This window comes from Centroberyx affinis, unplaced genomic scaffold (genome assembly GCF_046629955.1).
Source record: "Centroberyx affinis isolate AG114_WGS23_722 - 3 ecotype Tasmania unplaced genomic scaffold, CSIRO-AGI_Caff_v1 ptg001337l_1, whole genome shotgun sequence".
In the NCBI taxonomy this organism is placed as follows: Eukaryota; Metazoa; Chordata; class Actinopteri; order Beryciformes; family Berycidae; genus Centroberyx; species Centroberyx affinis.
In genome coordinates, this window is record NW_027279834.1 from 371,057 (window position 1) to 500,567 (window position 129,511).

General features: G+C 40.9%; 7 protein-coding genes across 12 annotated transcripts; 3 read left to right on the top strand and 4 right to left on the bottom strand.

The window, feature by feature from the left end:
* The first annotated feature begins 11,930 nt into the window (after positions 1-11,930).
* On the top strand, positions 11,931-27,654 carry tmem198aa (transmembrane protein 198aa). 2 transcript variants are annotated; one of them, XM_071525786.1, is made up of 8 exons: positions 11,931-12,102; positions 18,358-18,596; positions 19,175-19,387; positions 20,705-20,828; positions 25,512-25,602; positions 25,656-25,689; positions 25,724-25,813; positions 27,502-27,654. In XM_071525786.1, the coding sequence occupies exons 1-8, from the start codon at positions 11,931-11,933 to the stop codon at positions 27,652-27,654; spliced, it is 1,116 nt and encodes a 371-aa protein (XP_071381887.1). The 2 variants fall into 2 exon arrangements, with proteins under 2 accessions (XP_071381887.1, XP_071381886.1); XM_071525785.1 differs by having other exon boundaries at positions 25,512-25,813.
* Positions 27,655-33,681: 6,027 nt separating this feature from the next.
* desma (desmin a) lies at positions 33,682-44,718 on the bottom strand. Of its 2 annotated transcripts, XM_071525774.1 has the most exons (10): positions 44,070-44,718; positions 40,432-40,492; positions 39,949-40,044; positions 38,168-38,329; positions 37,921-38,046; positions 37,598-37,708; positions 36,874-36,983; positions 36,638-36,690; positions 35,793-35,884; positions 33,682-34,715 (listed from the first exon to the last, which is right to left on the bottom strand). In XM_071525774.1, the coding sequence occupies exons 1-10, from the start codon at positions 44,651-44,653 to the stop codon at positions 34,674-34,676; spliced, it is 1,437 nt and encodes a 478-aa protein (XP_071381875.1). In that variant the 5' UTR covers positions 44,654-44,718; the 3' UTR covers positions 33,682-34,673. The 2 variants fall into 2 exon arrangements, with proteins under 2 accessions (XP_071381875.1, XP_071381876.1); XM_071525775.1 differs by lacking the exons at positions 37,598-37,708; positions 37,921-38,046; positions 38,168-38,329 and having other exon boundaries at positions 36,874-36,950.
* Positions 44,719-53,872: 9,154 nt separating this feature from the next.
* ptprna (protein tyrosine phosphatase receptor type Na) lies at positions 53,873-78,882 on the top strand. The gene is made up of 24 exons (XM_071525780.1): positions 53,873-53,948; positions 57,623-57,673; positions 63,843-63,953; positions 64,652-64,772; positions 65,004-65,148; positions 65,232-65,433; positions 65,696-65,848; positions 66,581-66,706; positions 67,031-67,065; positions 67,154-67,407; positions 68,251-68,337; positions 68,672-68,751; positions 69,016-69,080; positions 71,608-71,817; positions 72,434-72,700; positions 72,925-73,072; positions 73,501-73,574; positions 73,847-73,924; positions 74,203-74,322; positions 75,054-75,220; positions 76,265-76,318; positions 77,194-77,258; positions 78,414-78,487; positions 78,738-78,882. The coding sequence occupies exons 1-24, from the start codon at positions 53,873-53,875 to the stop codon at positions 78,807-78,809; spliced, it is 2,835 nt and encodes a 944-aa protein (XP_071381881.1). The 3' UTR covers positions 78,810-78,882.
* Positions 78,883-80,068: 1,186 nt separating this feature from the next.
* Positions 80,069-96,289, bottom strand: dnajb2 (DnaJ heat shock protein family (Hsp40) member B2). 4 transcript variants are annotated; one of them, XM_071525778.1, is made up of 11 exons: positions 96,007-96,289; positions 94,576-94,665; positions 94,122-94,231; positions 93,639-93,692; positions 93,035-93,157; positions 92,625-92,732; positions 91,795-91,927; positions 90,999-91,069; positions 90,073-90,384; positions 81,410-81,482; positions 80,069-80,746 (listed from the first exon to the last, which is right to left on the bottom strand). In XM_071525778.1, the coding sequence occupies exons 2-10, from the start codon at positions 94,638-94,640 to the stop codon at positions 81,454-81,456; spliced, it is 1,005 nt and encodes a 334-aa protein (XP_071381879.1). In that variant the 5' UTR covers positions 94,641-94,665; positions 96,007-96,289; the 3' UTR covers positions 80,069-80,746; positions 81,410-81,453. The 4 variants fall into 4 exon arrangements, with proteins under 4 accessions (XP_071381879.1, XP_071381878.1, XP_071381880.1 ...); XM_071525779.1 differs by having other exon boundaries at positions 80,636-81,203; XM_071525777.1 differs by lacking the exon at positions 81,410-81,482.
* Positions 96,290-98,238: 1,949 nt separating this feature from the next.
* Positions 98,239-101,908, bottom strand: LOC139649400 (tubulin alpha chain). Its single transcript, XM_071525793.1, has 4 exons — positions 101,867-101,908; positions 100,082-100,304; positions 99,620-99,768; positions 98,239-99,346 (listed from the first exon to the last, which is right to left on the bottom strand). Exons 1-4 carry the CDS (start codon positions 101,867-101,869, stop codon positions 98,369-98,371), a joined length of 1,353 nt encoding a protein of 450 aa, XP_071381894.1. The 5' UTR covers positions 101,870-101,908; the 3' UTR covers positions 98,239-98,368.
* A 664-nt stretch (positions 101,909-102,572) lies between these two features.
* On the bottom strand, positions 102,573-106,122 carry LOC139649377 (tubulin alpha chain-like). Its single transcript, XM_071525762.1, has 4 exons — positions 106,018-106,122; positions 105,372-105,594; positions 104,741-104,889; positions 102,573-104,625 (listed from the first exon to the last, which is right to left on the bottom strand). The coding sequence occupies exons 1-4, from the start codon at positions 106,018-106,020 to the stop codon at positions 103,651-103,653; spliced, it is 1,350 nt and encodes a 449-aa protein (XP_071381863.1). The 5' UTR covers positions 106,021-106,122; the 3' UTR covers positions 102,573-103,650.
* Positions 106,123-111,505: 5,383 nt separating this feature from the next.
* On the top strand, positions 111,506-119,970 carry LOC139649378 (tubulin alpha chain). Its single transcript, XM_071525763.1, has 4 exons — positions 111,506-111,628; positions 117,496-117,718; positions 118,314-118,462; positions 118,653-119,970. Exons 1-4 carry the CDS (start codon positions 111,626-111,628, stop codon positions 119,625-119,627), a joined length of 1,350 nt encoding a protein of 449 aa, XP_071381864.1. The 5' UTR covers positions 111,506-111,625; the 3' UTR covers positions 119,628-119,970.
* Positions 119,971-129,511: the final 9,541 nt, after the last annotated feature.

Here is a 129,511-nt window from a genome sequence, read left to right on the forward strand (position 1 = left end):
CTGAAAAGCTTCTTAAGTTTCAAGTCACAGCTTTTCAAACAGTACACATGTTGTAGGAAAGCCATAATACCAAGGAGGACGCTCTATACTGCACATTTGGGAAATCCAGTGATGTTAGAGGTAATTGGTACAAGTGCCTCGCACATTGCTGCATCACTGTCATACCCATAATCACAGTAAAGAACATCCTCTTAAGTAATACAATGGGTACTGATGCACATATACTGTACTGTCTGATTTTATTTATTTATCTTTTTGTCTCCAAATAGTGTACATAGAAAGGAATACATTGCCACATTATCAAAGTAAAGAACATCCTCTTGGATATTATGGTAGCATTGAGATGATTTTATGTTATATCTCAATGGTCTGTGGAATAACACAGTGATTCCATTGTGTATTAATCACACTGAGTCTTATTCTACTGCAGTACCGAGGACAGATGTTAGATCGGAATTTTATGTCACATTTCTTTCATGTCAGATTTGTCCTGCATCCTAAGCAGATTCAACTCTCTCTGTAAGTCTCTCTCTCTCTCTCTTTAGCCCACCCAACCACCCCCATTCACACACACACACACACACACACACACACACACACACGCACGTATGCACAGTGGTAGTCTCACCAGTGACAGATGGACTAGATGGAAACAGTCATCCTGTTAGTAACCATAACATCGGCAACACTGTTACTCACACGCACATGAATGTATTCTCTCTCGCTCGCTCTCTTTCTCACTCTATCTCTCTCTGTCTCACACACGCACACACACACACACACGCACACGCACACGCACATATCACTACTGAAAAAGGGGACAGAGGAGCCGCAGGGCAGACAGATAGCAGCCATGACATGAGCAACATTGTCTGTCTCTGTTCTGCATTACATTATTAAATCTTGTTTGGATACTGTGTGCACTGTAGGCACAGAAGGATGGAACGTTGGGTAGTCGGAAAGACATAAGGGCAGAACGACAAACAGATAAAGCTGCACACAGCAAGATAGTGTGATAGGTAATAGCTGTACAAAGAGATTGCTCAACAGACAGTAAGACAGAGAGAGACAGATGGGTGGTCAGATATAGGCAGACCAACTGCCAGACAGACAGAAAGAGATACACACAGATGGCTTGTCGAAAAGATGCACAGACTATCGCATGGAAAGTCAGACAATGATTCCAGTCTAAGTATTGCATATTGCATTATTTTATCAAGAACTACTGTAGTACTGTATCTATCTGTAGTACTGTATCTATCTCTAGTACTGTATCTATCCATAGTACTGTATCTATCCATAGTACTGTATCTATCTATAGTACTGTATCTAGCATTCCCTAAAACCCTCTGTCTATAGTATCCTGTTATCCATGCCAGAGGAAAGGGCTTGTTATCCCAGTAATAGTTTTAGTGGGATTAGATAGATTTATCCCTAAACCATTTCACCTTACTCTAACCACGCTAAACCTCCAATGTCGCTTTAGCCTACTGACCTTAACCCACTAAACTCTCCCTTACCTGGTAGTGTTTATCTTCACACCTTCATACCTTCCTTATCCATTTAATCCCTCATAGAGAAAGAAACAAGTTGCTTAGGCTGAACATGTTCCATCTCTGGCAGCTTTGTTTTAATTTCAACTTCATTTCTAGTGTTTTGACAATATTGTAAATCCAGTACTGAATACCAAATCAAATTGCCAGCTTTGCTTCTTAGTGTTAGAGTTTTATTTACTGTCAGGTTTTTAATGTTTATTGTGAAACCCAGGAGAAGGAAACGCTTTCAACACTTTCAAAAAGACATTTTATTCTGAATGTACTGCGCCATAGTGACAAAAGGTACAATGATGTATGTTTTCTCTAAGTGAACTTTACCGTTACTCTGGTACTGCAGTGGGTTTCCTCCCAGATGAATTAGAGACTCTTATTTAGTTACTTCACTTAAAATCAGTGCAATTCTACCTTGGCATATGCCCTTCACATTGGAACTGGGTTTAGTTTGAATTGACCCAGGCTCTGGTTCTGTGAGATATTGAGGATGAAGCTGCACCTCGCAGAGAGATCGAGAGCCACAAAAGGAGGAAGCTAACCACAGGTTGCCAGGAGGGGAATTTTAAGGTTGCTTATGATTTCTGTCAGACAGACCCACTGTCTTTGAATGAACACAGAGTCTTCAACTTTGTTCTCCCCTGCAGACACATTTTTGAGGTAGAGAATAGGTTCACAGTTTTCTTCTCCTTACTTGCTGAGATGTTCTAATTACGAGAGAACTGGGAGAAAAAAAAGCATGAAACTGTGTGTGTGTGCGTGTGTGTGTTCATTCTTTCTGCTTTACTGTTTCTGACTGTGTCTAACATACCTGTGTTTCCTAACATTGCTGATTACTACTGATCCAGCTCTCTCTCGCTCTCTCTCTCTGTCTCTGTCTCTGTCTCTGTCTCTCTCTCTCTCTCTCTCTCTCTATCTCTCTCTCTCTCTGACTCTCTGTCTCTCTCTCTGTCTCTAACTGTCTTTCTCTTTCTGTGTCTCTCTGTCTCTCTCTGTCTCTCTCTGTATCTCTCTCTCTCACTCTCTCTCTCTCGCTGTCCAACCCTCACCCTCTCCATCCCCAACCTGGAGAGCAGTGTGTCCTCGTTCTGTTGATGCTCTGTCGCCACAACTCAGCGTGCGGCCTCTGAAATATTCATGCTGACACACACACACACACACACAAACACACGCACGCACGCATACACACACATTCATATAACCTCACTTTCAAACCCTTAATGGTTTTTTTTCTCTCAGCTTGCCCATATCATTAGAAGATTAGAAAATAAAATTTATCTCTCAGCAGGTTTGGGGAAGAAAAGTTTTACACACACAAACACACACACACACACACACACACACACACACACACACACACACACACACACACACACTCATCACCGGGCATCACAGTAAAGGTAGTGAAGGCTTCACTATTCTACTGAACTTATGCAGAATACATCGTTTGGTATTTACTTCATATTTTTTTCAGTTTGTATATGAAATGTCACAGTGACTGGTGCAAAAGTGCAGACTGTCAAATCAAGGGAACAGTTAAAAACGTACAGCCTTGTACCATTTTGCTTTCCCCATTTCAGTTTGTCACAAGTATTTATATGCATATTAATATTATTTCTAATAAAGCAGCGATTTTTCATGTGCCATAAACATGTAGTATATGCATTATAAGTGCAGTGACTTGTAGATGGAACAACTCATACACATCAACACACTTAGAGCTTACAGTATACATGTTGAGACAGGTGAACACAACCTGTCACCTAACTTGAAATGGCTATTACAATGTCACTGTGATAATGGTGTGATATGTGACCTAACATATTCCTTCCTTCAGAGAAATAGACCAGGCCAGAAATACAATTTGGCATACAGCAGAGTAAAACACAGCTACAGACCCTGAATGGTTATTACTGTGTCAGCGGTGCTCAGATTTGATCTATGACCTTACATTATCTACTCATCCGGAGAAGAGAGGAATGGAAGCGAGAATCCAACAGAGAACATATCAACACCCCCACGAAAGGTCATTACACTGCCAGTGGTTTTACTATGTAGCCTAACATTATTGGTCTGTCAGGGTAACGGAGGCATGCAAGCAAGGATACAGCTGAGCAAACCGTAATGTGAGCTGTGATTTCTGTCAGTGGTGTTTGGATGTGATTCACTGCTCCTCCCAGAAATGATTGTCGGTAGGGAGGAAAAGCCTCTGAAACAGCATTTAGACCATATGGTGCTAAAACTACCCAGTGAAACCAAATGAAATTCTTCGAGTTATGGTGGCTACTTCCCCAGATTATTCAGGGTGGTGACACTGGTCTGACCTGTCGCTATGATATCATTTTTTTTCAGCATCCTACATTGCCTTTCTTTCCTTAGTGGTTTTATGATATTACTGCATCTGTAACCTTGCCTTATTGGTCGAGCACAACAAGAACAAACCATATAAAGGGATGCATTAGTGTATGCATCACATTATACCTTACCTAGCTTCAACACTGTGAATTTTTATTACAGTGTAAGTGGTGTAATGATGGGATCAATAGTTTAATCTCTATGGCTTTGCACTGAACAGTCATTAGATGGTAATGACTAAAAAAAATGTTATGACGTGATCTGTAACCTTTAGGTCTATTATTGCTGCGTGTCACGCAGAGAACCCAACAGTTATACAAGGCTCCACTCCTACGGTGAAGCAAGACAGTCCATCACACTGTAAACGGTTCTTACAGTGTCAGCCTGGTCGGTACCTTGACATTCTGTTACGGTGTGATGTCTTCCCCCACATGCCTTTGAGGTCGAGCACACTAGCATAATCCTGCGGTGATGTTAGCATGCTTTTGAATTAGCATAATGGGTAGTTGGCATCAATCACACAGGCAAAAGCCTCATATGTTTGAGACTGAAGGGAGACTCGCACTAACAGGAAGCTGCTGTCTTTGCAAGCTTGAATCGCACACTTAGCATTGGAAAATACTGAGAAAGGAGTTGGAGAAGAGGATTATATCAGTGCACTTTTGTGAAGTAGCTATTTGTGCTTTTGTTTGCCGACAATGGGCCACATCTCTCAAAAACAAATTATACTAAGAGCATTGTTTATGGCATGCTCTCTAAAACGTTTCAACTGCAAATAAGTTACTGTAGACAGTAACAAGGTTGTGAAAACAGATGATTTCCATTTTACATATGGCTGTTATTGAAAGGAAACCTCATAGCTCCCATCTTGGAGGTTTTCTTTTTTTTTTTAACTTGAAACCCACTGTATAATTTTGGACAAAGCTAAATAGACTTGGTATTTTGAAAAAAGCTGTAGATCCTTCAAAGCCCACACCTCCAAGGTTGTGGACAACAGGTTACATCTGAAAATGTTAATAAATCACACCCACCTAGCTGACATTTAGCCCAAGTCAAGCTCCATTCCAGTTGCATTGCCTCTTTCTTTTTTCATCACATAACTGAGTTTTCCAAAAGCACACCAGTCAAAACCATTACACTTACAAATAAAGTGTCTATAAATCAGGAATGGGATTTTTCACTGATATTATAGTGTACTGAATATTTCGGTTTTTTGGCCACAACACATTCCTTTCTAATGGAGTATTTTGGGGTTTCCCAAGATGTTTTTTGTCTTGTCGTAATCAAATCCCTAATAAATGCTTCTTCAGTGGGTTCCCTAATAGGCTGGTGGATTATAAAGAGGCACTAGTTTAATAAGGTGAGAGGTCAGGGTCGTTGGCTGCCAGGAGGCTCAAAGAAACCAACAAGGATTGGCTCTAACACGCACATTCCCATGGAGACGAGCCCCCTTCCCATTTGCTGGGCCCTTGCGCCTGGTTGTTATGGCAACAGACAGGACGTGACATAGTTGCATAACATGTTGTTTTTTTCCCCCTCCTTGATCGGAGCTTATTGGTTGGAGCTGTTTTCTAATCACTTCATTTCTCTGTGTGTGTAGCAGTCAGCAAAAGTAGTCTAGGGCCACCGCAGAATTATAATTGACAGAACAGCTTTTCACATTGAAATCAGCATTCATCTTCAATGGTCATAGGATACACACTGCGGATGGCCAGAGAATATTTGATACTGCTGTCGTGGAAATAAGCGTTGGGATAGTGCATGAGACTCAAAAGGCCGACATGTTACCGTGGGAAGGGCTTCTTCTAGCTTATTGTTCTAGTGTCTGTGTCTGTTTGTCTGTCCATGGGAATGTTGTTCTTTTTTATGTAAAGCCCATGCAGAGACCTGAAAAGCCGAAACACCTTCATTCATCGGAAAGTCTCAGTCGAATTTAGGATAAATGGTTAAATGGTCAAATCTAAACATTTGAACACATTTTCTCATTTTCTTTATTCGTATTGGCTGTATGTTAACAGGTGGGACGGCATTCCTCTTCATCTATTTTCAGTCCGATCTTCACCCTGACTCAAGGTGTCTGAGTTACTCTGTGACCCTCCACTGCAGCCTATAAACTGTGACCAGTGGACTCTGCTTTGCCAAGAGAGTCAATTATGAATTGAAACCCTCCAATCACTTATGAGCATTTGTGGCCCACTGTACCTAGGATGTAAAATGAGCATTTTTTTGTTTCAAAATCAGATTGTCTTTTACATTCACAAAGACGTTGCCCTTGACATGAGCTCATAACAAAATACAAAACAGAATATAAATACACTTAGACATTTTCTGTGCTGTGTTTTATATGATGCTAACCATAGCCATTTAGAGAGAGAGTTTGACCAAATGACATTGTCGGCACCATCATAGTAAAGATCAGTTGGCATTGAAGTCCGCCTGGCAGCAGGCTGGTGTAGTGAGTAGGGAGACCACTCTTCAACCGGATAACTGGGGTTCAAGCCCTCCTGTCGGTGAGCATCCTCCCTGCTGAAGTTTCTTTGAGCAACCCTGACCCCGACCTCTAACCTCCCTGTGGAGGTAGGCAAGCAAAAAGATAATTTGCCTACAGGGATCAATAAATTATCACATTATCCTTATTATTATTGTTATGAAGGTAAATGGGCATAGAGCAGCTAACACTGCATTGGCCAAATGCTGTCTATTAATGCTTATCACTTTCCATTTAGCTCTGAGTCATCCCTTCCTGGCATCTCCCAGAAGGGAAATCTCAATGGATGGTTAACACCATAACAAGGCTTATAATTATTAATAATAGCCTTACAGTTCATCTTAATGTGTCTTAATGCTTCTAATCCCATATTAGTAGTGACAGAGTGTAGTGGGGGACACAGAGGCACAGGTAGGGGAGCACAAGCTCAGGTTGAATGGACTTCACAATGAAAGGTACTGACCAGGTTTAAAAGGACTGTCTAAAATACAGAAGCTGAAATTTAAATGCCTTGCTGAGATACAATAATTTTTAGCAATTTAATTTATTAATTTATGCATTCAATTTATTAATTTTACTCCATTGTGACACTGTGGACAGTTTGATTCTGATACTTGTATATTTTGCAGCTCATTTTCACTGTTCATTTTAATTCTGCCATTTGATTGCTTTTAAATATATTTTTTGATATACTTTACTGATCAGTCGAAAAAAAGAAAGTATTTTGGAGAAAGTATTTTTTTTTCTGTATTTCAATACAGGGGTTACAACGTTATATTAATGTGATGGTCAATGCATTACAGTTTTGATTTGAGATACTGCTGTTTTCATTGCTGTTCCATCATTTGACTGCTGTAAATAGGTGAATCAAAACAAGTGAAAATGACTTTAAATCCACCGAAAAACAGTTGGTACTTTATTACAGTATATTGCACCTTGATTGATATCTTGTTGTATGAGATTCATCTCCTGGTTGGATTTATTTTGTCTGTGACATTCCTAGCGGTCACAGCAGCCTGCAAGACATTGTCATCTCGATAAGATTAGGTAAAAACTGAGAGACGGAATGGGAGAATGTTTATCAGCTCCACTGACCGTTTATCTGACAAACGCAACTGAGCTCAAGGGATAGATTATAAAAGTTTTACTTTTTTAATGATACCAAATAAAAGCTTAGTAAATTGATTTTAGGACTTCAAAAGCTAATCTAAAATTGGAAGATATGGAACTGTGATTTCTACTTGAATCACACATTGTCGCACCTCTGTAGTCTTTCGGCCAAAGCGCACAATTGTCATGCTGGAGAAATCCATTTCTGAGTTTTACTGTGCAGAGTTCCCCTAAGGTGTTGTATTGCTAAAAATCACCATGGAACAATCTTTTTGTTTTGTGTGTGTATGTGTGTGTGTGTGTGTGTGTGTGTGTGTGTCTGTGTGTGTGTATTCCACAGTGTATTAGTTGGGTCAGCAGCCAACTCGATACGGAGTAGCAAGGGCTTAACTCCCCTGTGCAGTCAGGCAGGTCTGTGTGCAAGTATGGGTGTGTGTGTGCGTGTGTGTGTGTGTGTGTGTGTGTGTGAGCAGTATGCCATCTGTACTCTGACATGGCAGGTGCAGTGACCTGAAAGAGAAAACCAGACCAAGGTAATGGATCCAGAGTGACCGAACGTAAGATCCAATCCTTGATCCTGTAACCTATAAAGACAGTAGCCCTGCCACAAAAAACAAAAAGATGGGACTCAAGCCATCATGCCTTGTTAAAGTTAATTTACAGAAAATTCAAGGAGCCGATTGTTTGGGCAGAAAACTGTAGTTTTTAAGTGTATTTTGTAGCTGGAAGAAGATCATATGTTGTTGGTGTAAACATCAGTATACAAATTTGGAACAATAACATTCATATTGGAGATATTGTATATGTAGAATCAAAATAAAATACACCTTACTTTTGAATTACAATTGGTTGAGTGAAGTCTCAAAAAACAATTCCTATGAAAGCCACAGATGTAGCCATGGAAAGGGCTGCTGCACATTGGAAAAATCAAGCTTTGATCTCTATTTAGCCATCAAAAGTTGCAGGTAATGGTTTGGTAACTAGTTTGTTGAGAGACATCAGTTGTTTACAATATACTTGTTTTACTATACAGTGTTCAAGAAAGGATTGTCTCCAGTATTATTGTGGAAGAAATGCAAAATCAATGCATGTGGGGCTTCTACAACTGTAAACCCTCGCCTTCAATATTTACCCATCATTGTTCTTAAAAGAACAAACTCCCAGTTTGGGGCTTCAATTGACAGACAGAACTAATAGATGCAGACAGGAATAATGGATCAGGACAGGTCCAGAGAGACAGAGCTCGGAGCAACATATGGCTTGTTGAAAGACTGTCAGATTTATGTGGAGACTGGGAATAGATTGAGGAAGTGTGTGTGTACGCATTTGCATGGATGTGTAAGTGCATTTGAAAGAGAGATGGAATGATGGAGACAGGGACAGCAGCCTGTAGACTACATAAAACATGTAGCATATTACCTGTCTCATAAAATAATGATGATGCAGTGTAAAATATTGCCATATATGCCACTTAGCCGATGCCTCCGTTCAAAGCTATTTACTTTTAAGTGAGTGTATAGGCTTAGTAGGTCTTCGTTTATGTCTCGCGCGGCAATTGAACCAATGGGATTTCGTGCCTCTTTTTGTCTAAATGAGTGTGTGACTGTGTGTGTACATATTATGTGCGTGTGTGTATTGTGTACGTTTGTGTGAATATAGTGTGTTTGCATGTGTGTTTCTGTATGTGTGTGTGTGTGGTTAACTGGATGAGTCTATGATCCTTAGATCACATACAGTACATTACACTGCAACTGTATTGGTATGAATCCTTGCCTTTGGACCTAAATTTACTTTAATGCTGTATTGCTCTTACTAATCCTGTCATATCCTTGTCTAATCTGCTATTATGTCATGGTTGAGGGTGATTTGGTGAGTGAAGGAATTTGCCTCCAGCTATCTTCAGACAAAAGATGTGAAGCACGACTGACTTTGATCACTCCCATTAGCTGATGGCACAAACACTACAAGAAGAAGGACCAACGCTGCTGCCCCGGGCAAATTCATACTTCAGAGTCCTTCAATTGTGTATGGCATTGACAAGTGGTGTTAGGTCTGGTCAAAACTATTAGTCTATGGTGTGAGCTTATCCAAAGTGGAAATAGTGAAAGACTACAGTATGGGCTATCAAAATAATGAGATACTCGGCCAAGTACCTTTTTACCAACTATGACAGTGGCTTTCAAAGTGTTTCTAAGGTCACTTTAATTTCAATTTTTTTTTCTCACAACCCAGAACTTATATTGTGGGCTATTGTTGAGGTGAATCACACGCAATTTTCCCATTTATTAGGCCATTATTTACTAGCAAACTTACCAATGGTATTTTACACAGGTTTCTTTACATTACAATGGCTTTGGCAACATAAAATAGCAAAACCTTCAATACAAATGATTATTTACAATTTATGCAAACATCCTAGATCCCAACCCAGCCGTCAAAACACATTGGACTACTATGATGACATCTTCCAACACCTGTCCCAGTTAATCGGGATATGTGCAGTCGAGATACTATTGTACACTTCAACACTGCCAGCACTTTGGATCACTTTACTTATGCAATCTGGGGTAGCTGACCCTGCACCACACCTTCTCATGGAAGGGCACAAGCAAGAAGAGAATCAATAAAGAGGATCAATAAAATATCATGTTATCATTATTATGTAACAGTATATCTTGACACAACACATTATAGTATGCATTGTGGGCCTGAAAAATGAATTGTGATACCAGTGATACCCATAATCATCTATGACTAACCACAAATGATCTAACAACATTCACAAATCTACGTCAATGGAATGTAGTCAGTCTAGTATAATCTCATACAGTAATCACACTTTGAATTGCTAATGCAAAATCATTATCTTATTACTACCCTATTGTATGTTGTATGAGGTTTTTAAAGATGTATTATTTCATCAACAGTGTTGATCTACACTCTATTTTTTCCAAGAGAAATTCAGTCCTTATAACACACTGTGGTCTACTTTTGTTTTTTTTTCCCAGTTATGGATCCCCATCCCTTTTTGCAGGCAATATTGCCCATTGCCATCCTTTAAAATGTTCATGGTCTCAAGTCTGTATTGCTTTATATCTTTCATCTTCTCTCCAGCAGCTTGATGTAATGTGTTTCTGGTGCAATGGCTCTGGTTAGAGTGGCTTATAAGTTTTGCCCTTTCCATACCTGTCAGAGAAAAACATTCTGATGTACATCTTCTGCAGGATTCCCTGCATATTAGTTTCATAGGCCTTGGAGTTCAAAGATTTTTTGCTCCTGATTGCCTAAAGTAATTAGAATCTCTGTTCTGTTTATGCTGTAGTGTTTTTACCTTGCGAATAAATAAATTCCAGTAGCATTACTTTGCCCATAAATACGGTCATGCAATTTAGTTTTTTAGTTTTTGCTTTTAAACGTTGCAGTTTACATGATTACATCTGTATTCGCTTTCCCATGTAATCTTATTTATGCAGAATGTTCATCCTGCTTATATTGCACTAAATGCACTATCAGCAAATATATTCAGTACTTAGAGAACAAACAATCAATAATCACTCTTGTGTTTCCCTTCCTGATGAGAGTGTGTTGTAATGTTTATCCTGGCAGGCCATGTACTCAGAAGATATAGTGAAACACTATCTATGGTCAATAGTGCATCAGTAATTTGTACTGTATAATGTTATGACAACCTCTGTTTTTAGCCTCTCAGCTAGGCAATACAACATCAGTGAGTATTTGCCGTTGTATCGCCTGGAGCAAAGTGATTAGAGTGCTGCAGAGCTGGATGGAGCTGAACCGAGGTGCAAACGTATAACGGGTCGCTGTCTTTACCCTTACACAAACCTTAGCTTCTCGCAAACAGTCTTGCAATTGTGCCACAAATTTCCCACAACATGCAAATTTATGCAAATTTGTTCTGTTGAACTTTCCATGGTAACCATTATCTGTGTGCTGTAGACCTGCTACTACCGGTCAAACATTTGCAAACTGGTGGCAACAATTTGTAGCAACCTATTTATATCCAACTGTGGATGAGAGTGGTTGCGTTGCAGTTTTTATGATGCAGTCTAATCATGTGCATTGGCAGTCCTGTGATGAGAGTGGTTGTGTTCAGATGTTTTTTTTCCAAAATTATAGACCTTGCTTAATGCACAGTCAGCAGTTATAGTGGAGTACTTAAAATGAGCAATCAATAATCACTCTCTCTTCTCTTCTCTCTTTCCATCTCACCCCCTTCCTCCTGCCTTTGCTCCCTCCTCCTGCCTTCTCTCTCCATCACTCTCTCTCTTTCTCCAACTATCAATTTCTCCCTTTCACAGGTGGAAACATCTCAATGGGCGAGTCCCACTGAACCAGTCGTCCCTACTCCACCCCCCCACCCCCTCTTCTCCCCCTCCCTAAACCCCGCCCCTCCCTCCACTTCAGGCATCATGACTTCCACCAGCCAGGTGTTGCCCTTCAAGCTTACCCCTCCCCCTGGGGTGCTGGGTGGGGCTGACGGGGTGCTGAGGTGTGACCAGGAGATAGAGAGGCGATATGAGATCGTGCCGTCAGTGGTCTGCTCCATGTGCTGCCTGTTTGGAATCATCTACTGCTTCTTTGGTAAGTCACAAAGCTGCACTGGGAAACTCTGTGGTCTGAAAAAGTTATCATGCAGTAATTGGGCTCAGAGAAGGATGCTCTTTCATGAAAATCCTGTCATCATAAAACCCTGCTACAGTAATTTGAAAATCTGGTGTCTGGGTCAGACATTAAAAATACAGCTTGAAGCTTGTACTCTCTGTATCCTGCTTCTCTCGTTGCCGGAGGGAAAGAACTAATCATCATCAGTTATGTGTACTGTAGCTATTCTTTTTAGAACGGCTGTATTTTTTTTTGCTATCAAAAGCTATTATGGAAATCAGATATTAATTTTAACACATCATTTAGCCAGAAGATGAAATATTAGCTTGCTAGATATGGAGGACAAAATGGGCAACAAATGTCAAACATTTTCCAGAGGCGTCATCGTCCCGGGAAAATTGCTAACTCATAGGCTTAAAGCAAAAATCCTAATTACCATATGGATACATTACATGCAGATGACAGGAGATAGTGTGTCACTTCACTTTTTGAGAAATGTAATTTCTTGTCCTGGGACCCATGCAGGCTTACGAAAGCACATTAGTACTCTTGTCATGTGGGGACACAGATAGGAGGACAGCATTTGACATTACTGATTCACACAACCATCCAATCAAAACAGGCCAAATGCAGTACCACAGTTCACACAATCAAATGAATCAGGGAAGTGACGGTACCTCAGGAGGGGCAGAGGCCCTTTTTTTTGCATAACTAGCTAACACTACCTGTTCAGTTGTTGCATTATTAGCTGCTTTTATAAGTTAACATTATTTAACATTAGCTGAATTTAATGTCAAAATGCATGCACTTCATCCACCATTAGCTATCACGAAAATTTGTGCGCACGGTTGCCACTACTGTAGGTTACAGTATGTGCTAAGTCTATGAACTAAGTTATTACCAGCTATGCCCCTGATTTTTGATGCTCTCGAGGCGGTTCAGTGTATATTTGCAAACACAAACAACTCTTCCCCCAAAGCTACAAAACCAGAGAACCTGGGCTTTAATTTGTGAGCTCATCAAAATACAAAATATGCAGGTGTACCATTGGCAGTGAATTCAAGACTGACTTTGTGGACTCATTGAATGTTTATGTGAGGAGCTACATCCATGCAAGCTTTATTTCAATGTATACAAGTGCAAAGAAAGTGCCAGAAAATGTGTCCCTTTTCCCTGAAAATTCTCCTGAGTGCTGTTAGTCACCTATTCTGTCATCCCCAGTTAAGTCTCCTCTGCTGATGTATATCGTTGTGATATTATTGATTAAGGAGTGGGACAAATGGTTCTCTTGTTTCTGGCTATGTGAGTCAATAGTGAACTCTCATTCCTACAGACTGAACTGTCACATGGCATAGGTGTGACATATTTCAAAGCGGAAATTCAGTGGTTTTCCACTTTAAGACCCGTATCTCCTCTTGGCTATGATCAAATCCAGCCAAAGCCCCCCCCCTCTCTCTCTCCCGTATCTCCCCTGTCCAAAATCTCTGTCATCATCCCTACAGTCTAAAAAACTACCAAGGAGAGTGGACTGCCTGCCGTCTTTTTAAAGAGGAAAACATCTAATCTTCTGCTGCTTCTCTGCTGAGACACAGGCATGTGGAGCACAAAGTCTGAGTCTTTCAACTAAATGATTGCAGCAGTGCTTTGGGAAGACACAAAGAAGCCCAGACTTTTAGAATTAACCGGAAATAAAAACCAGAACTGTCAGCGATCCCCTGTGGTGTTTTTACATTACAGTCCCTGTCATCCACCGAATGCCTAGACTCTGTTGCACTGCTCATGTATGAGTTAATTCAAATGTTAGGGCGGAAAGTCCCTACTTGAGGCTTAGTGCGTACTTGTTATTTTTTTACCTAGTGAGTGACTACACTTGATTGCATCACATGCAGTTAGGGGTTATCCTAATGAGTTTGGATTTAAAGTCATTACTAGGAAGAGTAGCCAATAAATAATTAAAGAGAGGGATCTGCCGTTAAGGGTACCACAAGCTACTTTGCATCATAGTTGTTTGTGTTGCTGGTGAAATTATGGATGACAAATGTTATCTCCACTTGACTATCAAGGGACACAATTGTATAAAGGAACAACAATTGCATATGTATGATAATATATTGAGAATATTTTATGCTTTTCTGTTAATGAGTACAATTTGGTTTGTTGTATGGCCTTAGGTCTGCTTAGGGGAATGTGCAATTATTTACTTGCAGTTATTTTCTAGGTACAGTGGCAGCAGCAGAGATTTTTTTTTTTTGCTGGGGCGATGGAGGTTCTCGATTATTCAGCAAGGGTCTGCAAGAATGAACGCACATGCAAGGCCAGATGCATACAAGCAGTACTAGAGAGTTGGTTTTACATAGTACATACTGTAGGCCTACTGCAAACATGCTGCTTAATTACAGTGCCTTGCAATGAAGGTGTTGAATTGCTTATGCAATGCTGCATAAACTAAAACAAATGCTGTTTTGCTAAATTTTTTGTTAGCTCTCCATGAAGTTTTTGGTGAAATCATTTTGTCAGTAAATGAGAATTACTCTCAGCAACTTAAGTACATGTTGTAATGCTACAATCTTTCATCACGTCTAATCAGTAACTTCAGATCACGTGACTCACATCCTGCACCTGCTGACCTGTGTGGGGGTGCTAATAGTTATTATACATATAATACATAAATCTAAAAAAAAATCTTAAACAAACAAAAACACAGATAGAAATTCTGCAAGACAGACACTTGGCCTCATGCAGGAACATTCTCTTAAATTTCTCTTATATTTTCTGTTAAGAGAAAAAAGTCAAGTCCAGATGCATCAAACGTTCTTAACCATCCAAATCTGCTCTTACCCAGGTGTGCTGAATGATCCCACTTGATCATAAATTGGAGGCGCGTGGCCGATTGTTTGTTATTAGCATAGGTAACGCCCCCTAAAAACCATATAAGGGCAGGTGTTGTGCCGTGTGAAAATACTCTGGAATTGGAGAGATGCCACCAAAGCTGAACGCACGCAATATCATCCAAGGGTTTTTATAGTCTTAATTGGGATCAATAGTATTTCTTTAGCCCACAAATTTAATAATCCAATCATTATAATTACTCTAAAACATATAATAATCTAAATTTGATTATATGATATTCATGCATTTTTTTATGTTCCTCAAATTTAAAATTTATATTTCCTTGCGTTGGACAAACATTTTGTGGACTGTGAAAACGAGATGTTTTTTCGTATCTTGGTAAGAGTGCTCTCGACCACTCATAACATTTTCTCTTACCTAAGAGAAGAGCAAAAATAAGAAAACATTGGTGAATCCCAAGAATTCAATGGGGTACTAACAAAATAAGAACAAATCGTGGATACGAACAAAAATAAGAGAAAATTTGTTTGTATATCACTTCCTGCATGAGGCCCAATGTCACAGAGAAATAACCATGAACACACAGTTTTAGTGAAATTTCATGAGGAAGTTGTTGAGGTTTTTTTTATGTTAAAAACATATTTTTATTGATGCAACTGCCTGTATTTTGGTAAAAAAAAAAAAAAAACAACTCATTAGTCACAAATATTATTATTCCATTTGAACTTGTGCACAGCTGGTGCCACTAGCTTCGAAACACTGAACAGCTTCCAGCTGACTAAACTGCCAATTTAATGAATCTCATTCAACAAAAAAAAGGTAGTTTCATACATGCTGGTAAAAAAAAACAAAAAAAAAACAAAAACCCAGCAGCCGAGACAAAAAGACATCATGTCACAAGACGTCAAAAACAGCATCATTTTACTTTCACTTCAGATACTTCCACTCCTCAATCCTTCGCCATCTGTTGTCTATTTCTCTGTCTGTTTGTTTGATGGTATGCTCTGAGAGAGAGAGAGAGAGAGAGAGACAGAGAGAGAGAGAGAGAAGAGGCACGTCTCATCTCAGAAACAAAGACATGGATTTCTGCTCTCAGTGCCAGATCTTGCTCTCTGTGACCAAATGAAATTGCTGTTTGACGAATGAGAAGCAATGCAAGTTGTTGATATTCCCCAGAAACCCCGCAGTCAGTTTTTCAGGATTTGAGAGAAAAAGAGAGGTTGATTTTCAAGTCTCGAGTATTGTCACCACAGCACGATTTGGCTCGGTCCCAGCCAGGGTCTTCAGCAGTTTGTGAGAAGACAAGGTTCAGCTGTCGTTTATGTAAGACAGCAAGCCAAAATCGGAGATACGCGGTTTCTGGAGAAGAGATTAATGATGTTATAGGAGATGGGCAAGGCAGGAGAAGAGAGATGAAGGGAGAGATACAGCAGGTGAATAAACCAGATTGAACAGAGAGGATGAGAAGTTGGATGGCTGGGGGAATAGTAAGAGAGGCAATGAGGAATGAAAGAAGGGATAGATAAGGGGTTGGATGAATGGATGAGGAATCTGTGTGGGGTTGAAAGAAAGACAAGTGATAAAGGGGGAAAGAAATGGATGAGGGTGGAGTGGAAAGTTTGAGGAAGAGGGGAGGAGGTGTGTAGGAACAAATGAAGGGGCATGGTATAAGGAAATGAGGGTTAGGGAGACAAGAGGATAGGTATAGAATAAATTAGGTAAGGGGTATAAAAAAAGGAGGGTAGAGTATAGATTAGAATACATAAGGGACAGGAGTAGAAACTAGACCAGAAACTAAAGAGCAGGTGTTTAAAATTCTTGACTATCTTATATGGAAGAATAATGTTGGGAATTAGTGACTGACAAATCAAATGTCTAGGTTGCTGCACTGTAGATGCTTTTGAAATGCTTCTATTATTATGCTCCTATTATAATTATTTCATGTCTCTCATTGACTCCTATTCATTCTAGCCCCATGCTATAGAGGAAATTCAAACTATTGTGTGACATACAGACATTTTTACAAAACCTTTTTCATTCATTTTATGGGTTGAAAGGGCAAGGAGGCTGAAATGATGTATAGAATAGACAAGGGACTGAGTAGAGAAGGGAAGAAAGAAGGCTTGAAAGGGTTTATTGAATAAAGGAGGGAGGAACAGGAGGGAAGGGTGTGGAAGAATGGATGGGATGAGACGAAGAGCATTGTCGGGCTCAGCTGCGCAATGCCTGATTACACAAAGATAACAATCTGATGTCGAGCCCCCAAGAGACCGAGAGGGCAGACAGAGAGCGAAAGAAAAGAGACACAGAGAAAAGTAAAGAGAGACACAAACATTAATAAACACAGATACAAGGGGCGATGAGATTTACTGACTGAAAACTGTGGGGAATTTGAGCTTTTGATGCTTTGGCGTGATTGTTTTTCGGTGTTCATCATGCTGATAAAGTACGCTGAAATAGAAATAAATTGGTGGAAGAGGGAGAGTTAGAGAGGAAGTTAAGAAGGAAAGGGAGGGCAATAGAAAAGGCAAATAAAGAAAAGAGAAAGACATGGAGAATGGCTGTTCACTTCTGAATTTGGAGAACTTTTTGTATAATAGAGGATGATTGTTCTGTCCATATATCCATCTCTTTCCTCCTTTCTTTTCTTTTCTTTCCCTTACCCACCACAGGAAGGTAGCTGTTCATTTTTCCCTGGGTTTCTTCTGGTCTTTATGTGTCCCCACTCTCTCTATAGCATTCGCTTTTCCTCTTTTTCTTGTGTAAGTTGATAATACCCTTTATTCGTGAAGCACTTTTTGCAAAGCAATCTACATTGAATCAAACAATAGCTATAGGAGTGTAGGCACAATGTAAGAGAAAAATAATGAAATAAAACCAGAGATCAAATACAAAAATTCTCTGTACCTCCCAGCTGTCATCATATGTTGGCTCTTTTTTATAGTTGTGGTTATCACAAGGAAACAGAAGTTCTCCTTCACTGTAAGCTTGTTTTTGGATGTTTGTGGCAGGATGACAGTAGGCAGGCTGGTGTGGATGGATTTAACCTGGCCTTAACTCCTTTCATCCCCTATCCACCACAATCACTGCTTGTTGTGCGTGTGTGTGTGTATGTGTGTGTGTTTGAATTTGTGTCCCTGTTCATATGTTGCCCATTCCTCTCTCTTTCAGGCTGCCAGAGTTTCAAGGAAATTATGTTTTTCACAGGTGTCTCCATGTTGTTTGTTGATTCATTTTGTCTTCATGTTGTATTTGATGTGTGTTTAACTGTCCCCGCTTCAGGCTCATGTGTGCACATACAGCTACAGCATGTACCAGTGTTTTGTATGTTTGTGATAGACTGATAGACTTACAGATGTCTGTGTCCTGTCTCTTCTCCTGCAGGCTACCGCTGCTTCAAGGCGGTCATGTTCCTGACGGGCCTGATGTTCGGCTCGGTGGTCATCTTCATGCTGTGCTACAAGGAGAGGGTGATGGACACCCAGCTGAGTGTGGAGGCCTCGGTGGGCATCGGCCTGGGCATCGGGACCCTGTGTGGGCTGGTGACCATGTTGGTCCGTAGTGTGGGACTGTTCATGGTCGGCCTGCTGCTGGGCCTACTGGTTGGAGTAGCTTCACTGGTGGTGAGGAGATGTGATTTGGGTTGATTTGTGTTCATTTTCATACAGCATCTCAAAGAAAATATCACATAGGCTGCTTAAAATAAATGGTCGTAATAAATAGATATGTAAGTCTGACATAATCCATTACATTTTCTACTGGATCTCACTGCATATCAACAAGAATGAGTTCAAACTTGTCTTTATTAGCAATTTTGCTACAGTATACACTATTCTCTCCTTAACCTTCATCTCCGTCTTTCTTTACTTCGCCCTCTGTCCCTTGTTCTCTTTTTTTCACGTCAATACAAATGAGCTTTATGGACATAGAAAGCATAATGCTGCTGTCATGTGAAAACCTTGTAACTCCAATTTTCATGTTTTAACTTCAGTTGAAGGATTACATGCTACTATGTGGGTTGAGACAAATTCGACCATCATTAGTGCTTAGGAAAACCCTTTCAAAGCCCCATTGGATGAACTCAAAATGCTTGATGGTCAAAATAGAAACAAGGGTGTTTTTCTTAGTTCCAGTGATAAGTACCAACTGCCAAAACAAAATTAGCATTGTTTTCTGTCCTCCACACCATCCTGTCTCCAAGGTAATGGAGGAGTTCTACCACCCCAAGACAGTGTGGGTTCCTCTGGGCGTTCTCCTGGGTTCTGGCACGCTATTTGCCGTCCTCACCCTCCAATGGCAGCGCTGCTTTGTCACCCTCTCCACCGCCACCTTCGGCTCTGCCATCATCACCGTCACCGTGGATTACTTTATTGAGCTGTTCGCCTTGGTGCACTACGTCTACGAGAGGCTCAAGGTAAGCGCGCTTGTGTGTGTGTTTACAAGAGGGGTTGTGAGACAGCGAGAAAAAGTTACTTTGCGCTTCTTTAAAGCTCACCTTAATGCATAATGTTTTCTACAGACTCAAGGTAAGAAAGTGTGTGTGTGTGTTTGAGGGTGTGTGTGTGTGTGTGTGTGTGTGTGTGTTCAGCTCAAACATCATTACTGTCTCCTTGGATAACATTATTGAGCTGTTTTCCTCAGTCGACTATGTCTATGAGACTCAAGGTAGGTGTGAGTGTGTGTATGTGTGAGAGAGAGAGAGAGAGAGAAAGAGAGAGAGAGAGAATCACCATTGACCTATTGAGTACTTTATAGAGCCTTGGTGGTCTGTCTACAAAACATTCAAGCTAGCAGTGTGCCTGGGGGTTGTCGGGTTGGGAGAGAGAAGGAGGGCAAGAGTGTGTTTGAGCGAACTGTTGTCTGCATTATCGAGCCGTCATCGGCATCGGTGCATTACATGTTTATGAGAGAACTGGGGGGTTTGGTGCATTTGGTGTGTGTGTAGTGCGGGGATGAGGGAGACATGGGATGATTAAGAGAGAGTATGTGAAGTACCATCGACTGTCTGTATACAGCCGGTGCACTATTGACATCAGTGAGAGACTTTTTGTTGAACTGAATCTTAAATCTCTCTACTCCATGGCGTGTGGATTTGGAGCGACAAAGTTAATCTAATTCTTAACCGCCATCTTGTTCTCAATTTGAGCACTTTCAGCAGCGTCCTTCTTCATGTTCATTCATTAATATACCTTTAACTTTCCTACAACCACTGATTTCTGTAGTTAGACTTTTATCAAGATCAAGAAGCGTCTGCATAATAAGGCACAGGATCTTTATCATTTGAGAAAAACTAAAATGAGTCAAGATTTGTTTCAATATTTTCAAACGAAAGGTTTAATTCCAGAATGCTATGTATCCATTTTGAGAAATAAATGCTACCTGAAGTTCATTACTTAATATTTTGTAAATAAAGAAAGTTTCATCCTCAATAGTGTTATTTTATTTAATTATTTTTGTAAGCAAAGGTATTAGATGCTTAATATCCTCATTGATATTCCTTAATGATTGTATGTTCGTACTAGGGACTCGGTAATTTATTCAAATGGCGGTTATTTCAAATTGGAATTAAACTCTTGAAATATTCATGACGCATTATAACCTCTGAGAAACCTGTTTTCATTGAGTTGGAAATTAGGAAATTACTCACTTTATGGAAATTAGATTAAATTATTTAAATTATTAGAAGGAAAAAAAAAATATTTAACTGAAATCGCAACTGTGATCTTTGTAGGTGGCGCCAAAGAGGCCGGTGTGCTGGTTCACCTGGGTCATCTTGGCGGTGTGGCCTGTCCTGGCCTTGCTGGGAGTGCTGATCCAATGGAAAGTCACCGCAGAGGGATATTCCCACACGGAGGGTGAGTGATGCTGTTTTACTGCAGACCCAACCAGATGCTCTTTACCAGAGCCAAGTTTGATTGGTATTGATGTGGTTGGAGCAGCCTATTTTAGAATTACACAGCTGTGGGTCATGTTGTCGATATTGCATCTTGGCAGTGGGAGATAATTATGTGAATTTTTGAAAGTTTGAAGGATTTCATCACCAAGAAATCATGAAATGTAATGTAAGTAAACTGCATACTCCTCTGACTTAAATGTCTTCTTCATTGTGGCTATTAGGGGAGGAGATTATGAAAAAATAAAATCTTTTCACAGCATTTTCAACCACTGTTGGTGAGGCCAACTTTCTCTGGACCGAGCACAGTTTTTATGAGTTTTGTATTTTGCTCTTAAGTTTCAAATTGTCACTTCCTGTCACGTCCTGTCACCATACCTGACATCTGTGAGCAGTTTGGGCTAATAGGGAGAATCTGCAGGGTCTCAGTCAGTGGGGATGGGACACTCTTTTCAGTTGCAGACCCAATTTGTGGTTTAGACTGCTGAGACAGGGTGTATTTTTACATGAATATCTTGGCTTCAAATTCTAATTACCATCCACTACCATCCAAGAATGTAAGTACACAAGTGAATGAGTGAATTAGAGAGAAGTGAGTGAGTGATTCAGTCAGTCATTTAGGATAGGAGTTAAGGAAAGAAGGAAGAAACTAAGGAACAAATGAAGGTATTGTGTGTGTATGAAGGTATGAAGTATTCTGCAGAAACATTGTGTCACTAGTCACTAGTTTCAGTTATTCCAATCAATCTTAGTGCAACATCTCACTCTATCGATCAATCTATCAATGCTCCTGCCATACCCATTCAGTAAGGACTGTGTGTGTGTGTCTGCATGTGTGTTTGTGCATGCACACGTATGTGTTTAATAAGGACACTGAACTTCATTCATTAAAGAAACGTTTAACCCAGTTTCATTTTAAATCAACAAGTGCCACTCTCCGCACACAATTGGTATTTGTCTATTTTGAATTTGGTTTAAAGATCAAACTTGTGTTCTCAGAAAGCATGTCTACACAGAATGATAATAAGCCTCCTTTCAGTATCTATCCCACACAGCCCACTGCTGAAAGCTGTCACTATTTTATCAAGTCTGACAAATCCTTCCTACGGAGATTTTATTAAATAGGCAGTTTCATTGCTTTATAAATCATAAGCACAGCACTCCATGAAGTCAGGGAACTGGGGCATAATGTGTGCATCAGTGTGTGTGTGTGTGTGTGTGTGTGGGTGTGTGTGTGTGTGTAAGATACACATTCCTCCCACAAACACTGGCCTTGTCAGCAGAATGTGTTATTTGCAGAAACAGGCCTAGTCTAGTCCGAAAGCAACCACAACACAGATGGCATGAAGACCCACACACACACGCTCACACACACCTAACACACACACACACACACACCACACACACACACACATACACACACAGACACACACACACATGCATACACGCGCGTACAGTACATAAACACATGTACACACAGCACATGCATGCACCAAGGAAGAGGGAGAGAGAGTATATTTATCTCTCTCTCTCTCTCTGACAGTCTCTCACTCAGTCACTCACTCTCACACATACATTAAATACAGAGAGAGTGAAGCACACATCACTCACTCACTCACTCATTTGATCTCTGCTATGGTATGACATTGGGTGTTATTCAATTCCTTAGAAGGAGTCACACATGGCCCCTTATAATGGGATAAAATAGCGAGCTGCCACGGCTTCCAGTCAGAGTGTGTGGGCAAAGAGATAGAGGAAGCTTTTTGGCTATACTATGAAAAGTGTGCAATTGTGCGTGTGTGTGAGAGATAGACAGAGAAAACAGAACATGTATGCGTGTGTGTGTGTGTGTGTGTGTGTTTGTGTGTGTGTGTGTGTGTGTGTGTGTACGTTATGCTTGTTGCCATAGATACGGCCCGTGGTGGCCTTATTTTGTTTAGGTTAAAAGCTTTAGATTGGGGAGAAGAAGGAGGAAATTGCAGGGAGGAGAAGAAAGAGGAGGAGGTGGAAGAGGTTAAGTGTAGAGAAGAGAGAGCAGGTGTTTACTGAATAAGCTTAATTCTCTCTTAAAGGGGCAATAAGTGAGATTTTTACTACCCCAGAACATAAAATGACCACAATTCTGCAAGGAGTTGATAGCGTTGTTGATCAATACCAGTGACTGGATGATTACTTTGCCAGCTGCTGAGATTTCTGGCTTCCAAAACTCACTTTCTGATCCCTACTCTGTTTTAGATCAAAAGCTCCCCACCCATTGGAGATTCAAGACCCCCCACCGCCATTTGCATTTTCGACTGCTCAGCAATAGAAGACGGTTCTCCAAGCGAGCAACCGGCATCACAAAACATTTCAGCTACGAAGGCTAATAAGCATCGTTTTCAAGCCCACAAAGCAAATGACAAAGCAGTATTATTATTACAGTGTTTTGCATGGTGATATATTACAGTACCTCTTCACTAGAGGTTCCTATTAGATCTCTGCTAATTAGCTAGCTTATTCAACTCTATTTTGAAAATGTGAAAATGTTTCTGTCAATTACATGCCACTATAGGTCAAGGGGATGAAGGCTGTGCCAGAGACTTATATAGGAGGCAAATAAGATTACGTTCTATCAATGTTGTCGCATTTCTTGCTGATAACCGATAGAGGCTGATATATAGATTAATGCCATCATTGTAGGTTAGTTATAATGGCCGTTTAAATTAGCCCTGAAGTATTCTTTAAGGTAACTAACACAACCTTGCCTGCAGCTGAGGCTAAGCCAGTGTTATGCACTTAGTCTTTTTTTAACTGCTGCAACTTGTCAATACTGGGTCAATGTAAGTCAAGCCTAAGCCAGTAATGACATGTGAAAACACTGACTTATGAAAACAATTTAAAAAAGAAAATAAAAACAGTGCTTGGCCTTCCCCACCCAGCCCCCACATTTGAATAAATTGACCAATGGAAATGGCGTGCAAGAGAAAGGAGGATGAGCAATGATGTGGATGAGAAAAGAGGGGGCAGGTGTTATGGGGGAGGGGCGAGGAGGGGGATGGGGTGGAGAGGAAGTGGGGCAAAATGGGTGAGCGGGGCACAATCACATGTAAACATTAATTTATTTACATATATTCATTTGCATGCATCAGTGCAAGAAATACAGGCTGATGAAGACTTTCCGGAATATAAACAATATTATCGACCACAAGCGATAATGATGCTTTGAAACCATTAAATGCAGTTAAATTAGAACAGAAATTCTGGTTGTTTCATAAATATGTTCAATTTGCCGTCAATTAGAATTCAAGAATACAAAAAACTGCTGCCAATAATAGAACACACACGCACACACACACACACACACACACACAAACACAGACACACAGCGGCATGTGGCCAGAGGGGACTGAGGTGGGGTGAGTAGAGGAGGAGAATGGGGTGAATATCATTAAGCGGTTTCCCTGGCAGATGGTGCCTCGTTAGCTATCCCCCCCTCTGCCCAAAGAGACAACAACAATGGACCTCATAACACACACACACACACACACACACACACACACACACACACACACACACACACACGCACACACACACACAAACAGTGGAGCACACATATTTTCTGCACGAGGTACAGCAAGGTCCTTGTACTTGTGGCAACATTTGGACCCTACAAAATGGAGATGAAACAGATCTTTCTCACATACACACAACACACACACATACAAACACTTACAAACACACACACACACACACATGCAAAATAATCAGATGGGTAATCAGTGGACAGCGAGACGGGCTGAAGTTTTGTCATCTGTTGCCGGGGAGGGTGTGAAAATAACACAAACACTCTCCTACTCACAATATGTCAACAGTCTCAACAGCCCAGTGTGAGTACAGTACATGCAGTGAGGAAAATCATCTGTCTGTCAACTGATTGGACAGAACGAAGGAAATGGTCATGAATGAATGAACTTGCATATGTTCAGATTGTTTTTTTGTTTTTTGGGGTTGTTTTTTTTTCTTTTAGCCTGCACTCACCAAAAATCCCCTGGGGATAGTTCACCAACAGCAATTAAAGAATGTATCATTAAAAAATATCCTTAAATATTTGAAAGTGAATGGACAGTTCCTCTTCTTTCTCTCTATCTCATCCTCTCTCATTTCTTTCTTCATGTTATTCTGTTCTTGTTCACTCTCATAATTATCCATTGCTCTCTCTCTCTCTCTCCGCTGCCTCACTCTTACTAGCGTGACCCTATTCCCTCATACATTTAACTTGATTTTTTTCCTCGTTTACTCTCTCCTGTCAGTATATCTACATTGTTTTTGTTCTCTTGCTCTGTAACTCTCTCTCTCTCTCTCTCTCTCTCTCTCTCTCTGATGTCTTTCTCTCTCTCTCTCTCCCATTCACACTCCGACATCTCTCTCTATCTCTGTCTCTCTATGGTCTTTATCTCTTACTCTCTCTCCCTCTGATGTGATCTCTCACTCATTTTCTCTCAGTTCTCTCTCTCTCTCTCTCTCAGGCCAATACTGTCTCCTCATTTCCACTCATTCATTTTAATCTCACTGTCTTTTTCTCTGTCGTATCTCCAGTTCATCCTTTCACCTTTTGCCGAACTTTGTTTTGTAATTATTCCAATCTCCCTCCTCTCTCTGTCTCCAGTGGTTTTGAGCCGACAGCAGCGGAGGGTCCAGCTCATGCGGATCCGTCAGCGGGAAGAGAGGCTGAAAAAGGAGAAGGAGAACAAGAAGAAGAAGAAACGGCAGAACCAGAAGACCAACCTCAAGCAGAAGCCCCACTCCCACCACCACCACCACCAGCAGTACCATCACCCAGGGGCGTCCCACCCCCATCACCAAACCCAGGGCTCTCAGCCCCCCAAAGCCCCGCCTCCCCAGACCGAACCGGGCTACCACCGCAAGACCAACCCTGTACGGCGCTTTGATGGAGACGTGCTGTCACCGGTAAGATCCTGGTAGACTCTAGGACCTGTATTCTTAAAGTGATGGTGAACTTTTCTGCAGGAAGGATGTCTGCACACTGAATATAACCTCATATAAGCTGAATATTCAGTGTGCGGACATCGTTCCTTGTCTCTGTAAGTTGCTGATTTTGTCCTGCACCTGTACCCAGGTTGGGCTGGATGTGCACACCATTCTACTTTTCTCTATTGTGTAGCTTCCTGGACATGATAAAACCTAAAAACTGGTGATTCTCTGTTATCTGTTGCTCCAGGGCTCCGGTAGAGGCGATTGGAGAATTGCTTTTTTTTTCTCTTCCCATTCACTGCCATTTTATGGTGGAACAGATCTCAAAATCACGCTTCTAGCACAAATGCAAACAAAGCAGTTTCTGACAATATATAAAAAAATCTAGTAATTCTGCAGAATTTTGAATCGCTTTCTTTATGTTATTAAAATTTCAGTTTGAACAAGTATAACACTGAAATTCTTCTACACCGGATTTTAATGTTTCACTTGTTGGTTTAATAACATAAAGATTCACTTAAAAAAAATCTGCAGAATTACTAGGTTTTTTTATATCTTTCACAATCTGCTTTGTTCACGTTTGTTTATGTGATTTTGAGCCTTGTTTTGCTGTATAATGGCAGTGAATGGAGAGAGAAAAAAACACGATTCTCCAATTGTCTGTACCGGAGCAACAGATAACAGAGAATCACCAATTTTGGGGTTACTGTATATCATGGCCAGGAAGTTACACAACCCAAGGTACTACCAAAGTTCAACATCACTTTATCTTCAAATAGGACGACTTGATATTCATAATAGTCTCAGATCTGATAGAAAGGCTCACTTTATATGCGTGTGCCGCCCTCAAAAGGAATTGGTTGAAAAATTATAATGTTGCTCTCTTTGCAGCTGTCTGAGGGCGTTAAGGGTCATGGTAACAAATTAATTAAAATGCGCAAGTTTTCTGCTCCAATATGCTTGTTCAGTGCTGCTTTTGGTAAATAGGATTCCATGGCCCCTGCTGTATTAATGCAGAGGAGATGAGAGAGAGCAGCTACCAGTGTAACTTAAAAAATAATGGAATAACTCAATATTCGGATGGGATAGAGCTTTAAAGTCCCAGTCTGTAATTTATTTAGCCTTATAAATTGTATTTACATTCACATAAATAAATGAAGATTTTTGCTTATAAATGGGAAATAAGTGTTTCAACTTTACAAGTCTGTGCTTGTGTGTTTACAAACTGTACAAATGTAACCAAAGGTTTTAGAGCCTCAAAATCAGAACGGACCACAGATCTTAGATAAATTACAGTGACATGTGAATCGTGGATCAGGTCTAGACTTCTAGATGTCCATTACAACATTCAAGTTAATTTGACCAGTTAACAAATTGTCACACTTATCTTGTAAAATGGGTAAGTTCTTCTAATTGAAATATTATTCCCTGTTCATCTTTTTGCATCTGAGTTTGCAATTCTCTCAATTAGATTAATCAGATTCAAACAATGTTTTTTCCATCTTTTAGACCTAAAGTGATTGCTATTCAGCATGACATACATGCATCTATGACATGGTTTTTGTGGTTTTACTGTCATCGTTCGATATCTACATCTTCCTCTACCTCTGTATCTGTATACTATATATCCCTATCCCAACTCTTTCCTGTCTGTGTGTCCACAGAGCTACATCAGGAGCTTCAGGGACAGACAGACGGACAGACGGGCGTACTCCCACGGTCGGATGATGAGCCGCTCTCGTATGGCCGAGCTCGACTACGACTGCGGCTCTCAAGTGCCCCTCACGGCCCCCAGTGGACCCCCAGTACGCGTCTGAGACTGCGATATATATACATATGCACACACACACACGCACACACACACACACACACACACACACGCACACACACACACATACTGGAGGCTACTTCAAACCCCTGTGTCACAGTTGGGGATATAACACCTAATTTTACCGTGCCAACCTAATCAACTGCCTGTTAGAGCGACAGGAACTCACTGTGTCCCGAAGGCGACGTGGTTGAGTCCCACACTGGGTTTCTCATCTCAAAACTGGATCGCAGTTATTTGGTTTGATTCCATTTTTGGTTTTGTTTTTTTGTTTTGGAGAATGTGAAAACTCTTAATGCAGACACAGCAGATAGTGCTACTGCTCCTCTTCTTTTGGATAGATCAGGAATTGATTGTGGTCAGAAGGCGATGCGGTCAAATCTCACTACTCATCACACACTTGGTTCCAAACCCTGTCTGTTCTTGCACTGGTCTGGAAGAGATTGAACATTTGCAACAATTTAATCATGAGTGGACTGAAATGTCACTTTGAACTGTTGAAAGCTGTTTTTTTTTTTTATGGACAAGGTCACATGAGTACTCAGCAGGAGTCCTCAAACCACTTGAGAGTTTCAAACAGAGGGATACTCAAAGTAGTTGAGTATTCTGGTAGAAGAATAATCAAAGTACTCAAGTCTCCACAGGAGGGCTGCACCGGTTGAGGTAAAAAGGATCAAAACATCACTTTTAACTTGTCATTATAAATGAGTTTTTCTTTCAGACGCGAACATAATGCTCCAGATGGCTTTCATGGAGTCAAAGTAACACTTCTACCTTCAATAAACCTTGAACACTTTCTTTGCTGAAAACTAATTAAAGGAGGATTTTGGCAAGGATTTGCCTCAAGGATTCCTTTATGAGCACTCAGAGGAAGTCGTACAACAGCTTAAAATGACAGTGAAACTGTATAAAGCGCTGTTCACGCAGAAACCGAAAGACAGCTCTTCCTCCTCGGTTTCTCCAGTGAAAGGTCACTCTGTGAAGTGAAGTGTTGGTGAAGTCAGTCTGTTTCCGTTGTCTCCTCTGAGTCCAGACTGAATCCAGACACAGCAGCATGAGACTTCCTCTTCTACGGCTTATAGAACAGAAACCAGTTATACATGTAAAATTCTGTTATTGCAGGAAAAAATTATGCTCCTCTTCGATGAAAAAGGATGATCAAACAATGTCAGTTCACACAGAAAACAGTGTTTTGATCTTTTTCTCGTGGATACTCTCTCAGTGAAGTGTCCTGGGGAAGAAGATGATGTTTCATTGCCTTTGTTGCCATTGCCCAAGCGGGATGTGCTTTACATTAAGCTGCCTCGCTTGACGGGAACATCTCATCTCCTTCCCTCTGCCTCTCGCCAGCTGTAGAACTGCAGGCTTGACCAGGAGAAAGAGACAAAAAGATCCCACAATGAAGATCCACACCTTCCCTCTTCTCCCCTCATGCCACTGAATTTAAAATCCTTTTTTCTGTCCTGACAAATAAAAAAATAAAAAAGTACATTCATGTCCCATTTCCACTGCTCATCCCAAAAATGATCTGGTATTAGAGAATTCATCAGCTATTTAAATATGTTCTTAGAGCATGCAAAAAAAAGTCACTGCTTTTAAATTCTGGTCACTGTCATAAAATCTGTTTGAGGGTTTGATGTGAAAAATAAGTGACAGTTAAAATGTTTGAGGGTTTGTGTGTGTGTGTGTGTGTGTGTGTGCGTGCGTGCGTGCGTGCGTGCGTGCGTGTGTGTGTGTGTGTGTGTGTTTGTGTGTGGGGACACATGATCAGCCCTGTAGCAAGTAATGGACTGTACCAAATATTGGTCAAGGAGAGGGGAGTTCATTCCAATGTGTGCAGGAGATGCTGTAATTTTTTCATTTTTAGTCTCTTTTTTCCCCCAATATGCCGGCCTAGTTTAAAATGTGAATCTTTGAGTTTGGATGAAGTGCTAAATTGAGGAGGTTTAAAACGAAGAGGAAGATAAAACGGTGTTCTCTGTGCGCTCGATGGCACAATGTGAAAATGTGAAAGCACTTGCAAATGGCGCCCTCTACTGTTTACTGCTGGACCTTTTATGTACTGATGGGGAATGCTGTGTGTGTGTGTGAGCGCGTGTGTGTTTCACTTGTAAATTGAACTGTGCTCATAACATATGTGATATTGTTGTGCTGTACATCCAGAGAGGTGAGGACGTTTGATATGTAAAGAAAGTATTTTCAGTACAGTAGAACTTTTTTTTTTTTTTTTAATCTGAACCCCTTTGCATTTGAGGTGAGTCATTACTATGAAATGTAGCATAGTGAGTAGATTATGGCACTAACACTATCTACCTAGTTCCTACTTGCACCAAATGGTACTGTAAAGTCCTTTGGATGAAAGACCCAATGGCATAACTTGAACACACTGAAACACTGAAATTCAAGACCAGAACTAATTCCAAATTCAAAACCTGAATGCATATGCATTTGAAATGCTCTGTCAGTCTTAATTAAGTTTAAATGCCTATAGCTGCATGTCTTAGCAAGGGCATTCCAAGAAATACATCAATGGATCACACGTAATCATTTGCTTATTTCACATCATCAGATTTTGCTAATTATGCCTATTGGGATAGCGTGTGTGTTTTCTGTAGACTGGGCAATTTGATTTGAATCTGAATGATTTGTGAGGTTTAGATGAAGAAAAATATACTACTGTACTTTCAAATACTTGAATGATGCTGGATTTAGCAGCAGCTGTAGCCCTTTGTGTGCTGGACTGGGCACTGGGACCAGTCAATTCACCTTAACCCTTTACTGCATGAGAATCCCCATGTGTTTCTTTCCGTCTGTATCCAGTGTGTCGTTTCTGTCAATGTGAAAACCCGGTAACCCCAATTCAGTTTTGTGGCCCCAGGGTGCACAAGACACATTCCAAATCCACTGAGGTAATTCAAAAGTGCAGAAGGTTGTTAATCTGAAAGGTGAGGTTTTTTCTCTCGACCACTTCATTCTGAAATGTACTGATAGCATGAGTGAGTCTTTGTAACATAGTGTTCTCTTTTGAGCCCAGAGAAAGGACCAAACTATCTGTTCTGCCACAGTGAATGGGCCTAAGTGACAGGCTCTTATTAGCCGAGATCCAAACTGGAACAGGCAGAGACACATCCTCTTCTCTTCTCGCCTCCTCTCTTCTCACCTCGCCTCTTCTCTTCCCTCCTCTACTCATTTCCTCTTCTTACCTCTTCCTCCTCTCCTCTCTGTTTCTGCTGTCTAAGAAAAAGGGCTTTGAAAATGTGAAGATGTGAGTAATTTCCCACCTCTTGTCATGTGACCATTATGCTAAGACACCTTCTATTCTGCTGTATTAGCGTTATCCCTATAATTTTTTTTGCAGTAGTGGTGATTCTGGGGATATTTTGGTTGCACTTCCGTCCCTGTTTTGGTCCCCTTTTGTGGTTTTAGTGCAATTTTAGCATCAACACTGTTCTTATTTGGGAACAAATAAGAAACTGAGCATTGGCCCTATACTTGTTTGTAATTTGGGGACAAAGTGTGATAAATTATCGAAATATTTTAAATGGTCCCTTTTTCTTACTATCTCTTATTTTCTTGCTGTGGTCGCCCACCACTGCTGAATAAAAGTAGGGGAAACACTGTACTATATTGTATATACTGTAATGTAAATAGTTTCTGAATGTACATATGTTTGATTCCCTTTTCTTGTTTACATCATGATCACTTATTATGTAACTTATCTGGTTCATTATTTTCTAATGGAGTAGACCTACATAGTGTATGACTGTTTTTATATTGTGTTATGACTGTATGTCTGATTGGTTTGATTTGCCTGGTAGGTGATTTGCACTTCTGTCTGTAAATTGTTGGTTTTCATTCTCGTCCTGGGGTTTCAACGTGTGATGTTGGAAATCGGCAGACAAACTGAGCCTTTTGTTGACTTTGCAGTTGCTCTGATTATCAGCAGGGGGTGATATAAGGGGAGATAAAGGGGGATGGCATCTCCCTGGTTGGAACAGAAAAAAATCAGTAAATAATTGCAAAAGTTTCACCTTCTCACCAACCCCTTGTTAAATTTGTACAAATCACCAATCATTATCAGTCATTATTATTATTATTATTATTGAGCATGTATTTATATGGACCTGAATATGATAAACATTGTGATTCTACAATCTCTGACTACTTTCTATATATATTTTTTTTTAATCAATTAACTGATAACTGGCTGTACATGTTTTGTGGCATATAAAAGATTTTACAATACATGAGCAGAAACTGATTGAGTACAAAATTAATAAGTATTTTCATAGCTCCTTACCGAAAATAGGGTTAAAGAAGACTTACATGCATGCACACACACAAGTACACAGCTATTTACGTGCAAAGAGTTGCACACAAACACCAATAGAAGTGCAATCATGAGCACACATACTCACACACTGCATATTACACACACACACACACACACACACACACACACACACACACACACACACACACACACAGGGTGGGTCTCTAACATATAGAGAATAAGAGAAACTGGAGATGAAAGACACTAAAACCATCTGACATTAGATTTTCCAATTAGATACTGTATGTTTATTCCTTGTTATGTTCATATTTTGTCTTACAGTAAGCTGCTCTGCAAGTCACAACCATGACAGAGAACCAGATAAAGCGGGGAAAGATAAAGCTTCCAGGTAGTTTGCCAGTTGAGTTCATCATCATGATATTCCTCTCAGCAGTGGCAGTAATGTAATCTAACTGTTTAAGATTGAGGATGCATTTGCATTGCAGCTTAACAACACATTTCACTGCTACAGTTATGCAACAATACATAGTATTTCTTGCAACTATTTTTTGACAAAATGCAAAGTCAAATCAGGATTGACAAAGTGTTTTCCGGACCCTAAACAGTCAAATATTAAAAGAGCTTCATGCTCACCCACATGTATCAATTTATGACGTTTTTCTTATGCCTGAACCCTGAAATCAGTTGACAGAAATAACTTGCTTTAGCCATATGCTGTCTGCAGCTCAGTCGATAGAGAAAAGGTTACAGAGATAAGCTGTGCCTCGTTCCATGGAAATGGCACAGAGGAACACGTTGCCCTTTTAAATTGACCCTTAATGACTGGCAAACTGTTGCCATTGACAGCTGTTGCCAAGAAATAGTGATGGATGCAGGAAGTCATAACCAACATTGCTGTTCTAATTGCTGGATAAGAAGTTAAATGACTCTCTCCCTCCCTTTCTCTGTCGGTCTTTCTCATTATTTCTCTCTGTGTCTTCCTCCTGTTTCTCTCTCCCTGTGTCTCTGTCTCTCCTTTTCATTGTGTTTGTTCCCTCTCCTTTTCTCTCCTGTGTCTTTTTTCTCCCTGTATCACCCGTCTGTCTCATTCTCTTTCCTCGCATACTCTTTCTTTGTCTGCTCTCTTTATATCTCTCTCCTGCTTTCTCTCTCTCTCTCTCTCTCTCCCCCTCCACCCCCTCTATCCTCCCCCCTCTCTCTCTTTCTGTTTTATCTCTGTTGACATTTTCAGTCCAGTGACTTCAGACACAGACTCAGTAGACTATAATTCTTGTTGCTGTGCTAATCTGCTTTCTGCGGGAAACAAAACACGACTGGGGCCAACTCATTAACAAGCCATTGTTCACTTTCGCCTGCACCAAGAGCGGCCCTGCTACTGATAATTTCAACAGGGCCACATCTCCTATTTGCGTCGTTATAGGAGTGAATTAAATGTTAACAGTGGGCGTCATGCTTGGCTGCAGAAGCTAGTGTCATTTTAGAAAGCCAATGCAAATGCACATCAGATGATGAATGGAATGGGTAGAAACAGTTCAGAAGAAACCAATGAAAAGGCACAAAGGCCATCTGAGGAATGCTAATAATGAGTTGAAGTATTAGACTGTGTTTGTTTGACACAGTCACTGTGCTATACATATAAAATAGAATAGAATAACATTCATTCTTTACAAAATCCCTTATGAAATTTGTTCCTAAGTGCTAATAAGTGACACATGGGGGTAACAAAAATCTTTATTGGAGATCTTTGGCACAGTGAAACAGTGTCACCTGGTCGCCCACACGCACAAACACACACCCTGCACATGCTATTGAGCTCCTACTTCTAACATGACTGAGTTCCTTATTCATTAGACATCCATGTTTCTGACATTTTTCAAACCTAAGACCAACCTCTCACTTTCCTTAAATTGGTTATACCAATATAAGGCGTCATTGATCAAGTAATGTACTCTTAAATTTGAAATAACTTGTAACGTGTGCAGTCAAAACATTTAAGCTGCAAATTAGACAGTACTGAGCAAGCAAATGTCCCATTTACAAAATATTTTTTTACTATTTCATTAACCATTTCGGGTCTTCCATCTTGCGAGTCTCCCTCAGGATGCTGATGTCTTTTATTTTTTCCTCTGACTTGTGATACTCAATAGCCACTTCTCCACACCAGGACCAAGGAGGGCTAGAAAGGCCAAGGCCAATACAGCATGTTTATAACACAAGATCTAAAGCCCTGTTTGTTTATTTGAAATTACAGCCTTGCTGATGAATTATTTTTGCAGACACAAAGTCACAGATATACGTTTTGGAGGGAAGGTGAGTGACAAGTATTGTGTCAGCGCTGGAATGCCCCTTATTTAAAAAAAGAAAACAGACTAAAGGCAGTGGCAGCCATTGTGCCTCCACACTGCATCTGTCCTGTCTTAGTACTATAATGCTCACATTGTGTAGAAATGTATACTGGTTGCATTAACTTGTACCATTTTGTGACCCCATTTGAATGAACCCAAATGGTTTAATGGAGGGAGGCCAAATGGTCAACATATAATAGGTGGATCTATGATGTCAAGTGAGAGGAGACAATTTCTCTCTGCTTAGAAAGGCTCTTCTAGAAAGGCTCAGCTTATAAAAGGCCATGGTAGTGGTAGGAAAATGTCCATTTTTATATAGTATTTATTTATCTGTTTTATATAATGTTGTATAATCATGCTTCTTCCTGTTTACATGATGTCTTGCTGGTGCTGTGTGGACTCGCTGACCACCTGAGGAGGAGAGAGGAGAGATAAATGGTTAGGAAGGAAGCAGGAAAGCAAGAAAGAGATCCATTTTATATGTAGGAAGGGATGCTCCAGCATCACTGTGGCATATAACAGGTGAACAACTACTTTCCATTAACAGTGAATAGCATCTATTGTAGTGTACCACCCCGCTCATGAGTGCAGGTATTCTTCAGTGAGGTGTGCAGGGGAACAGTAGCCGCTGACAGTGATTAAGCTGCTTGTAAAGGCCAGAGTGGAGGGTCCTTGCTGTTTACTTAAAGGTGCCTTTTATAGGTCAATGCACACTACTAGATTTCTTGATCTAATTAAAGACAAAAATTGCTATTGCAGCTGAAAATTTCAATATACACTCTCTGCATGGTCCATGTTTGCATTGTTGTCAACAGCAACATCTGAATCCGCAGAGCTTCCATACTAATATGAAAAAAATAATCCCAGATAGTTTATATAGACTACCACCAGCAACTCCTCATGTCTGTTGATTGTCTATGTATCGCCTATGATATCAATGAACAATCAAATGTTATTTATGCTATTCATTTATACACAACCTCTGCAACTGATGGATACCCAGAACCCTGCACGTACATGTGCCTTTTTGACATGGAAAATGCAAAGGTATAAATCAAACTTAATACGGGCATTTTCTCTCTAAATCTGGTAGTGTGCATCTCCCCATAGTGAATTACAGATGCTAAAAAGTGGGTGGGGTATTGAAACCAGACTTACACACTGGGCACTAGCACCCTCGCTCATAGAAAACTTCATCTAGATCAAAAATATAACAAAACGTTTTATTTGGGAAAGTATGAGTGTTATCTCCTCAACAGCTATGAAATAGATGCAACAGTTTAATACAAGGCTGTGCGTGTTGTATGTGTTTGGGTGTGTGAGTGTGTGTGTGTGTGTGTGTGTGTGTGGTGTCTGTGAATGCATGTAAGTTGTTGTATGTGCATGCTGAAAAGACTGAGGCAGAGAGAGGCAGAGAGATAAACAGAGAGATTGTTTGCATGTTTGCATGTGATTTTGAGTCTGTGTGTGTGTGTGTGTGTGTCTGACCTCTCCGTCGCGGGTTTCGATGGTCTTGATGAGCACAGTCTTCTTAGAGTGAACCTCTGAGCCGCGCTGATGCTGGGACTCAGGACTGGTCTCTGTAGAAATGCATTAATCTTACATACAGATCTTGCAATATTACATAAACTGATAAATTAAACTCAGCTACAGTTACATAAGGCGGGATTAGTTCAGAGACACCGAGAGGGTTTTACCAGTGTGTAAAATGGGTGCAATGTTGCTGTCCTTTTCCATAGAACTAAGAGTGTTGGCTTTGAATATAAAAGGGCCTCCATAACATGGTGATATGCATTTTAAGCGACAGCCATGAATCAGGACTGCGAAACTAATTTGGCTGCCACTGAAAACTGTAACGTTCAAACTCATTTAAATCAATGACACTGATGTATCTTAGCTGTGTCTCATACATCATCCTTAATCACTGTTCAGTGTTTTCATTTAACTGGCCACAAAGTGGAGCAAAGGGACGTATTGATGTGGATGAATTGCATGTCAGGATTGTTAATACATCATGTTGATAGACTGAGTCATGGGATTATTGATATGTGGCTTCTTGTTGATGACTCTGCCTCTGTGAATCAAGCTGCCAGGAGGGTTTTTGACATGTCATACAGCTCCTCCTAGTGGTCAGAATGTGTCCCTGCAGCTAGGCACCATGTCAAGATCTCAAAATAGCTACTACCTTATACAGTCACAAGTGTTGGGGAGCTATAGTTAGTCTTTTTTTCCCCCCTGTTGACTCATAAACAACATGGATTTCTCCTCTATCCATCCATTCTTCCATAACATTTATTATGTGTCATGGGAAGAATTTGAATATTCTTTCCTACCTCTGAATCCAATGGAGGAGTAGGCAGAGTGGACTGGGGCAGTGGTAGTGATCCTGCAAAAAGAGGAAACACACACAGTACATTAATACAAAATATGAGTCAAAGACATTAGTGAAAAGAATTATAGCTCAGATAGTCTTATATTAGCATAAAGAGTTCAGGACTTAAGTTGTCTAACTTTACCCACATCCAAATGCACATAGCATACACACACACACACACACACACACACACACCTGCTCTCCTCTCCCTCCAGCAGCTTGCGGTAAGTGGCGATCTCAATATCCAGGGCCATCTTTACATTAAGGAGGTCCTGGTACTCCCTCAGGTGGCGGGCCATCTCATCCTATAAATCAGTACAATACATACAGTTTTACTGGCCTGGTCAAATAAACTTTTCACAAAGCAAATGCATGCATAGGCTTACATATCACAAAATCAACTAAGAAAACAATAACTGATGAACCATACAATTTAATGGTAACATAAACCAGTCAAATATTTGTAGTAGCTGTAGAAGAGAGCCAGAAACAGACAGCAGGTTTCAGTTGCACTGAATTTAGCTCCTTAATCCAGCTCCATGGCTTTTGCCAAGTAACTTGTGATTTTATACCAGCTGATCCTTATAATCAGTGATGCAGTGGCGAATAAAAAAGTGGGGAATCTATGACCTCCAGTCAGTGATCATCATAACTCATATAGTTTACATGAGCTTGATGCTACTTTATATAATGTATACTATGGATTTATGGCATAAAGATTAATGTAAGCCTAAAAGGTGGGTAAACTGAGTTTAGGTGGGTTTACCTTCCGCTAAATCCCTGCTTATATTGCAGAGCATATCACCATGGTGATGTCATGGATGTCATTGTTATATATTGACATGCCACAGCAACATGGCACCCATGGTACAATGTGGCCAAAAATCAAATGAATACATTTCAAACACAAGCAAATCACCTTCATCTTAGCGATCTCTCCCTCCAGCCTAGTGATGCTATCCTGGTAGCCAGAAGCCTCGCGGCCCATACGGTCCTCCATGTCTCTCATCTGACGCAGCAGAGACTCGTTCTACAGGGGAACAGAGAGATGAAGTTAGGAATGTGACAGAGTGGGAGAGTGAGTCTGAGAAAGAGAACAAGAGAGAGAGATATGAGGAAGGTATGTCATTTTAAAAAGAAAGAAAGGAGAACTATGACATAAACCAACAAGAGGAAATAAAATGAAGCAAATAAATAAAGAAGAGGAAGAATTATGTGACAGAAACTGCATCCACTACTCACGGTTCCCTTGAGTGAGTCGATCTCACAGGTGTAGGACTGGATCTGGTGCCTGAACTCCATGCTCTCCTGCTTGGCCTGCCGCAGAGCATCATTGTTCTTGTTCACAGCCTGGTTGAGATCAGACACCTGGGGAGAGAGGAAATGGGATTTTAGCAGGGCCACAGCTGGAGGAGACTGTGTGTGTGTGTGTGTGTGTGTGTGTCTGTGTGTGTGTGTGTTTCTGTGTGTCTGTGTGCTCCCACCCTACCTTAGACTTGTACCACTCTTCAGCCTCTGAGATGTTCTTGGCGGCGATGCCCTCGTACTGCATGCGGATGTCCCTCAGAGCGGCGGTCAGGTCGGGCTTCGACATGTCCATCTGGATCTGGACCTGAGTGTCCTGCATCTGGCTCTGCAGCTCACGGATCTCCTGCAAGGTGACAGGGGAATGAACAAATTAATGAAAGAAGGAATGAAGGACTGAATGTAGGCAGGAAGGAAGGAAGGAAGGAAGGGAGGAAGGGAGGAAGAAAGGGAGGAAGGAAAGAAGGAAAGGAGGGAAGAAGGAAGGGAGAAAGGAAGGAAGGAAGGAATGAAGGAAGGAAGGAGTTTACATTTGAATCTATACATTTTATTTATACAGGGGAAACACTGAAATCTCAAAACAACCATAACACATAACAGACAAGTAAATTCCGTTCAGAGGGTGACCTAAGGAGTGAAATATATCATTTCCACTATAAATTTGCGCAGTGGCTCAGGAGCAAAATCTTATCAAAATGTTATTACATATTTAGAACTGGAGAAGTTACAGTGGGCCGCTTTAGCACACTCTTAAAAAAGATGTGCCATTTTCTTCTTTGGGACAACGCACGTTTGTGTTACTTTGCAATACAAGATATATGAATAAATGTGTTATGTTAAAATGTGCTGTCATTAAGATATGTTGCGTTGAAAGTTAACACAAATGTGTGTTGTTCCAAAGAAAGACACGCATATGTGTTAAAAATGACATCCTTTTTTAAGAGTGCATTGTGAGACTTTAATTGTGAGAGTTTAAAATTGGTAAGCATTGGCCCCACTCAGCTGTCTGTCTGACTGACCCAAAGATAAAAATAGCTTTACATCTGTTCACATGCAGTACACACACACACAAACACACACACACGCACACACACACACATACAGAGCAGCTGACACGCTCTTTTCAGCCAATCAGCAGCTCAGCATTTCTGAGAGGTTAAAGTTGAGAGAGGGCAGAAGAAATGACATGAAGGGACCTCAAGTGTGCCTGCATGTGTCTGAATGTGCACTTTAAAGTGTGTGAGGGAACCAAAACAAATGTTTCATATTTCTGTTGCACTTATTGCATTTGCTTTGCATAAGAACTAAATGCCCAATTTGTGACATTTTTGCATTTGTAGAGAGAGAGAAAGAGGGGGGAGAGAGAGAGAGAGAGAGAGAGAGAGAGAGAAAGAGAATGCGTGAATGTGCATGATAAACATGTTAAACTGTACATCAGTGGGTGTGAATGTGAGTGTTGAACATCTGATCCCCTGCACAGCTGCATGCCGACAGAGGCGTAGATATGTCTGACATTACAGTATACCTTTACACAGAGCCGAGAGTTATATGATACACCCCACCCTACTGACATACCACAAATCTACTGCTTATATCATATCTATGCACGGAAATGAAGCTTGGTCAGACAGACAGGCAGATAAGGATAGTTACCATAGTTACAGTTAGTCACAGACAACCAAAGTGTTACGTCCAGTTCAGTGATTCAGTTCTTGAATTTGTTCTTTGCCAATGAGAGCCAATTTGCCAAAAAGAGCAAGCTGCAGTGGATGCTGCGATACTAATGCAGCATAGATGTAGAATAGATACATGGTGGCCTCACTAAGGATGATGATGATGATGATGATGTAGACGGACAGACAGATAGATAGACAGATGGACAGACAGACAGACAGACAGACAGACTGATAGACAGACAGATAGGCAGACAAACAGACAGACAGACAGACAGGTAAACAGACAGACCTCTTCATGGATCTTCTTGAGGAAGGCAATCTCCTCCTGCAGACTCTCAATGCGTCTCTCCAGGTCCAGCCTGGCCAGAGTGGCATTGTCAACATCCTGGATGGAAACACACAAACAAATCAATGAATCAGTAAGTGAATTTATAAATAGATGAATGTATGAATTATTGAAGGAGAAAGAAAGAAAGAAAGAAAGAAAGAAAGAAAGAAAGAAAGAAAGAAAGAAAGAAAGCATGTCCTTGAATGTGAACGACAATGTCAATGTGGTAGAGAGAGAGAAGAAGGAGAGAAAGCTGAGATCGGGGAAGTGGTTGGTGAGAGAGACAAGAGGAACAATGGAGATGGAAAGTCGTTGTAGAATAAGAAGTAAGACAACAGAGGAAGGAGGAAAGACTCGAGTTGCACTTTTTTCCTTCAGGCATTGAGGCAGGAAGAAGGAGGATGGAGATGTAAAGGAATGATTTTATGATAATAGAAGACATACGGCTCTGAAGGCAGACAGGTTGTTCTCAGCCTCTTCCTTCTGCTGAACCTCCTCCTGCAGTCTGGAGAGAGAGAGAGAGAGAGAGAGAGAGAGAGAGAGAGAGAGAGAGAGAGGCAGACAAAGAAAAGATGAAAAAAGAGAGGAAAGAGAAAGATAATTAACTAGAAGGTTAGTGCTATTATTGCTTGTTCGTGAGTCGGATCCGGATCCGCTCCAAAATGTAATGGGTTCTTCCTTGGCCCATGCTACACCCTTCCACGAAGTTTCATGAAAATCGGGCCAGTAGTTTTTCCGTAATCCTGCTAACAGACAAACAGACAAACAAACAAACAAACTAACAAACAAACGGCACCAAAAACATAACCTCCTTGGTGGAGGTAATAACTCACACTTGATGCATACTAGTTAGGCTTTTGATAACTGAGACAGGGTTTCCTCATCATTACTGAGGATTCTGACTAAATCACTTGGCACACAAAAGTAATTGCTTCCATTTCAAATACAAAAAAGTGCTTGGAAGCATTGTCTCTTCCCTAAGGACCAGTTAGTAGACGGAGTAGCTAGTTATCACCTCTCATACCTCCAGCCCTCTGCTGTCTGCTCTCTCTGCCTGTCTGGAGAATATACAGGAATAGAACTGACTACACAACAACTTATCACAATCTAACTTTTCTCTCTTGCGTGCATACACACACACACACACACACACTGACACGTGCACTTGCTCTTTGAGTCCCTAAGCTGTGTGCAGCTGCTGTCATGCTGTCAGAGTTAGATGGGTCAGGGTAAGAGAGGAATGGAGGTCTGCCCTCGGCTGATACTGTTTCCAGAATTAGCATTTCACCATCCTCCCTAGCCGAATCCCTGGGAAATTCAGAAAAGAAGAACTTGCTATAGCTAGTGAACAATTCAACAAGCTGTAAATGGTGTCTGTGGTTGGTAGCATCTGCTTATTTGGGAGCTTATCAATAGATGTTATATGTTATGTTCTACTGTTTTACAGGTTTGAATAATATCCAGGCAAATATTTAATAAAAAGCTGACCCATAATAGGCCCACTCATCAACGTTAGGCTTAACACAATGTTAGCTGAATGTAGTAAATGTAAAAAGTCATGTAGCATGGTGATATTTTGGTAACACTTTAGATTACAGGCCATTACTTACGCAGTAATGACCGGAAATAACTAAGTAATATCCAAGTAAAATAGATGTAATAACTAGCATTATTATTAGATATAGCATATATAGCATTCAAATGACTGGTACTGTAATTACTGAATAGGCTAATATACCACTAAAAAAAGCTGCTTTTAGCCTACCAATAATTGTATTAGATAAGTGGCACTATCACACACTTTTAAAATTTTGAAAATTAGGAAGATGCTCCATATTAACTCTACGCAAACAACAACAGAAAACATCAGAAACCCCAGAACAGGCCTAGCTGCTAAAAAGCATATTTTTTTTACTTGTATATTATTCAGTAATTACCAGTCATTCTAATGCTATTTAGAGTTATTACATCTATTTTACTTGGATATTACTTAGTTTGTTATTAATGGCCTGTAATTTAATGGGTTACCGATATCTTTTACATAGGCCTACTGTATACATACAGTACAGTTAGTGTGGATACCACTTAGTATTAGAAGTAGAATTTGGTGACTCTATCTCCTCTACAGAACACTGTCATCCTAATTTATTGGACAGGCCTGATCAAACTCTCAGCATGGACATTTCCATCTGTGCCTTTCCTGTAAGACTCCTTTTCATTTTCCTGTTCACCCCCTTGTTGTATTTCTTTATGGTTGCTGTTGTGTGTTGGGCAAATATCTTTTTTTTTCTATCTTATGTCTTCCTGGTACAGCAAAGTGTCCTGGGAAATATATCTTTGTACGGTAAATTTGTTTTTACAGTTTATGATCTAGCAGCTGCTGGTATCCCTATATATCCTGCAGCCATTCTATGTGTGTGTGTGTGTATGTGTGTGTGTGTGTGTGTGTGTGTGTGTGTGTGTTGTAACAGTTGGCAGGCAGGAGGTCTCTGTGTATAGTTTGATCTCGGACGGGGCGGCAGGTGCTCTGCCATGCGTGTCATGTTGCCGCAGGCAATAACTTGAAGAAGAGAGCTGATAGATCAGAAGAGTGAGTGTTTGTAGTATGTGTGTGTGTGAGTGTGTGTGTATGTGTGTGTGTGTGTGTGTGTGTGTGTGTGCACTTTCACACAGTCACTGATTTTACTTTTCTTCATTCTATCTCTCCCTCTACACACACATATCATACACGAACATACTGTATGCATGTATGTATGTACTGTATGTATGTATGTATGTATGTATGTAGGCATATATATCTATCTATAACTCCATATGTGTTGTTGTGTCTGTATGTTTTCTTTGTTTTTTTGCCCATCTTTCTTTTTGTGTTCTCTCTCTCTCTCTCCCTCTCTCTCTCTCTCTCTCTCTCTCTCTCTCTCCCTCTCTCTGGCTGCGTTTGTTTTGACTTATCTATTGATTTATGTGCCTGCTTTACATATCTCTGTCTGTCTGTCTCAACTTTTTTCCTATGAGTCTTCAGGTCTGTCTGTCTGTCTCTTTCTCTCTCTCTCTCTCCCTCTCTCTCTCTCTGTCCCCCTCTCTTTCTCTTCCCCAGCAAAGTCTCTTGTGGGTAAATTATAAAACTTTTGTAAAAAGTTGGTGGACCGTAACACTCATCGAAGTAGAACAATTGGTATAGTATTCCTTTCTTTTCTTCATTGCCTAACCCTTTTGGGTATCTCTTACCTATTCTGATTTCGCAAACATCTCCTTCCTTTTTTGTTTTCCTTTCCTCCACAATGACAAAGAAACCCTCTGGAAATTTTGCTGCGTAGGCCCGGAGTTTTCTTTAATCCCACATGTTGGTGTTTTTAATTATTTTACTGCATAAATTAAGGAAACTAACTCTTAATCTCCTCTTTTTCCACTCTCCCCCTTCCCACCCCTCGCCTTCTTCTGCCTCTCCCTTCCAGCAATCTGTCGTTCTGTGTTGCAGGAATCCGCCAGTGAAGTTATGTAGTCTGTTGTCCAGCCAATTACACAAGTGCCATGGGTGAGAGACTCTCTCTTACACTCTCTCATTTTATCTCTTTCCCTCTCCCTCTCTCTCCCTCTCTCAACTACTCAATAGTGGTCTATTTCCAGCTGGTCTTTCTGGAACAATCTAGTACAGTGGCCTCTTAGTCACTTCCACCAAAGTGCATCAATATTGTGGGTGCTCTCACTGTTAAAAACAAAAGCCATGATATGAATCCAATCCAATGAAAAAGCCACATTAGTAGAGTGAGTAATATTCCAAACTAAAATGTGTTTTTTAAAGTAAATGATTATTTGCGGCCATTAGTCCTGTTTCTTTCAGTTTGAACTTCAATTGATCACTTTCTGTACCATTTCTCCACTTTGTCTACCTCCTCCCTCCCCTTTTCATCATTCATCCATCCACACACTCAACGCCGATTCATCCATCGATACAGTTCCATCCATCTACCCTTTACTCCTCTTACTTCAGCTTGAGTTTCCCTCCTTCATCCCTCCTTCCCTCCCTCCACCTACTGGATCTCATCTGTGATCCATCCATTCATCCCTCTACCCTGTCCTACCTCAGCTTGAGTTTCTGCAGGTCGTCGGCCAGGTTGTCTCTGTCCACCTCCACGCGGGCCCGCTGGTTGGTGAGGGCCTCTATCTGCCTCCTCAACTCTCTCATCTCCTCCTCGTACAGCTCGGCCACACGCCCGGGCCCCTCGCGGCCCCTCAGCCTCTCGATCTCCACCGTCAGCGCTGCGTTCTGCTGCTCCAGGAAGCGCACCTTCTCGATGTAGCTGGCAAAGCGGTCGTTGAGATGCTGAAGCTCGGCTTTCTCGTTGGTCCTTGTGTTGAGGAAGTCCTGGTTCATGGCGTCGGCGAGGTTGAAGTCGAGTTTCTCCCCGGAGTAGGTGCGCATGGCTGAGGAGGAGCCATAACCTGCTCCCCCAGCACCTCCGGAGGACATCCTGTAGCTGGAATAGGAGGGAGCGCCGCTGCTCTTGACCTCGTAGACACGGGAAGACATGTGGGACGAGGCAGAGCTGCGGCCACCCGCTGCAGAGGAGAAGAGGGAGGACATTGGGGAGGAACCGACGCCGGAGCCGAAGGTACGGCGGTATGAGGAGGCCGACTGGGCCGACGCGGAGTAGGACTTGCTCATGGCTGGCTGACTGGCTGGTTGGCTTGTGGTTTGATGCAGCTGACTGGGGTGCTGAGACCTGACTGTCCCACTGGGCAACTGGCAGAGAGACTAAATGAAGAAACGCCTTGCACTGGACACAGCTATTTGTAGCTTCACCACACCCACTCTCACTCACTCCAACCCCTCCTGTCTTTTCTCCCCCCTCTTTCCTCACCCCTCTATCTCTATTCCCCCTCCTTTACTCCCTCTACCTCCTACTCCCGTCCCCCGTATCTCAAACCTCTTGTCCTCCCTCTTGTCCTCCCTCCATCAACCACTAGGCCAACATTTTCAGGCCAGGCCCCAAACTGAAGAAAGTTTGCTTGGGTCCATATTTGCAAGATCTCCACCAATGGTTAAGGTTAGGGAAAGGGGGTGGGGGTGGAAAAGCTGATCCCAAGTCAGTAGTGAGAAGTTGTCCTGTCCTATCCCATCAACAAGGTTTTAGAAGGTTACTTTCAAGTTGTGATCTGTTACAAAAATAGTGAAGGAAAAGGAATATTGCTTTGTGACAAAACAAGAAAATATTAACAAAGTCTTTTTATTTGGCTATTGCATATTACCAGGTTGAAAATGTATCAAAGCATTGTGGCATAGCTGCTTTCATCAGGGTGCACCTTTCAGTTTACTGATTACAGATTACAGATTACCCAATCCCTGGATTACTGTACAAACTAAATTTGAATGGTGTTTGCATTGATAATCTGATTACGCTTTTCCTTGTATTCTAGTATTCAAGTATTTTAATAAATTACCTTTTTTTTTAAGAATCCTTAAAAATACAATTTTAAGAATACAATTTTTTCCGTAAATGCAACAGTAATTTTGATAGATATCATTTTTTCTGTAATCAAATTACTACAATCCCTTTATATGTCATCCACTACTCTCCAACCCTGCCCTCTACATCTCCACCCCCTTTCCAACCACTCATCTTTTCTCCCACTCCTCCTATCCTTTCATTCCTCTGCCACTGCCGCTCCTGTTTCCAGCCCTTGATTCAGCTGTCGAGGGGATCTGGTTTCAACTGCTGCAAAGGGCGGTGGCCTTGTGTGTGTGTGTGTGTGTGTGTGTGTATGTGTGTGTGTTTATGACTGAATGAATGAATGTGCTTGGAAAGATGCATGTGTGAGTGAGTGAGTCCCTGCATTTGTGTGTGTGTGTATTTATATTACTCAAACCTCTTCAGTCAGGAAAAGGGTCACAGTGTTGAGGAAGCCATTAGAGATAACATATGCTTGTTTCATAAAACATATCTATATATCAGTGTTGCGCTGCCAGAGAAGTGGGGAGGCGTGAAAGCTGGGAAACGGGAGTCTATGTCAGTCGCCAAAAATAGATCACATCCCATATTGCTTCACTAAAAATATATTTGAAATAGCTTCATATATATGAAATAGCTACAGCATGCTTAATCTAACTTGTCAGTTTAATTGTGCTGGAGAAACTAGATTCTACAGGATTCACTGCGGCAAAAACATAAAAAGAGAAATAAATAACATTTTAAAATTAAAAAAAAAGAATAAATATTAACAAATCATACATTTATGATGGATGAGACCTTAACTTTCACAACCTGAGACAGAAATTGTATTTTATACTGCTAATCTCTTCCAAAAACATTATATGACACTCATACCAGTGTCTTGATGTGACACTATAGGTTTTACAGTGTGTCCCTACCTTTTGAGTTGCTACCATTCCACCAGCTATAGAGTTACAGTACAATTATGTATTTACCCTTAGTTACATAAGGAGCAGAAAGGTTTGACTGATAGAGCTGCTGCCGGGAAGGTCATACACTCTCCACTTTATCACTAGTGCACCACTTGTATGGCTGACAGCTCTTCTCCACTAGACTCACACACACCCTCCAGTATAGTTGCAGGCATGCTTCAAGCATTTTGTGAATACATAAAATAGCAGTTTGTGTGTTTCTGTACAGGCGGCGCTCCAGCCAGACATCCAGACACCCAGGGCTGCAGAGGAAAGCAAGCCCAGACTGGTGAGTCATCTCTGGGACACCAACCTGGACATCAGCCTGTCACACCACCTCTCTGTGTCCTGGGATCCAGGGTGTGCGAGTGGTTGTGTATGTGGTGATGATGATAAATAAAGCGGAAACCAAGCTACTACTTGATCCAAAAAGGAAGAGCATGTGACCATGCTATAGTGACTAACAAGTTTCCTATGACACATATTCAGCTCTTGCTCTCTGATTTCTCCCTCTTGACTTTAATGCTGTATGATGCTATAAATTCCTCTGAGAGCTGAGGAGGGGCGTATCACAGGGTGACCAGCTCAATAATGCAACACCTGTCATTGGCCAATTGCACGCCTTGTCAGAACAGATGAAAACACATGCTGTATGAAGTCACTATCAATGCTTATACAGGACTACTAAAGAAACCTACAATAACCGGTCATGTTACTCCTTACAAGGATCAATAAAGTACCACATTTACGTTTTTATAGCTCATTGTAATTCATTCATTCACTCATTTATAGCTGTATTGTAAATTGAAAACAATGTCCATTTTGTTTTGTATAGCTCTTATCATATAGTAAACAATAAGACATTTTGTATGGCAAGGTGAAAAGAGTGGTACATTTTTTATGAATGGGGTACTTTAAAATTTTAAGAGGTGAAGTTGGTTGTCTGAACATGAGATACAGTATTTGGGTTAGCAGATTATTTGGAGAAAGCTTGGGAAATGAGGCAAGGAGCATTATATAAACAAAAGGAGTAATTCTGCTGTTCTATGTTTTATGAATCTATATAAAATTGTATGTACATCATGTGTAAAATGTATGTATGACTACATGTATGTATTTGTATGTTTATGTATACTCTATGTGTATATTTGTGAATATGAATGTATGGGGGCATGTTTGTAAATACTCTTTGTAAATATGTTTTTTCTTTCTTTCTTTCTTTGGAAGTTGCTTTGGATTGTAGTTTGGGGACAAAGCATTTTTATGCAGTGGAAGTGGAAGCTTTTGTGTTATGTAATCGCATGTGGGCCACCAACGTGGCATGACACGAAAATAACTAATTAATTTATTTATTCTTCCATCCATTCATTCATTCACATTACCCATCTCCACTCCCTCAGAGAGTTTCCCATTCATAATCAGCTTTAGAGATAGAACGTGCAGCTAAACCAGAGAGGGTGGCAATGAATCAAGCCCAGATACATTTTTTGGCTAATGGTAAACGACAATCTATAGAAAGATCATTCCCACTGTTTAAGCTTCATAAAAGTCCCACTCACTCTTTAACATGGCTGGTTATACAGTAGTTGGATTTGGGTTCTTTATGCTGTCTTGTTACAGTAAAATATGGGCAGTGTCCTCATATGCCAGGGGTTCTTGAACCTTTCAGCCAGTGACCCAAATGAGAAATTTATTTGCCCACCCCGGGACCCATGACATTTTTGAATGGCAGTGAATGGACTTTTGTCTTCAGAAACACCCAGGTGCAGTTTGGGCTGTGCTGTGTATGTGTGTCATCAAACCAGAGTGGAGGACTCAGTATGACAACCATGCTCTTAGTGTGTGTGAGTGTGTGAGTCAGTGTGCGAGTGTATGTGCATGTGTGTGTATTTGTGTGTCACAGACCAGTTTGTGTCAGCTGCTGGTGGTGTCAGCTCTAATTTTAGCTTTCCTGTTTGAACCCTGTTGTCAAGCCACTGTCCCAAAGGATCATGGGATTGAAGACAGAGCCTGACAGCCCTAGTAAAAATAAGAATAATGGTGCTGCTTTTGCTGTCATGCCTTAAAAATATAACTGTTGACAATCACTCTGAAATGTCAAATGTCAAACATCAAATCTAAATATGACAAATTTAGCACTTAAATTTTAATTTGGTGTTTCTATCATGCATGACTTCCAAGAGTGATTGTATGAATTTTACAGTCGCATCTTTTATTCTTGCAAGACCCTTCCTTTGCCTTGTTGTGCTCCACATAAACCGTTCTGTGCCAGATGTATTTAGAGTGGGTGGGAGAAAAGTCATCGTTAGACAGTTTCACTGTTTCACTAGCAGTCCTGTTTTGTGTTCAGTTTTGATTTTCTTTTCAAAAAGTGGTCAGTTAGCAAAAGTTTATTTGAAAATATTTAAAGTTGCTTGAGGTTTGCTCGATTTAATTTGAATATAGGAAAAAAAAGAAAAAGTATATAAAAGAATACATTTAAAATAATACAATAATATAAATTAAGCCCTTTTTAATATTAAAAAAAATTACCATAAGCACATGTATCTAACATGTATTGCAAGCACTATTTTGGCCAGGTTTGATCTGTTGTAGGGTTTTCTATTTACTTCCTCAACACTGACCTGACCTCTGACCCCCGACCTCTGACCCCTGACTGCTCAGCCTGCTGAATAGACAATGATGTCCTGAATCTTCCCTTCACTGCTCTTCTGTAAAACCTCACTGTGCCAGACTGTAAAAATGTGGAATAAGAATTTGTAATTTTCCCTTTCTTTAAAATCTGAGAGCTGAGAGAACTGAGAGCTGAATGCATTGCAAAAGACTCTCACCTGACCTGAGAAGGAAGTGCTCAGCATTTTTTTTCTTTTTCGTCTTACAGAAACTGTCCTCTTGGTTGAGGACATTAGTTAAACAGGCCCTCCCCTCATTTCACTCTAGCTCACCTCTCTTGGCATCATAACCACTGTACCTGACAACTGCATAGTAAATATTAGAAACAGGAACTATGATTTTCACCTACTTTCACATTTTTTGCCACAAAAGTAGATAGCCTATATAGAGTCAAAAGCTGCTGTCATTGGTATAACATGGAGGTCAGTAAGAAACATAATCAAAAACTGCTTGTCTGTTGTTTTGCCTCATATTCTTCTTTTGATATGATGTATAATATTGATATATAACATAATATGTATAATCCTTTTACAGTCTATGGTATGATCTGATTTTTGTTTCTCATTCTCAGAGATCCTCTCACATCTTACTGGATCAGGGAATCCAGGACAATATATTTGTGAAATTATTTGTAAGGGCACATTCTGATGTAAACATCAATAAACAAGTGTCGTTTGGTCTGTTCATGCTGTCGTGGAAGTCCTTAGCCACAGCTGAACGCAGTCAAAAGCTGCCCCACCAAAAATGTAATTAAATTTTGAATGGTTTCAAATTTGAGTTTTAGTGCCATATGTTCTAACTGCTGATTCAGAGGCTGTTTCACCTCACCAGAAAATGATTTTGAAGGTGGTCCTAAATCATAGATTACAGAATGCTGCTGTCATATACCAAAATAATACGGGGGGTTTCACACATTGCCACAGATGCTCTTGGACACGATATGGGCATGATGTGATTTGACTGTGATGTCTGCTGATATGACAGGAGCCATCATCCTGGAGTTTCCCAGGGAAACTTCCCGTTGGACGCCGCATCATCAGTGCCGGACAGAAGATGAGCCACGGGGGGGGGGGTTGTTAGGTTGTTAGGCAACCCCAGCCACAGAAGCAACACCTGACCTGTGGCCTAGAAAAAAGAATCTTAAATTAGCACCAAGATCCCGACATGGGTGGGAAAATATAGCACATACTAGACACACACACACACACACACACACACACACACACACACACACACACAAATCTGAGAATATCAACAGTATATAGCAGCCAAACCCTACTCAGCAATGTCATGCTTCTATTATAAGCATAGAATGCAATATAACAGTATAAAAATATCACTACTTCAAAATAAATGGTTAGCAGTAATTTCTCCAACTTTCTTTGCATCAAAAACAGAAAAAAAATCTATCTTTACTAAAACTATGGAAGTTATAGATCTAATTTTCACCGCTTTGACTATAGTCTTTGAAATTATGACAATTTGATCAAGTGAAAGAACATTTTCTTTAATTCAGACCTTGGTTGTTTTATAGTCTCTGACTGTGAATTTCAATTAAATATTCATTTTTACAGCCTTCTCCTCCCATTCTCCCTCAAGGAGAGAGGCAACGGCACATTAATCCTGACTGGATTTTGTCTGAAAGCATAAATCTTTTTTTTTTTTTTCACCTGTGTTTTCATTTCTGTAAAAACCCACATAGAGTATGTTTGTCCTTGTTCAGAAAGCAATGCAGTAAGATTTATGTGACATAGGTGAAAAAAACATGTAAGTAGCATGTAAATCTACCCTGTCTTCACTCCATGACCAGTTTCCGAAGGGGGGGTGAGGGTGGGGGTGGGGGTGGGGGTGTTGGCCTGTGGAATGCTGGAGCCAGGCAGTGTGGATGACAGGAGAACGGCATGATGGGGAAAATGGGTGAGGCCCTGATGTAAGAGTGACAGAAGAGAGAATTTGTTTATTTCAGTTTGACAATTACCAAGACACTTCAATATGGATTCATCTTGAAAGAGCACATGAGCTGGAGAAAGAAAGACCAGAGGTGGGAAGAGAGAGATAAGACAGACAGGTGAAAGAGAGATACAGGGACAGAGAGAGAGAGAGAGAGAGAGAGAGAGAGAGAGAGTGTGAGAGAGAGAGTAACAGAACAAAACATGGTGAAAATGCCATGACATTTGAATCTGTACATGTTCGTGAGTGTTGGGGCAGCGTGGGTGGTTCTGCTGGGGTCATCTTTCATAAACACGTTGCCCAGCAACCAACCAAACACGCATACACACATGCCAACGAGGTGAGCTGCCACACGAGAGTGTGTGTGACACAAGGATGGAAGGATGAGGGGCAAAGAAGAGAGAGAGAGCGCAAGAAAGAGAGCGATCAAAGGCGTGTGTGTTATGTGTGTGTCAGTGTTTGTGCGAATGGGTGATTGCATGCAAGTGTGTAATAATATGCAGTGGTGGAAAGTAACTAAGTACATTTACTCAAGTACTGTACTTCAGTACAATTTTGAGGTACTTGTACTTTACTTGAGTATTTACATTTTATGCTACTTTGTACTTATACTCCACTACATTTTAGAGGGAAATATTGTACTTTTTACTCCATTACATTTATTTCACAGCTATAGTTACTAGTTACTTTTCAGATCAATATTTTACATTTAAAACACTTGATCATCGTTATAAAATAACTATAAAATAGCATTGTTATAGATTAGACTACCCAAAAGTATAGCTAAATTGTTAAGATTAGCTTCACGTTGACAACTTTAAAATGCTGCTTACATGTACATGTATGTCAATAAATCAGTATTAATATTCCAATAATGTATGAAAAATATAACTCTCTAAATGGGGACAGTTTGCATAATGTAATAATCATAACATAATGTTTACTTTAAGTACATTTTGCTGCCAATACTTTTACTTAAGTAATGTTTTGAATGCAGGACTTTTACTTGTAATGGAGTATCTTTACATTGTTGTATTGCTACGTTTACTTAAGTAAAAGATCTCAGTACTTCTTCCACCACTGGTAACATGGAAACAAGAAAAACTTTATAGGCGTATTTTACAAGGAAACCTGTTCCAGATCTATTTTAGGTCTATCATGGGAGAGATATGATATCAAAAGCTAAAGCCAGCACAATGTGCCAGGAATAGAACATCAAACCATGTGATTCGTACAGTACATTATAGACTAAATTAGACTAGACTAGACTAGACAAGACTAGACTAGATTATACTAGACTAGACTAGACTAGTATAAGCAGCGCTAATTCCCATGGCATTATCAAGCATTCATTGGATGTTGCCAATAAGGTTAGGAACTGTGTGAATGAAAAGGCCAAAAGCCAAGAACTCCTGCCTCCCGTTGCACTGTATCTGCATACACCTGTTAGCTCCAGAGTCTGCTGAGGCTCAAACATGTAGTCAGTTGCAGACTGTCAGTGTTCAGCGCTGTTGGGAAACATGCAACAGCTCACAGTTTTACACAAACGATGAACAAGAGAAGCCCACAGCTCCACAGTGGACAAAACCCATGGTGACATTTTATTTCAGGATTTTGTATTCCCTTCAAAGATTTGTTCAGAACTATGGTTGAATTTCCTATTTTGTATTATTTTTGTCTAATATCTGATGTTTGTCTAATGTTAAATAATATAGAATTACTTTTGTTTCATAAGAGGTCAGAGAGTCCACCCAGACATGTTGCTGTAGCATTTCCACCCAACTGCCTTTTTACAGACACAAGAGGGAGCAAGAGCATCACTAGAGGAACTGCTCTGACCTGTCTTCCTTCCTGTCTTCCTTTCTTCCTTCCTTCCTTCCTTCCTTCCTCCCTTCCTTTCTTCCTTCCTTCCTCCCTTCCTTTCTTCCTTCCTTCCTTCCTTCCCTTCTTTCTTTCTTTCTTTCTTTCTTTCTTTCTTTCTGTTTCTTTGTTTGGTTAGTACATCCTTTCATGGCTATTTCCTCTATTGTATTATCATTATTATTATTACCTTCCTTCCTTCCTTCCACTGATCTGATAGACGATACAACATGAGATCTATATGTTTCATAGTTTGTGTTCACTTCACCTCACTTTATGCGACTGTGTTGAAGACTGTTGACAGTTGTGGCTGAATAAAGGCTTACACCACTCCAGTATGACATCAGTGCATGGCCTATCACGCTATTAATCTTCCATATATTTCCTATGATGCAGGAATATTAAATTGTGGAAAGTTTTTCGGACATATTGATGAGATAGAATAGCTTTTGCTTTCCACAATGTTCATGCACTTATATTTTTTCCCGAAGTGTTGAATGGGCAGAATAGATATCAATAACGTGATCTAATAATCTATTGATCTCTTCCCATCAGCTCTCTCTCATCTCCCTCTGCGCTTCAAACACCGGAATGACGCAACTGCAGAGAGAGGAAGAGAGAGAGAGAGAGAGAGAGAGAGAGAGAGAGAGAGAGATCCCTGCTCCGTGGATCCACTCCGCAGATTGTAGTTCCGCAATATCTTTTTTTTTTTTTCGTGTCGTGAGTCGATACTACGTGTATACGTTTATATACCCCTCCCCATCTCATGCCCATGCCCCGCCTTTCTAGTGTGAGAAATTACTTTATCCCGGCCATTTATTTATATTTTTCCGTCACATGGGCTTCTTGGATTCAATGTGAGGTGTCGAGACCGGTTGCAGCTCCCCGGATCATTATGGGGATTTAAAGGGGAACAGGAGGGAAAAAGGAAAAAAAAAACACAGGACTTGGTGTGTTTCTCTCTGCATCTGCTCAACTGTTGTGAGGCTGGAGAGGATCATGCAACACCTGAAGCCATGGCGAGCTCTGCTCCTTATAACGGTGCTGTGCCAGCCGGGGGTCTCAGACAAATACGGTAAGAAGATGATGATGAAGAAGATGATGACATGATCCAGATCATTTATAGTGATCTGATCGGACTTTATCTCCTATTGTTTATAGGATATAATATTCCATTTGGGACTTACAGTGTGTCTGTCGTACTCAATATGGTTTGATTATAATATCCTGATAATAGGATATCATACATGATTTGTTTAGAGTTTTGTTACTTGTATATTTTCCTTCTGAAATGTAATATGCTATATTTATTTTTCGGAAGGGATGCGTGGGGGCAAATGGAGAGATGAAGTAGTGTAATGAAGGAAAACAAACAGAGGTGGAGGAGAGATGGAGGTTGCAATGAGTGACAGGGAGGAGAAACACAAGTCTGTATGGGAGATGGGTGGTATCTTGATTTTGCCTGGTTTGTTTACTTCTAGTAGTGTGAGCAAGGAGCAATTTGAGGGGGTGATGGCCCATATTATGCCATTCCCCTCATAAAAAAGCTCATAATAAAGGGCTTCTTTTTTGTGGAATGGGGGATTGGGAAGACAGCAGTTTACTCACCAACCAAACCCTTTTTTTTCAATCACGACGAGAATAGCATGTGCTTATATTGTTTTGTTTTTTGGATCCAAGATGAACAGTGTCCACATTGTACATCTTAAAAGGGGAAATGTTGGGGTGTAAAGTTTTCCTTCTTATTACTTTACAGTAATTCTCTAAAATCTATGAAGAATGAGGGCAATAGTTAATAATTGGTCCACACCAGTAGGATGTCAAGTTTTACTGGTTTATTTCTACAAGGTTTCTTTCCCTAGCAAACATTTTAAACCCCTGTCTCTCTCCTACATGTGTGGGTGGAAATTTCATGAAGTAGGAGGTGAAGCCAGTCAGTGATTTGATCAAATAGAATGAGAGGGAAATGGAGGGAGGCAGAAAGTTAATTGCACTCCCTCAGGTTTCCTCCTAAATCTATAATAAACAAGTGGAAATATTTTTAGTTTGTTGTAATAAGAGGGTGGCCACCCCCCTTCATCTCCCCTCCACCCTCCTCCGTTATATACTTTTAGTCATTTAAATTGTTCAAGGTGTATTTGATATGCTTTTTCGCATGTCACTGCATCACTTCAGTGCAGCTACCCAAAAGTGATTCAAGAAAGTTTTGGGATATCAATATTTGATATTTCAAATCACGGTTGAAATATTGAAGACATTATTTTGCAAAATGAAACAGAATTGAAATATATATGTATTTACATAAAACACCTATAAAGTGAAATAGAAATTGAGTATGACATGCTAGTAAAGTGTTCATTTTTAAAATTGTGTTGCTATACAATTAATCCTACTAAATGCAATCATACATTACTGAATGAGAAAAATCAATGGCAGCAAGTGCACTAATTATACCAAGTAAAGTTAAATAATAAAGTAATAGTGAAGTAAAATATGCAGGACAATAAAAAGCCATGCTAAGAGTGTCTGACATTTCAGCACCATGGAGAGAGACAAGCGACTGATGCTGTTTGCCATCCAGTCATCCATTAACCTCTCTCTTTGTTCCGTTTCCCTTTGTTCATCAACATATCCTTCCTTCCTTCCTTCTATCTATCCATTCACCAATCCATCCATCCATCCTTCCTTCCATCCACATTGACATTTACACTAATGCTGACATGTCTACAGCCTTTCACTTATCTCCCTTGCAAACCAGCAATAAGGGCTCATGTCCAGTTGCTATGACAACACACTGTCTATGAAAGGTCAGAGGTCAGGTTCCTTTCAGATAATTCACACACCAGTAGAACTTGCAGTTTGGTCCTCAAATCAATGGGACTTACTGGAGCTCTTACTGTTTTAAAGATAACAGCCACAACTAGGCAGTGCTGTGTGTGTGTGTGTGTGTGTGTGTGTGTGTGTGTGTGAGAGAGAGAGAGAGAGAGAGAGAGAGAGAGTTCAAAGAAGGAAGAGGTGAGTCACTGAAACTGCTGTCATGCACTACGTCACTCATTCACAGGTAGAGAGAAAAAGAAGCTCTAAGACATGATCTCTCTCTCTCTCTCTCTCTCACTCTCTCTCTCTCTCTCTGTCTCTTGGAAGGAACTGTTCTTAGTACCTTATTTGGTATCCATCCATCACTGTGTGTCCATTCGTCACAAACACAACCACAAATACACAAATACTCACACGCACGCACGCACGCACGCACACATGCACACACACACACACACACACACACACACAGTTTTCATACAATTTATTCACTTCTTGACCATGTGAAAGAGCAGAACATGAGAGAATGAATGTCCTTCTATAGTTTTCATTTGAAAAATTCATCCATTTTCCGTATTCCTTTGTTCCTTTAGCTTTTGAATAATCCTTGAACCTACACAATGTTTGCACACAACCACTATTGTATACATATAGTCTGTCTACTGATACTCACACTGAAGTGTGTACCATTGATGCCAATAAAGCATATTGATTTGAACTGAACTGAATTGAGAAAGAGAAGGAGAACGAGAGATACACACACAGGGAAAGAGAGAGAGAGAGAGAGAGAGAGAGAGAGAGAGAGAGAGAGAGTTATCAGTGTGTGTTCTGCTGTGTTATGCCTGGCGGAGGTCCTATCTAGCAACAACCAGCTGCTGTTTCCCACATTGCCATCACCTCCAAGGTCCTGCACACCAACCAGAAGCAAACATCAACCAAAGTATTGGAATAGCTTAAAATGAACCACCATTACCCCTTCTAAATCAACATTTTACATCCACAAAATCTGTCTCAACCTTTTATCTTCAATCAGACTGGTCATACAGTATTTGCAGAAGCACTTCTGAAATACTGGTTTATTTATTTATTCACTTTTATTTGTGGGGTTTCCCACATAAGACAATACAATGAGTGCCAGAACATGGCTTCAGAGCTGCTTGAAACAAACTGTAACCTCCACTGAAAGACTACTATGTTACCTATAGACATACAGTATGTCAGTAAAAACATGGAGGAACTTGTTAAACCTGGAACACATTTTGACTGCTTCTAACCCAGGAGCATTAGCAAAATATCAAAGTCTAACCCTAACCCTAAAAAGAAAAAATTGATTTTGTTCAAAGTTATGTGCTTGCAGATGCCACTGAAGTGCATTCAGCCCGACTGCAGAGCTACCTCTGTATCCATCATGGAGAGACGAAATGTTAGGAAAATACCACAGTGCTAATGGAGAATGGATGGAGGGGCTTCTAGAATGGCTGGTTGCCATTTTATCCAACTCTAATGAAGGATAAGTGCAGTGTGGGTTGACTTATATTTAGATATAATATATAATATAATATATAAAAGGTAGATGCAGGGCAGAGGACAATCTGTACTGGTTACCACTGTGTTACCTTGTACTTTGAGTGAAATTATAATGAGTCCAAGACAGAATACACATATAAATGTCGAATGATAAAATCAGATGGGAAAAAGACGATTAAACATGTTGTCTTGTTTGCTCACACAGGTGATTTGTAGTGATTCTGTAATTTTCTAAGACTTGCCATTGGTTAGGTCTGTTTTTATGTTCTGATTTTAAACCTAAAGTAGTTGTTGCCATGGAAATTGCTATGAAAATTATATTGAATAATGAATGCTATTTCTCACTATAGGTGACTGTTTTTACTGTAAGTACCAGTCAGCTCTCTCTTTCTCTCTTCATGTCAGGTTGTCTGTTTGAGAGAAGACTGTGCGCGAGGGAACAGTTCTGCTCAGATGGTGAGTACACACACGCACACACACACAAACACACTTTTGTTTTATTGGTGTGTGAAAGTATATAATCAAAGGTCAATCCTTCCATCCCTTTCTCTGTCCTTCTCTCTGTCTCTGTCTCCGTCTCTGTCTCTCTCTCACTCTCTCTCTCTCTCTCTTATTTAAATATTAAACTTTTAAGACAGACTTTTTCTTTAATCCTTTCTGGACCCACAAAAACACAACAAATTATTTACCCCACAGCTGGACACACACACACACACACACACACACACACACACCGCTGGGAGGATGTTGGCACAGAAACACAGGTCAAGGATTCTCTCTCTCTCCCCACCCTGTCTGTCTTCCTCTCTCCGTCACCTGCCCCTCTCCCTCCTCGTCTTTATCTAAGCCCCTCCCCCGCTCCCCTGTCTCTATGGCAACGCTGACATCACGGTGAGGTCGACACCCCCACAGTCGCTGTGCTAATACAGTGATGAGTCACTGACACACACTTACGCACTTCTCCCTGCCGAATGCACTTACGCATCCACACAGCTACTGGACAGAATACAAAATAGATCAGCGTACTTACAATTCAGAGGCAGACACAGACGTAGATTCAGATTTCATACAATTTGATTTATTTCAGGTGAAAAGAAGCTCACATGTTCACATACGCACATCTGTGCCCCGAGGATAACACACAGTATTAAATGTGGTGTAATGACTACTCAAAGGTTTTCAAACTAATTACTTTAAATGATTAAAGAGCATACAGAGTCTTGTCCTCTCTCTCTCTCTCTCTCTCTGAATGGATTTGTGCCTCTCTCATGTAATGATTGTGAGCTAGACGAGAAGAACAGTATTAATATTTCATATCATCATCCCATACTTCACTGGCTTGTATTAGGATGTATGAACCAATCTCTACTCTAAGGATCACTCTCAGGTGAAGTTAGGTCACGTTGTGTGTATGTGTGTTTGCACGTGTGTACAGTATGCACACACTATTTTAAGCTAAGCTTTAAGCTAAGCTTAAAATAGACAGACAGTACAGAATGGGTTACCTAGGTTTTATATTAGAGTATAAAACACCTAAACATGAAGAGGGGATAACCGCAATAAGGCATATCCCAATATGTTTTCCAAAATTGTCCTTTTGCACTGGGTTTTCTCAAGACTTGGTCAAAACCCCAAGGTGGGTCATGGGAAAAATTTGTATCAAAAGCATGTCTATATTATGTTGCAAAGCTTTTCCAAGAACCTGCAATGCAAACTAAGCTGAAAAAAACTGTATGCTTGTTTGTTAGATACTAAAAAGTCAGTGGTTTTGTTTGATCAGCCTAATTCAAATCAAAATCAGTTTTGTTCTGTAGGAGGAATTAATTATATAGAAAATATCAACCCAAGCCCTCGCAGGAAAAGTGTAACATTCACAGTCTTTTTTCACACAAACAGGTCTTACAATGATCAACACCTTGGTAGGAATAAGCTGCTGCTGAGTTTAGATTAAGAGGTCAACTTAATCAAAAGCAAAATCAATACGTAGAAACAAACTGTTTGACTCTTTTGGGTCTTCATTAACTGAACCGACACCATCTCCTGCAAATATTGTACACCTCCTGCTTCTGTTCAGTATTATATAATGTCCTTGAATCAAACATTTTATGACGCATCTTTGTGAATTCTGCTTCTGTTCAATATATTATTGATGGCACCTTTCCCATATTACTGTGGAAGTAGTTGTGATGACTAATGCTATTGGGGGGCAACGGTTGCCATTATGTAAACAGTTTCTTATATGTATTTGTAAACTATTCACTGTGAAAAAATCCCTTCCGGTACATGGTACACTGCTAATTTATGCATCAAAAACTGCATAGCTGGAAAGGACATAATGAAATATGTATATCGATAGCAGCTGACAGGATCTATACATACTGTAGAATGTAGCACTGATGGTTGTCATCACCATTCAGCTGACAATAATTTATCTCATATGGGATAAAATATATGGTAATTTTTAAAATCACTTTATTTGAGCTGCATAGCCGAATTTCCTCTTCATTTCACAGATTCCACAGTCGACTGTAGAATTAAAAATTACATGTACAGAAATACCCACACTACCCAAGACGATCCTAGACAAAAATAGTCCCAATCCGATCAAGCCATTCAGTTTGCTGTCTCCTCTCCATTCATCTTCCATTCTTCCTCCTCCTCCCCCTCTTCTCTCTATTCTTAGCCCTGAGTCAGTCCACCGTCAGGAATACTGACACACTGAAACACACTGGTAGTGCCTGCCAGGCCAGCATTGTAAATAAATAACTTGTGTTGTAATTAATCGTCCCGCATGGTCAAATCAAGGTTGAATAAAAACAACATCCGTAATCTAGATACAGAGATGCAGTGACTAAAATGCATTGGTTCACTGTTCTGTTTTAGTCATTGAAAATGTTCTGTTTCTGTTTGCAGACTGCGGCTCATATTGGTAATATAGGAGTGTGTGTGTGTGTGTGTGTGTGCGTGTGCATGAGTGTGTGTGTGTGTGTGCATGAGTGTGTGTGGGTGGGTGAGGTTATGTGAGTGTATACATGTGGGAGGGGTTTTCACACCTGATCCCAGAAAATGTCTTAACTAGATCAAGATTTATCACCACACTAAAGCAAGGATAAGGAGTTTGCCTTATTGAACACTCACAGAAAGGAGTAACAATGCAGTACAATAAAGTAAAAAAAATCTACTTATTCTTCAAGTTCATCAGGAGCCAATCTTCTGTTTTGTGTGTATTTGTGTGTGTGTGTGTGTTTGTGTGTGTGTGTGTGTGTGTGTGTGTGTGTGTGCGAGTGTAGGGGGGGTTACATTGGGTGTAAAAATAAGCTATACAGCTGTTTCATGTTCAATTTGTGACTATATAAAAACATGCTACTCTTGACTAATCTGTTCAGCGTAACAATTCACTGTATCACCGTGGCAGATTAGGCCGTGTGCCATTCAGCTGCTGGTGGATGACTTGTGGTGATTCATCGATGCACCAAAAAATTTATCATCTGCACTGCTCTGTCTTTATCCCCAAACACATAGCAGCCTCAGAATCTGATGCTTTATGAGACACAATATTTTTTAGAAGCATCGTGATCTCAGCCATGGCGCTCTCAGTGTCCCTTAACACAACTGTTCATGTGACGACCCTATGTACAGTTTAGTTTTCTGTACAGTCTTCTGTAATCTGTTAACATCTGTTTTCCGCTACACATTTTGAAAACTGCAAATGAGTTGGGTGGTAAGAGGGAAAGGTGGGTGTATCTCTGTGAAAGAGGGGGGAGCACCTCAGATTCTCAGCATCCCAGCCACTTGTTCACCCGCATGGTACTTTGGGTGTTTTGAGGCGGAGCCTTTAGAGGCAGACGCTGTGGAGGTGCAGTGGAGGATGGGAGAAGTGTCAGAGTTGTGGCATGTTGTGGCTTTATAGTTTTGGCAAAATACTAACTAATCATAAACTTATTCAAGCTAATCATAAACGTATTCATTTACCTGCGAGTTGTATCTCCACGCTGACAAAATGCCACTCTTGGTGAATAACAAATTTACAAACAAAAAGTACAATTGGAATATGGCTACATAAATTACTACATTTAATCAATGAACGCTAGCTTGCACTTCTAAACACTAAATATGAACAAACTAGAATGGCATTATAAAATAGTGGAGTGATGAAAGAAAACAGCTGGTTCTAGTACAAGTTTGAAAACGAGTGGGATTTGCCCTTACATTGATGGATGCACCTGCAGTATTAAATATTTCTAGTCGGGGTCGGCAACAATATTCCTCTCAGATCAGATTTCTATGTACTCAGTGCAATAGTACCTCAATACCCCTGGTATGACATCACAGCTCTGGGTGGGGCCAGAATTTTAACTGATGGTAAATTGTCTGGGAAATGTTGAACTCATGTCCAGGATTGACACCCTATTTATTTCACCTTGCTTATAGAAGGCATATGAACAAGTTTACAGCTCAATAAAATCTGATAAATGGTTTAATTTCACTTCAATAACAGTACAATAATAATAGCAGTTCACAGGAAACAACTCAATAATGATTTTGGTTACTGTTGAAACTCTGTAGTGCGTAGTGCCAGAACACTGTCAAAAGGACTGTGATGAGCAGCGTAATGAGTGTGGGCTGTACTTCTAAACTATGACTCACTGGTGTGGGCTAGTCATGGTTATTTGCAGGTAACTGTTACGCAGAGTCTGTTACATATTAGGAATTAGAAAATTTTGTCACCTGTTTTGTAAGGGCCATTAGGCAGTTGTGTACTTCCAGGGCAAATTCATTAAAACATTCTACAGGTTCTACTGTATATTAAAGAAAATTCAAAGTAAAAGTTAATGCCTTATACGACCTCAGAGTTTAATGAAGATATAATGGCTGATGCTAACACTGTAGTGGATGCACCTTCATCATCATCATCATCATCATCATCACACATCTGGAAGGGCCTTGCATCCCGTGTGAGCCTCTTCCCTGATAACGGATCAGGAAAGTGGTTGGAAAGTGGTTGGATCGTAAAGGAGGCCACTGAGTCCATAAATCACTCCATTTTCACTCTTCAAGGATGGTACCAAGAAACAGACTCGGTAAACAACCATTAAACATAAACACACAGCCTGTCTCTGATAAGCCCCTAGGCTCCAGAGAGTCTGAAGTGATACCCATTGGAATGTTGCCAAAATCAGAAGAAATCCGTGATACAGACTCATGAAAATTTGGGTATCATATTGTGATGGACTTTAATGTATGTCTGTTATTTTGTGTGTGACTGTGATGTTTTATATGATAGTTATTCATAGTATTCAAGTTAAGCTTCTTTACATGGGGCTTAGATAGCCATGTTTGATATTAAAATACTCAGTAATGTGCGCTGAATGTAATCATGTATGACAGTAAAGTATATTGCATAGAACTGGGAGACGAAACTAAAGTTCTATGCATATGAAATGAGAGTTTTTCCGCTGTAACACTATACACACCAGCCCACACACACGCCCCCTCACACATGATAACAAAACCACATGCACACATGCCGAACGCGGATTTCACACCTAGGCCTACGTGGTCATGAACACGTTACAGTGAATCTACACAATTTTGCCTCTAAACTTTGTCTCTGAGACTTTGTCACCGGGATTTGATTCAGCATCAGCTCCACGAGCCAAGAAGAGAATCTGCTTCACCTTCCAACTGGTGAAGTGGGCCTGCCGCATCTGCCTGACAAACACACACACAAACGTCCATTCAGTGTGTGTCCTGTGCCTGCTAAGACCGCAAATCTACCAATCATCGGATCCGCTGGTCGGCGAAAGCCTTGAGAGACCCACATACCACCAGCTCGCCACATGTGCAGCCTGCTCTTCTGCCCCGCTGCGACCCTGCCGAGTTCAACTCAGAATCGTCGTTGGATCTTCATCACCTACCAGGCCCGTCGAGCTGAGTTTCATCGCAGCCTCCCAGACTCTGCGTGCCTCGTCTTCCTCCAGTCCCCGTCTGTGGCGTATGCACGATCATTGTCCGCTGGGCATCACACATGCACTACACATAGTTAGTCCATTACATGACACTCCATATCATTCACTTAGTGTCTCCCTATGATTAGCCACTCAGCGCTCTGCAAGTCTGTGTATAGTCAGTTATAACTCCGTTATTGATTATTCAGCGTATTCAGTGTTCAGATATTATTGCCATTAGTCCCGCTTCTTAGCTGGTTCATATCCTCCAGCGTTCAATTTATACAATTGTGTGTGTTGATTGCCTCATTACTATCATAAGCTCATTTATTCATGTTACTCATTCACCACATTTCAATCTACCTCATATGCTTTTATTGATTTCACTGATTATTGAGTGTGCTTTAATAGAAATAAATATATTCTTTCACATAAAGTCCTCTCTTGTGTTTATTGTCTGGGTTTAAATTCAAGCAAGCTCGGAATTCAGTCCTTCAGATGAGACCGGTTGATTTGTCTGCTATCTGGTGCCCCATTCTTTAAATTCTTATTGAAGCTAACTCTAAATTGTTTTGATATCAGACACCATCAATACTCAACATCTACTACACCACATATTGGTGTGTGTGTGTGTGTGTGTGTGTGTGTGTGTGTGTGTGTGTGTGTGTTCGTTCTAGATGGGCTGTTTGGTCAGTGTCACAGCTCTAAGCAGGACCAGGTCCAGTACCAGGTGTCAGTTGCTGTTCTCAAGAGGATGCAGGAAGTCCTCAAACAGCTCATGCTGCAAGGTGAGAGAAAACATTAACATCACCACTGTTTTGTGTGTCTCATTGTCACTTGACTCACTTTTGACTGTATTCAATTTTTATAACATTCATTTCTAGCCCTGCATTCTATCTACAGTATATTATTCTGCATTACAATTATATTGTACTGGAATTGAGCATTAGCATATTTAGCATGTATATTTCAATCTGTCGCCGTTACACACATTAACACACAGATGCAATTCAAATATTCTTATATACAATATAGAAATGAAGTACAAAACTAAATATTGATACAATTCAGGACCTGTGTGTGTTAGTCTACCTACAGTAGAATCTCTGTGTTGATCTGGGGTCAGTATAGTGAAGTTCATACGGTAATGTGACCTTCCCAGTGTTGTTAGGTCAGTTCTCAGTCCCTGAGGGTTTTTTAATACAGGCCAAGATCCATTCATAATACATACAGTATATTCATTAAGCTCTGAGCTCTTGAATTCCACTGGTACATGAAACAGTTGAAGAGTATTGATTTCAGAAGCTTCTTTCTCTCTCTTTCTCTGTCTCCCTCACACACTCTTGCACTCTCTCTTTATCTGTCTCACTCTTGCTCTCTCTCTTTCCTTGATTGCTTGTTTGCTTGTGTGTGTGTGTGGGTGTGTGTGTGTGTGTGCGTGTGTGTGTGTGTGTGTGTGTGTGTGTGTGTGTGTGTGTGTGTGTAGGGCTTTCCTGGCAGGATGACATCACCCAGTACATCGTATCCAAGGAGCTGAAGAGAGTTCCCCACACCACCCGCCCCTCTAAGCCCAGCGTGTCCTCTTCTTCCCCTTCCTCTTCTTCTCAGTGAGTATTCTACATTTACAATGATATTTATAAAAAAGTATGTTACACAAAATGATGTGGAATGGAGCCAATTCATCCATCCATCCTCTCCCTCTAACATTTCTGTTTTGCCTGATCGAAGCAGAACCATCTTAAGCTGCAGTACCCTACATTTCTGTCTGGCCACATTGCTCTATCTTTCCCTCCTTTCCCTCCTACAGCTATCCTAATCCTTTCTCTCCTGGTTGCCAGGTCCAAACAGCACAACCACCACCACAGTTCTAAGTCGGGGTCCATGCCTGCTGCTGACAACTATCTGGACTACATGATTGTTGAGCCTCCTCAGTCGCCGCTACGCATGCAATCAGCCTCCATGGACCCATACACATACCACCAGGTACACACACACACACACACACTACACACACAGACGCACACACGCAGCACTGTATCATCTGAATGCCTTTCCCAATATCACAGCACAGATACCAAGATGACGTAGAGAGATCCCTTCACCCTATTGGAGGAGGGGTTGGCTACCAACGGCCCCCTTCGCGGTCCCAGGCCAATCAGAGAGAACGAGAGCGTGACAGGCAGCTGCTGCAGGAAGCCATGTCTCTCTACCTGGCGTCTGCACAGCCGTCTTATCGGCACCGAGGGGCAGCTCCCATGGCACCTGCAGGTAGAACGGGATTTGATTTATGTAACATATTTCAAAACATTTACAAATTGCTAAGAGTGAATAAAAATACAAATAGAAGCATATAGAAAACATGAAAACAGTAAAAACCTAAAACAAAGAATGTTAAAGCATCAGAAAGAGTTTTTTTTAAATGTACATAATACATAATCAGTATGAAAAATGTGTTTAAAGCCATCATTGTCTCTAATCAATGTGGCTAAACCATTCCCCTTGCCATAATAACCTATTGTGCTCTGAGCAGGTCTGCCTTATTACGAGGACTTGGAACTGGAGTTGCCAGTGGATTATGTGGAAGACTACACCCTAGAGGAGAGAGTGGGTACTGCAGCCAGACAGCCGCCTCAGCAGAACAAGAAGGTTCCTCAGGACTACAGCGCTCTGGCTGGACTCAATGGTGAGGAATAGGGACTCATTTGTACTTGTGTGTGTGTATGTGTATGTGTGTGTACAGGAGAGAGACAGAGAGAGAGAGAGAAAGGGAGGGAGGGAGGGAGAGGGGGAGAAGGAGAGAGACTCATTTATTAATTGTTTTACAGTAGTAGTGCTGATCTAGTTGACTCTCAATTCGTGTTCATGGGAAAAACATACATATCATGCTTTTATATCAGATACACTCTTTTACTCATAGTTAAATGGCACAGTTAAATGTTACTCATACTTGATCTCATCCTCATTCTCATCCTTTTTCTCAAGTCTTTCTGGCTCTTGACATTACATTTTCCTAGCGTCACTTGACTAAATGATTATGTTTATATTGTTGCACTTGAGGTCTTGGAAACAAAATTGTTTCCTCCCTGAACACAGGGAGTGGGAGAATAAAGATCTACTAGTCAACCAGAAAGGATTGCTCAGTGTAGTGGGGAAGGGGAGATTGGCAGGCTGACAATGTCTTGAAGAGAGGGATTATTTGCTGCACAGGGCCAAGGGAAGAAAAAGAAAGAAAGGAAAGAAAAAACAAACAAGATCACATTTTCAAATCTGTTATCACAGCACTGCAGAGAAAAGCACTTACTTCTGATTTCAAAATAAGGTGCTACAGAAAGTGTAAACTCTACTTTTAGACATTTTCTAATCTGGATGATGTGAAGGCAGCCCATGTATTGATAACCGTACTATCCTGCGTTAGATGGCTTGCTCCAGAGGATGTCAGGAGTGTTGCAGAGGTATGGAGTCGATCCCAGAGAGCTGAGTCCACAGCAGCTCTACAGGCTGGCCCTCGTACTGCAGCTGATGCAGACTGAAGGCAACACAGGTACAGTGGAAGCCATCGTAAAAGTCCCCCATCTATTACCTCTATTCTTTACTAGTACTCCTTTTGTGGCAGTTAAGAATTCTTTGTTGAATATTGTATAATGGAAAGCAAATTAGTATATTAAAACATATATCTCCCAAATATATTGTAAGGGCAACATTTGTGTCTTTCAAATCACTTTCTGTCAGACTGTCCCTTGCACCCACTGACAGCTAAAAAGAGCAAACGATGTGCAAAAGATGCACAGTAATTGAATTGTTTTTTCGGGTAACTCTTTTTTAAATGCTGCAGTGTGATAGTGTCTGTCTCCACTCTATTTTTCAGATCCATACGAGAAAGACCTCATCACTCTCAAGGAGGTATGTCAGCATCCATCTTAAACAATGTTTGCTAGATGCCATCATAATCATTTTACACAGACAATTCTTCTGTCATTCCCTCCTGTAGACCCAGCTGTTAAAAACAGACAGAGTGTCTAGTAAGCCGGAGAAGCCCGCCCCTGCTTCTGGTGCTCCTGGTGCTCCTGGTGCTCCTGACGCCCCCCCTGTGCCCTCCAAGGGCCCCAGCCTTCCCCCCTCTGCCTCCAAGCCTCCCCAGGCCACACGTGCAGAGGCTGGACAAAGTCTGAAGGACCAGGGAGTGCCACTGGTTGAGGGAACAGGAGCCAGAGAAGAGTATGGATACATCGTCACCAACCAGAGGTCAGCACTCAAATTCAACTGTTTCAATCTGTTAGAGTAACTAAACACCAAAACACACGTCTGTGTAAAGCCTTCAGAAGCCACTTTCTATAGAGTACAACAGGTGGTGACATCATTTTGCACCAAAGATCAGCCAGTAGCAGAAGGCAATTTCAGTAGCATGCATTTTACCTTTAGATGTCAGGCTTTACACAGATTTGGGTTTGGTATTAAGTTACTCGTGGTCATCCTCAAAATCCTTGTTTTTCTGATTTTGGCAACATGTTTGGTGGTAAGCGCTCATTGCTGTTGTATTTTTGCACTGCACTTTGCAATAAAACAGTGGATTTTCTGTTGATGATGTTTGAGTTTCTGTAGGTGATGCTCTTTTCTTTGTCTGTTCAGCCATGGTGGCTGTCACTGCTCATGCTAACTACCCAGTTTTTCATCTATTTATTCTAAACAAATCACAGAGGATTTTTCCCAAGAAAGACCTACCAGACACCAGGTGTTTAGAACAGCAAATGTAAAACCTTTCATGAACTGGCTATAGGTTGAATCACTATTGTGTTATATCAATCGGTGATAAAGAGTAGCAAAAGAGACATTTATTTATATGAAAATGTTGTGCATTATTACTGTAAAATAATTCATAAAAATAGGAAATTAAACTTTCTTCAGCAGTTGGAATACAAAAATACATAGAAAAAAAATAGAATGTGCCAAAAGTAAAAACAACAACATAGGAACTTAGAAATGTGCAAATATACTAGACGCTCTATACTAGCAGCAGCAGCAGTTGTAATATTTGTTTCTGTGGTGTGGTTTCTGTTGATTATTGTCAGTGTTATTTTTCCTTCCTAGTCCTCTGAGTTTATATGATGGAGTGAAGCTGCTGGAGCTTTTGGCTGATAAAATACACCTGACCACCAGTAGCTTCATCAATATCAGGTAACACCACCACTGTGTGTGTGTGTGTGTATGTGTGTGTGTGTGTGTGTGTGTGTGTGTGTGTGTGTGTGTGTGTGTGTGTGAGAGAGAGAGAGAGAGAGAGAGAGACGCAGAAAGAGTGCATGTGTATTTTATTATTTTTATTGTTTGGCAGACAAATAATCACACAGCAACAGAAAAGTGGTTTGTTTTTTGCTAGGTTGTTTAAGAATTATTCAACCAGGCCAGGACATATCAAATTACATTCACCACACAGATTAACTCAGATCAAATTCTTATCCTTAATATGTGTGTGTGCATGTGTGTGCATGTGTGTGTGTGTGTGTGTTTCCAGTGTGGTGGGTCCTGCATTGACGTTCCGTATCCGCCAGAATGAACAGAACATGACTGCAGCAGAGGTGGCTGCTAAAGCTGGTGAGGCTCATACTCACACACACACACACACACACACACACACACACACACACACACACACACACACACACATACATTTGACTCAGAGGAATGTGGGTGTATATCCTCTCTCTCAACCTTTGAAATACTGTAACAGTGAAGATCAAAGCTTTTCCCACTTTCCAACTCATTTGACTGTCATTTCTGCAAACTTGTCTTTTTTTCCTCACATCCAACAAAAAAAAATAATTGTTGTTGTTTGTGTTTATTTCTTTGCCCTGACAGTATCTGAAAAGAAGTTCCTGGAGTCTGAGACAGGCCTGAAGATTGTACAGGCTGGCGTGGGAGAGGTACATGCATGACCACGTGCGCTACACACACACACACACACACACACACACACACACACACACACACACTCACACACACCCACACAGCCTCTCCAGGAAAATCTTTCTGGTAACCCCTCCTCAATTCCCCCATTAGCAACATGTGGAGCTGTTGTCAAGGCAACGGAGAGATAAATCATTCCTCTCTCCACTCTCTTCTTTTCCCTTTTCACTTTTGACTTGTTCTCTGCTGGGCTTTAGCTTGATGGATTCTCAGACTAGCTAGTCTCATAAGCCACTCTCTCAAGACACATTAGTTTCAACACTGCAGCTAGCACACCCTGCAGCTGTATTTTCTGTATGGATCTACATCGTATGGGATTCCTGTCATTGTTGCTACCTTGGCCGTCTTCTGAAGTTACAGTGTAGATTCATTCTGTACTGTTTAAATCCAGAGATGTGAAGCGTTTTGCATCAGTGCATTTCATTGGTACCTGGAACTGGACCTGGTGGCATGGTTCAGATACACTGCTAGATGTGTGAATGCTGAGGAAACCAGTATCACTGAAAATAAAGGAGCAAAGGATGAAGGACTGGCTCAGATGTGGTGAGTTTTACAAGGAGTGTGTAGTGAGATATTTGATCAACACAGTGATATTTTCATTCATTGAAATTGTCACTTCACCACACAAACTTATAGGTGAAATATTTGAAAATGTCACATGTAATCATATGAGTAGAGGGTTACTGTATGCAAAAAAAAAAAAAAGCAAAACAAAGAACATTATTTATTGATCTACAGACATTATGTGTGATCATAAACTATTTAGGCAGCATATAGTGGAGTCAGTGGAATCATTTTTTATTCGACTGTATCAAAACCAAACGAAAGTCCAGAGTCGCTCATTTATTCTGGTGACTCCACTGTCTAAGACCATTAGATTTCACAGATGTTGAAGAAAAACAGGCTTTGGGTTCAAGGTTGTTGACATTACAGCGACATTAGAGCAGAAGACCTCTGACATTACAGCGCTGTGTGCGATACGCCAGTGAGAGACCTAGCTTAAGTTGGCATGACATTTTTCTCACCTAGGGATCATTTTCTGTCCAACAGGCTTTGTCCTGTAATATCCGTGTGTGTGTGTGTGTGTGTGTGTGTGTGCGTGCATGTGTGTGTAGTTGTGTGAGCCCATGTGTGTGTGTGTGTGTGTGTGTGTGTGTGTGCCACCTGGAGGGCAAGTGGCCAGAACATATCACCAAGGCGACATCCCGTAACAACGAGCATTCCACTTGTTGCCATGGTGCCTGATCTCCTCTACCCCCACTGTGGCTCCCAGGTGCTATGGCAACAGTCGCAGGCGTCATTACTCCCATTATCATTTTCTGTTCACACACATACACGCACACGCACGCACACACACACACACACACACCTAAACTAATAATGTAATTATCCTGCCACAGAATAATGTGTGTGTGTGTGTGTGTGTGCCTGTGTGCATATGTCTGTGTGGTACTGATATTATCTTCCAGATGGCAGATTTTTTTATCAGCCTAATACTGAAGTTGGCTCATTAGCAGTGCTTGTAAATTATGGTAAATCCATTCTGAAATTCAGTAATTTTCTAAATTAATTCTGCTAATTTAAATAGAAAAATTGAATGCATGGTTTGAATATTTAAAAGAAAAATCGAATGAAAGAAAGGTACAAAGAAATCAGCTTCTTGTCATCACAGTTTTCTCTTTGAAAGCTAAATTTAAGTGTGTGATGTGAGTGAATGTTTTTATCATGCTATCACATAAAAAACCTGGCATCTAGCCCCCAGATATCATGCCCTACTGTATGTGTGTGTGTGTTTGTGTGTGTATGTATTTGTGTGTTAGGTGGAAACACAGGAGTGCATGTCAGGCGTAAGGGGAGGTTTTTTTTTTTTAAACAGCTGAATTTTTCATAATTTACATTTGACATCCTCATTCACGCAGGTCATGTGGATAGCTTCACCTTTAAGGTGGTTAAACAGTGTGAGACACAATGTACAATTCTGTTTTATCGGGCACTACAGTGAAAAGTCACGGATTCACAACATTGTCAATGTGTGGCATGTAGCCTAACGTAGTTTACTGATCCCCATGGAGTCTCTGCTGTTTTTTAACCTCTCCCTGAAGAACGCTGCCTTGACCTCTGGGTGTTAGTCTGCCTTTAAAATGCTGCAATCTCTCTCTGAACACACCATGCAATTTTAGAAAAACGAATTTGTTGTTAAAATGAATGAGTGACCTTTTCATCCATTTTTGCTTTGAGTGCTGAGGAGGAAAAAAGCCTAAATTGCAAAGTGTTTGATTGCTCACAAACTGCTATATAGGTGTGTGTGTGTGTGTTGAAAAATGTAAATGTTCAACCAAACTAACATAGTGCTTTAATGAGTCAATAAGTTTGTGATGAAAATATTTAATTTGTTGTTTTCCTCTTGCTCACTCTATGTGCCCACCTCCTCCCCCTTCTCATGTTTCCTCATCTCTCTACTCTTTATCATTGTCTTCTTTCCAGAGGACAGATGCACGGGGTCTCCCTCAGGTCGCCAGGGTTTCCCAGGGGTCCAGCGGGACAGTCATCACCCTTGTTTCCATGGCAGTTGTAGGAGGAGTGCTAGTGTTGGCTATGGCCATTGCTTGTATCAGGCACCATGCTCACCAACTAGCCAATGGCAAGCTTGGCCTGGGGCCGGAGGGAGGAGCAGAAACACACTTTGACTACCAGGTAGGATGACAGGGATTCAGGTCTTTCTTATAGATCAGGGTTTTTTAAGCTATGGGCCAGGATGGGCCTTCAGAATATACCTTCATACATATTAGGAATGTTTCCTAATATTTCCTCAAAATGATCATAATATGCACCCACGTACAGTATTGTCAATGTTGAATGAAAACTTCTATCTCACAAATATGAACTTTTCAGAATCTAAGAAAAACAGCCCTGTTTTAAGCTTGACCACCATGCATTTTAGAGTTTATCTAATGAGTTTTGAAAGGGTTTCATCAGCCCAAAGGTTGTAAAATTTCAGAGGAAAATGTAATCCTTCAATTGAAGTTAAAACATGAAAACCACAAAAAATTGAGTTACTGTACAAGGTTTTCACACAACAACAGCGATCGTATATGCACAGTTTACTATTCACATTTGATATTCAGAACATTCAGAGTATCACCAAGGAATATCTGGTAGATCAAGCAGATGAATGTATACAATTTATACATATGATGCTTGGTGTGTGAATTATATGCAAAGTAGGTTAGCGTAACATGTACATATACATTTTTTAATTGTTCCATGTGCCCTCTCTGTTTCTCCCAACATCCCCACCCTTTCCATTCAGGAGCTTTGTCGGCAGCACATGGCATCCAAATCCTCCCTGTCCCGGCAGGACTGTGTGGGTGGGGTGAGTGGCAGTATGGTGGGGTCCGCCATAGCTGCGGGTGCGGGGGGTCGAAGGGGCACGGACACGTCCCGCGTCAGCAGCGTTTCCTCCCAGTTCAGCGACGGCCCCCAGCACAGCCCCTCCTCCACCCACAGCTCCACCCCATCCTGGAGCGAAGAGCCGGCCCAGTCTAACATGGACATCTCTACTGGTCACATGATACTGGTGAGCAACCACAGAAACTTCCTGGTGTATCATGGGAATCTCCTACTGTACGTCTAAGATGGTTTTGATTATGGTGGTTATGGTTTTGACCATATGGATTATGGTTATATATGGATTATTTGATTGTTGCAGAAATTAGCAACAAGATGATTAAAAAACAACCTTAATTTACATAGTTGAACACATTTCCTACAAGGTATTTCCATGTGCTGTCTCCCCCTCAGGCGTACATGGAGGATCACCTGCGTAATAAGGACCGCCTGCAGAAGGAGTGGGAGGCGCTGTGTTCCTACCAGGCCGAGCCCAGTTCAGTGGCTCTGGCTCAAGACCCGAGCAACATGGACAAAAACAGACATGCTGAATCCCTACCATGTTAGTTCATTTGTCCACTTAGATATCTGTCTGTCTGTCTGTCTGTCTGTCTGTCTGTTTCTCTGTTAATTACATATTGGGTCAGTTGGTCTGTCAGTCTCTGTTCATTTATATGTGTTAGTCTGTCTGTCTGTCTGTCTGTCTAGGTATCATGCGTCTATCAACCATCAATCACCCTTTCTTCACAGAATGCATTTATGTATGCATGCATGTACAGAACAATATCAATTTCAAGCTTTTGCAAGCTTTTCACTGCATAAGTGAAGTGCTAAGGGGAAAATTATAGTGACATGAATTCAAATTTATATGTTTACATGTTTTCATTGACATATTTGATTCTTCTTTCTTAATATTATTGAAGCATTCATTCATTTTGTAATTATCCGTTCATTCACTCATTCTTTCTTGATATTTGTTTTGTTTTGCAGACGATCACTCTCGAGTGAAGCTGAAGACAGAGCTAAACCCCAATAAGCAAGATTACATCAATGCCAGCACCATTGTAAGAACATTTACAAACAAGCCAAAGGAACCATGTGATAATAATACTGATTAGTGGTGTGCAAGTGTTGCATTGTGATTTCTCCATTAATCTGAAATGAAAATTTGCTTATCAGCATACTGAGAGAATTGATCTCCCCCTCAGACTATTTAAGTCCCCTCGCAAAACACATATGTATTTGGGGTTTCTTGGCCTTATTCATATCTATCTGTGTGTCCTCAGCAGGTAAATAAAATAATAACTCTTGTCTCTTTTCTCTGTTTAACCCACAGATTGATCATGACCCTCGCCTACCAGCTTACATCGCTACACAGGGACCACTGCCTCATACTGTCGCTGATTTCTGGCAGGTCAGTACACCTTCCCCTCTTCTTTGTCATGTTTTTTTCTCGTTCTCTCTCTCTCCACCTCTTCCTCCTCCTCCTAGTCTAGTGAATTTTTCTTTCCTTTTTGTGATAAATTCAAATTTAGTCTTATTCCATCTGCAGGAAATCTGCTCTGTTAGTGTTAGATTTCACAGATTTATCTCAGTGTGACAATCAGATGTGTGTGTATATGCATTTGTGTGCATCTACATCCTTGTGTGTGTCTGTGTGTGTCTGTGTGTGCGTATTTCATCAAACCCCAGATGGTGTGGGAGAATGGCTGCACAGTGATAGTGATGATGACAGCTCTGGTGGAAGATGGAGAGAAACAGTGCGAGCGATACTGGCCTGACGAAGGCTCCTCTCTCTACCACATCTATGAGGTAACTTCCCCCTGTAACTGCTACCCTGTTAGCTTTTAACCTCACAGCATGCACAGTGTGATATTTTATGATAATTTTCCGACAATGCACCACCAGGAAAAACAACATTCAGGCCATAAAGTGCAGCATCCCTGCTGTCAGAATCAGGCTTGGGCGATATCCAAAATGTAATATCGCAATGCTGTTCTGCCAAAATATCGCAATGTAAAATATTAACGCCGTTTGCGGGGGCGAGGTTGTTACTTTTTATTTTTACAGGTTTTTTTTTTATTTTTTTTATTCATTGTATTTCTTCTAAATTACATTAAATTTGAACACACTATTCAAGCACAGGAGGAAACAATGACTATTTGGTGTAATTTGCTCATTAGTGCTATTTCCAGGAACACAGGCTGATTGTGGAAAAGGGAACCCACTTGAAATAAAATGACACATTTTTCACTAATATAGTGTTTTATTTTTATTTTTACTGTCCTACTGCTAGTACATTATAGGTTTATAAGTTTAAAAGTTTGCACAATTTTGATCTAAGCAACAATCTACGTGTGGCAGCAGGGTGGGGCGGGGGATATTCAATACTGCGGGAAATATGAATATCGGCCCAAGTGTAGTCAGAATATTTTTTCATATTTGTTCATATTTGTTCATTATTCCCCCTTTCTCCATCTGTTTGTGGTCCTCCTTCTCTCTCTCTCTCTCTCTTTCTCTCTCCCTCTATCTCTCTTCATCAGGTCAACCTGGTGTCAGAACATATCTGGTGTAAGGACTTCCTGGTGCGTAGTTTCTACCTGAAGAACGTCCAGACCCAGGAGACCAGAACCTTGACCCAGTTTCACCTGCTAAGCTGGCCGGCCGATGGCATCCCCACCTCCACACGACCGCTGCTCGACTTCCGCAGGTAGGTTACTACACCCACACACTAAGGACAAACACACACACACACACACACACACGCACACTATCCCTGCCTGTGTGTGTCACAGGTGCTACAATTTTTCAATAATTTACAATTTAGGGATTTAGCTGACATGTTAAGTTACTCAGCAATTTAAGATAGGCACAAGTGGAAACAGTTACTACATGAACAGAGCTGGACATGATCACATGATGATACACACACACACACACACACACACACACACACTGATATACTAATAAATTGCAGTGTCCTGGTGACTCAGTGGGCTACTGACGCCTTAATGAGTTTGAATCCTCCTGATGACCTTTGTCATATGTCATCTCTTCTCTCTTTTTCCCATCTTTCCTTTCATTTTCCACCGTAAGGCACAAATGCTGCATATTCCGCCCTCTATCCATCTTCTCTATTCTCTCTCTCTCTCTCTCTCCCTCTCCCTCTCCCTCCCTCCCTCTCTCTCTCTCAGTGTGCAGGTTGATGGGTTTGTATTTTAACATCTCCCAGTGTCATTTTTGTGGTTTGCAGCTAGTACTCTGGCTCCAGTTGCATAGTCACAAAAATGAGCATTGGCAGGTGTGACTGGCTGCTGCAAGAGGGACAGTGAATCTCTGGCTCCTCCTCCTCCTCTCCTGTCTGGTTCCCTCCTCTGCCCTCCATCCTCTTCTCTCTTCTTTGTTTTCTTTTATCCCTTCATTTCTTATCTTCTCCATTTTTCATATCCTCTCTTCCTGCCCTCTATTCTTGATCTTATTTTGTCCCTTCCTCTTTCATGTCCCCCTTTTTTTTTTTATCTCCCCTCCTTATCTCCTACTGGTTTCCTCTCGTTGCCTTTTTTTTTAACCACAACCCACAAGCACATAAAGCTGCATAAGGGATGTTTCTCCTGTGTTGTATGCATTTAATAGAACCCATAACACTGATTAGTGCTCATAGCTGTAGTTGTGATTAAAATTTTTCCCCTCCTGCCTTTTTGTCATCCTTTCCTCTTCCTCTCCTCCTCTGCCATCCCTTATTCCTGTTTTTCAGGAAGGTAAATAAATGCTACAGAGGTCGCTCCTGCCCAATCATCGTTCACTGCAGGTAAAACCTAAATTACAACTGAACTGTTTCACTCCCAAACACTATATATCCATTTTAGGGGGGACAAATTGTTTTCTGAAATTTGTCAGTCAATATTTAAAAGACACTGATAATTTTGTCCTCAGGCAAAAAAAGATATCCTGCATTATTTTCAAATGCAAGATATCTAATTTTCAAACCAAACTTAAAGGATAAGGCTGGTGTTTTTTAATGCATTGCTTACCGTCAACAAATCCTATGAAAATAACAAAATCAACAATGCGTTTGCTCTACTCCCGTTACTTTCTGACTTCCCACGTACCGTTTTTAGCAACCAATTTTAGGCTCCAATTGTAAGCTAAAAACCTTGAAATACAGCTCAAGACATAGTTTCAATTTTAAAAATGGCGAACTGTTACCAGGAAAAGTCAGTCTGTTGTAGTTATTACCAAATCAAATTCAAATGGGAACAAATTCTTCATTATGCTGGGGACTATTTTCGGTGCTACGGAACTACTTTTTGTTTTTAACCGTTTTTTTTAATACAATGGAGTTCTATGGCTGCTGGGACATGGCTTCATTGGGCACCGGCTACATGGACGAGACTTGTTGGCAAAACAAAATCATTGCTGATTTTGTTATTTTCATAGGATTTGTTGACGGTAAGCAATGCATTAAAAAACACCAGCCTTATCCTTTAAACTTTTTTTTTTTTAATTTGCCATATGTAAGATTTGAAGTTTTGAAATACCTCTATAATCACAAATTGAGAGGGACTGATACATGAATTTCCCCTTGAAAAAACAGTCACAGAACACTGTTTTGCTCCCAGATATAGCGTTTTCAAAATCAATGAGATTTGACACTGTCCTCTCTCATCTCTCTCTCTCCTGTAGTGATGGCACCGGCAGGACTGGGACCTACATCCTCATTGACATGGTGCTGAACCGCATGGCCAAGGGTGAGACACACACACACACACACACACACACACAGATACATAAGGTATAATCCAGTGTAAATGTTTAGACATGGGCAGTGCACTACAGGCCAAAAGAAATACAGTTACACATTGATTATAATATAATATAACTGAGGAGGTAAATTGTTTCTTACATCTTAGATCACCAAGATATCTTTTAATATGCTTTAATATGCCTCGCTTTAGGGTAAACTGGTGTACACTGATGATTTACCAGCTGTGAACAGCAGAGGGTGCTACAGTAAAAATGTAGTATATTTGGTGCTTGCAGAACATTGTCAATACATGTAAAACTTGGCAATCTCACTGTGTCAAATAATGCTGAATCATTTGCATTATTACACCACAGAGGTATTCATGATGCTATACTACTGCATTTCTGGATTATTACAGGATTATTAAGGGAAAACTGTATTTATGTGTTTGCTTAAGAGGAACGCAGCTTTGGCTACAGTGTAGTATGGAGAGGTGCTCATTGAAGCTTGGGTGACAAGGTCATGTTTCGGCAGAAAAAATGTGTCCAAGGCACTTCCATACAAAAAGAAAAAAAATATTTTGTGGCTAATGCATTGCATACACATGTTTAAAAATGTTTGAAACATGTGTATGCAATGCATTAGCCACTAAACAATAAAGGCTTTTTACTTTTTGTATGGAAAGAGTGCCACGGACACATTTTTTTCTGCTGAAACATGTATTTACGTGTTGTTTGTTGTTTTCTAGGTAATAATATAAAAATTATAATGGATGAGATTTATATAGTGTTTTCCCAGTCATAATCACCTGAGCAGTGATGCATGGATGCCTTGGCAATGATAATATTTATAGTTACAGAGTTTCTGCCTGCAGACTCTTGCAGAAAAATATGTATTTTTTGGCACTACAGTTGAATGAGAAACTGCTTCTTAGCATCTTTGGCAAACGCTAATGATTACAAATCACTGATGTTAGATAAAGATGAAAACCTAATGAATCTGATCTTGTTGATTTCTTTTTTATTTGAACTGAAAGCTGTGTGCTTTGGATCGTCATTCAAATTGACTTGGTTAAGATACAAGGCTCTCATGTCCTCAGCAGCTGTTACCATGATGTTGTTAGTGATCCTGTTGTTGCTGTTGTTGTTGTTGTCATTAGGAGTGAAGGAGATTGACATCGCAGCCACATTGGAGCACATCAGAGACCAGAGACCTGGCCTAGTCCGCACCAAGGTATCACCACTGAGTGTGTGTGTGTGTGTGTGTGTATAAAGGGAGCCAGATCCAATTAACAAATGAGATTATCCACTGTGAGCCATATGTGTGTCTGTGTGTGTGCTGTTTGAGCACTGTCCTGATATCTAGGTTGGACAACCATCCTAACCCAACTCTCTCCATCTTCCTCTTTCTCTCCTCTCACTCTCACATCTCTTTCTCCCCTCGCCACACTCTCTTTCTTTCCTCTCTCTCTTTTCTTGTTCAGGACCAGTTTGAGTTTGCGTTGACAGCAGTGGCTGAGGAGGTGAATGCCATCTTGAAGGCTCTGCCACAATGAGCGACAACACCTGAAGACACACACACACGCACACACACACACACACACACACACACACACACACATACATAAACACACAAATATAGTATACACACTCATAAGGACACATATGTACACTATCAAATCGTGTATGCTTGGCCATCACTGTAAATAAGAATTTGTTTTGCCCAACACAGAACAAGCTGAACACTCACTGCTCTTGTTTTCAGCACACAGTAGTTTCCCATCTACTTGGCCTCTAGGTTTTTTGGATTTTTGGAACTTTTTTTTTAAAGTTTTATGAAAGTTATTAAATGATTTTTGGCAGGATGTAAATAGGAACAGAGTCTGGCCTTTATCCGTTTTCCGAACAGATCTTATCTCTTCCTTTGATCTCTGAAGTTCTCTCGGTTTAGACAACCGTGAAGCGATCGGATCTGTCTGAGAAAAAAAAAAAAATCTGATATATTGTGCCTGTGCGAATACAGCCGTAATTTCCACATCAAAATTGCAGATCTACATTTCTATTCTATCCGACTACCATCTGAATTCATCTTTGCATATGTGCATTGCCACTTTTATTGGACATGATGCCATGACTAGCATATTCTCAAACGGTCATTGTATGGCTGGTCCACCTAAGACGGCTTAGATAATGATAATGTTGTCAATGAGAGGAGAGTTGGTAGTTTATTGCAAAAGCCTCCAAGAGATGACTTGCACAGAAGGCAGAGGATTTGTTTGGCTGTTGTGTTGAACCAACTTTCTTGCAAAATAATGTTCAAACCCTTGACAAGTTTATCAAATTTCTAAGTTAATTTCCACATTTCTATCCATTCTCATTCTGTGAGTTGGTTTATGTGGCCACTAGAATACTGTCCTCTGGTGTTTGTGTTGATTTTTAGCAGGTTTCTATTCATGAGGCTTGTCTATGCCTTGACAACATGATTGTTTGCTTTGCATTAGCGTTGAACATTTTGTAATGGACCTACACTGTACACTGACCATCCTGTCCGCATCGCCTTCTCTCTCTGTCTCTCTCTCTCTCACACACACACACACACACACACACACACACACACACACACACACACACACACACACTCTTTGGGTTCTGTCTTTCAGTCTTATTCAGTGTACGACATTGTGATTAATGTAGGATGATTGTGTTTATTTCATGTAGCAGACAGATAGAAAATAACTATAAAAATGTATTTTTGACTTGACCTGAATAAATTTGTGATGTGATGCAGCATAGAAAGGCTTTATTGTTTGTGTCGTCATTTTCTAACGGAACAAATGTCCTTTTCAGCACCATGGGATAGTTAAATAGGTGTGCTGGAATACTCATAAGATCCTATTAGGTGAAGCACAATATCGTCAAGATAAGATTTTTTTCTCTGTGGTGCTTTTTTTGCCTAAATAAACTAATTCCAGGGGGCTTCATTGTCGTTTATTGGGCATTATCCACCAAAATCTTTACTGAAAACATATATTACTGTAGGCTGATAGACAGTAAGTCAGCAGAAGCTTTACTTTCTCTGCTTTAAATGTTTTAAGGGCATTTTCTTTTTGCCTTCTGCATAAATTCCCACTTATAGGGATATTTTTACTCTTAGCCGCCGGGTAATTTCCTGCCAGTACAGTGATTATTTACACCAGTGTGTGGACTGTTTTCCCAGAACACAATTAGTAAAAATACAGTTGGAACACCATTATTTAATACAGAGATGATTAGAACTGTTGTTCTCATGAGTTTCAAAATACAAATATTCCAGTCATTCTTTCCAGTATGAGCTATATACACTCGCATACGCACAAAAAAAAATACATCATGTATCTGTGATTCAGTTTTTCTGTTTTCTTTTTTTTTCATTTTCAAATGAAACCTTTTAAAGTGTCATTCAGCAGGTAGAAGCCAGGTGGGCAGAGAGACAAGTGCATCATGGGGGATTGACCTGTAGGAGTAAGGATAAGCATCAGCATTACCATAGCAAGGTCTGTAATGTAGCACATTACAAAGAGCTGCCTCTTAAAAGTGATATGTTACACTTTATCAATAACGGCAAATAAGCATAAGATGACAAACAAAAATTAACAATGTATGTATATACAATAATATACCAGGTGTTTCAAAGGTAGGTATACATTTTTGTTATATACACATTATTAATACTCGGTGTATTATTAAATATTTTTCCTGTTTCCAAGTACATCTATTATTTACAAACTATTGAATGTTGAAATATTTTGTTAAAATTACAAAATAAGTTAAAAACGACAAAAATTATACAGCTTTGCTTTTAATTATAATTAAAAATTGTATACCTTATTTTGATACATACTGTATTCTTGTTTGTCTTCTTGGTTTGTATGTGTGCTAGAAGCATTGCCCTCAAATCAATGGAAACAATACTAAATCGAGTCAGAAACATCGTAGTTGAGAGTGGAACAGTTAGATCTGGTGGCCCAAAAACTACAAATGTTAAGAGCAAACTGAAGTGTTGCTTTGGGCCTTTGGGCATCCTGTGACCTACAGATGGGTCGGGGGGGTTGGGGAGGGCAGGGGGAACAATGACTGACGAACTGATTGATGGTGGAGGTTCAGACTTGTTCTTTACCTCAGGGCGGGGGTTAGGGCACAGAGCAGCATGAGCCAATCAGGTTAGCCCGTGAAGGCCTGGAAGTCTGAGTCTGAAACAGGAAGCAGGAAGTATAAGACAGACAAACACCACAGACACCACAGAAGAAAACATTTTGCAACTTAAATTACAAATAAGTTAAAAATGGCTTATGGAATTGTCAGTCTGCTGTAAATAAAACAGAATTTGTCCAAGCACTTGCAAACCTATCTGACATTCACACCAGCTGTGCTTTCAGCTGACTCTACTTTCTCCCACACACCTCGTTCCGTTGGGCGTGGAGGTGGTACGGGTGCCCTCATTTCCAAAGACTGGAAATTCACCAAGCTTTCTCCACTAAGCAATAACTCATCCTTTGAATACCATGCAATCATGGGGCACGCTCAATCTAAATACGGTGTACACCGTTTTGCTACGGTTTCCGGGTTGAACGTCATGTTTCCTCGAAACGGTGTGCAACGGGCTTTGAGGTACGTTGTCTCTCGTTTGGTGGGTGTGTCAGAGGTGTTACCCAATCAGCAGCGACGTGTATATAAACCCTGCCGTATTAAAAAGGCGCATAATGGATCCACCAAAGATCTTTTACAAATGCGTCCGCTGCAGCTTGGCGTCTGCAACAACTGAACTAATTAGAAGACATGTTTGTATCTTTTGCTATTGTATGAACCATTGTGGAGTGACACTTTCATAAACTTGTCTACTCCACTCTACTCCTCTAAATATATAATGGTAAATATTACAATATCATATCACAACAACAGTGATCAGCAATAATGATAGGCCTAATACTCATAATAAAATAACACAGTCTCGAAGGTAAGAAGTGGATTATCCTTCACCTGAAATGTTTGCCTTTTCATCCTGAAATGCAAATGAGGCAAATGTTGGATCACTATAATTAGGAACCACAGTTTCCACAAACCCCTTCACTCGATTGGGATGTTCTCTGCTATTCTGAACGGCAAGGACAGTGACTGGTAACATCGAGCGTATTTTGTAGTATTAAACACATATTTAAAGAACGCAAAGAATGGCCTTCTCAGCTGCCATAGTTGCAACGCTTGCATAACACAACAGGGTGTTCAACGCACCACCATTTCCGTTTAAATAAACGTTTTGCTACGCTTTGTCGGGGCTGAACGCAGGGCTGGTTACCGCTCCTGTTAAACTATTTGTGGTTGTCATATATCACCCACCGGGGCTACTGGGGAACTTTGTAGTTGAACTGGACATGCTACTCTCAGCCATTCATGAAGATGGCACCCCACTGATTGTCATGGGGGACATGAATATCCATCTTGACAAACCCCAAGTGGCTGACTTCCTTTCACTTCTGTCCTCATTTGACCTCAAACAGGTCTCCACCGCTCTCACACACAAAGCGGGCAATACACTCGATCTGATTGTGACTCGAAACTGCTCCACGATGTCATCAGAGAGCAAAGGGCAGGGCTCAGAGCAGCCGAGAGAAAATGGCGCAAATCCAGAGATCCCACTGACCTCAGTGACTATCAGACTCTCCTATCTGCATTCTCCTCCCATCTAGTGCCAAGACCACTTACTATCAGGAGAAAATCAGCCACTCGGAAATTATTTTCAGCTTTTAACTCACTCCTCAACCCTCCACCACCTTCACCCTCAACTTGGCTCACTGCTGACCTCTTTGCATCCTTCTTTACTGATAAGGTTTCTACCATCAGTAATCAGTTCTCTGAGCCTGACCAACTCAGTATGCTGCCGCCAGCTAACAGGGCCTCACTCCTCTCATTTTCCCATCTCACCGAGGAGCAAGTCTCCAAACTTCTGCTTGACTCGTCCCACTACCTGTCCGTTGGACCCCATACCCTCCAACCTCCTGCAGGCCATCTCGCCCACACTTATCCCTGCAGTCACGCACATCATCAACTCCTCACTTACAACGGGTGTGTTCCCCACTGCTTTTAAGCAAGCTGCTAAAGAAACCTACACTCAACCCATCTCAGGTTGAAAATTACAGGCCGGTTTCACTCCTCACCTTCCTTTTCAAGACACTTGACCACACAGTCTTTAATCAAGTCTCTGAATTCCTTTCTGAGAACAACCTGTATGATCCTAACCAGTCTGGCTTCAAACATGGACACTCTACCAAGACTGCGCTCTTGTCTGTAGTGGAAACACTGCGATCAGCTAGAGCTGCCGGTCAGTCCTCTGTTCTAATGTTGCTTGACCTATCGGCTGCCTTTGACACGGTTAACCACCAAATCCTCCTCTCCACACTGGCTGAGCTTGGCTTCTCAGGATCTGCTCTCCGCTGGTTTGAGTCCTACCTCTCGGGGAGATCCTTTAGAGTGTCTTGGAGAGGGGACGTGTCTAAATCATACTGCTTGTCCACAGGGGTACCTCAAGAGTCAGTGCTTGGACCCCTTCTCTTTTCACCACCTCACATGGTGCAGTCATCTGCTCACATGGCTTCTCATACCATTCATATGCTGACGATACCCAGCTCCTCCTATCATTCCCACCAGACGACCCCACAGTCTCTGCACAGATATCGGCATGCCTCGCCGATATCTCGGCATGGATAAAGGAACGCCATCTTCAGCTTAACCTGTCATCCCAGCCAGTCCCTCTGTACAACAACAGATCAGTATCCAGCTTGAATCAGCTCAGCTCATTCCCGCAAAGTCTACGGCGCCTGGTGCTGCCATCACAGCAAGGCCCTAAGTCTCTAGCCAGACTCTTCTCTTCTGTGGTTCCTCGGTGGTGGAACGAGTTACCAAACTCCATTCGATCCGCAGAGTCCCTCTCAATCTTTAAGAAAAGGCTAAAGACCCAGCTCTTTAGTGAACACCTTCTCACCTGATGGACTGTGTAATCTGAAAAAAAAAATAAAAAATAAAAAAAACCTCTTTATCTGCCTCTATGCACTCTATGCATTGCCTCTATGCACTGCCTCGTAGCACCTATGTCCTGTCGACCAGAACTTAGCTTTATGGCACTTACTCTCGTTGTTCTCTCAAGACTAGATTCTTGCTAGTGTTGTATTAAAATCTCATATGTACGTCGCTTTGGATAAAAGCGTCTGCCAAATGGGAAATTATAAACTGTAAATTGTAAATAATATGGTACTAGATTGTTTTTCACCTGTGCAGATGTCACAAACTGTACCGGTGGCAAAAATTAATACCAAAGCATAAACAGATGAACAGAATGAGAACTAAAGCAGCAGATAGCAGAAAATGTGGCGTGCTCAAAGACATAAGCAATCTGTGAGCAAAAATAATATTCTGTTGCTAATTTAAATCTGTGATAACACAACACAGCGCCAGGATAACTAGCCTGCATAAATATCTGCATGACAGTTCTTGGTCTCGCAAGTCTTAGTGGCAAAATTACCTCTTTGATTGCAAAAAATATCAATTTTGAGAATTATCTTAGTGATCATATCTTGAATAAGGTCCATCACTCCTCTAGTATCAAGATAATGTCACTTAATTCAAGACAATTCTCAAAAACAAGTTAATTTGCATTGGAAACAGGTGAAATGATCTCACATCACTGGTAGATTTTTTCCACTTTTTGAAAAATATGATTTTAAGGCCAAATATTAGGCTAAGTGATTTTGTATTCTTCATCACTGTTAGACGATCTTCAGCTGGAGATACACAGAAAAAGAAAAGCTGATTTTAGCCCAGTCTTACCAGGATCTGATCTCTTCAGTGCTGGTTTAACGTGGACAAACTGCAAGATCAGGATCACATGGGATTATACACATCTTTCTGTAAATCCTCTGTAAATCCAGCTTTTAGTTCCAAGATGATTTTAGGAAACTACTCTCACAGAGACACAACCAGCAAGCATGCATGTAAACAAGTAACATAATGGTTGAAAAATCAAGTATTATCAATGAATAAAGTAGACTGAATGAGTTCTGTTGGCCATTATTGTTGTTCAAATGACTCATCTGCTTTGCCTCAAAATGATGTGAATCAGCTGTTCAAACCTTCAGAGAGACCAGAGATCAGGAGTCATTAGGACGAAATAGGGCAAGCAGCACTGTAGCAGAGGTAGGTTTTCCTTCTAAATTGCTATCATTATTATTATTATTATAACAGGAAATGAGAGTCAATTATTGGATAATGCATAATAATAACAGTTTCTGCCACATTTAAAAATAATAATAATAATTCAAATATTCCAACTGCTCTTTTGGCAGAATTTTTATTTGTTATTTCCCTTTTAACAATTTGAGAAAACCAAAACAACAATAACACAAGGCAGTTCAATGTAGTACAGTTATAACACGCTGATATATTATTCTCGGGAAACCTCTCTCTCTCTCTCTCTCTCTCTCTCTCTTGCTCTCTCTCCACACTCAACAATGACAGTTTGGAGAGGAGGAACAATAAATCTCTCTTGAACAAGCAGACCAGAGCCAAATTAATTTGAATTGGTTTAAAATATCTGTATGTTCTGAAACTTGAGGAGTGCTTGATTTTTGCCAGTGGTGATGGTTATCTTCAAAAGTGACAGCAAAACAACTCATGCAATGTAAACTAAATCAAGCACTCGTGAAAAATATATGAAAACCATTTCAAATGACAGATTTAGCTAGGTCTGTAAACAATATAATAACAGGACAGAAAAGGGACACTGCCTGTAAGATATAATAAGATGCTCATTTGATTGATTGGCTTCCTTACACAGTCGCAAAAAAACCCCAAAAAAACTCATCATAGGTAACGTTCTCAGAGCAAAAGTTTAAAAGTACTTGTTTTATGAACAAACACATTGCTAGTAGAAGTAAGTTGTTATTGTCCTTCCTGCTGTTTTCAGCCGTATTCTACACATAGGTCAACAAATCCTTTTAAACTTTTGCTATGGAGAGAGTGATTTTTCTTTTTCTATATTTCAGTTCACTCCCATCTCATTGTCAGATTGCATGTCTTCCCACATCCAGTCTCATCAAAGCTTTAAATGGCGACATTCATTTCACTGTCCACTGTAAAATGTATTCCCAATGAAATCATAAACTCACATTATATCTATTGCCATTGAAGTCATTCATTTGGACAGTTGTTAGTGTTCTGTTTGTGTGTGTGTGTGTGTGTGTGTGTGTGTGTGTGTAGTGTAGTGTAGTGGACAATTTGGGTTCTATCCAGCAGCGCCATGGTAACCCTAACTCAACAATCAGCAGGGTCGTAGAGTTTATCACTCTCTTTCTCTCTCTCTGTCTCTCTCGCTCTCTCTCTCTTTCCACACAACACACACACACACACACACGCACACACACACACACATCTTCCTCACATTACAGATGAGCTCCCACCATAACATTGGGGCACAGAGGTTTTTTTCCACATTACCAGGGCTGTGCACAGACATTTTGGGGGGGCAGGAGCTCAAACAAAATCAATGCATTTCTGCACCTAAAACACTTTACTGGAAGAGTAAAGTGGATGGACATCCTGCCCCGGTGCAGAGGGGAGGACATACAAGCCGATTCAGTGAGACACTTGACACATCTCAGTAGTAATCTGATCTGATCATTTGAAATCACTACCTGTAACTGGATGACAAAACTTAAAAATTTAACATTGCAATTTTGTACAAGTACAAAATCTTTCTATTTAATCCCATCCACTTGTTTTCAGCATCCCTTGTTCTTTGAGGTGAGTCCTCACCATTCTTTAACCCTTATTGAATGTGGAAATACATTATTTTTTTCACCAACAGCCTGGACATATTGGTGCAGGTGGAGGGAGGGTTGTGCACAGTCACTCACTCACACTTTGGAACTACAACAATCTTGGTAATGTTGCCGGCTGAGCAGCTCCACTGGAGCAGGTGGGGGTTCAAAGTTTTGCTCGAGGACATTAGGATTAAAATTATAGATGTTGAAGGAGGAGATAGCATAATTATCTCCCCCACCCTGACATCAGGCCTCGTCAGGTCCTTGGCTGAAATGTTGCCAGATAATAAAATAATTTAATTTTAAGTGTAGACAGTGTTCAAGAGTTTTTTACTGTGCAGATTTCCATGTTTAAAGATTATTTTTATGGCATCTCTGCTTCATGGGACATTATTTTGGAGAAAGACAGGAAAGGGGGAGGAGAGAGAGGAGAGGGGGATGACATGCGACAAAAGTCCCAGGCCAAATTCGAACCCAGGATGTTGCAGTTACATGATACGCGCCAACCGAGCCACTGGAACGCCCAACATCCAGACTTTCTAAACCAGTCCAAGGGAAAACTGGCACCATTCTGGTCGCGAAGCCCAATTCTCTAACCTTCAGGCTACTGCCATCGTGCAGTTACCTCTCTTCTATCTGACCACACACCTGAGCCAACACTTCACATCACCTGCAATTTCCCTAATGGTTACAGTAGGAAAGGTGTGCAGGGAAGCTGATCCCTGTTCAGTGAACAAGGCCATCTTCAACAAATACTTCAAATACTTTGATGGATTGGGCTTTCTTGGCATGTGGCCCTATTTGCGACCCATTTATTTAACTGAATACACTCAGGAAGGGATGCAAAACAGCTGCTATAAGCTGCCACAGACAGGAGCAATGACATCCAGTCAAAGCAAAGGATACTCCCAAACCGCACTAAGCCCATTTGGCACTGTAGGTTGACTAACACAGAAAGCCTTAATAATACATATTTTCTTTGTATGACTTGGCCCATTTGCAATGACACTGTAAGCATAGTAAAGCGTAGTAAACAGATCCACAAAGGCACCAAAAGGATCAAAAGTATAAAAGATTTATATCATTATTGCATGTAACTGTGCTTTAGCATCAATCATAATTCTGTGCCAATGACATTGCTCAATTATGTGCTTTTCTTGCACAAAACCTCTGATTCTAACTCTACAAAGTGCTTCCATTAAATACTGTTTCATCTAAAATCTAAGCAAAAAAATTGTAGACCTTCAACCAAAGCAAGCTACCAGAGAATCAGTAGTTTGCGTTTCTTATTATTTCACAAAGGCACTCAAATTTGAGAAATTTTGTCTCACCAGGCTCATTAAAAATAGTTTCTATATCACACACAACCACAAAACAAAAGGGGGCAATGGCTCATTTTGCCTTCTGACTGATATTTTAAGAACACTGCGTTAAAGCCAATATAGCTCATGTACTTTAACAGTAGGAGTGATATGTGAACTATTGGAAAGGTTCAGGACATAAAGATCAGTTTCCTAACTGTTCCCACTTTACAACTTTATGAAAGCTAGGCTATGCTGTTAAAGCAGCTCTGGCCGGGGAGCCTGTCTGTATTGTACATGCAAAATTTCACTATAGCTATAGCCAGGGTGCCTGCCTGCCTGTGCTCCACTTTAACTTAGAGACTCTGTTTTGCTATACATGTCTATACACAAACCCAAACTTAAAAGTAAGTTTAGTCTCAACCAGGGAGTGAGAATTATTAAATCAAATTAGTATTCTTGTGATGATGAGATCCACAAGTAAAACATCCGTGACCTAATTTGTATTTTGATCCATTGTTTTAGTAACACTAGGCTGAGCTGGCTCTGCTATTACATAAGTCTGACACATTCCCGTTGCCAGAGAGAACAAGGACTGAGTCTGTACGAGAAAATTCCATAGCAAGGTCTGAACTGACCCAAAAACACACACACACACACACACACACACACACACACACACACACACAAACTTTTGGAAGAGAAGGAATCATCCCCCCTGCATTGGATTCGACTTAAATCAAATATACTCAGTTTGCTACATTTAAATCCTCTTAATTAATTTCCTTCTTTGCAATCTAGACACTCTCTGTTTTGGGCAAATATACATTCAGAGACAATGCTCTATATTGTCTTGCATGCATAAAAACAAAACAATTTTAGGTATTTAGGCAGAATATGTGGAAATTTGTGGATTTGGCATTGCAACAATGAAAACAAGCAAAAGCACTACAATAGTAACACATTCCTTGTCAAAGTTGATTCACTATTCCTTTTTACAGGTTAGAGGTGTGAAGACTATTTGAAAGCTTTGTGATCAGTTGAGGCACTGCCCCAAATTAAGAGCCTGACAAACAAATTACATGGCTGTAGGCAGAACACTGAGGTAAGTATGATAATGTGGAATACATCCCAAATTCACCTATCCACCCAGCCACGCGCACACACACGCACGCACACACGCACGCACGCACGCACACACACACACACACACACACACACACACACACACACACACACACACACACACACACACACACACACACACACCTTGCATCAGCACACAATACATCCGCACTTCTTTTTCTTTTTCACATTACTTTCATTATTTTTTATAGCAGGTTCCCCTTCTTCATTGTACTGGTTTAGTGGTGTAGTATTGGCAGTAGTGGGTGACCCTAAACTTGAGGGACTGCTCCCATCAGCCTGCTCCCCAGACAAGGTGCCTGGTCCCCCGGGATGACCCACGACTACCTCCCCCTGCTCCACCCACTTACCTCCAGGCCCTGAGCCTACTTTCCCCTTCCCATTCTCAAACTGCCCCGCTTCATCTCTCTCCGCTTTTCCAACCTTTTCGCCATCAGCTGCACTTAAGTTTTTAGCTTTAATAACCCCGCCTCCTCTATGGCCCCCAGTTCTGTCAGTCATGACTCTGATCCCACCCCCAGCACCTGAGATGAAGTCGGTTGCCGTGGTTGCGGCTGCTCTCTGCTGGGCCTCCATTTCTGACAGGCTGCATGCCAACGCCATCTGCAGATCTTCGTCTACTTCGTCATCCTCACTGCTTTCCCCCGTCCCCCTGTAGTGGAAGTAAGGGGCGGAGCTAAATGATCGTTGTGTCGCTGATGAATGAGGGTTGGGGCAGGATCTGTTGGGCTCGGCGGGTGATCTGGTCTGTTGGAGGCGTGGCTTAGGAGGCGATTGATGGGGCTGTTGCTCTCGTCGGCTCAGCTCCAGTGCGAGGGCCATCTCATCCTCCACACCTAGGAACAACACAACACAGGTGTGTATGTGTACAAGCACATGAGCATACAAACGCACACACACACAGAAATACACAGGTAGGAGTGACAGAATGAGCTTTTGAAGTAGTGTTGTCAGGGTACCAGAATTTTGACTTCAATACAAATACTAAGTTTAATATCTAAAAATGTGATACTAAGACGATACCAAAAGAAAAACATTGAGCAATGTGTTACCACACTTTTCACAAGGATTTTGATGTGTCAGTTTTTTTCTTTGTTTCTCTGGAGCTAAATAGTTCCATATTTGCTTGTGGCACCAGTTACTGGATTCAAGATGTGGTGGACTGTTTAATGCTGTTGCCATGTTTTCAGCAGTTTGACTCCAAACCAGCTCTGTCTATCCCAGTCCTCCTTCTTCTTTTAACTATTCCAATCCACGTGGCAAGTATTAAACATTCATAAAAGTCAATATTGAATTCAATCATTCTCAACGGTATTGAAGTGGTATAAAAATTTGGGTTATTGTGATAACACTCATTTGAAGAAAGTGGATGGTAGGCAAACAGTACATGAGACTAATCTATATTTGCCATCTGATTTTTCATTACACTATTCAGTGTGTGTGAGCTTACCATTAATAAGGATAGTCTTTAACACCCCATCCTCCTCAATCTCTGTTCTTTCCTGCCCATTCTCCTTTATCCTGTAAGCAAGACACAGACATACATTAGTATTGCCTTGATTCCAAAAATCCCATTCCATTCTTTTGTTGTTTTGCATTGCTGTACCTTGCACTTCTTCTCTTATCAGTCTACAGTACATACTAACAGTGTTTCATGAATGCACACTTAATCTCACCTAAGTCACCCTGTATATGGGCATGATTGAATGCCTTAGATAAGTAAAAATAGACATTAGAAAAATATAAGCAGTAGCAACAGCTTAAATGTAATGGTAACCCAACCCTAGACATGGACAAAATTACTCAAATTTGACTGCAACTGCAGTCAAATAAAATGCCCAACATATTCAAATAGAATTTTGCTGAACTGGTTAGATAGCTTTAGCTTTCATACCTTGAGCAAGATAAAGGACTACAACTGTAAGAATATTTCCAACTCAGTAAATATCAGACCTGAGTAATAGTTGCAAACAAATGTTAATGTTTGCTTTAACACGATTGGAGAGAGATTTTTTTTCACATCAGAGAATATATCAGGAAACAGTGACTTTCAAATACTTTCCTGTGAATGTTTAACTTCTCTGGCACTCAATGTATAGCTTTCTATATTATTAATTATAATTATATAATTCTATATAGCAAGCCCCATCCATGTGGCCCTAAACTAGGCTAAAAAAAAGTCTGTATTCTGTAAATGTATTTGCAAATACTATTTGGCTTAGGTGCCTTTACTAGGGAAGACATACTTCTTGGTGGTGGTGCGTTTGCCGTTTACGATGCGAGTGGAGGTGGAAACGGATTTGAAGTTGCCCATCCCTCCTCCCATGCTGTCCATTCCATCCAGACCACCCAGGGAAGAGGAGAAGGAGGTAAATTCAACTGGAGAAGAGAAGGTGATAAGGAGAGGAGAGCAGAGGAGGGGAGAAGAGGAGAAAAGAGAAGACAAAACAAGAGAGGACAATTTATTCATCTTATTTCCTGCATTTTAACTTATTTGCAAAGATACTTTTCTATCTGCACAACAAGGGGAAAGCTTGGATGTAGTAGATAGAATCAGATATATATTAAAACATGTTTCCCTCATTTTGCAGTACCTCTGGTCTGAGATATAATAGTAGGAATCATTAGAAAATATACATTAATACACATGAACATGCCCACACACAGGCTTGTTCTATCACTTGTATTTACTATCCTTTTCTGTCTGTTTTTGTGTCCTTTGTTTTCTCTAAATCACTTTGTGACAATCCTGTTTGTTAAAAGTGCTCTATAAATAAACTTGACTTGACTAGAAAACAAGAGCTGTATAATATAGACCCTGTCAACTACTCCTCATCAGCTTTTAGCTGCCCTCCCCTGCTGCCTGTGCTGTTTAACTTGCCAGTGCCGTCTCCTGGAAGGGATTTTCACAGGGAGTCACACCCGTGCCCAAACTCCCAAACTGAACCACATGAAAATAAGATGCAGATTTTGGGGCTACTGCTTCTAACACTGTGCTGACAACAGAATGTGCCATGATAAGTAATTAGACAGCTATATATTCTCCATGTAACATTATTGATATGCAACTGTTTACCTCCCGCTGAAGGGAAGGAGAAGAACCGACTGGGGCCGAGGCGAGAGGAGGAGCTTTGGTGGCCATGGAAACCATGACCATGGATTCCTCCAAAGGATGAGAAGTCATCTGATACAGAGAGAGAGAGAGACATAATAACAGAGAGAGTAATGAATTATATCTGACTGGATAGTACTTGGTTGTTATGAGTACTAGCAAAGACGCTAGTCAAGCAATGGGATCTTCTCTTTGAAGAACTTTATTACAGTATATCTAACTCTTGCTCCACAAATGAATGCATGGACTGACTGTGTGGTGATTTTGAAAATAGGGTCCCGAGACCACTAGAGGTCCTTAAGTGGTGTCCGGAGGGGCCCCATGTAACCCATGAAAATGGATCACGTCCCAAATACACATGGTGTCTGACTCACCGAAGAAGCTAGCGAAGGGATCCTGGCCACCGAAGAACTCTTTGAACACTTCGTCTGGGCTGCGGAATGTGAAGGTGAATTCTGGGAAATCTGACGAAAAGTCTGTCGTTGAGCTGGAGGAACCTGGGAGATGAAGGGGTGGTGGGGTGTGTAGGGAAGAGAAGGTGTGGAGCGGGGAAAGAAATGGGGAGAGAGGGTAGAGGGAGAGGAACGAGAGGGAGGGAGCAGGAAGGGAAGGAGAGAAGGTACAGTGAAGTGGAAGGAAGGAGAAAGAGGTTTAAGAGGATGAGGAGAGAGAAGGTAGTGGGAGGGACGGAGGATGGAGGAAGGAAGGGGGGACAAAGAGGATAAAGGGGCCGAGACGAAGGGAAGAGAGAGAAGAGACATAGTGGAGGTGGAGGGGTGATGATGGCCAAAGGAAGGAGGGAGAGGAGGGAGGAAAGGAGGGAAAGAGTGAGACGAGATGAAACACAAGAAATTTACACCCTTCAATCCTATCAATCCTGCATTAGTACTGCATTAGTATTAATCCAGAGCAATTATTCTTGGGGGTGGAACGACATTACAACAACACTGCAGCACTCTTTTTTTAATTTTTTTTTACCTCTGTGTCGCATTCTGTCATTTCCATAGTTGTCGTACGCCTCACGTTTACTCTCTGTAGGACAGGCACAGAGTATGACTCAGTGATGGAATCAAAACTTATATACATCAATACATCTGTCTCTCTCATGCACACACACACACACACACACACACATACACCAGACACACACAATCAATGAAATGATCACTTTAAAAATGAAATTGAACGGTCTGACATCATAAAACAGAGTCAGGTCATGACTCACAGTATCAATACACACAGGCCAACAACTCATACAAAGACCCAGCCACTTGACAACCCCCCCCCCCCCCCTCCCCACCCTCCCACACACACACACACATACACACACACATACACACACATACACACACATACATACACATACACATACGCACACACACATACACACACACACACACACACACACACACACACACACACACATACACGTGCATATACATACACACTGTCCTGACTTACTGTCAGACAGGACTTCATAGGCTTCAGCCAATTCTTTGAACTTTCTCTCTGCTTCCTCCTTGTTGTCTGGGTTTTTGTCTGGATGCCATCTCAGGGCCTGCTTCCTGTACCTGAACACACACACACACACACGTACACACACACAGACACATGCACAGATATACACACACACACACACACACACACGTTTTTATACTTGACATATTGTTTTCATGTATTCATTATCTATTGATAGATAATCTGTATTCACTAGTGGTGGGGAAATTTCTTCAAAAATAATGCATTCTATATTGCATATTACCTTGCAATAAAAGTAAAAAGTTATATTGCCAAAATATTTTCAAAAACTGCATTTCATACTACAGTGAAAAGCTGCTTTAAGATCAATACATAGTCTGTGGCCCGGTGTAAAGAGTCGTTATTGGCTAGAGTCCCCCGGTAATGTTATACTCACGCCTTCTTGATGTCTTCCTGAGTGGCGGTTCTGGACACTCCCAGGATGTCATAGTAATTCACCATGTCGCCTCCTCTCGCTCCTCACCACCTTCAACAGCAACACCAACAAACACCAGTGCATTTTTCCTTTGAATTCTCCCTTTGAATTGTTACATGCCTTTGTTGAATACTCAGTTCTGATTGGACAATTAACACATTCTGAGCTCTGCTATTTTGTGAATCATTTCAGAATGGGGTCCCTGCATGTATATCTACTCGCTGTCCCTGATATGGAAAAGTTTGGAAATCCCGGGTCTATATGCTATTTCCCCAAAATCCAAAAAAGGAAAAGGAACAGCTCTATTCCTAATATTTATTTAATTTGCAGACAAAAATGATAAACAGCAACAATTTGGTCACATAGGACCTAAGACTGTCCGAGGAAGGTCTTGAGTAAACATAGTTGCTTATCATTCTGACCAGCAAATAAAGTAAATACATAACCCAGGACTGCATCCTTCCCTTTTTTGGATATTGAATCAAAGTGAAGAGTTTCTTCACTTTGATTCAGAGAGAAGTGTTTCTCTCAGCAGGAAAGACTCTAGTTAGTGGTTGTGTGACAACAATATCTTCTAGTATGTGTTTTATGTCCTTGATCATTTCATTCTTTCAAAAAGGAATTTACCTCCAGACTTTTTGCCGATTATATTGTCCCAACAAAACTATTTCAAAATACATTTTTGGTAGTTTTTGTCTCGTCGTCTGCCTCTGCATTTAGAGGCAGAGGAACATAGAATTCAATTTTAATATTTAACCTATTATTCATGACATATTTAGGCAAACATGTTTATAATTGTACCATAATGACTGTTAGAACTGGACTATATCTCTAAAAATAGTTATGCCCTTAAATTTTAAAGTCCCCAGTGAGCTGGAGTAGTCCTGTGTCAGCATTCAAACCCAGTACCAATCTCATTAGTGGACTGCGACAGTTTCAGGGCCAAAGGGGAGTTCAAAACTGAGCTAAACTAAACTAAACTAAACTAAACCGGGCTCTGTTTCCCCCGGGAGCAGCCATGCGCTCACACTGTGTGAAACATGCGGTATTACTCTATGTTATTTCCAGCTATGGACGCTCTGTCATGGCATGTGACAGCTGCTTCTGTGACATACACAAACTTACATACATGGGCAGATGCACACGCTCGCAGACACGCGCACGCACACACACGGTCAGCGTGAGAGTAGTGTATAGCCTATATGTTTTTACATTACACAACGTCAAATTCGAAAGTGGGATTTTGTAATTTCGGGAACAAAAACATTTCCAAATATGGTAAAGCTGCGCAACTTAAAAACAAACGGATGGGTCTGCAGTCCACAATTAGTCTATTGACTGTATTCACAACTTGTCACTATAGCCTACGTTATAGGCCTATTTCGGACCTACCGTTTGAACCTTTTGGCAGAATCGGTGAGCAGTTTGATCGCCTGTTCCCCGGCTTGGAGCGAGAATGAATTAGTATTAGCCTATTGTAGTAGCGCCTCTGGAATGCGCCTTCCCTCTGTTCGTGACAGCCTCACAGACAGACAGGCCCCCTCCGTCTGCTACAGTCTGCCTCCACCGCCCCGAAAAATATATGCTTACGACAAAACACTATTGCAGGTATCTGCCGTTATGCCCCTGTGGCCTGTCCCCCCAGGACCATAACCTGACAGCCAGCCACTTCGCCCTTCTCCTAGCTTAAACTGGACGCGCTACGTCACCATCAGCTGAGAGAAAAAAATAGCGCGTCTAGTCTAGAACATGCCAGTGTTTGGAAACGTCACCAGACCCACCCTGCCTGTCTGCCTGTTGCTCTGTGATAATGTGGCTTAACCCAATAAACTAACGACTTCAGGTTTCTGCTGACAGTGTGTAAATCAAGGATAATGCCCGTAGTATGGCCCGGTCATTTGGGCTACACATATAAACCACAATTCTGTTCTGTTGCATTCTAAATCATTTCATTTTTAAATAATTATATTTCTTATGAAAATGAACTAGACAATCCTATAACCACCACCATCCATTTAATAGGCAACACATATACAAACGACACAGAAAAATTATACACTAAAACTATAAAAGTATAAGGTCTCTTATTGAGAACCACAGACACATTATAAGTCCTTGATAGCATTATATAGAAATATCATATGATTATTAAAGTGATATCATAGCGTAAAAACCCCAGAAGGTTTACAATTTGCGACGTGTACAGGTTTCTAAATGATTTGTTAACTTAGAACTGATTTTGTATATTTTCTTCTACTGAAATCCTATGGATTTTTTTCGGTAAGTATTATTTGTTGGCGAACTAAATGTTTCCAGGAATATTTCAACAGTGAAATTGAGGAGACCAAACTCCCACAACACACTCAGTGGTCATTGCTCCCATCTGGTGGCCGAGGGAAGCAACTGTAGGTAACACGGCTACAATCTGGGACAGAGAGCACAGAAAGCAGGGAAACTGTAATTTCCTTGGTTAAATTAATGGGAGCTGCTCTCCAGTTTTCCCACTGAAAAATAGGTATGAAGAGCCTGGTTAGGCTACTGCAAAGCTGAATTATGGTTGCTTTTAATTAAACCAATTCAATTTTTTTCTCAATATTTAAATAGGACTAGGACTCTATGGTGACAGCCATGCATGGAACTGCTCTAAAACAATGACTTGAGGGCTTAATTTGTGAATGTTTTTAACATTTTCTTCCAAAAGGGTTTTTATTTCATCATCATGATCCTAACAGGAATTAATTAATCAGAAAATGGCCCCACATACTGGGTAATGTCATTATCCCAACAAAGGATTTTAAATGAAATTAAGCTGGCGGCAACTCTGTGGCTAATTAATTGTAATTCAATAGGGAAGATCCCCTACATTCTCTTACATTCATTAAGTAGTGGTAAATCCATCAGCTGACGTCAGTGAACAGACTAAACAAAACAATTGTAGGGCAGTTACAGTACAACTGGTCACATATCATGGCACATGTATCCAAATACGAGGACTAATAGTTGGATTGGGACTGAGAGCAAACTTGAGCTCAAAAATAAAATTCACCCCATTCCTCATCACTTAAAATAGGGATGAAACACAGAACCCTAAACTATTACAGTATAGAGTATTTAACTTAAAATATAAATGCATTATTTCCCCCCTATATTAACTGCAACTGATGAAGTCAGACAGGTTTTAGTTACAGACCTCAGTAGGTCCACTTTAATATTTGAATATTTGACATTTCACAAACACTCAGGGTATTCTCTGCTTCTTAATATCTACTTTTTGACCACCAAGATGTACATATGATATGTAGAATATATTCTGTATGTTTACCTTGATTAAAATATTTCTATGACCATTGCCAGTGCTTTTATCTTGCTTAGGGCTCCTGAATAACTTCAATTAATTATTCATCATTTCCGTAGTTTGCTGTGTACTCTTAAATCCAAAGACTTCAACCCTCTATTGCCCTGCAAATACCACCACATTGCTGATGTTACCTCTAGGGCCAGAAATAAATAACGTATTTGTTCACTACTGTTTTGAACAATATTCATAGTTTTTCTGCTTGTGCTTGAACCTATACTTTTTGATGATGCGAGTGTACAAGAATGACCACACATTCATTAAAAAGGTTCATGAGAACATTTTTATTGATAATACTGTCATATCACCACCACAGGTTATCAGAAAATTGCTAGGAATGTTACGCTCATGATAACTTTTGGAATGTGTGATGGCAAAGCCTGGATGATGTTGAGCCCTTTAATACTCTTCTCCCTCTTCATCTTCCTCTCCCATGCTGTCAGTGCCCACCTCTTCATAATCCTTCTCCAGGGCGGCCATGTCTTCTCTGGCCTCTGAGAACTCTCCTTCCTCCATGCCCTCCCCTACATACCAGTGGACAAAGGCCCTCTTGGCGTACATGAGGTCAAACTTGTGGTCCAGACGGGCCCAGGCCTCAGCGATGGCTGTGGTGTTGCTCAGCATGCACACAGCCCTCTGCACCTTGGCCAGGTCTCCTCCAGGAACCACCGTAGGAGGCTGGTAGTTGATGCCCACCTTGAAGCCTGTGGGGCACCAGTCCACAAACTGGATGGTGCGTTTGGTCTTGATTGCCGCGATGGCAGAGTTGACATCTTTGGGAACCACGTCACCACGGTACAGCAGACAGCAGGCCATATATTTACCATGACGAGGATCACACTTCACCATCTGATTGGCTGGTTCAAAACAGGCGTTGGTGATGTCAGCAACTGACAGCTGCTCATGGTAGGCTTTCTCAGCAGAGATGACCGGGGCATAGGTGGCCAGAGGGAAGTGGATACGGGGGTAGGGCACCAAGTTGGTCTGGAACTCTGTCAGGTCAACATTCAGGGCTCCATCAAAGCGAAGTGAGGCGGTGATTGAAGACACAATCTGGCCAATGAGCCTGTTGAGGTTGGTGTAGGTCGGCCTCTCGATATCAAGGTTCCTGCGGCAGATGTCGTAGATGGCTTCATTGTCCACCATGAAGGCACAGTCAGAGTGCTCCAGGGTGGTGTGGGTGGTCAAGATGGAGTTGTAGGGCTCCACTACGGCTGTGGATACCTGGGGGGCTGGATAGACAGCAAATTCAAGTTTTGATTTCTTCCCGTAATCAACAGAGAGTCTCTCCATGAGCAGGGAGGTGAAACCAGAGCCAGTGCCACCACCAAAGCTGTGGAAGATGAGGAACCCCTGGAGTCCAGTGCACTGGTCAGCCTGAAAAAACAAAACAAATTAAAAAAACATGATTGCCTTTAGTAATTTAAAACCACACTCCAGTTAACACAATTGTTAAAGGTATGAAATCACCTTTATTTTGACTGGATAAACATTTTCTACAGTTTTTTCCTCGACAACAGTATTGGCAGAAGAAATCTTTTTAGCCTGAAGCCCTCTTGTCATGCAAAAATATAGGCCTCTTAAAATGCTAAGCTTGCCCTTTAAGTTGAGGTAAGGTAAACTAGCTAACTAAGCTAACATATCTCTCACCAGTTTGCGAGTTCTGTCCAGGACCAGATCAATGATCTCCTTGCCGATGGTGTAGTGTCCTCGGGCGTAGTTGTTGGCTGCATCCTCCTTTCCTGTAATCAGCTGCTCAGGGTGGAACAACTGCCGGTAGGTTCCTGTACGCACCTCATCTGTGAAAGAAACAATTGAAGGCAACAGTTAAGGATGTTCGGATGTAACGGATGTTCATGTGTGATGAATGTTCTCAGTGTTTAAATAGTTCAAGGCAATATTGTATTAAACAATTATGAAAAAGCAGTCATAATACTTGGCTCTAGGTTGAAGAGGAAAGATGGTACCATCTTGGTTTGGATACATTTATGCATGTTAATGTTAATTGTTTTTTTTTCCCCTTATGCAATTTTGTATCCCCAACTGAATTAACAAAATACGTACTAGGAGGGAGCTGTGAAATCACGTGGCAGCAAAGGATTGGTTACTGACCAATGACAGTGGGTTCCAGGTCGACAAAGATGGCTCTGGGAACATGCTTTCCTGCCCCGGTCTCGCTGAAGAAGGTGTTGAAGGAGTCATCTCCTCCTCCAATAGTCTTGTCACTGGGCATCTGGCCGTCCGGCTGGATTCCATGCTCCAGACAGTACAGCTCCCAGCATGCATTGCCCATCTGGGCTCCGGCTTGGCCGACGTGCATAGAAATACACTCACGCTGAATAGAAGAGGGAGGAGGGTAAGTAAAGCCAAAGGAGGTTGCCAACAAACAAGGAAACTAGAGCCTCAATCCTATAATCAGACCCACATTTACTATACAGATATAACCATTATAATGCTGCAGCTGTATTGCCTCACCCCCAAGAGGGATTGCTTAGAAATTCCTGCATTAATCTTGAATTGTACATGTACGATGGGTGACTTGTTCAGTGGCTAACACTGTATGTCAGGTCAACTCACAAAGATGTTCTGAGGTGAGTTGTGTCATGTCTTTTTGACATGTTAAAAAAGGAAAAACGAATACAAAAAATACCTAGTGAGTTTCATCATCACTGAGTGCTACAGGGACCCTATGTTCTTTCTGCAACTGTCTGCCGAATACAGGTCAGATTCGACTTCCCCTTTCACTTCAGGATATCAAATAGCAGTCTTTGTCTATGTTTCGGTTGGGCTTGTCCAAATATCTAATTACCATCTTTGGTATGAATTCAGAGGGGAAATAGCTTAGCTCCTAACATGCAAATAGACGTCAACTGCCAAACAATGTATGGCAAAAGAGAGTGTTTAAGCTACAGTGGTTCACAGTGCATATGAGCAGGCCAGTATTTAGATGATAGTGGAGTGCAACCTAATAAACTCATAAACAGAGTCTGTACTAGGCTGTTACAGTGGAGTCCAATACAGGCAGGAAGTGTATGAAATGCAGTTGTGAGAGTCCCTCCTGCTAATTCCCTAGGCTCCAGTTGTATGGCTTTCAAAAGAAGTGGAACATAACTAAGGCAGTATGTTGCAGACAGGAAGGCCCTGCCTCAGAAAGACGGGAAAGCCTTCCCTCTCTTCTCCATCCTGTGCCTCCTCCCTTTCCTCCTCTCCTCCCCTTCGTCTCTCTCTCCTCCCCCATCCTGTCCAGCTGCATAGTGCTGTGTAACACTCAGAGATGTCTCTCCCTCCCTCCCTCAAACCAAAAACCCCTAACAGCTGCAAAATGGCTGCCAACCAACTCATACTGGCCTGCCCAGACCACTCCTCTTCTCTCTTTTCTTTCTATCCATCCCCCCACTGCCACGATTACGACAATCATTCCTTCTCAGTGTCAAGATCACTTTATTCCCTCAACAAAAACATGATTAAGACCCTAATTATTTCTTTTTCCCTTGAGTTACTTATGTTTCCCCCCTTTGGACTAACTGTAGTATATCAAACAAGTACGAAAATGACAAAGGAGCCTAGTTCAGGAAGTGTCTTGTCATCTGACCCAGATTGTCTAACAGCACAGAGATGATTTGGAAAGGTATTTTTTAGTCGCATATAACCATCCCACTCCCTGAATTCTCAACAGATATGCCTCAAATTTTCATAATATACATTCAGTTCATATTTACTGTTATGTAATAGAATAAAACAGCTTTTGTATAGCCTGCAACTCCAGAACTGAGATCTTTTGAGAATTAAAGAGGATTAGCTTCTGTAATCCATCTAATACTAATGACAGAAAGAAAGACTGAAAGAAAGAGAGAATGGGATTTTCAAGGCTACGTCATCAGCCAAGCAGTTACTCACCATTTTGTCTGCTTGTCCTTCGACTGACGTTGAGGATTCAGAGAGAAGGCAGAAGTGCGGAGGAGAGGGAGAGTCAGGGTTTATATAGGCAAGGACGCAGAGGGGGCAGGCAGGAAGCCACAGAAAGCAGCTGCATAACCCGTTGGCGGGAGGGAACAGCAGTATTTAAAAAAAAAAAGAGGAGGTAGTTCTGTCTGTTTGGTTATCTGCCCTTCCGTGTAGCTGTTTGTCTTTCAATTTGAACTTCTACAGCTTTAAACCCATATGCAAATATTAGTCTATTTCTTTCTCGCTATTGGTCTCTCTCTCTCTCTCTCTCTCTCTCTCTCTCTCTCTCTCTCTCTCTCTCTCTCTCTCTCTCTGTATTTGCAGTGAGGCACTATCTGGAGTCCCTGAACTAGTTTTCTTTAATTGCATAGAGCTCAAGCCAAGGAAGTGTTAAGTAGAGGAATTTACCAACAGCATGTGCAATATTCACACCCTTTTGTAGACAGGGAAACATTTCTGAACACACTCTTCAGGGACTGTGGGTTGGGAGAGTGATAATGCTTATTTCATGCATGCACCCGCACCCACACACCCACCAACACACAAACAGTCTTTCCAGTGTCTGGATTATCTGTAAACCATTAAATGAATGACTGCATTATCACATGATAGTCAAGGGGAGGCTGTTAAAAGGTCTATGAAGGTCTTTATTCAGGATCGTCAGATGTAAAAACATATGATTTTGTAGTACTAAAAAACAATGGATGAGCAATTACAGTCCTCACAAGTACTGAGATTACATACATTTGCATAAAATTAAATTACATGGCATTATGTAAAGGCATAATTAACATTCATTATAGACAGGGAAACATCATATTGGCAGTGAATATATAATCGAAATGGTAAAAATAAAAACAACTTTTAAGAAATGGCTGTGCCAGTTTTATGCTTACTTTTCAACAGCCCCCTTAGGATCACAGAACTGTGAGTCATAGATAACAGGAGTGTTATTGTTGCTGCAGGCCTCTGTCTGAGTATGAGGAGATACACAACACCAGTCAGTGAGTCAGTCAGTTATTCTCTCTCTTTCTCGCTCTCATGGAGTCACAGCTGAATGGTATGTAGAAACTGACATAGGAGCTCTTTCATAACTTACATTCCACTAGGGAGAGGATAGTGGGGGGAGGGGCACAACAGAGAGGGTTTGGTGTTGAGTTTCTGTGAGACTCTCACAATGCCTTAGAAAATGGTCTCCAAAGCCCTGAAGCAAGATTTATTTGACCATGTAAATTTTTGCACTGATTGCAAAGGCAGTGGAAAATAAAGTTTTTATATTGTATTTGAACTCAAAAGACAGTTGTGTTATCCCGGTTGTCAAGCGTTAGACACATAAACAATTCTTTTATATATTGAGAATAAAATAATGACTCATATTAAGCTGTTGAGTTCAGTGGGGGCACTACCCTTTTGTTTGTGCTTGAATTATGGATTAGGCCTTAACAAAACATTTTTGAATGTGTCTCTGTGTGCAGAATGTACGTTCAGTCTAGATTGAATGCCAGAGTTGGTTTTGGTGCATGTAATTTGAAAAATGCCACTGTGGACTAATGATGACTGATGATGATGAAAGGGATTTTTAAATTTGTCAATTTGTAAACTGACTGAAATTTTCTTGGTTTATTCATAATTCTGACTGTCATACTAACTACATAAAGCTAAATAAGTTGCCTACTCCATAAATTCTACCGTCAATAAATATTATTTAACTAGGCCAGATGCAGGCCTTTGTGAGGTCAATACTCCTCTCCTTCATCCTCCTCCTCTATGTTGTCAGTGCCCACCTCTTCATAATCCTTCTCCAGGGCGGCCATGTCTTCTCTGGCCTCTGAGAACTCTCCTTCCTCCATGCCCTCTCCAACATACCAGTGGACAAAGGCCCTCTTGGCGTACATGAGGTCAAACTTGTGGTCCAGACGGGCCCAGGCCTCAGCGATGGCTGTGGTGTTGCTCAGCATGCACACAGCCCTCTGCACCTTGGCCAGGTCTCCTCCAGGAACCACCGTAGGAGGCTGGTAGTTGATGCCCACCTTGAAGCCTGTGGGGCACCAGTCCACAAACTGGATGCTCCTCTTGGTCTTGATTGCTGCGATGGCAGAGTTGACATCTTTGGGAACCACGTCACCACGGTACAGCAGACAGCAGGCCATATATTTACCGTGACGAGGATCACACTTCACCATCTGATTGGCTGGCTCAAAGCAGGTGTTGGTGATGTCAGCAACTGACAGCTGCTCATGGTAGGCTTTCTCAGCAGAGATGACCGGGGCATAGGTGGCCAGAGGGAAGTGGATACGGGGGTAGGGCACCAAGTTGGTCTGGAACTCTGTCAGGTCAACATTCAGGGCTCCATCAAAGCGAAGTGAGGCGGTGATTGAAGACACAATCTGGCCAATGAGCCTGTTGAGGTTGGTGTAGGTCGGCCTCTCGATATCAAGGTTCCTGCGGCAGATGTCGTAGATGGCTTCATTGTCCACCATGAAGGCACAGTCAGAGTGCTCCAGGGTGGTGTGGGTGGTCAGGATGGAGTTGTAGGGCTCCACTACAGCTGTGGATACCTGGGGGGCTGGATAGATGGCGAACTCCAGCTTGGACTTCTTGCCATAATCAACAGATAGACGTTCCATCAACAGGGAGGTGAAGCCAGAGCCAGTGCCTCCACCGAAGGAGTGAAAAATGAGGAATCCCTGGAGGCCAGTGCACTGGTCAGCCTGTAAGTAGAATGTCATGAGAATGTACAAACAAAATTGACAATCAATTATTAATCTGGCACAAACCATGTACAATATGCTACAAACACGCCCTAGCACTCTCAGATAGTCTCACCAGTTTGCGAGTTCTGTCCAGGACCAGATCAATGATCTCCTTGCCGATGGTGTAGTGTCCTCGGGCGTAGTTGTTGGCTGCATCCTCCTTTCCTGTAATCAGTTGTTCAGGGTGGAACAACTGCCGGTAGGTTCCTGTACGCACCTCATCTGGAGAACAAAATATCAACAACAAAAATGATGAAACTATATTTACTGTAATGAATGGTGAAAATAGATTTACTAAGAATGCTCCTGAAGTTGAATCACTATTGACAGCATTGAATTGCCATGCCATTCACACATAGCCTACTATAAAACTTTGTTCTTGAAATAAAGGGATGTTTATCATCTGCGTACATGTTCACTTATTGAGAATTTTTTATATTATAATTGTGTTTTACCTTTTGACAAAATTTGAGTACTATTTCATATTGGTATTGTTGTCAGTGGAAGGAATTAAGAAGTTTACACAGAAAAAATAAGCAACAACCCCCGACCTACCCCATTCTCTGATGAAAAAACATATATCTATATTATTATTAAAGATACATGAAATTAACTATTTAGTAAAAAAAAAATAAAAAGCAAGTCAACACATCATCTAATCAACTAAGAATAACATTTAATCAGCTATTAAACTGTGTACTGACCAATGACAGTGGGTTCCAGGTCGACAAAAATGGCTCTGGGAACATGCTTTCCCGCCCCAGTCTCGCTGAAGAAGGTGTTGAAGGAATCGTCTCCTCCTCCAGTAGTCTTGTCACTGGGCATCTGTCCATCTGGCTGGATCCCATGCTCCAGACAGTACAACTCCCAACATGCATTGCCAATCTGAGCCCCAGCTTGGCCCACATGAATAGAAATACACTCACGCTGAGAAAGAAACACAGCTCAGTTACCAGGTATGTGTATACTTTTCAGATTTCAGCTACACAGATTTGTTCTCCATGAAAGGGGCTTGCTGTTGTGATCTTAAATTTCAGTCCACCTCAGAAATACAATATACTGTGTTCAGTTCCCAATTATCTCTGTCCTCTTGCTATTTAAATCTTGTTGTAAAACTTGTGGTGATAATAATTGCTTTAAACTACTACAATAGGCCTACATTTATGCAAATTCTATATGGTATGAACTTCTATGGATAACAGCTTAATTTTGTCTGTATGCATCTCACTATATTTCTAAATTAAATTGAAAAAAAAAAACCCAAAAAACCCATCAGCTTCAGTTTTTCCAAACCTATCTCACTATAGTTACAGTCTAATGAAAGCTTCACACTAGCCAAACTTATCTTACCATATTTAATCTCCCTTCTCCAATGTCCAGGTATCGGAATGAAGATGTAGTGCTGGAGACAGCTGTGTTACTCAGCTTTTATATGGCTTGAGGTGACCAGTGATCTGATCTGAGCTGTAATCAGAGAACACACTGATGAGACCATGATAACATCATCCGCTCCGCAAACATACAGACAAAGCGAAAGGAGGTCACCACCCTACTTATTGTGTGTGTGGGTGTGTGTGTGTGTGTGTTTTGTACCTATGTGTGTGTGTGTGTGTGTGTGTGTGTTTTGTACCTATGTGTGTGAGTGTGTGTGTACGCCTCATATTTCAAAAAGGATAGTTTCGGAGCCCTGGATGAGGAAGGCAACCCATTGTATTGTCACTCTGCAGATTCTACAACCTTGGCATGATTTCATGATTTAGCCTAGTCCAGGATAATAAACTCCTGTTGCTTGAAGTTGGATTTTTTATTTTATATATACAATATACAATAATTATGACCACCACCTGAGTCCAAGAAAAGAATGCAATTGCTTAAGTGTGTGATTGTCAAAGGATTGAGTAGATTTATTTCCAATTTGGAATTGAGGTATAATGTCACTTGTGAAGCCAAGATTTCACCATTACTGTCAATGTCATATTAATTGACTTTGAAACTTGGAAATGTGGACTAATAGTATGTGATGGTACATGTGAGTTTATAAAAAAGGAGAGAAGTGAGTTGTACACAAGTTCTAGATGCAAAAAGACGTTAATTTATTAATAGGCTACCGATGTTTCAGCCATCAGGCTTTCGTCAAGGTGATAAATATATAATTTTTAAATATTTTAATATTTTGAAGCTGTATATTTTGAAGCTGCAAATGTTTTGCTTTTATTTTGATTTTATGGAAACAGAGGAAAAACATCCTGCATTTTAAGTTATGGTGGGATCTGAAAAGAGATTAACTGTATTTCCACCTCACAAGAATAAGTGCATGTCTATACACAAAAGGGATATGCTAAAATACAGGATAAAACGTCAAAGTTTTGTGAAAATGTGTTTTATGGAGAGAGAGAATGCGTATCAGCTGTTCTGAATCGGTAAGCTGTTTAAATGACACTTTCAACAGTATCAAATACTTACCATTGCCATTAAAAGGAAATACATTGTTTGCCAACCATTGAGCCCATGTTCTTTCCCACACTCTTCCCTTAAATTGAAATGAGCTGACAGTCTTTAGAAAACAGTACAATATATATGGGACCTGTTCCTGCTTCCCTGTTGGTTCCTCAACCCCTTGGAGAGTATAGAAACTGAATACAGGTGAATCGCCTCAATAGGTGTCAGCTGACTAAATGGTGTAAATACAATAGCAACTCTGATTTGCCTACCAGCGTGGTTTCATTATATTTAACATAAAAGTCAACCACAGAAGCAGTGCATAAAAAGGCAAAGAAAGACCAAAGTCATGGTTACTAAAGCCCTGTTGCATTGGCCTCATCATCCCATTCAGATTTCTAAGCCCTGCAAGTCATTCATGTCCAATGTTTGTTTGATTATCTCCTCCAGTCACAATTCCAGTCCATGAGGTTCAGGTGAGTAGCAGGGGAATTGGGGGAGGGGCCCACACACAGGTGCCTGTTTCAATTGGCAGGGAAACTGGTGATATCTTGGCTCAAATGCTGAATATTCAACTCTGTGACTTTTAAAACAAGTCAAACCACTTTCCAGACCTGAAATCCGCCACCAAGGTGTCTGATATTCTGTATGCATCCACTGAAATAGCAGAAGTGGAGCTCAAAACATATGGGAAATTTGATTCAGTATAATCTATGGATTTGTAAGAGGAGACATATGAGATGCTGTACAGTATGTTTTGTGATATCAGTATTTATTACAGAATTTGTATTACAGAATGACATCTGAAAAACAGAAAGAACCATTTTCCCAGCCTTCTCAAAGTTATCTTCATCAACTGAGATCTCCATTGAAAAATATTTTTATTCTAGGACTAAGGTGTGCATCTCCATGAAACCAACCAGCAGAGCATTTTTGGGCATTTTCTGCCTTTGTTTAATTTAACCTTTAGATTTTTCAAAAAGCTTCCAATTTTTTTGCATACCCAATTTATAAAAATGAAATGCTTACCAACAAAGTGAACAGAGAAAGAAGACCCTCCCATACAGACTACCATTACAACAAACACATAGCTGCCCCACCAGGCAAGACTAAATCGTCATTAAAATATCATCAAGATCTATTAAATGACATATAACCATTTAAATGTATGCAGCTGACGGACTCAGCCAATTTCAGAAAGGCTATTAGCATCTATGGACTGTTTTCTCTCTCACCATCTTACTGTAGACACCTACTGACATTGACCCAGTTCCTTGTCAACAGTTTCTGTCCTGAGGCTGCGAGACTCCTCAATGGCAAATAATAGATGTTGGCATCATTTTATACACAGACACCTCACAAAGCTATATGGTGCAGATGTTCGTATTTGTATTATATAATTTTGTTTGCATATTGTTGTTTAATCCATGCATTTGCAATGTGCTTTATGTCCTTGGAGAGAAAAAGGAGCTAATAGACTTTTTATACAACATAACAATAAAGCAGACTAGAACTTGATGTCATAGCTCTTGAGAGAATTCACAATGTAGTCTTTTACTTTCTGCAATGTTGTGTAACCTTGCAGTCATTTACAAAAAACACTAAACTGGGAGAGGCAAGGATCACCTAATGCTGTGTGTTTTAAGACTGGGGTGGGACCCAGAATTAGGCGATGGGAAGATTCAGATGACTGGCATCCAAAGGTAGTTGGTAGGTTATGTTGCCAAAACCCTCCCAGGCCCAATGCAATTTACAATAAGATTGGCTGAACAAACTTGTTAGGCTATAATTCAAAAGGCCAAAACCTGGCTAAATGTTAGATTAGCTTAAACAATTTTATGTGTGATAACAAGGTCCAAAGAGAAACGTTTTAAAGCCACAGGCAAAAGGATGGAGGAGTGAGTTTCTGACCAGAGGCCTGCTGGTCTCACTCTGTGGAAAATCTGCACAGGGAAAGTAAACAAAAAGTACTTAAAAAAACAACAACAAAAAACACTATTCCATTGCACTTTAGCAAGACGCTGCCAGCTGCTCTGGCAGATCTGCTAGTGTTCAGTAGTAAAGCACTTTTGAATAGAGCTGATCAGGAGTCACTCAGGTCAGAGTGTGTGCCATGCAAACACTTTCTTACTTGCAGCAACAGCCTGGTGGGGTCATATTACATTTTAGTTAGTTACTTACATGCTTGTTGCAGCTCTTTTGCTCCTCGTTATGCTAGGCTATATGTGCTGAGGTGTGTGTGTATTATGAAATGGTACTGGGACAATAGGCTACATGGCTCCCTGCTGTCTTATTTCATGTGCCTTACCCTCAAAGGTGTTGCCTCAGTCATAAAGATGTGACCCACTTTCATTGTTTGAGTGTATAGGTCTCTAACTTCCCACAATTAGTCTTTTCACTTATAATGGGTCACAATAATGCTAGTGCTGGTGTTGGTTGTGTGTGTGTGTGTGTGTGTGTGTGTGTGTGTGTGAGGGAGAGGGAGGGGGGGAGAGAGAGAGAGAGAGAGAGAGAAGAATGTGCAACATTTTCAGGTCATGAGACATAAATGGTATAAACCATGTGAAACATTTGAACATTTGGGTTTATTATATTACAAATTGCTTAAAGTCCAGTTCAGAGAGAGAGAGAGAGAGAGAGAGGGAGAGGGAGAGGTGGTGGCGGTTGCTGAGGCAGGGTGACAAAAATACAGAAATACTGTGCAGGACCACTGCGGTGGTGAGAAAAATAATACTGGAGAAGTCACATGGAAAGTCCCCATTCTTGTTGACCAACTACATTGGAATGTCGGCCCTGCTATAGCAACTACGCCCTCTAGTGTTTAAAAGTGGGACTTGAACTCAAAGTGTAGTGCCATTGATATTGGGCAATGTATATAGGCTAGAAAGTGAGACATTGGGGCCATATAAAACATGGAAGCGATGGAATTTCTACGCAAATGACCAATAAAACCAGAAATCTGGCAATATTAAGAGGCCTAATACGTTAACACATGGTGAATCATTGTTTCACGTAACAGATACACAATCTGGGTACTCTTCCATCTAGTGGTGATTAATGATAGCACACTCTTCTTGGGGAAAAGAGGGAGTAGCATACTTTCTGGGGGGTCCAACGTGGAGGGGTGGTGATGCTGCAATAAGGTAGACAATTCAGGGTGCAGGCCCAGTGTTCCATCTTGTAGGGGAGGCCAAGAGTCCTAGCAATATGATGAGAGATAAGCAAACGTAGGCTAAAACTCAATTGATCCCCATGGGGAAATTAGATCACTGCAGCAGTAATGCAGTAATGGGAGTCAGCCAGGGCCGGCTCTAAATTGTTGGAGGCCCTAGGCAAAATTTTCTGTGGGGGCCCCCTTTTAAGACAAATCCTACCCATCATCAAGCAATAAAGACTGATGTAGTGTTTAAAACATTGTATGTTTGTTACCTGTTACATATATACAGCAGATGAATATCAAAATTAAATAACAAATACAAAGGTGAATTTGTCTCTCTCCACTTGTGTGGACAAGAGCTTAAAATGAAGACTTTTAAGGGGGCCTCAGCCAATAAGATTAATCTCTTGCTGTTTTTGATTGGTTTTATGATCACTGGCACATAATGTATCCAATACTTTTTTGAAAGTAGACAAAAATACATTAAAAGAATGCATGAGGCCCTAGGCATTTGCCTATTCAGCCTATAGGGAGGACCGACTGAGTCAGTGAAAGAAGACAAATAGAGTTTTTTTATACGTTTTTTTTAAGATATACAATAGATAATAAACTATACAATATAAACAATTGAGGGGTTGTATAGTTATAGGCTATGTTGCTGACAGTTTCAACACACTCCATGGGTTGGAAATATAGGCTATAGGGAAGGAGAGTTACTTATATAAATTAACTCACAACTGTCACTGTTACAGTTGTTACTTACAGATCTTACTAACGACCTCGATTCCTCACTCAAATATGGATAACTAAATTTGAATGTGCTTTATTTAAGTATGTATAAACATAACAATCGAAATATAAAAATATGAAATAGGATAGTGGAAAGAGTGGAATATGAATATGATGCACATGTGTATCCATGTACATATTCACAAGTCTACATATGGCCATACACATGTACAGGCTCTTTCTTTCTTTCTTTCTTTCTGTCTTTCTTTCTTAAAATGTGTATGAGAATCTTTGCTTATCTAGCCATTGTAAAGTGACGTCTAAAACCTTTCTCTAGTGTCCTACGCAGAACCTAATAAAGGTTCTCTGACTGCATCTGCAACTGACAACCACGTGCACAAGTTTCCAGTGGTAGGCGCGCTTGCAGCGCGCATTCACGCCAAAAAGGGAGGGGTGGGAGTGGTTTGGAATTGAATATAGCAAGACAGCTCCTTGCCCACCTGGCATTACTCACTCGGACCACATTGACGGCCGCTGTGAGAAGCTACAAAACAAAATTACGCAAACCAGCCATTTGTAAGGCAAACTTTGTTTTTTATATATCAAAGAAGATTTTTCTACTTTTAAGGCACAATGGTAAGTTTCACTCTTTTTCAGATTTAATCAATTGCAGAATATATTTCCAATCTAAAGCTCCGTTTGAATCTGTCATTTTATCTATAGCCTACGTGCAGCATTTTCAATCTGCGACAGCGAGTGTTCGCTGTTTAAATGTATTTGCATGGCTAAAATGCTCGGCCAGATGAAAGGTGCAATGCAGCACCAAGCTGCCCCCCTCTCTGCCCTGTAGGACCCCTTACGCATCAGAAATAGATCTTTCCCTGACTGACTGGCATTAAAGCCAAGCTATATTTGGCCGGTGGCCTGGATGAGCAGGTGTTGAAGATTAACCTACATTTACAACACATCAGGAGAGAAAAGATGTCAGCTGAAATCATTTTGAAGAGATTTACCTCAAAGGTGGTTTGATGTGGATTATAGATCCTGTGATTCTTATATTAAAAGTCGAGTATTTTTTTAGTTAGGTTAAAATGCTCTGCTTGACTGTCCCAAGTATGTGAGCTCAGATTTTAAAAACATTTTTGAAATGCCTTATTGTACTACAGCCACTTGTCAGCTCAAGTATGAAGGCTGCTGAGGTGTGTGGCAAATGTGTCAGAAAGGAGTTTAGGTGTGTCTTATTTACGTCAATCAGCCAGTCAGTTCAGTTTGAGTCAAGAGCTGACATGCATTTCTGTAGGGCAGGAATGGCTGCTTTTTTCAGGTCTCAACAGCCATGGGAGAGTGGTAAAACCTACTGGCATACAGGTTTCTGCAGATGAAAAGGTAGACTGTCACTGCAGGCTAGGCTTCTTAAACCCAATGACCTCAACAACAATTTAAAAGTTGCTTTTATATATGCCTAGCAAGCAAAGGCACACATTTTTGGGGTGAAATGAGACTAATAACTAATCCCTGCCAAGTGAAACAGAGATAACCTTGCTTCATAGGTGAATGTCATCTTGATTGGATCATGACTGGTGATGGAGGTGATTGTAATAATTTTTTTTTTTTAGATGTACTCTTTTGAGAGGGTGATTAGAAATTTAGGAGCTGAAGTCCCAGATGCAAAGTTAGGCACTCAGGCTTATCAAAACATCTCAATCTTGTCATGTGTGGAAGCACCAGAAAAAGTCCTCTAAAACAACCATGAGAGTTACGAAATCGTCTGGCATTCACAGATGGAACAAATACGTGGGTTGTAGTCAAAGTCTTTTTTATTGTAGCCTGCAGCCATTGTGGCCAGATCTCTCACAGTGCCTGCACACATGTTTTGGCATTAAAAGGATCCATTGACGTTTTACACATCTCTCGTGTATTTAGTGTTGTGGTTCAACGCTATGAATACAACTGAGACACACACATCTTGTGTTTTGTTTGCACTACACATACAGTATAAACACAGCTTGTTAGCGTTGTCAGCACTCCTAATCAAAAACAATGGCATATCAATATAACAAACTGTGTACACATTTTGAGCACACTCGCCTACTACATACACGCCCTGATCAAATAGCCATCATCTCTCAAATTAAAATGAGGTCATACAGTATATTGTGAAAGTGTCTAAGAGATTTTATTAATTTAAATCTTATAATCATACTGACGTTTATATAGCTATTTGATTTGACCAGTGAGTCTAGATCAGAGTTCATTGTCAGTCAGTCTCATTGTTAAAAGACTTGAATAACAAGATTGACCCAGGATCACAAGTCAGGTCACATGGTTAGGGTTAGGGTTAGGGTTAGCCCTAACCCTAACCCTAGGGACCATATAAACTTAAACCAGTCTCAGATTGGCTCTCCCATGTTTAAGAGATTTTATCATGGGCAGAGTGCTCATAGTCCTCCATCAAATCACCGTCTGTCATCACCTCATCATTTTGGAATATTATGTCTGTTTCTCTGTCCTGGAAGCAGAATGTACTGTGACTGTGGGGTATTAAGGACTCTGCCCTGCCCCCATGTCTCATGACCCGAAAAAGCTTTTAACAAATTGCTCTCTGTCTCTGGCAAGGAAGTACAGTATTTCTAGTTATTATAGTTTTAGTCACACACAAGACTGTAATCTCGGAAGTCCATGTGGTTGGAGCCTGCAGGCACACCCTTGCTCCCCCTCATATGCAGACACACCCTGACAGATTTTAGGGACAGGGGAAGGCTTCACATAGTGAAGTTGCATCCAACAGTTTCAGAGTGCTGTCACTGAGCTGAGCCATGAAGTTTGAATAGGAAAGAGAGATACCAGTGATACCAGTGGTGTTAAAATGATTTAGTGTTGCAGTTTGCCTCAGAACCTCAGCAGCAAAATGATCCTCATGCTGCTGTAAATGAGGAAAATGGCTGTACTCTGGGTATGTTTGTTATTGTTTCTAACTTAAAAGTCTATGTAGGTAGTACATGAAATTGTTTGCGATACACGTATAGTAGGTTAAATATTCATCTTGCCAGTGACCACTGTTGCTGTGTGGAATGCCAGTCACTCTTTACCACTCTTGGTGTCAGGTTAGCATGCAGGACGTCACCCTAAAATAGCTGCTGCATAGAAGTCTGCTGACCTGGCAACCCTGGCCAATCTAGGCACACTGTAGGCAGGGTCACCTTTTCTGTTGAGGGGAAAAACAAGAGAGGACAGTGACATCACAGGAGGCCAAACACAGGGTGTATGAGCACCAATCTGTTAAAGTCTTAGGGCATGCATTGTTTGTCACATGCTGCCTCTCGCATCCCATGATGGCTTCGAATTATAATTTTTCTAGAAGGAATTATGCTATGAAGTACTGCAGATACAGGCTCTCCATGATCCCAATCATATCTCTTCCCATTTTCCCTTTATTCAAACTTCCCCATCCCTTGCTCCCCTTGCCTCACATTACTTTCCTTTCTCTCCCTTTCCTTTCCCTCACCCACCAGCACCTTCTCATGTCCATCATTCTCTGAGAGACAGCAAGGGGGCAAAGGGTAAAAATAGCAGCCTGACATGAATGAGGTGGGAATGGAGGTTGAAAGGTGCTTGGTGGGAGGTCTAGAATTTGTCTGCCTTTTTGTATACGGGGATAAAGATTGAGGAGGTGGTTTCAACAGTGCTTATTTCAATCCATGACCCAAACATCTAGTCTCTTGCCTACGCTAATGAAAAAGCTGTTACTTGTGTCATTTGATGCTGCACCAGACTCAGCCTGGTGACTCATTTTGGCCTATGACCTACAATTTAAGAAACACTTGCGTAAGGAATGGAGTTGTGCCTAAACACATTGTTATGGTACCAATAGAAGCTACTGACACATTGTCAGACAGCTTGAACATGGGGTGGTATCTCCCTTGCTGTCATGAAATATGAAATGCCCTTCCTACGTGTAAACTATATACTGTATGTCTATAGTGTAAACTATAGAGAACTATAGGCAGAGTGGTACTGCAAAATCCCCTCCATCCCCCTTGTTAAATATGAACAAACTGAACATGAAATGGTTGAATGAAACCTCAAAGAAGTATTTACCTAACCAAACTCAGAAGTCAATTTCCAAACAATGGAGCAGTAAAGCTGCATCCATAGGCCTGCAGAGTAATGGATGTAGGCTACTTCTCTCCCCTGTTGGTGTTGATAGTTTAAAACCCGTTTGAGCTGTAGCAGCTGATGCTGGGAGGCACCAGTGGGGCAGGAGCTATCCTAATTATCTGCCCTCCTGGCCACACACACACACACACACACACACACACACATACTCATGTAAAGGAGTGCAGAGCTAAGCTACAGTAAAGTTGACCTTGTCTCGGTGGTATGCAGAGAATGGCTGTCTTTCAGCTTTCCCCTGCTTCTTATCTCTGCACTCTGCTGACATACTGTGTCTCTATTTACTGATGTACTGATGTACTGTATGATATGTTTTCTGTTTTTCCCATTAGTAGGTTAAGTTGAGGCAGTGCAGAGAGTAAGGCTGATGATTTTAGACCAGTCCCTATGGGCCCAATTATGTGGATGTACTTGTATGATACAGACCAAAAACAAAAAGTAGCAACATTTTTGGCTCCTGCAATTCAACATTTTCCTTTCTGGAACTGAATTTCATTACAAAGCAGTATTTTTTTTTTTTATGCTTTATTTGAGAGATATAGTGAGAGAGAGACAGGAAGGTATGGGAGAGAGAGCGAGGGGAGGACATGCAGCAAAGGACCACGGGCCGGATTCAAACCCGGGTCGCTGCGGGAAGGACTGAGCCTTATGGTACGCGCCCTACTCGGTGAGCCACCAGGGCGCCCCCATTACAAAGTAGTATTACATGAAATTCTGGATTGTAGGTGGTACCGGGGTAGAATATTATTTGTTGTATGTCAATATTAGCTCATTGAAGCCCATCAGGAAGCATAGGGAAGCCATCCTGAAGTCAATTCTAGATAGATAACGTTGCTCAAGACATTCTGAAGCTCATCAATGCTAACATGGCTACTGGCTAAAGTGCTTAACTCACAAACTATTCATAGAAAGTGGACTTTGAAATTGACAAAATAGATATCATTATCATACTTTTATAATTAGTGTCATTTTATTTAAAAAACAAACAAACAACCAAGATAGAGAAAGAAAACCAAACCAGATAAAATATTTAGAGGCTTGAAAATCAGTGATGTAATCTGTAATTTAAGTCATGTTAGAGTAGAAATGTTTGGTTGGTTTTGCTAGCTTGGCTATCAGTGCCCCTCATAAGGCAGTAAATTAAGGTCAGTCAGACTCTTGTGGTCAGCAATACTCAAGGACCAGGTGAATGGATTAACAAAGATTTTACTCAAATCCAGTTTAGATTTGATTATGATACTAGCATAGGTTTTATTAATTTAACCTTGACGTAGCCAGGTAGTCCTGTTGAGAGTTAAACATCACGAGCATAATAGCAGCAGACAAACGGCCTGAAGACAAGTAACCTACAAGAATAGAAGCAAAGCTTAAATGCTAGAGTGGCAACATCGCTCCAAACCTGTCTACTCGCATGCTGTTTTGTATAGCCAGCCAGTCATGTCTTTAGGCAAATATTTGTTTCTTTGTGTAGAGGGAGAGGCTAATGCAAATACAATAATTAAATGTACAATTTTAACACCAGCTAGTTTTATCAGAATTGCTTGTCATTTTGTAAAATGTGTAAATTTTTATACCATGTGGCTTTCTAAAACCTGAACTTTCAAATACCTTACTTGGCTATTTCTTTACAATTCCATCTTGGGATGAACCTTCCATTCTCTTGTTTGTGAGCAAACAACACAGTGATCACTGAACTTAAAACATGATGTTCCTTTTAGTTATAGGCTACCATTACAATGGTAAGGAAGGTAGCTCTATGTTTTGAGAAGTTACACAAGTGTCAGTATGCCTTTTTTAATTGGTCATCTTAATGGTTTGAATGTAAAATGCACAGATCTGCTCTGAACTCCCCCTCCATTTTAGCCCTTCTTGTCTGTCCACTGCATATCGTCACATGAGAACCAATGACAGCTGCAGCAAATCTCTCTATTTCCTCTCACGCCCTCAACTCTTTCTCCCTCTTACTCTCTGCTTCCACCTAGTGGCAGAGATGCAAAATTATGATTTTGGGTATTACCATTGTAACTGGAATGTATAAAATCCTAATTTATTGGTAGAGTCATTTAAAGAGAAGTTTTGCCTTTCATTACAACCTGCAAAGCAAAAGTCGACCTCCTTCACTGGTTTCACTGCTCTATCTTCTAGTGTAACTGTAACTATATGAGAAGTGGCTAATGTGATTATGCAGTCCTCTGCCTTCCCAACCTTGCCTCTTTTCCTTGTCTCTTTTGCATTTATCTTGCCTCTACATTTTCTTCTCTCCTTTACCTCTGCCCTGCCCTCTTCCTCTTCCCTTCTCTTTGTTCACCGTTTCCCCTCCTCTCTTGCAGCGTGAATGCATCTCCGTCCATGTGGGCCAGGCTGGCGTCCAGATGGGGAATACCTGCTGGGAGCTGTACTGTCTGGAGCACGGCATCCAGCCGGACGGCCAGATGCCCAGCCACAAGCCTGTAGGAGGCCATGATGATTCCTTCACCACCTTCTTCAGTGAGACTGGGGCTGGGAAATACGTCCCCAGAGCAATCTTTGTTGACCTGGAACCCACTGTCATTGGTCAGTAGTTTCACCCTGTATGTAGTGGAGCTTGTAGTGTTTGTAGATGTCTACAACTACAAACTAGAGATTTTATGTGAAAACTGGGAGAAAATTACAACATTCCAGCCATCCATCCCTTTTTGTTAAAAGAACAGCCCACCCTACTGGTCAATAGTCAAACTGAACATTGTTTTGAGGTGAAAACTTTGTATCTTATGGTTTTTCAAGAAATTAGAAAAGAAGCCTTTGTTTTGAATTGAGACCAGTATATTTTTTTAAGCTATCCTCAAGATTTTGCATGATTTGAAGCATGCATAAGTACTTGCAATATATTGCAAGTACTTATGCAAGAACACTGCAATATATTTGTCAACAGGAGGCTTACTTCATAATGTAAATGTATTGTTTAAATGGTCCCTATTCACTTGTTACTCCACCACTCAACTTCCACTTCATTCTTTGAGCATCACACCATGTGGATGTGAAGTATGAAGTGGTCCAGTGAGCCTGTGCAATAATACTGTTATATAAATGCTTTCTCCACTAAATACACTTCCCATTACAGATAAATGAGTTTTCTCAACCCTCTGCTTTTGTCTTTTATTTTTCCCAGATGAGGTGCGTACAGGAACTTACCGCCAGCTCTTCCACCCCGAGCAGCTGATCTCAGGAAAGGAGGATGCAGCCAATAACTACGCCCGAGGACACTACACCATTGGCAAGGAGATCATTGACTCCGTCCTCGACAGGATCCGCAAACTGGTGAGGCACTAGGGGTGGTAATCTTCAGAGATTTACTACTATTGTGCTACTTCATGTTTGTGAAATATATTGCAATATATTGCCTTTTGCTTTTCTGTCATAATCATACTCACCAGTAAAGACCTAAATCATGGATTGAAATCACATTTTTTTTCTGTCAGTCTTTATAATTTTTTCTCTGTCTCCATAGGCTGATCAGTGCACTGGTCTCCAAGGTTTCCTGGTCTTCCATTCTTTCGGCGGAGGCACTGGCTCTGGTTTCACATCTCTGCTGATGGAGAGGCTCTCTGTCGACTTTGGTAAAAAGTCCAAGCTGGAGTTCGCCATCTATCCAGCCCCCCAGGTATCCACAGCCGTAGTGGAGCCCTACAACTCCATCCTGACCACCCACACCACTCTGGAGCACTCTGACTGTGCCTTCATGGTGGACAACGAGGCCATCTACGACATCTGCCGCAGAAACCTTGACATTGAGCGCCCATCTTACACCAACCTCAACCGCCTCATCAGCCAGATAGTTTCCTCTATCACCGCCTCACTTCGCTTTGATGGAGCCCTGAATGTTGACCTGACAGAGTTCCAGACCAACTTGGTGCCCTACCCCCGTATCCACTTCCCTCTGGCCACCTATGCCCCGGTCATCTCTGCTGAGAAAGCATACCATGAGCAGCTGTCTGTGGGCGAGATCACCAACGCCTGCTTTGAGCCAGCCAATCAGATGGTGAAGTGTGATCCTCGTCACGGTAAATACATGGCCTGCTGTCTGCTGTACCGTGGTGACGTGGTTCCCAAAGATGTCAACGTGGCGATCGGTACCATCAAGACCAAGAGGAGCATCCAGTTTGTGGACTGGTGTCCCACAGGCTTCAAGGTGGGCATCAACTACCAGCCTCCTACGGTGGTTCCTGGAGGAGACCTGGCCAAGGTGCAGAGGGCTGTGTGCATGCTGAGCAACACCACAGCCATCGCTGAGGCCTGGGCCCGTCTGGACCACAAGTTTGACCTCATGTACGCCAAGAGGGCCTTTGTCCACTGGTATGTAGGGGAGGGCATGGAGGAAGGAGAGTTCTCAGAGGCCAGAGAAGACATGGCCGCCCTGGAGAAGGATTATGAAGAGGTGGGCATCGACTCATTTGAGGAGGATGAGGAGGGAGAGGAATATTAGACAGGCTCAGCATTCTTTTGCTGGTTGTTGCCTTTCAGAAACGAAATTGATCTGTTTCATAGCAAAATACTTTGGTTGTTAGCGACACATTAAGAAATATTTTGTTATTATATTTTGTTTCGTTTCATTTTATTATTTTACATAAATGTCAAAATCCTGGCCTCACTTAAAAAGGTTTGAAACTAATAACTGTATTGTTGAAATTCTACTTTTTGACCTCTTGTCATAGTGTCATTACCTGTTGACTAATTTCAGTTTTATCAAAAAGCTAAACCGTTGTACAATAACCTGCTAGTTTTTATAGAATGTTGAGCCCCTCTGTGATGTTTGTGCTTAATAAAATGTCCCCAAAAATGTATCACATTCTCTGTATTCTCTGCAAGCCTCACAGCCTGAAAATGTTGCAGCAAATTCTACTCCCTCTCTCTGTCTGTCCATCATAAGAATGTTACTTTTTTCATATTGTTTGGTTTAAATGCTATCTGAAGATGCTCCAACGTTGCAGGATAGTCTTGATCAGCTTATGTGGATCAGCTTATCTGACACCTGACCAGCTCCAGTCTTTCATTACACATACTGTTCATCTAGTGCTGTATCACTACTAGACCAAACTCCAGACATCCAATTGTTTAACTACTCCAATGTTTGAACGAAACTGCTTATCAAGTGTGTGTGTGTGCAGTTTGACAGCATAGCCACTAGGGGGCAGTCAAATCTAGCTTGTAGAGCCAGCTCTCACCAACTTCCCAGGAGGAGGTATTGGTTTCTAGGGCTGTTCTCAAATGAAGAAATTCCCAGTCTGAAAAATCCTTTGACTATTAGTTGACTGAACAAATACTCCAATAAACTCTTAAGAACTAGTATTAATACTGAAATGATGTCAGATCCTCAGAGATGAGATGTGGTCGGAGTGGTCAGGGATGAAAAAATATTAAGACACTATTAATTACCAATCAATTACAAGTCTTAGTGCATTAACACTTAAGTTTCCTAGTAATAGACTTTCACGTATGCCAGGATTGTAACTGCATTCTCTTCCAGATAGTGTCATTCTTGTCTAGGAAGAACAAATCAAAAGCACCAGCACTTATAGTTGGCTGCCTGCTGGCTGCATCTTGTACTGTAGAATCTCTCACAGGAGGACGAAATGAGCCAAATGATGTCAAACCAATCAAACTAGGAGGCTGCCATCTTTATGCACCTGGACCATTACCAGGGCCTGTTCCAGGTCCTAGATTTACTGCCATCTAAAGTCAATAAGATCAAAGTTCAGTGTGAACTTATGAATCTCTAAATTCAAAATGTAAATCTCTCTCTCTCTCTCTCTCCCTCTCTCTCTCTCTCTCTCTCTCTCTCTCTCTCTCTCTCTCTCTCTCTCTCTCTCTCTCTCTTTTGATTTAATGTAGTGTATTCTGAGACCAAATCTTTATAAGTGACCTCTCCTCCTCATAAGCAAGTGGACCATGAGCCATATTGTCATATCCTGGCCTCACTGTTGCAATTTAATTAGCGCTATTGTGTGCCTGTCGCAAATACTTCCCCAGGGACACGTAACGGCAAAAAGAGTTTTTCTGCTTATAGTCTTCTAAGCCATCCACTCTGATGCCATTTGTAGTCAATGACTAATTGGTTTTGTCAGCACTTGGTGTGGCAATGGTTGGTATCACCAGCTCTACAATAATGACATTGAAATGAATAAGCCTGTATCACTGCTGGGGTATAAAAACCTAATATCTACAAAAGTCTTATTTTCTCACTGACACACATTAACAACACAGCAAGGTCTGAATAGGTTTGTACAGGCTCCCCTAGCTTCATATTATAGCAAAAAAAAGTAAAAGCCACAAAAAATTGGGGTTATGAGGTTTTCACGAGGCAGCAGCGATACGTTACACATAAGTCCCATGTGAGCTGGCAGTTAGTTGATTGTATTGACTGTATTGAGTTGTCACAGCGTCAAGGCTGATTTCATTATTGAGTGGGGGAGTTCAGGACGTGCATGTCAACACATTGGCCACCGGCCTGGTGATTTACTTTGGCATAAATCTATGTTGTGATTTAAATGAAAGCACACCTCCAGACCGGAAACAGACAATCTGTCATTTGGGGGAAATCAATTTTTTTTTTTACTTCCATGTAGGATTAATAGAGGTGAATGTCTCATTTTGGAGGTCATTCTTCTCTTTTCTCCTGTCTTTCCCAGACCACATTAATCCACATTACGTTTTTAAACTGTAGCTGAGCACGTTGTACTACAATAATATTTTCACTTTTATCTAATGAATATTTTTTAAGCCTATTTAGGATTAATAAAAGTGAATGTTAAATTTTTCTGGTCTTTTTGTCAGTCTTCCTTAGACCATGACATCAAGTGTTGGCTCAGTTTTCAAACTGTAGAATAACTAGTTTAATAATAATATTACATTCACATTTGTGGAATCAAGGATTTATAAAGGTGAATGTTACATTTCAGATGTTTTCCTTATTTTTCTTTTCTTGGTCTCAGACATTGTCACTGTGTGTGAGTTTAGTTTTCAAACTGTAGCTTTTATGAGGACGGCAATGTAATTTTAACCTGTGTGAGTTTTCTGAAAGCATCAGAAAAGTACATTCTGTGTATAACAAATATACACTGGGGTGACTGATGCAGTGAAACTGAGAGGCAGAGATGGAGACAGTGATAGACAACAACACACAGAAAAAGAGACAGAAACAGAAGCTGACAGGGAGAAACAACCACAGACAGGAACAGACAGAGAGTATGAACTTACTGCAGTGAGTCAGGGAAGGATAAGGGTTTGAAGAGGTCTGATTAATGAGTGTTACTGGGTGGCGGAGAGTTTGTGTCCCCACTCACCCTTGTGTCACCGGCACACTCAATGGCTTCATCAATTTGTAGCCATTATCACGTCAATAGGCAAGAATGGAGGGAGGAGGGGAGATGAGGAGGGATGAGAAAAATGGGCTTCTGCTTGCACCATCTGTGGATAGCTGAACACTTGAAATAACACAACATGTGTTCACGCTATACTTATCCTATATATACATGTATGAAAAGAGGGTTAAAAATAGCAGTGTGTTGAATGTGACAAAGAATGTATCACAACCAGCCCATCTTTTGCATATGTTATGTCATTTTTTAAGGTATTCATTTTTCATATGTGTGTGTGTACTGTGCCAACTCATCTCTTCGACTCATTGTCTTATTTACACACATTCAGTTTACCAGGGTGTTTACATTCAACAAACGGCATGAAAAAATGATCTTACTGAAGCCAAATCAGCCTGGGAAATTTCACATCTGTTTCCCACTGACCCACTTTCTGCTTTAGGATAACTTGCGTTAGTAATTTGGAGCAAGTAAAAGATTGATCCCATGCATGTGTGTGTGTGTGTGTGTGTGTGTGTGTGTGTGTGTGTGTGTGTGTGAACACAAGCAGCTGTGGGACTGATATGGATAAGCAAATAGCTGCACACACATCATTAGGTGCTCATTTACAGGCATTAGAGCAGGTGTACAAGCAGCTCAGTAACTGAACAGGCGTGTGTGTGAGTGTTTTGTGCATACACTGTGTGCATGCATGCACATGCATTTGTGTGACATCCCAGACCTGTGACCTTGGGAGATTTTAATCCCATGTAGGACAGACTGCTGTCTTTTTCATAAATTATTACACTTAACATGTACTCCCCCTTTCCTTTCTACTGCTCTCCACTCCCTGCTCCTCCCACTCATAACATGTCAGTGTGCTGGGCTCAGTCTTGTTCAACATATCATGTTTTTCACACTGTCCTTAACCAAGGTTTATCCTTTCTCTTATGTTAAGAGTTGCCCCAAGGCTAATTTATCCCCTTTTCACACTAGTCCAAAAAGCCCTGTAATTCCATTTTTAACCCAGCAAAATCAGGGCTACCTGAGCCAGAACAGGTCTAATAACCCCAAAATGGACTGAAGGTTTTCCCTTTTCAGCGTGTGAAACCTTAGAGGCTAAGAGGCTGGTTAAATTAGGGCTGAGAGCAGTGTAAAAAGGTTCTCTTTAGTTCTGAAAGTCCAGAGACTGACACATTGAGAATAATCACTCCTCATCAATGAATAGATAGTTCATGTGGCCACTAATGTAGCTAATTAATCATGACAACTGGTTATTCATTGCATATTGGTGTAACTAATTAATATGTTATGAGTACCATTACACTTAATTTGTCATGAATACCATTACACTTAATTTGTTATGACTCGCATTAGACTGGTGACAGGGGCAAAGACAGAAGTGAAGGCAGGGTAGAAAGAGAGGAGACGGTGGCAGAAGGTGAAGCAAAAGAAGAATGAGAGAGAAAAGAAAACGAGGGGAAGGGAGATTCTAATTAGGGAAATGAAACCTCGTGTTCGGCGCGGGAGGACATATAAATCAGCCAGTGACAGCCCCTCCTCTCAGCCTGTCAGCCCCTCCTCTGTCAAAACGACCAATTAAAGCAAAGCTAATTCCCCTGTTAACCCCTAGATAGCCTCTCCAACGCACTCTTCCTCATGTATGGAAGAACATACACAAGAAATAGTCACAAGTGTAAGCAATGGGGCAGTGAAGTGAGTGTTTTTTTTTCCTATCACTGAGTGAACATGTTTTAATAAAGACTCAAAATTAAAAGCAGGCAATTTTTTTCTTTGCCTCATGATAATCCTTTGATGTAAATATTGCACTTAAAGAGTCAACAGTAAAAAACATATTATTACCAGGATCAATAAAAAAAATACTGAAAGCAGAATTACCCTTGTGGTCCACAGGTCTAATAAAATGACACATGTTGTTGTTGGGTTTGAAGTAATAATCCATGACATTTTCATATAAATAGATTTCCGTTTTGCTTCTCTCTATTGTCAATTGATTTAACACAACAGTGATTCAATCTATAGCCAGTTCATGAAAGCTTTTACATTTCTATTCTACCTGTGTCGGGTTGGTCTTTCAAGGAAAAAATCTGAGGAAAAAGACGTCACAGTACTGGTGACACTGTTTGATTGACAGGTGATCTCTGGGAAGTGCAGAGCAGAAACACCACAGCAACCATCACTTAGCACCAAAGATGTCGCCAAAATCATAAAAACAATAATCTCAAAGATTACCACTTTAATCAGAATTGCCTCAAACCCATAAATCACCCTACAAGTAATTTAAATATGCTCTGACAGAGAAACTACTACCTCCCGACAGAGGACTATGCAGTGACTTCTAGAAACCTGCAACCTATATAGAGTTATAAGGTTCTCCTTCTGGCCTTTTCTTCTGTAATAAACCACTCATTACTTGCACAATTAAGTTGTGTTACAACTCTGCATCGTCAGGTTCTGGAGCAATGAAGCAGTGAAGGAGGAGAGGAGAGGTGAAGTGACAGGGTCAGGTGAGGTGCTGATAAAGAATTATGTGTTTCCTTTCATCCTGCCGCTCTCTTTCTCTCTCTCTCACACACACACACACACACACACACACACACGCACACACACACACACACACACACACAGAGAGAGCTCTGATTAAACCCAGCAAACATGAATTGGTGGGAGTGTCAGTGCGCCACAAGGCTAATTGAACTGTCAGATTTAATGTCTTTTTCGCTCTCCACTGGGGAAGGATGGAGGGATACGGAGAGAATGATGAGGACTAGATTAAAAAAGCCAGAGTAATAGTCATAGAAAGACGGGATGAGGAGGAGGAGGAGAAGGGATGGAGTTGATTAGGAGAGGAGTTGTTATCGCTCAGCTGTCTGACTGTCCTCAAACACAGGTATATCTTTACATCTGAATGCTAAAGAAACCAAAGGGGATAAAGAAACGTAATAAATCAGATTATATTCATGTTGTTATACCTGTCCATGCTGCGTACAAATCATTTGTTTTGAAGGCCTTTATATGGATACCTGCCATATTTCGATATTGTTTTTAAGCTTTGAATTTGTTGCTGCTGATGTGTGAAAACCTTGTAACCCCCCCAGTTTTGGTGATTTTTATGTTTTTAGGTGATTTTAGAGGTTTACTTTGTCCTGGATGGATTAAAAAGGGTCCATAATTTGATGGGTAATGCGCTCTTTAATTAAAAAAAAAAAATGCATTAGTGTCCATCTGAGAATATGGCTTTTCTTTCATCTCAGTTTTCATCCAACAGCAGTGTTATCCAGCCTTGTTTGTCTTGTGATACCTTGTCTGGGCAAGTCTTTTAATATACAATATTATCTAGAATTTCCTTTTTTACCGAGTACTTTCTTGAATTAACTAGTCTCGTAAAAACCTGTTAATGACCCCATTTACATTTACAGTAGGTGATGAAAGTGCACCATCACCCATAATATCCCTGTCCTGTCCTCTTTTGCCCTGTCTTACCTTGTGTTGTCCAAGGCTAGCCTGGGTTTCACTTGAATTGGCCATTAAGCTTAATCATCAGAAACTTTCATTTTTGGAACTTATCAGTTTACTGGGGAAGAGAAACCGCTTTCCCACTCTCCCAAATTTTCCCACAAAGAAGACTGATTCACAAACCCTAGTTTCATAAAAGAGTTTACAGTTTGCAGACTCATACATGAGGTTTTTGTGTTAAATGAAGAACATATTTGGACTGTGAGCGTTTTGGGAACCCCACCCTGAAGACCCGTCTAGGTCTCCCACAGAGCAACAGATGTTTAACTCCTCTCTCCCGCCGCCGCTCCGCCGCCCCAGCACTGCCCCTGTCTTTGTGTCTCTGCCGGCCCTACGTGTGTCTGTCCCCTCCTCTCATTCACAGACCTCTGCTTAGCACTAATTAGCTATGTGTCTCCTCTCCCCTCTCCCTCCTTTTCTCCTCCTCCCCTCTTCCACTTCTCCCCTGAAGCCTCACCTTATTGTGTTGTCATCTCACTGTTTACTGTGCTAACTAATAATCACCCCAATCTCAGCCCCCCTCCTCCTGCCTGCCCTCCTTTCCCTCCTCTTCTCCGCCTCCACTCCTCCCTCCTGTCCTCCTTATTATGTCGACGTCTCAGTTGTGACGGCCGTCATTAATCAACTCATTTGCAACGAGGTTGAACCTTGCAACCCTGAACACCCACCCCTGCTCAACCAGGAAGTATTCTATTCCCCTGCGGTCCATTAGGCCAATCAGGACAAGACTAGGGCATGACAATAGATACGACAAAAGAAACCAGAAACAGATATTAGAATAGATGCAACAATAGGACACAGACAGGAGGAGAACAACAGGCTTTATTATGCCCTATCTGCTATGGATTTTGGGGGATTTTATTCTTACCCTAATGTCTCCAGGGATACATGGTCAAATATATAACTTGGCTGACACACTGGCCCTCTTGTACTCCATGTCAGGCACTTGCATCTATCAAGGAGGGTCAACTAGGTTTCAACATGGTGAAATACCTAATAGGCCTACTTAGTAAAAATAAAGTAATAATCCGGCAGCAGCCACAGTGGTTTGTTTGGAATAAATAGAAGAAGAACTACTGAGCAGCAATAGCCACCATTGGCTGAACAGACAAAGAAAAGAGCGCCACCTACAGAAACTCAAACTTCATCAACCGAAAATCCAAGGAAAAAGATATTACAGTACTGGACACAGATCACCTGTCTGATTGACAGGTGATCTGGGAAGTGCAGCGTAAAAACATCACAGTGATGAGCGCTTAGCACTGACGATGTAGAAGTAGATCTAAAAATATTCATCTGCTGAAATCTTGCAAAATTTCACCTGTAATGTCTTGTAATAATCACCAATGTCAATTATTGGTATGTGATTGCCTTACATTTGTTTTAATAATACATCCCACACAGAGTTTGTGTTAACAGACCAATGATGTTTTCAGTAAAACTGCTTCCTATAAATCTGAAGGCATTTTGTTTTTTAGCTTACCACTTTACTTAAACCAAATAAAAATATACATAAAAAAGAGCTCCTGTAATTTAAAAAAGTGATGTTTTTATTTCTTTTTTTTATTTAGCCTCCATCCTCCATATCCACGTGTAACCTCTTTGCCTGTTAACTAGAGGTCTGACAGCATCGCCCACTGAGTTAACCTCCGTCACATTTGTGTATGAATGGAAGCAAAGTGAATGGTTCTTTTACAGCCAGGGCAGTTGAGAGCTGATGGGCTCAGTAGTTGTTCTGTCGGCCTCGGTTTGCTCTTGTGTAGATGGGCTTGTGTGTGTGTGTGTGTGTTCGTGTGTGTGCCTTTGCATGCATGCAAATATGTGTGTGTCTGCTTTCCTGTCTGTGGATGTAAGGTGGCTCTTATCTAAAAGTGGCTATTAGAAAACACTCCCAGCCCATCTGTAACACAATAGTCCTAATGCCAACTCTTCATGACTGGAGAGGCATCTGTGCCTTCTGCTGCCCAAAGTGCTTCTTCACAGAAAGAGAAGTAGATGTCTTAGGACAAGAGGAAGGCATTTAAGATCATTCAAATTTACATTTAATGAAACTGAACGCAGCAAAATCGTCAGTGTTGATTTAACTCTGTCGGTTTAGTTTAATATTGTTAGATAGTTTTGAACACTCACCCCAGAGCCATAACACAAAGTAATTGTCAGTGAAAAATCAACACTTATTAACACTGTACATTATGTTGTGAAGTTATCAGTTATTAAAGTTTAGGTTACGTTTTTAAGTAAATTATTAACTATATTACAACTATATCAAATATAGAAATATATATATTATATATATAAGTTTTTATCCTGCTGCCCAGAAGTACAGAGAACACAATGTGGTCCAACAGTAGTCAAAACATATGAAGTTGATGTTAACAATTCAAGTTGGATGAAGAATATGAAGTTTGTCATGTGGATTATCAGTTTCTTTAATTTTTCCTTTGTACTTTTTCAACTTGCACTTTAACTGAGTAAATGTATTCCTGTCTTGAGATCTTAAAAGCAAAACTGGGATCCAATTTAGGCTCTGACTCCTGACCTGTATTTTTAGAAATGCTGCCAAAGATGAAAGAATGCTATTGGACAATGATGATGTTCCCACTCCTATCAGACAAGAAGCAGGCGGTCCTATCAGATATACCCTATCATCACATCTTCAGACCAAAGTATATTACTGTACAAAGTATCAAGTTATGAATCCTATCAATTTATGGATAGATACTCTGTATGTGTATGAGTGTCATTGTAGTGCAATTACACAAAAATACTCCTTTGTTAAGGGTTATTAAAGTGTGTAATCTAGTAACCATAAATCACAATGCCATAATATTATCAGATATCTGTTAGTGGTGTGAAATTTGCTCTTTAAAATTGATTGAATACATAAACCACTGATATAAAGCTGTGTTCTTTATATCTAGAGAGAAAACCTTATCTCAAATGATGTCTTATTTGTGCTCAGGTATCAACATTAAGATATGTTGTACCAGCTTTATTAAATGGTGAGATCTGCCCTTTCTCTCTCCTGTCTCTTGGGGAAGAGATCAGACGGTATTAATTATTTTACAGCCAGTTTTTACAACCCCCAACCGAAAGCTTTTATAACTCTGTTCTATCCTGATACATATATATATCTTCTAGTATATATATATCTTTAGTACACATTGCATTTATCCCATTTCTAAATATTTCACACATGCATATATTCAGCATATTCCATATTCCAAACGATTGTTCATGTCAGCAGCTTGATAACTTGACTACCAGACCGGAAAACAGTGTCCAGAGACAAACATGGAGTTGCAAAGCATCCAGAGGGACAACCTGGAAAAACTTCTTCACCTGTTCCTTCTTAACAGACCAAGTGTTTCCATTGTGGTCTAAAGACCTCAATAGACCTATGGTTCTAGTAATTCTCAGTAATAATTTATGAGTCATGTAACTTGTACATTAATAAACTATATCTCCTTTTGATGTG

What these genes read in the sequence shown, in the direction of transcription:
- LOC139649378 (XM_071525763.1), top strand. An exon ending in CCTGGAACCCACTGTCATTG is followed by an intron (nt 117,719 to 118,313) that starts GTCAGTAGTTTC and finishes TATTTTTCCCAG; the next exon opens with ATGAGGTGCGTACAGGAACT. An exon ending in TCGACAGGATCCGCAAACTG is followed by an intron (nt 118,463 to 118,652) that starts GTGAGGCACTAG and finishes CTGTCTCCATAG; the next exon opens with GCTGATCAGTGCACTGGTCT.
- dnajb2 (XM_071525776.1), bottom strand. Translation starts at nt 94,640, where the DNA reads ATGGTGAATTACTATGACATCCTGGGAGTGTCCAGAACCGCCACTCAG. An exon ending in TGACAGAATGCGACACAGAG is followed by an intron (nt 93,158 to 93,638) that starts GTAAAAAAAAAT and finishes TTCATCTCCCAG; the next exon opens with GTTCCTCCAGCTCAACGACA. An exon ending in GGCAACCGACTTCATCTCAG is followed by an intron (nt 84,286 to 90,072) that starts GTGCTGGGGGTG and finishes TTTTTTTTTCAG; the next exon opens with ATTACACAGTCCATCAGGTG.
- desma (XM_071525774.1), bottom strand. Translation starts at nt 44,653, where the DNA reads ATGAGCAAGTCCTACTCCGCGTCGGCCCAGTCGGCCTCCTCATACCGC. An exon ending in ACCTGTCTGCCTTCAGAGCC is followed by an intron (nt 40,045 to 40,431) that starts GTATGTCTTCTA and finishes GTTTCCATCCAG; the next exon opens with GATGTTGACAATGCCACTCT. An exon ending in CTCCTCCATTGGATTCAGAG is followed by an intron (nt 35,885 to 36,637) that starts GTAGGAAAGAAT and finishes GCATTTCTACAG; the next exon opens with AGACCAGTCCTGAGTCCCAG.
- LOC139649400 (XM_071525793.1), bottom strand. An exon ending in CCTGGAACCCACTGTCATTG is followed by an intron (nt 99,769 to 100,081) that starts GTCAGTAACCAA and finishes TTTCTTTCACAG; the next exon opens with ATGAGGTGCGTACAGGAACC. An exon ending in TGGACAGAACTCGCAAACTG is followed by an intron (nt 99,347 to 99,619) that starts GTGAGAGATATG and finishes TTGTTTTTTCAG; the next exon opens with GCTGACCAGTGCACTGGACT.
- ptprna (XM_071525780.1), top strand. Translation starts at nt 53,873, where the DNA reads ATGCAACACCTGAAGCCATGGCGAGCTCTGCTCCTTATAACGGTGCTG. An exon ending in AGCTCCCATGGCACCTGCAG is followed by an intron (nt 65,434 to 65,695) that starts GTAGAACGGGAT and finishes TGCTCTGAGCAG; the next exon opens with GTCTGCCTTATTACGAGGAC. An exon ending in ACATGCTGAATCCCTACCAT is followed by an intron (nt 73,073 to 73,500) that starts GTTAGTTCATTT and finishes TTTGTTTTGCAG; the next exon opens with ACGATCACTCTCGAGTGAAG.
- tmem198aa (XM_071525785.1), top strand. Translation starts at nt 11,931, where the DNA reads ATGACTTCCACCAGCCAGGTGTTGCCCTTCAAGCTTACCCCTCCCCCT. An exon ending in AATCATCTACTGCTTCTTTG is followed by an intron (nt 12,103 to 18,357) that starts GTAAGTCACAAA and finishes CTTCTCCTGCAG; the next exon opens with GCTACCGCTGCTTCAAGGCG. An exon ending in ACGTCTACGAGAGGCTCAAG is followed by an intron (nt 19,388 to 20,704) that starts GTAAGCGCGCTT and finishes TGATCTTTGTAG; the next exon opens with GTGGCGCCAAAGAGGCCGGT.
- LOC139649377 (XM_071525762.1), bottom strand. An exon ending in CCTGGAACCCACTGTCATTG is followed by an intron (nt 104,890 to 105,371) that starts GTCAGTACACAG and finishes TTTGTTCTCCAG; the next exon opens with ATGAGGTGCGTACAGGAACC. An exon ending in TGGACAGAACTCGCAAACTG is followed by an intron (nt 104,626 to 104,740) that starts GTGAGACTATCT and finishes TTCTACTTACAG; the next exon opens with GCTGACCAGTGCACTGGCCT.